The following is a 122,421-nucleotide window of genomic DNA, read 5'->3' on the forward strand; positions in this document are numbered from 1 at the left end:
AATAAATCCACGCTATTTACCTATAAAGAATAAAGCCTGGGCGATCCTATCTAATATAGGCGGTACGGCCAATTAATACGCTCCTGAAGGGAGCGTATATGGTTGTATTATCAAATTGGTTCAGTATATACTTATGGCCAAAACCACCATCAATATCCCGTTTGTGTATGTAAAACCAGGAGCTTCATATAATTGGTAATTCGTATAATTGGTAAATGCAATTGAGAACCACATCAGTGCAGGGAACATTAGCTAGATCCGATGATTAAATACAAATCGAATTTTAGCTTTTTCCAAGATAAGGATGGCACCCGAATGTTTACGAAAATGATGTAATCAGCTTATCAATACCGGACAGTTCGATCCAAAGGCAGTTCGAACCATGACAATCCACAGTTCTTTAACCCAGCTAAACATTTCGTCCCATACATATTTCAGACACGCTCAATAAGGAGAATGAAGTAAGGAAAATAAAAACCGCGTATCATAACCAATTCAAGAACAGGGCTGACAAAAATAATAAAGGACTTAGATGGTCTATGTTTTTTAGTTGTTGTTGTACGTGGTTTCAATATCTATACATTTGAATTTGCCAATAAAATTAGGATTAGGATTAATACAATTAATGAACATTGACTTAAATGTAGCACTAAAATGCCGTAAACAAAACGTCAGATATATTTTCTTTTTGACATGATTTGGTTATGAATGCCTGCTTATTAGTAATCTTTAGGGCTTAATTAAAAAGAAACAAAGTTTCTTATTTTTATTATTTATTTTCATGTTTAATATTCCTGATTGACTTTTTAATATCATTTATTTATGAAGGGAGCTTGACGCGTTTAAAAACGCATCGTATTAAAAGTTTCGACCAAATTTATTCGTATTATAAATTGTATTTTGATAATTAAACTCCGCTGTATGAAGACTTTCTCAACTTACAAGCTAAATAGTTAAATGTAGTTTTAGTGGTGATTTAAACTATATCTTATCTAATGTTATTTCTTATTTTGTAGAAATCTTGTAACAGCAGTAGTTGTTATCATCAACCAGCTTGGTTTTATTCTTTTCTTGCACGTTTCGCCACCTTAGCTGACGCCTAGGGTAGTATATTATTATTTATCTTTTCTGTAAAATGTGAATTTGACGATAAAAAAAAACAACTTGGGTATGTTCGAATATACTATTCAACAAGCTTGATAAGCTCTAAATTTAAATTGTACAAAAATTTGACCAGATTTGAAATGGCCCAACTTTCTTACTCTTTTCCTTCATAGTTCCTTTCATAAGCCACAAAATAAAAACCATACTTCCTGCGTCGGTATTGCACTTCGGGGACTTTTTTTTCTTTTTGTGTATGTATTTTTGTTTTTGTTTTTGTTTTTGTTTTTGTTTTTGTTTTTGTTTTGTTTTTGTTTTGTTTTGTTTTTTTTTTTTTTGTACAGTGTATGAAAAAACTAATTGTCCAGAATCATAAAGACTCATAAGTCACTCATTCTTTTACAGTTGAATTTATATCCCCCAAAACAAACCAGGCGTTACTTATATCGAATTGCAGTTTGTAGTACAATAAAAAAAATCCATTCATTTGTACTAAAATGATGATCCAGAATGCAAGAAAATGATTTTCCCTTGTCCCACATTCTTAAACGGCTTCAGCTAACCACTCAAACTCAGCCTTAGCATTCCTTATTTGATATGGCATTTTGTAGTACAAACACATTCTTTAAATGTATTCACTGCCACCAAAAGTTAAGTATGGGGATACAATAAAAGAAGTGTCAAGTTCAATCATATCTATAGATGGTCTTTACATTGAACTCATGAATATAATATGCCAATCTAATTACGAATGACATTCAAATTATTTTTTTTTAAATCACACCAAAATCCACGTGGCATTTTAGTAGTGCGCCAGTTTTTGTGATATTTTTTTTCATTGATATACTAATGCTGATGATCTATAATTAATCCCATATATACCTATGTGTCCCGGTAAAAGCTCTTAATTAATATATATTCTACAACCATCTTAAAAAAATACAACACAGGACATAGTTAGAATCAAACCTCTTTTTTGGGCCACGTTTTTAAATATATATACAAAAACTGAATGTGGGAAAATGTCATTTACCAACTTGCAGAATAAAGAAATACGCGCATATGTTTTATAGTGTTTTGAGTTAATGTCTTCAAGGAATGCATATGTATTGTAAAATGTAATTAATAAAAGTCTAAAATGTAATTTTTGAATTTTCTTATTATAGGAATTTGGCAGAGTCGCTCACACTTTTTTGTTTTTTAAGTCCCTTATTGGCGGAAGTGAAAGATTTATAGGTTTGTACTGTATCTGTGTATCTAGCAGATTAGTTTTTAACACAAGTTCTATATGATGTTTGGTTGAACCACACATTTTTTTTTCAAAACGGAATAATTAAGTGCAACCTTATCTATGACGACAAAAACTATCTGATATACTTCATGCCTGTGCGTGACTTTTTTTTTTAAATTTTGTAATTGGTTTGGAAAAAAAAACAATGTTGAGTCATCCTAAGCAACGGAGAAAAAAGTTGTAATATCAGTATACTTTAAATGCTCTCTCTATATATACTTTTTTTCTAATATATACTCACAAGCCAATAAACACAAGGCGGTTGTGTACCCTTTGCTTTAAAACCTTCATTGAAGTTGAACTCAGAAGAATATTGTTGTTTCGAAACTGTCTAAGCACATTTTAAAAACTTATTTATATTGATTTATATGGCAAATTTATCGTTTTAAGTGTATTTATCTTATCATATTAAAACAAAATAAAGAGAATTGCGGAGCGCAGCATGTTGGACTCTGTTCACCTGAGTCAAATGTGCCAGTGAACAAAATATAAGTATTTGACACACTTAAGTACAGGAGTAGTCAATGACGTCACTGTAGAACACTTTAATGGCCTTTTTCTATTGTAAATGTGCACTCAAGCGGAAGATCTGTGAGGATAAATTTTCAACATAGTGAACACCTGGCTGTACAATGTGATGACTAATGGTCTAGTATCGATCGTCATACATGACCTAGTTTGACTTTTTGATGACAGCTTGTCTAAAACCACGTGACCGAGAAATGGTGGAGGACCAAATTTGACCGGGGATACAGGGGAACCTGAAGTGACCGGGGGGAGGGGGGCTGAAGTGCACCTTTAAGGAAACGGAAGTGGGTGAACCAATAAGGGGAACATGTGGTCCTTCACTAAGAAAGGAGACCCTTAAAGGTTGGGAGGAAAACGACTTCCATTGGTATCCTCATTAAGTGTCCTAATTGGTGTCATTATATAGTATGGTGTTAACTGGTAAGTATTAAAAGAGGGAGGATATTATGACTCGTCTTTATTTGTATATTTGGTTTTTTTATTGATATACTTTTATTAACGTTAATCATAGTTAAATAATTTTGTAAATTATTTGTAATTTCATTGTCAATGTGTAATAATGTCAAATGGATTGGACACCTTGAATAGATTTTAAATTTGATTTGATTTTCTTTGTGTTCAATGGATTGTGTAATTTGAATAGATATTTCACTGATTAGACAGATGTTTAAATCTTTCCATTTTACAGGCGATTTCAGTAGCCCGTGTATTGATTTTCAACCACTTTTTACGCGCTTAATGAATACATTACAGTATTAAGGACGTGTTGTGCAATGTTGACCACTAGGAAATAAATTATTTTCATTGTTTCAATTGTTTTTGTTTTTGTTTATCTATGTTTAATATGTCCAGTATTCAGTTTGAAATAATGACTAACCACTGACTCTCCTTTAAACTTCCATTGCATTTCCACTATTTCATCAGTCACAAAGTTGATCCCAGTTACGCCGATCTGATTGCTGGTTAACATGTCGAAGTACGCATCCGATTCTCTTACGTATTTTATTTGACACATGTTCGATCGCTGTCCGAATTTTCCCCAGAAGCTGTTCAATATGAGTTTTGCCAAGTTTCTCATTTTTTTCTTTATATTCTTGTACTCGAGCCAAATTCCCTCTTTTTCGTGGTAATCCTTGACGTATCTTTCTTTGTCTTACATACTTATAGCCCTTCTCTTCTATGAAAAGCTGTTTCTCAATTGAACGTTGATGTAAGTCATTCATTGTCATATCGTTGACGGGATTCAATATGTTTGTAGCGTAACATCCATGCCAGAAGCATCCATGAAATTCGTAAGCCGTTCCATCTGCATATCCGTCCACTTTATATGGCCCAACATCTTGTTGTCCTCCATTCTGTGCACGTTGAATATGTATGCCTTTTGATTCAGCCACGTATTTGAGCCACTGCAAGGCTTTAATCGAATGTTTATACTCGGTGCGATATTCGTGGGCTGGTATGAGTCCAATGGTCTCTAGTTTCAGAAATTTAGATCTGAATACTAGGTTGCAGGCCGAAGCAATAGTGATACATTCTTTGAACAAATCTATAGGTGTGCCGCCAATGGCTTCAGTGGTGTCCATGAATAGCTGACGGAATTTCAAACAGGCCTTTCGCAAGATATCTACATCTGTTTTACAGTACTTCAAAAAAGCTCGTCTTGAATGTCGAAGGCATCCTCTCTGTGTTGGTCGTACCAAGTCTTAAAGGTTTCTCTTTCGGTTGGTTTCATGGCATCTGGATTGTAATATCGTATGTCTGGTAAGTGTTGTAGCTTGATATCTTTATGTTCCTTCCTATTGTACAGGTGAAGAAAGTATCCCTTATGAAGTTCTGTGAATCCAAACATATTAGGAAACTTAGACAGAGCAGTTGGTAGAAAGTTCAGTGAATCGATCATTCTTATCTTCCATCTAGGCATTTTATTGACACGTTCTTTCCGCCATTTGGAATAATCGTCGGTTTGTCTCCATTTTTGTACAAGCATTGTAGTATTGGGACGTACTCATAGCCTTTAAAGATATGAAACAACACGGTAGCTCCTTCGTTGAAACCGGAAAATAACCATGAACAAGATGCTTCTGTTGTATCTTCTTACTTAAATACGAGTTCGTTCGCTCCCCAGTTGTCACATGAACTCTCTTGATTGAGGTCTTTCTCTAAACAACTAAAACAAACTTTATGAACGACACCAAGATTTGGTCGATGTTCATAAGCTCCACAGGTCGTTTTCTTGCAATGTATACAATTACCATTTGGTCCAGGTCAGAATCCGTCTCTGGACTGCACCTGATAATCTTGTGTACACTCAAGTCGACAAAATGTAGGACTGTAACTTGCTAGGTCCAGCGTTATCCACGGGTACCATATACCATTGGTGGCTATCCTCCACATAGTTTTTACAGGTTACAGGTTTTACAATGCTTTTCTCCACATTGATGGTCATTTTTTGTGCAACAGGGTGTTGATGGTTTGACTACAGGTTTTACATGTGTAATACCTATTACAAGTAGAATATCCTCTTGCCGTCTGTTTCATGTGAAGATCGTAGCATTCCTTTCCTTTGAAATACCGGTAGTATTCAGTACAGTTGACCCATTTCTCTTTTTTGTCGAGTTGGTGCATCTTCTTACAGCAATGACATGCATTATTTCAAGCGTGTGTCTCGAGGTGATCGTATCCTTTGTGACAAACAGTACAATAGTAACATTTCGTTAAGAGTCCTGTCATGGTTGTGATGACGTCATAGTGTTCGTCATGATGCTGAGAAAGGTACAACTTCTTTTCCGCTTCCAGTCTGGCATAAACGAAAGTGTTGTTTCGAAAATACGCTGATCTGGTACTCATTCAAGTATTTCTGGAATTGTTTGAGTTCTTCGATTCCACACTTCTGTAGAGGAACCATAGCACGGGCATGTAGTTCCAAGGCCAGCTCTTTCTGTATCCGTCTTCCTTGTCGAATTGAATTCCACTGGGGATGATTGTCTAGTTAGGCTTGGGTGGTCACGATTGCTCGAGCGCAACAAAGATCGTCTTTGTTTCGAATCTGTACAATGGACTGCTTATCTTTCAAAACTTTCTCGGTGTCGATGAAATCAACCCTTTTTCTTCCTTTTCCGGTTGGCAAAGCCACGTGTATTATCTCAAGCGTCAATGTCTCATCCAGTATAAATTCTTCATAGGATTGAAGGACACGTTCAATCTCGCGCAGCAGACGTTCTCCGGTAAGTTGGTCTACTTGAACAAACGGTAGAGTTATTGAAAAATCCAATAATGGATTTTTCATAGTCACCTGGATCAGGTCTGTATGGTTGACAAAACATGTAATGGTTTGTAAAATCGAGTCGAACAGCTTTCCTACAAGTTCAAGTATTGATTCTATATTCCCTTCTACTTCTTTAATTTGCACTTTGTTATCCGTAGCCTTTCGTGTTGAATTTGGCAATGCGTCTCAGTCCTTTTACGTTGATATCATGCATGTCCTCGATTTTGTCTGGTCGTTTTGACTTCAGTACTTCCTAATTCACCAATATGATGATGATTATACTCATGACGTCTTAGGTTATCTATCCTATTGAAGACCATACGACAAACAGTACAATGAAATTCAGCTTCAGTTTCTTCAAATTCAGAATAGGACAAATGTGGTCACTGCCGCATATACCACAGCTCAGGCTCGACTGAAACTGTACAGCTTCTTGGAACAGCTTGGACCCCGTGCTTTGTACTGTGATACCGACTCCATAATATTCAAAAGTAAAGAAGGAGATGGAAACCGAGACTAGGACATTATTTAGGAGACAAGATCAAAGAATTTGTGACGGGCGGCACTATAAACTATGCCTTCAAATTAACCAAACCACTAGATGGCGGAATGACGACCTGCAGTAAAGTGTGAGGAATTACGTTAAATTATTAAAAACGCACTTCAAATCAACTATGAGCTATTAAAAGAAATGGTAGTGAATGGATCTAAAGGCACCACGGTAGAAGATTACAGAATGATGAGAAGGAAGAAACAATTGTTGACAGTACGACAGCGGAAAAATTACCGTATCATCTTCGATAAACGCTGTATAACGAAATAATCGTACTAAAGCTATACGTATGGATATTGAATTGTACAGACATTGTGGGATCTCCGACCCATAATGTTCTCAAATACAATAATATAAAAATTAAAAAAAAAAAAAACGTTGTTATTGAAAAGGAGGAAACTGGACTTCGAAAATTCCGGGTGAATGACAGCAAACGAAAACAAACTAAACCTTTCAAATACATCTAACCACACGACAGTGAAAATCAATAAGACATAGAAGTACACAAGCAAACGACACCTGTCCCCTTACAAAGTCGTGCATCAAGTCAACTAAATAATTATTTTAACTATGAATATATTACATGACATAACATCAGTCGATCGAGTATACATTGACACATATCAGCTATACCATTCAAAAAGACCATTACTATTATAGGTTCGAAAAGCTCAATCAAATAATTTTAGACAGATGATTATCCCTTTATAGACCCACACCACTATGAAACAGTCCATCTAACAATACCATTCAAAAGCTCTTAACGTTCCGATTGTAAACATCATTTGTAAACCTTTCAATTGTCAGGATAATCATCAGTGGTTAGTCATAATTTCAAACTGAATACTGGACATATTAAACATAATTAAAGAAAAAAAAATTATTGAAACAATGAAAATAATTTATTTCTTAGTGGTCAACATTGCACAACACGTCCTTAATACAGTAATGTATTCATAAAGCACCATAAAAAGAGGTTGAAAATCAGTACACGGGCTACTGAAATCACCTGCAAAATGGGAAGTTTTAAACATCTGTCTAATCCGTGAGACATCTATTCAAATTACACAACCCATTGAACACAATGAAAATCAAATCAAATTTAAAATCTATTTAAAGAGTAATCAAGGGAACCAAGGTTATTACGGTAATCAAAAGAATGTAATCGAGGGACAAAGACCAGACATGGAAAACAGACATTCACAACAAAGAACATAAAGTAACTAAAATCATACATACAAAGTAACAAAAGTAAATGAGCAACTCGGACTCCACTAATACTGGGAGCATGGACCATGTGCACCGGTAGGGTAAGTGTCCAATCCATTTGACATTATTACACAATGCCCCCAATGAAATTATAAATAATTTACAAAAAAAAAATTAAAAAAAAACTATTAACGTTAATAAAAGTGTATCAATAAAACAAACCAAATATACCAAGAATCACAAGTCATAATATCCCTCCCTCTTTTTATACTTACCAGTTTACACCATACTATATAATGACACTAATTAGGACATTTATAATGAGGGTACCAATGGAAGTCGTTTTTCTCACAACCTTTAAGGGTCCCCTTTCTAGGTCAAAGGCTACATGTTCCCTTTATTGGTCCTCCATCCACTTCCGGTTCCTCCAAGGTCCACTTCAGCAACCTCCCCCCGGTCACTTCAGGTTCCCCTCTATTCCGCGGTCAATTTTGGTTCCCTACCATCTCCCGGTCAAGTATTCTTAGACAAGCTGTCATCAAAATGTCAAAGTATGACAATGTCATGTATGACGACCGATACTAGACCATTAGTCATTACATTGCCCAACCAGGTATCCACTATGTTGAAAACTGATCCTCACAGATCTTCCGCCCGAGTGCACATTTACAATAGAAAAAGGTCATTAAAGTGGTCAAGAGTGACGTCATTGACTACTCATAGGAACTTGCAGTTCATTATGCACACAACTTTTTCTGGACGCAATAAAGCACAAAATTTGAACAATTAAAACAAGAGGTTCCGAGGGGCCTGAATCGCTCACCTGGTTAAAGTTTGTCTTTCAAGAGCAATAAATTTAACAAGGAGTAATCCAACAATTTTGACTCAACAAGACTTTATTTGGACTTTCTCAAGGATCATTTCATCGATTGAAGTTGTTTTCTATTTATTATAATTTTAAAGATATTTGAAGAAAACTGTGAAAACGTCATTTTTCATGGGCAATAACTCTTACAAGGAGTCGCCTGACAACCTTGATCCCGGAAGACTTTGGAAAGCCTTGTAATAAGGGTCATTTAAGCAATTGAAATAGTTATGCTAAACCTAACGGTTTTGGAGATATTTTCGAAAAACACAGTGTGACACCTATGTCATATTTTTAGTAATGATGGCCATGTTCTTCAACGGATCAAAAATCCTCACGTCAGTTCTGTGTAGGAAACCCCAACGAACATTCATACTAAGTTTGATTCCAATGGGTCAAGTTGTGTCAGAGAAGATTTTTGAAAAAAATATATTTAAAATAGCAAAAACATTGAAAATGAGCATTAACTCCAACATGGCATGACAGATTAAAATGAAAATTTAACCACATATAGATCTCATTGAGCTGAAAACGTTTACCCCATTTCAGAATTTGGCTAAAGCTATCGGTTTTGGAGATTGGTTTTTGGCCCCTTATTCCTAATTGGTTCTAGTCGAAACCTCCAAACTCAATCCCAACCTTCATTTTGACGACGACGACGACACGGACGACGACAGCACCATAGCATTATACAACCGCATTTTTTTGTGGTTGTATAAACAGCATCAGATATATCAATCTGATAGTAAAACGTGGGTACGGAATTCAGTAAGAAATCAAATTAAAAAATCAGATCAGTCAAGGATAAAAAAGTAATATTTTTATAACTCGATTTGTATATCTGAAATCCGATTGTAAATACTGGAATGAATTTTCATAGGAATCTTATTATCAAAATTAAAATTGGACCATTTTATTTTTTATGTTTTTTAGCGGGGCCTAACTTTATTCCACTTTAACTAAAATAAAAAAAACGGTTAATGATAGGTCTACCCTGTAAAAACATTTAAACTTAATTTCAAAAGGAACATATTATCACTCGAATAATAAAATTCAGTTACACATGAACCTTTTTATCTATAAATTCTGATAACAGATATTTTCCCTTTTCAACCCCTACCTTAAGTGTTGGGCAAAGACCTCCAAAAACTACAGGGCCCTCTGCTTTGTGCCTAATATGCCTAGGAACAAATTGTTAATATTTCAAAAACATAAAATAAGTGTTATCGTAAAAAATCAAAAACGACAACAACAATGTAATACCATTATACGAGGAAAAAAACCAGGCGCATAAAAAATGCATATATGTGAAACTTGTGTGCGTACGAATCATGATAACTATCAATAGATTTATTTGCTACTTCATGAAAAACTTACAGCACCAACAGTAGACAAATAAAAGAAAAATAAATGCCTTCGCATTGCATTGATCGTATTAATATATATGCAACATTAATAGTTAAATTTGAAGGATTTCATTTTTTCTCAGTATCAAAAGTCCTATAACTCTTAAACAAAAATACCACAAAACTAGACAAATAAATAAAATATTTGGACCTATGTTACTGTAATATATTTGTGAATATATACATGCATTGCTGAAAAGTTAAACAAGTAAAAGTTCATGTCAAATATGAATATATTTTTTTGCACATCTTCGATATGTTGAGTTATTGTACAACTTAAGTATCAAACAACAAACGTTGACCAGTATTTTATTTTATGTCAGTCAAAAGAAAGGCATACAAAATATATTTTAAGACTAATTATACAATTTATTTATGACAAAAAGTAAAAGCATATAAAAAGCAGATATTAAGTTAAACAAAACAATTAATTGTACAATGAATTTATTACAACGAAAGTATTATATAATAGATTTGAACGAAAACATGTTTCTTTAGTTTTCTATAATTATGGGAAGTCCCATGGACAAATTTTAAAAAAACATTCTGTATAAAAAAAGAAAATAAAACAATTGAAAAGGGAGAAAAATCAAAAGTAATAACTTATTTTCAAAAACGTTTAATAAAAAATGATGCAGTCATTGCAAAACATATTTTACATTCAAATTTCACAACAGGTAGATCTTTTTATGCTGAACACTCTAGCCAATGCCCAAGTTTGGCTATACCTGACAGTTTTGAAGTACATGCGAAAAACTTGTCTGACCCCTATGTTCTACACTTAATTACCGATGCTATGTTTTCTAACAGTTAAAAAATCATCACACCAGTCTTATACAAAACACCATATGAAAGCTACATACCAAGTATGGTTCTTATTTGTCTGGCAGTGTCAGAGGAAGGATTTTTGAAAGAAATAACATTTAAAACAGCGAGAGAAAAAAAAACATTGGAAAAGGGCAATAACTCCAACATGACTTAACAGATTTACACGAAAAGATGGCCACCAATAGATCTCATCATGCTGAATATTTTAACCTACATCAAAATTTGGTTATACGTATCAATTTTGAAGATACTAGTGAAACTTCTTTCTGACCTATGCTCTATTTTAGTATCGGCTTCCATGTAATTCAACAGCGTGTAAGAGGACGAAGAGTTATGAAAAATTATTAACGGCGACAGACAATGACTGAAGCCAAGTGATGACAATAGCTCACAATTTCCTGACCTATAGTTATAACTTTATTTTTAGAATGAATATTCACAGGATCGATCTATTTATTAGTCATTCTCAAGTCTGAATCACACCTGCGCTTGTTCAGATGCATTATATGACATACTACAAAATTTTATTGATATAGCGCTGAAATGGTAAAGATCAAATTTCGTTGATAAGTTTAACCCGAATGATTCAGTCGTTATATTCCACTCACTATCAATCGCTACATTAACCTCGTGAGTCGGAGAGAATCGATGACGGTGAGGGCTTGAATAATTCGAGTTAGATAAACTTTCGAGGAAAAACTCGTTGCTCAGTTACAATTTTACGGTTAAAAAAACGCAGAAACGGAAAGCTGATGACAAGGCATCAGACCGGGAGACGGAATCAATTGACACTGTGTCTTCTTCCCTGTAAACATAGAAATATACATAAGAATATCAGATAACGAAATTGAATATATATATTAACAGTAAATAGATACAAAATTAAAACAAAAAGAAATAAGACAATATATAATCATCTGTCAATGACACATATGTACTTTATGGTACATGTAAACATATGTTGTAGTAAAAAATATTTGGTTTATACATTAAATACCATACTTCTTACTAAAATTATTTGAATGCTATTTAATCCTGAGATGCATTAAATAGAGATGTAGTTATACTTTTCTTACTTAAAAAAAAACGTTTTCAAACCATCAAGCTAAATTTTACCATATAGATTGCCGAAATGAAAACAAGTATGATAATCTATAAACATATAATTTTAGGCAAAAAAAGGAGAAATACTTAAATAAATGCTTACTGTTGTATATTTCTCTCCCTACTCAAATTTACCGCACCTAAATATATACAATCTTTCAAATTCAAACTGAAAAATTCACATATAAAGAAACACTTTTAATGTAATACAAGTATTCGTGAATTGTTTACAATAAAGGACAAGTAAAAATAAATCAAATGTAATAGAGGTTGGCAGCTAACAGGATTTTGATAGCAACATTGTGTATGTACATTTGTGGGAGAGAGCTTCTGACAATTGCTTGAGTCGAACATGATTTAGAAAAAAACTACAGGTATGAGTATAGTAACTAGTTCATTCATATGTTACCATTGGATACGGTTGATATTTTTTAAACAGTTTCTTCAATAAAGCAGATAATTAGTTAATAACCAAGAAATGATATTAATTGTTCTTTACTTGTCCGATTTCTTGAACAAAAAATTATATGGAAAATTTGTTTGATGGAATTGAAAGTTGTATTGTTTCATTCATTTATTTATAGGATCGAATGAAGTATACATGAAGTAATAGGATTAAGGCTAAAAGCAGTTATAGAAAAATATTGAGCATGTAACTTATTTAAAATAATCCATAGTGCGTGGCTAATATAATCTGCAATTTGAAAAAAAAAACAAAATAACTTGCAATTTGTTTCATTACATTCAATGTTATCTTGTTAAGTAATTTATCACTTCATCATCACTTTTTCCCTTGACTGATCACAGTGAGTTCATATGCTCCTTCTTGAGGTGGAAGGGGTGCTTTCTTTGTATGGTCCACATCACAGTAGATAGTACGGTCATCTAGACCATGGATGGCAGATTTCCCAGTTTTGGTCTTGGGTAGGTTGCTAAATGTTAGGTCAGCGTACTGTAATCCATCAGCATTTTTCTAAAATAGACACATTTCATTTAGCACATGTAATACACACTGGTAGAAAATAACAACAATTTACTGATCAACTTAAATATAACAAGTTAGAATCCCTCAACACTAATTACATATGTCGAAGAAGGTGTTCAGTTTTACCACGGTATTTGTTACTCCTATAGTGGTATTAATTAAACATAGATACTTGAAATATTAAAAAGATATCCTGGGAACCCTCAATATTAGACTATTATCCGAATAAAAAAATTATCAAAGCCTATTATATTTATACAACTATTCCCCATATTCAGTTAAAATTCCGACTCAAAAGAAGAAAATATCATTGTTAATCTAAACAAAAATTAAACACCTAGTACAAAAACGCAGTACTTAGTAGAGTTTCTTCATACTTTTCAGAGGAATCGAGGGAACCAAGGTTATAGCGGTAATCAAAATAATGTAATCTAGGGACGAAGACCAGTTATGGAAAACAGACATACACAACAAAGAACATAAAGTAATTAAAATCATACATACAAAGTAACAATAGCAAATGAACAACTCAGACTCCACTAGAAAGTAGGAGCATGGACCAGGTGCACAGTACGGTAAGCGTCCTCTGCTTTTCTAAAAATACCCGGACCAGACGAAAGAGGAAAGGAAAACTATGACACTATGATACTATTACTCTACTAGTATAGAGTGATGGAAAAGGAAAACGCATGACCTACTTCTAACTATACGACAGTCGCCACATGACAATTCATTTCATGTTAACTTTCCCTTCATCAGTGGAAATATTCCTTCAGCATCTGCGGATATATTTTTTATTTTCAAAAATCATAAATCATACCTCCATATACCTAAACTATGCAGACTTTTTATAACATGCTAGACTTCTTACAACTGGGCTTCTAGAACATGTTATATTGCAACAAGATCAAAGTCATCACTACAAAAGTTCTACTGTCGTTATTATCAAATCAAAGGCCGTTAAGAGGTATTCATCTGCACCAGAGAACCCCTCTATTCAATTTGTCATAGTTTTTTTTCTTTCCTCTTAAATGGACGTGACATTTAATGAAAAACTCAGTGGATGTTTCTAGAAGAGGACCTTAACATACCGGTACATCTGTTCAATGCTTCCAGTTTCCAAAAAATGTCATCTTCATTTTCCTCTACCCTGTATATGTTAACATATACCTCTATACCTATAAAACGACAATGCGGTCATGTTTTCAAGGAACAAAAAAATCCAAACGAAATTTTTTAAGGAACATTCACGCAAACTTCCATAAAAATCTATCACAATGTTCTAGAGATGCTAGAAAAAAAGTTTTTGACATTGACGGTCGCCAAATGACGGCAAAAGCCCAATTGGCATTTTTAGCCAGATGAGCTATAAACCGTAAGAGATATCCAATATCTTAAATCGAAAAATGCAGATAGGGATTTTCATGGGGCTTTTAATTTAAAAACAAACTTCAAAATCAAACCAAAATTTTAAGTGTTGATTGGGTATGGCCCCCTTTGGTACCCCTGTAAGATTCACATAAGAAACCCAACAAAACGAATTTCAAAATCTAAGAAAACCTTTACTGAATGAAGAGATGTTAATCAGTTAAATAATTACGACCAAGGCAGTCAAACCCTAGACAGTTTGAAAAAGAAAGGACATACGTATGGACAAGTACAACATTTATACAGCCTTGAAATTTGATTGCAATTATACAATTTGACCAGAGCACAACTTCTGAAATCAATCCCAACCTTCCTTTTTAAGAATGATATTTTGTGGTACAATTTCAATGAAATCTATTCATTGTTCATCAAATTATCATAAGAGATCGGTAAAAAACCCCTTCATGGTCCCTTATAATTAATCAGCTCAAATCGCAACCAAAAAGTCAAGCTAGTCTACCTTTTTGAGGTATAACACCACATATTAAAATCTTAAACAGATATAATAACAAACAGTCAAGTTATTGTCCAAACATAATAAAAACTCTTGTTTCTGGTTCCATTTTAGAACATCATTCCTCAACGGTTCAAACATTACATGTAACTATAAATAATATCTCCGCACGGCTAAAGTGGTATTGAATATGATAGAACAATATTGTGGACATCTATATGCTATTACTGGAGGTAATTGGCTAAATTCTTGAACAAACCCCAAAATCAATAACAATCTTCTATTTATTGTTTGGAACCTCGTAATAAAGTTTTATCAAGATCAACTGACTAATATACAAAAGATCACACACAAACCAAGACAATGACGATGACACATACACCAACAGCACCCCATCATAATATGCATTTGGTCGAATAAAATATTACATTTTCTCTACGTGGCCCCCTTTGACCCCTTATAAGTAGAAATCAAAGAGAAACTAGGAATACTGTGGGCAAGCTCACAAAGGAAATACCCTTGCTTTAAATGGACTAAAATAAAAATAAAAACCCTTGTTGGATATTCTCCAATAGTAAATACATTCCTTCATGCATATTTTCATATGATACCCAACTTTTCAATAAAATTCAATCAGGGGATTAAGGTAGTAGACCTGAGGTAAGGGAGGTAATCCAAATTGAAAGGATTTTAGTAACTAGAGCGTTTAAATAACTCCTAATATGCAAGCTTCTAGAACAAAAATGCCAGCCCCAGTAACTCTGCCTTTTTGAAGTATTGATTAAATATTTCAAATGGATACATTGAGGAATATATTTTATAAGATGGGAAAACATTTGAAATGATACCTTTAACGACAAACCAAGATTCCTTTAGATATAATATTAAAATTGAAATATAAAGTGATCTCTGTCATGAGACAGTACTGCTAACCAATAACATTGCCAGTTTTATAACTCCTTAGCCTTTTAGAGTTTAAAAAATATACATTTTGTTTAATTCTTTATAAGACTTTAAGCTTTCTGTTTTCATTTGTTGCTTTGTTCAGCATATGACTCTATCCAGCATTGAACTACGTTTAGCATATAAGTTTATCCCTTCGTGCAGAATTATAAATATTTGTGTGACATTAATTTGCAACTGTAGTTGACTCAAGCTGTGCCTGGCAATGCCTTTTCATCAATAATTTCATTATCATAATTTGATACGTGGTAACCTTATTGAATATTAACATGATTTTTGCCATTATGATTAATTATCAAAATAAAAAATTTATAGTTAAATGCCTTATCCTACTATCATTAAAACATTAGAAAAAACTACACGGTGAACTTTTATCAAAATTTGTTTATTGATTCGGATAAGAATAGTCCATATAATATCAGTTTTGTACGAAAATTTTTAATGTATTACAAAATAGAGGTTGTTGTATAGTCAATACCTGAAAATGACCCCCTTTTTTTTGTTATTTTGTTAAATTAGAAACCTAGTATATCTTGTACAAAATGGAAAGAATAAAATTTGATATTAAATCTGGTATTAATCCTTTTAAAGTGAATTTGACTTAATATTCAGTTATTTATTTAAATATATTATCAAATGATCCTAAAAAACCAGATATGGTTCAGTTTGGCCAATGATTCAGATTTAAAAAAATACCAATATTTTAGTCTTTATTGTTCAAATTCTGCATGGTAAATTTTCTTATAAAATGACAAATAATGCGGCATAATCAGTGTATTATCATGTACAAATTTGAAGGAAATTGAATGGGAAATGTTTGGGGGTACCCCAGGTCTACTACCTTAAGATAGCTGCCGTAGTGGTAGTGAGCTAAGATAGCTCTTCAGTTTTTTGGCATTTGATGATTTTTCTGATGGATTATTTTGTTAAAAGTTATATGTGGATGATGTTTTTTTCTGATGTACTTTCTGAATTTGTTTTTGTTGTAAGGATTTTTATAGATTTTGAAAGATACTGTACATTAACTAATAATTTTGTGCAGATTTTGGACATATTAGTATTCAGCCGCCTGTAGTCATATAAGCGATACAAACATGCCTGGAGACAATAGAAATAGAGACAAGGATAGTAATAAGACTGCTCAAACAATGTTAGTTCCTAAGAAACCAAATCAAGGAAATCCTCAAGGAAATCCACCAGCCAAGTGTGACAAACGAACACATTCAGATATAGCAGAGGACAGCATTGAAAATGTTGACATGATGAGTATTCACTCAGATTTAAAGGACATAAAAAGATCCCTCCAAGCAGGACACAGTTACACCTGGATCAATTGGTAAATCAAAGGTATCTAAAAGACCTGGTCACAAACATTGTTGGAAATTTATTAAATACCCTCAAGCAATCAATGACAGAAGAATTTAATGTTAAATTGAGTGAAAGAACAGAAAGACTTCAAGATAAAGTCATTTCTTTAAATTTATAAAATGATTCACAGATGGAAAGAGGGAAAAAGACAAACAAATAGATGAGCTGAAAGATATAGTAAAGAACTATAACAACAGATCCATAGATGCATTAAAGCTAGGGAATTACAATGAACAATATTCTAGAAAGCACAATAGTAGGAAGGTTAATTACCTTGAAAAAAGATATGAAAATCTTCGTGAAGAGTTTGTTGAAACTGTGAAAGAAGATCTAAAGGTGAATATAGAACCATCTGATGTGATTGCCATTCATCGTATTCCCGGAAAAGAGGGTGAGATAAGACCAGTAATTGTAAAAGTCAGAAATACAGAAGTGAAAATTGACATAATGAGAAATAAGAAAGGGCTTAGGAACAACATAAAATTCATGATGACATCACACAAAGAAATATTGGGCTGCTTACAAGATTAGGACAAAAAGAAGCTTTAGAAAATGCATGGTTTTATAACTGTAATGTTTATGAAAAATTGAAGGACAGTAAACAGAGGATAAAATTTGATCGATTTGATAATATAGATAAGAATTATTTTTTTTTAAAATTGTCAAAATCATATTTTTGTTTCACTGTAACTATGAGCATTATTTAGAAGTAAAGGAACTTATGATCCATGTTTTATTCAAAGACTTGTTTTGACTAATTCAAAGTTAAAAGGGGAATATTTTTTTTTTAAGTTTTATTCTTGGTCAATTATATTAACATTAAAATTTACTGAGTAATTATTTATTATTTTTTATTTATCTATTTATTTTATTTTTTTTTTATTTTGATTAAAATGTTTATTAACCATTTATTTATTGTTAATTGTTATATTGTTTATGTTTTTTTTTCTTTTTGTTTGTTTGTTTTTTTATCCCTTCAGTTTCCGATTTATATTACATTATGTGATTAAAAACCATACCTGATCATCTCTTATATAATTTATGTATGTTTTTTTCATACTGGATTGCTGCTAGGATTGGGGTGCCAGTGCATGTCCGAGACCTTCGTTGCTGTGGCATCTCTTTCCTATCAGTTCAGTGTGAAATGGAGATATCAGTTCATATATATAAACGTTAATTTTGGTGTGGTGAATGAAAAGAAAGTAGGAGGGTCTCTTTTTCTTCCTTTATACACTACAGTAATGTTGCTTGTATCAAGGAAGGATCTTTAATTCATTACAGTGTTTTCCCCGAACTCTGCGCATCCGGTATGTCTGCGCTGACGTCATATCCGTAAATAGAAAATTGATAATCATCTGTTTTCATCCGTAAAACAAAATATCTATCAAGAATACAAGACATATTTGGTAAGTTTCGTTCTTTCAATACCACTTGTAAGTAAAATTATTAAAAAAATCTGTAAAATTATGTAGAAGTCGATAAATTGACTGGATTAGAGGGGATTCCCTGATGTGTAATGACCCATGAAATGATGACCTAGTAAACAATGCACTACATGTGATTTAGAATCGCTTACCTGTTATACATTTTCATATATGAGCTCAAAACCCTGTTCCTTTCTTAATAATCTCCGAAAGATATGATTTGCCGTAAGCAAATTTAAACATATATAAGATAAACGAAAGTTTTATCTGCCATCATCACACAAGAGCGTCTGCTTTACTTTGACATTGACCTTAGATAGTGCTATATTCTGATTGGTTAGAACATCATTCTAAAGTAGTAAATAAAGAAAAAATTTCAATGTGTTAGTAATACTGATGTTGATGAAAAAAAAGACTTCTAGAAAAAAAATATTTCCTTTAATATCTTTTAATTTTAGACAATGCAAAAGAAAAAAAGAGCAAATTATAATTTAGAAATGTTAAAAAAGGCTTTTGATGATGTCAGAATTAGGGGAGAAAGTATAAGAGGTGCAGCTAGAAGACATGGTGTCCCAGAGAGCACACTCAGATTACGATTAAACAATATTACAGGGGTTGATAACTTAAGAATGGGTAGTCCGACCATTTTTACAACTGCAGAGGAGATTAAGATAGCAAGGCATTGTGTGTCAATGGCAGAAAAAGGTTACGGGTATGCACGATGGAAAATAATGGAAATGACAGCTAATATGTGCACTTTAAAAGGAAGAAACAAAGCTCCGACTAAACACTGGTTTTATGGTTTTTTGTCCCGAAATTCTAATGTCAAAATGGTCCAGCCTAAAAAAAAAGAGAAAAGGTCAGAAATGATGTCAAGGCTGAGTATATTACAAAGTATTTTGAGGAGTTGAAATGTATTCTCGATGAATACAGTCTTACAAACCAACCCTCACAAATCTGAAATGTTGATGAGACTGGAATCTTTCTTGACCATTCCCCGCCCAAAGTACTTTCTCGTCGTGGCCGTGATGCATTTTCTGTTACTTCAGGAAGGTCACCAACAACAACATTAGTGGCTGCAGTAAGCGCACTTGGTGAGACCATACCTCCTTACATTATACATAAAGGTCAGCGTCTGACACATGAGTTGGTAAGCAAAGGAATGGCTGGTACCAAATACAATACATATCCTAATGGATGGGTTAACACTGAGATTTTCTTGGATTTTTCAATAACCATTTTCTTGTCCATGTCACTCAACGGCCTTTAATTCTATTGTATGATGGGCACTCTACCCACATCACCATTGATATAATTGAATCTGCCAGGAAATCAAATGTTCATCTATTTGTTCTCCCTCCACATAGTTCTCACAGGTTGCAACCCCTGGACGTGTCTGTCTTTAGTCCATTCAAAAAAAGTTTGAATACTGAATTACACAAACGTATGCATGAGAAACCTAATTCAGTAATTACACGTGATCAGCTACCTTCATTCATTAACACTGCATACAACAGTTCTATGACCGTTACAAACATCATGTCAGGTTTCCGTAAGACAGGGATTTTCCCACTGAACCCAGAGGCTGTTCAGCCAAAAAGGTAAGTGCCACAAATTAATCCAGTGTCATCAACAAACAAGCCTAGCAGGAAAGAACGTACAGATATGAGGTCCATCAAAGTACTGTTTGCACAGAAAGTAGAAACATTTGAAAAGTCAAATCTGAGAAACCGAAGAAGAAAAGAACAACTTTTGTACCTCCCTATGGCGCAGCAATTACTGAAAAAACATTCAGAGACTTACTGATCCAGAAGGAGACAGAAAAGGAAAAAACTAAATCAAATAAAACACAGAAGAGGGAAAAGAAAAATGATGAGTTGAGTCAAACTGAGATAAAAGAACCAGCTCAAAAGAAAAGAAAACCATTTGAAACACCATATGCTAGCATTGAGAAAGAAATTCCATCAACATCAAATGCAGTGTCAAAAGCAAACAAATCAGTTCAAAATAAAACAAATGGAAAATTTAGGAAGGGGTCTTCAAAAGAAAACAAATCTAAAGGAAAAGGGCTTGCAAAGTCAACAAAAACAAAAATTTCTGAAAAGAACTCAAATGTTTTAGAGGATGGTGATGAACTTGAAGTTGAGGATACAGAAACTTGCATTGTGTGTGGAAAACGTCAGCCAGATGAACTGAGACTGGATATAAGCCTTAAAATTGTTAACTGGGCACAGTGTGATTGCTGTCTCAAGTGGGTCCATTTGAAGTATTGTACCGAGGAGGAACACATATCTAAAACTGATAACTTCTACTGTCCCTCGTGTTAACTCACAGAGCATCTTAAAAATAGCTTGATTTTGTGACTGTACCATAGACATTTACAATAGATATATATTAATTGGTTATTAAAACTTATAACTGCCTAATCAGTTCATTTAATAAAAGAAACTTGTAGATTTAGCTCCACTTAAAAATCACATTATCACTAACGTATCACAACAACTACAATTCGAACCCATTGTTTTGCAACGTTTATTGGTTAAAATCAACTAAAACAGTTTGCTTTGTTCAATGAATGTTCTGAACAATTTGTAAAACTTAATTTGAAATTTCATAATCATTCCTTTATCCATACCCAGGTGTTTATTCTATGCATGCGCAGAATGACCGGACTTTCATTGTTTACAAGAAAGCAGCATGTTTGTCATACAGAAAACAAATAAATCAAATTTGCTAATGCCACTGGTAATAAAGAATGATTTCCTGAAAAAAAAACATTGTATGTAGATTTAGTATTCGAAATTTTAAAGGACAGTTAACCATGAGCTTATGTTTATAAAAGACTTAGGTGCGCAGACATACCGGACTGCTCCGTACTACTTTGTTTTTCCTTGCTGAAAATATAAAGCGGGAGTAAGTAGCATTGACTTTATTCTTTTATCATTTCTCAGAACATTGAAGTATTTTTGAGAATTTCGTGAATTTATTGCCAATTAAACTGTGACATAAATCTGATGCGTATTATGCATTGTATCAAGCATCATCTTTGTATATGTGATATGTATGTCTAGATCTGCGTGTGTGTTAGTCCTTATACTGTGTTAAATTATTTTTGTTTGACTAGTGTACTTTTTTATTCATTAGAAGATGTTATTACATAATGAGTATTGAAAATAATTTAACAGTTCTGTCTATGAATGTTCGTGTTCTTTCTAGAAATAGGAAAAAGAGATTAGATGTTTTAATTGGGTTAAAGAAAATGGAGCATCTATAGTCTGTTTTCAAGAAACACACAGTAGTGAAGATGTTTAAAAAAAATTGGGAAGATGAGTGGGGTAGCAAATGCCTTTTTAGTCACTGTAATAGTAGATGTCGCTGGAGTTCGTGTTATGTTCAAACAAGGTTTCGATTTTAATATTAATGATTCAAAAACTAACCCTAATTGGCGGTACATAGTACTGGATTTATCTTTATGTGAGCAAAGGTTAACTTTTGTTTTTGTATATGGATATAATACAGATGAATCATGGTTGTTTGATGATTTATTACAAAAAATTCTAGTTTTACTAATACCAGTATTTTATTATGTAGTGACTGGAACGTAGTTGAAGATTTTCATATATAATACTTTGAATAAAAAGATTGAAGAAGTTGTTGAAACATTTGAACTCCTTGATCCATGGCAAACTTGTCAACCTAACGATAAAAAGTTTACTTGGCGTCAATATACTCCTATCAAACAGAGTAGACTTGACTATTTTTTAGTAAGTGAAGACTTATTTTCACTGATGAAAAACGCAAAAATACTACCTCGCTTCATTACTGATCATTCAGTGATTATTTTCACATCTGCAGCTAGTCTTGGAAAGAGGGGAAGGATAATTCCAAGCTGTTGAGAGATGTTGAATATACACAAAAAGTGAAGACCTGTATTAAAGACACTATATCTGAATTTATCTTTCATGTGATATAGAAAACCTTTTTCATTTACTTGTGACGATCAAATTTTTCTTGAACTACTGAAGATGAAAATCAGATCAATGTCAATTACACATTGTATAGCAAAATCTAGAGAAGAAAAGGCAATTGTTTCTGACCTTGAGACTGATATACAAAATTTAGAAAATATTATAAATACTTCTCCTAATGAGGTAGTACAAACATCCTTGAACTGGAAAAAAAACAGAATTAGAATCTAAGAAGGAACAAAAGGTTGAAGGTTTACTTCTTAGATCCCATGTAAACCGGCATGAAAATGGGGAAAAGTGTACCCAATATCTTTGTAAGCTAGAAAAAAGAAATTTTGTAAAGAAGACAATGGGTGTAGTGATCAGTGACCGAGGTATGCATATATCTGATCCATCTGAAATATTATAGGAAGAACATAATTTTTATAATTTTTTTTTAACCTCTATTCATGTAGGGAAGTAGATAATTCAGATAAATCATTTTTATACAAAAAAACTCACACAGGAACAACAGGACCTGTCGGAAGTTAATCTGAATATGAGGAATTTTATATGTCACTGAAAGGTATGGAAAATGGTAAGAGTCCTGAATCAGATAGATTTACTGTTCTCAAATTTTCAGTATCAAAGTGTCATTACAAGTATACCAAAAGAGGGTAAAGATAGAAGGTATATTGGTAATTTGAGACCAAGTAGCCTATTAAATACTGATATTGAAATAGCATCAGCTGCTATTGCAAATAGACTGAAAACTGTGTTGCAGCTAATAATCAGTGACACAAAAAAGGTTTATGAAGGGTCGATTTATAGGAGAGAATACTAGGATGTTATATGACTTGATGCACTTCCTTGAAAATATTGATAAGTCAGGATTGCTTCTTATAGTAGATATAGCAAAAGCTTTTGATTCCATGAACTGGAACTTTTTAAAGAAATCTCTTAAAATTTTAATTTTGGGTCTTCGATCTGTAGATAGTTCGAGACTCGAGGCTAAGAGCGGTGTTATCAACAATGGACACTTATCCAATTTCTTCAATTTTGAAAGGGGTTGTAGACAATGAGACCCACTGTCTCCTTACCTATTTACAATAGGTGTTGAATTTTTATCATTAAAACTAAAATCTAATTACATTATCCATGGAATCTCTATAGATAATAAAGAAATGCTTTTAAGTCAGTATGCTGATGATATTTTTTTACATCGGATGGTAGTGAACAATCTTTAGATGAAACTTTCAAATGTTTTAACAGGTTTTCATCTATATCTTGTTTAAGGATGAAATCTTCTTAGACTAGAGCAGTAAGGATTGGTCTGAAAAAATATTCTGATAAAGTGATTTGTCAAACTTTTAAACTTCTATGGTCACATGAAAATTTCAAACTTCTTGGAATAGATTTTTCCCTTGACATGAGTAGTATAGTTGAAATTAATATTGCTAAAAAGATAAAAGAAGTCTCAGCAATACTTAAAAGCTGGCAACACAGAAAGTAAACGTTGCTTGGCAAGATTACTGTTATAAAGACTCTGGCACTACCAAAACTTATTCATCTGTTAACTGCACTACCAAACTTAGCTCTGACGCAGTTAAATGAACTAAATGTCTTGTTGCATAATTTTATATGGAATGGGAAGACAGACATAATAAAAAAGAACACCCTTCTTGGAGATATCTCACAGGGAGGGCTAAACATGATTCATTTACCTTCTTATAATTATTATCTTATGTTATCTTGAGTTAAGCGTCATTTGTCAAATCCTGAAGGAAATTGGCAATCTTTATTACTATTAGAGCTGAAAAAATTTGGTAGTGACAGAGTCTTTAATTTCCAGAAAGATAATCTGATTGAAGTGTTAAATCGTGTTAAAAATCCTTTTTGGAAAAACATTTCGTACAGTTTGTCTTTGGCACAGCCTATAGTTAAATCTTCTATAAAAGAAATTATGTCATTAGACATCTTAAACTTTGTACCAGTGAATGACTTTTTAAATTACGTTAATTGGAAAAACAGTTTTTGGAAGATATTGTAGACTGTAATAGTAAGACATTTCTCACATTTCACATTTCAATTAAACAGAAGACAATTACAAATAACTTTCTATTGTGCTATAACCGTTTATCAGATATTCCTTAATTTATCAAGGACTATGTTAAGGAACATTGTCAAGAGATAAATTTAAATGTTTTTGTACCATTTGATCCACTCATTGAAAAGATGTCAGTAAATGTAAAGCTGAAATTTATATAAAAGGATCTTGTGAATCATGTATTTGTCAAACCTCTAGAGAAATTGTTGAAAAGGGAAAATATTTTTAAAACTGAACTCAATGATTTGTCAATATATTTTGTAATTATGAAAAAAATGTTGTAAAGATACTTATCTAAAAAAAAAACTTTCAGTATAAGTTATTTCTTCGGATATTGCTAACAAATTCTTTTCGATACAAGATCAAACTTAAAGCCACACATTTATGTTCTTTCTGTGGCATGGAATAAAAAACTAGAGAACATCTTTTTTTATGATTGCCACATCACATATAACATTTGGCTGTTTTTCAATAAAAAAAAATAAGAAATTATTATGCTGATTTTACCTTCAGCAAAAAACAGATTCTATTAGGATTTACTGAGAAAAATATGTTTATTAATCTCATTTTTATAATAGCCAAAATTTGTTTACATCAATGAAAATTAAAAGGCACTTTTCCAACATTGATCAGATTGAAATAAAGGATTAAACAGTACCGATCATATGAACTATTCATTGAAAGTAAACAGAATACTACCAGAACTTATGATAAGTTTTGGGCCCTGAATTTGGGTTCTGAATTATGTTGTATTCTTTTTGTTTTCATTTCTATTTATTCATAAATTCAATAAATATTTGTCAAGTACATTTTTTGGAAGTACATGCATCAAAAGGGCATGAAAGTGTGTGTGCGGGCGTGTGTGTGTGCGTCTTATTTTCTTCTCGATCATTAGTATTATTATTTTATTATTATTTGCATTATATCATTAATTTAACTCTAATACATAATGTATTGAGTAGTCTTAGATTATAAGTGTATGTGATATGTCACCTCTCAAAACCCGTCAGGTGGTGGTAGGAGGATTATATGCAAAAATCTATTTTTAGTAACGACGGAGATTCAAATTTACCCCTCAAACTTTGTTTGCTTAATCTATTCACATAATTAGACCTCAAAAAATTGATATACATGTATATAGATATTTATTTTGGGGGGGGATTTGGATATATGTTGTTACAATTTTACTAAAACTAAAACGAATTAAGATAGGTAAATCCTTAAAATAACACAATTTTAAAAGCAATATACTGTCATAAAAAACCATAAAAATAAGACTGACGAATTACCATATCCATTCTATTTCCCCCTTTTGACACTTTATTTTCAAAGGAGGCAAACCTCCAAATATTAACAGCCTTTCCCAATTTCACCAGGAATAATTTGTTAAAATTTCAAAAATCATCAGATAATTTTTATTCAAGTTATCGTAAATGAACGGAACAGAAGACAATTACAGATATCATTATATATTTTGGTGGTCGTATAAAAAGTTTGTCTGATGATCACATACATCATCTAATTTGTTTTAGGCTTCAGAGGTCCCACTCATTGCCTTTTTTAAATAAAAAGTTGTGCTCCTCTCATCGCTCATTTGTTCCTCTACTGTTACGAATCACAGTTCATTACTAAGCTCTTAAAAGATCCTTCAAAACAGGATATGTTGCGTGAATTAAATAATGCTTTTAGATATCTTGATGATATTTTTGGACTTAAATAATCCTTAATTCGACACTTTTGTTTAAGATATCTACCCAAAAAGAACTTAAGGAAACCAAGTCTAGTATAAACAGTACTCGTACACCTTTTCTTGATTTAGAACACAAGAAAATGGCAGCCTTCTTACAAAAATTTCTGACAAAAGAGACGATACTGATTTTCCTTTTGTTAATTTTCTATTCCTAGATGGTGATACTTCCGAAGCACCCTCTTCCTACGGTAATTACATTTCACAACTGGCCCGATTTGCTCGTGTTTGTAATAAAGTGTTTTTAATGAATTTCAATTTAAAAAATTTAAAATTTAGATTTTAATGAAGGCAATACATCCTAACCGGAAAAACTTTTGCATCAGGGGGATCAATTTCACAAACTTCTATTCTTTTTCACCGTTCAAAGTTTGATACAACAATATAATAGCATTCACAAGTTCTCAATTAAAAATGGTGATGTTCATCCAATTTGTATGGAAATATAGTCTATAAAGAACATTCTTTTAAACAAAATCCTATGGATTTATCAACTGCCCGTAATAGATTTATTCATAAAGGACACGATTTCAAAAGCAATATTCCTTTTTTAATCTCATTTTGAGAAATACATATATTCAGCATGGAAAGAGGTGGTCATCCTATAGTGATCACTCTGTCTGTTCGTCTGTTACAAACTTGTCTCCGTGTGGTAACTTTTTTTGTCTTTTGATATTTTACATTTAGGTAAGATCAAACTAAAGATGATTTATCTGTATACTCAAGGTCAAATTCCAGGTTTTTCTTGTGGTCAAAAACTCGTGTTCGGGCTGTATCTTTTTTCATATATATATATATATGGGTTTACTGCCATGGCAGGGTCAAAAGAAATGATTTCTAGTTACTTTTGTTGTCGGGGCCTTCAAGAGCTTACTTAAAGGTGTGTTTACACTTATTAAAGATTTTTTGGTGATCTCTGTATTTTCTATTTTCATAAATGTTATATGATGGGTGTATTTGTGGCTTTTCAACCCATCTGTTCCCTTTTCTATTATCATAGTGATTATTTCATCAATTGATAGTTTTTTTTTCCTATAATACATGTAGTTAACAAGATATTGGCTGAACATAACAAAAAACTTAATATTTCACCTTTCAAGGAAAGTTGCCCAACATCAAATGATTTTTTCCTTATCTAAAGGAGTTTTAATGATATTGGCTTAAAACAGCAAAAACGACAATTTTCGCCTTTCAAGGGCAATTACTTTAAGAAGTCCTCGCTTTAAAACATCGACCCAATAGATATTTATGAAGAGCTCTAAAAGCTTAAGAAGGAAAGTGACATTCATTTTCCAACATCTCTCATAGTATTGAGATATATGTAGAAATTGGTCCCATAAGAAATACCCTAAGGATGCTAGTGACCTAGTGTTATAATTTTAAGGTTTCAGAAATTTTTTACAAGAAAGTTAACTAACGAAGGCAGACGACAACGGACGGCAAGTGATGGCAATTTTTCACATGGCCTTACGCCAGGTGAGCTAACATAGTCGTAAAACGAATGTATTGTTTCTATACAAACAAATTAGAACGTCTGAAATATTCATTACTTTATAAGAAAAATACTGTATTATATAAATGTGAATATCATCCCTTGTAGGGTATAGTGTTGCACTTGCAAGCTTGGGCAATATAATATCTGCATGGAACAATATTCAGCAATGTAAATATTTACCGATGAGATAAAAATAGGCCTGGTGGGGGTGTTTTTCTCTATATAAAGGAAAAGTGGACTGTGTCAAATGTAACATAACACAATAATTTGGAGGTATAATCGCTTGATATCAAACAACTTAATTCACCAACTATTCCGCTTGTAGTTGTCTACAGACCACCTGACTCAACTATTCGATGGTATGATAAATTTGAAAGTGTTGCCGAAGAACTAGCAGCCAAAATAGAAAAATACTACCATAATGGGGGACTTCAACAATCATCAACTGAAAGACAGTAAAATGAAAAGCATAATGAACCCATATAACTACAAGCAACAAAAGAACAACGTTCCAATGTATCCTGCGAAAACTTAAATTTCACTGAAATTTTCTAAGTCCAAAGCCATAACCTCCAAAAAAAAATCCATCAACCGTAAAGTCGAACTTAACCTGCAACTTCTCGTAGTAAAACTACATACAAAAGATAAAGTCAATCGGTAAAAGCATTACAAAAAAAATGCGGAAAACTGTAAATTCAATTAAATTTTCTAAGTCCAAGGGCCGTAACCTTCCGTAAAAATCATTCAACCGGGACAAAATTTAAGCTTAATCTGTAACTTTTCATAGTAAGACCGCTTTTTGTAATGCTTTTACCAATTGATTTTATATTTTGTATGTAGTCTAACTTTGAGAGGTTACAGATTAAGTTAGACTTTGATTACGGTTGAGAACTGAGTAAATGATGACATCCTATCAGCTATGCATCAACGGGACTTCTTACATGCTAAAGAATTAAAATTGTACTCAGATATTGATTAGGCATTGTATAAGAGAGCATGTAACATTATTGTATCCAAAGTGAGGGAAACAAAAAGGACATTTGTGGAAGTGAATGGTTAAATAATTTCACAAAGTGATGAAATTGCAAATGTTTTTAATGAGTTCTTTTGTATCATTGGTCATAATCTTAGGAAAAACTTTGATAATTCCCCGCCTGATGTAAAGCAACTTATGGACCCAAACTCATTTGTTATTCGAAATATGAGCAATGTGTTGGGTGAAGGGTATTTCATCAGAGCCAAGAAGTATTACTTTAGGTGTTCCTCAAGAATCTATCCTTTGTTTCTTGTTTTTTTTTATAATATTTGTCAATGACTACGCATGACTGTTTAGTTAATTCACATGCAACTATTTATGCTGATGATACATCACAAGATGTTGCTAGTGAATGTGCAAATGTAATTGAGAGAAAATAAAAAGAAAATATTGTAACTCTTTTCAATGGATAAAGTCTAACAAACTTAAAATGAACCTTAAGAAGACTCGGTGCATGCTTTTTGGCACAAAGCAGAAACTATCTAAATGTAGAAGGATACGTATTAACATAGATGATATTGTAATAGAAACTGTTGAAAATTCTGTTAATATTGATTGTAATTTATCTTGGTCTTACCATACTGATATTTTAACTGATACAATTTCAAAGAAAAAGTGTCTTTGAAGTTTTATGTCTACTGAAGCTATACTTAAGGTATACAACTCTATGATTGTCCCACATTTTAATTATTGTTGTACTGTATTGTCCAATTCAAAACGTGTAAGCAATGTAAATAAATTATTTGAATTACAAAAAGGGCCAAACATATTATTTTATATGTGCATAATGTTACGAAACCATCACATATATTATTTGACAAATTGAAATGAATACCAATGCCTGATTATTTTATACACAGAAAAGCAATACTAGTGTTTAAGTCTTTGAATCAATTAACACCTTAGTACTTATATGCTTTTAAATTGTTCATCAAATAAGATCTTGAAATACTACACAGGCAAATGTGCCACACATGAGAATCATAAGGTTTACATCATATGATTATCATATAAATCGAGCACCATATGATAATCATATGTTTCGGTTTACATATCATAATCGCATGATTATCATATGATAATCATATGTTTTTTACAAACATATGATTGTCATATGTTTTTAAGCCAAAATTACCATATGAGAATCACATTATAATCATATGACTATCATATGATAATCATATGACTATAATATGTTCAATATCATGATTGTCATATGATTACCATATGATTGTCATATGATTACCATATGATTATCATATGAATCGAGCACCATATGATTATCATATGAATCGAGCACCATATGAATATCATATGTGGCACATTTGGCTGTGAAGAGAGAGTGAACTTGATATATTACTTGTGCCAAGAGCCCAAACAGAATATTTTAAACGATCATTCATTGTATCAAGTAGTTTATTATGGAACAATATGCAAACAAATATTAGAAATTCAAAAAGAGTTTCAAAAAAGAATATCTAGAAAATTATTCTTTAAATGTTACTGCAAATATGTAATACATTATTATGTGTAGTAATTGTTTTTTTATGTCATTTACTGTGTTACATTTAATTGTTTTTTGATTCTTTATGTTGTATACTATGTACATAGATGTATATACAGGACCATACTGTAACCTAGTCCAAGGACTAAATAAAAGCTATTTTGTTTAAATAAAGGAGATTATTATTATTTCATAATTATTACTATGTAAAAGCAATAACTCTATTATACCAAGGGAAGTTATAAGAGTAAGAAGTAAGAAGTATTATGATTTGAAGATTACATTGGTACAAAAATGGAGGGATTTACTTCGTATATTCTATATTAAAGGACCTGCCAGGTTTCTAAATAGGCAATCTATAAAGTTTTCATCTATATATTGTAGTCCAAAACAAAGTTATTCTTGACAAAGATTCAAATGATTTGTTAATACTTACATATCCACCAGGGGATTCAGTTTTTGCATATTCTGATTGATTGGCATACACATCTGCAGAGTTGTTGTTCACAGCTAAAACAAAACAAAACATGTATATATAAGTTGTAAGATATAGCCCAACAAGTAACGGAAACAGCAACCAATAAAGCGACATTCTACGTTTGAAATGAGTCAGTCCAAAGGCAGCTAACACTTTCTTGATGAATTTTCCTTTATCACTCTACAAAAGAAAATCAGTGGCCCATAAAACAGTAAGTTGATATCAGACAGCAACCATACAGCCTCCTCAAATTGTACGACATCCCGATGCAAATGGAACTACTAAGACCTGCTTTTCAATATATGGCATAGCAATATGTTTCATTTATGATATATACAGAATATTACATGTCAAAATCAGTATTACATGCGGTATCAACCCTAAGCCACAGGTGAAATATGTCTAGGATATGTCTAGGGGTATGATATAGGGTATGCAATGTAGGTCTAGAGGTGTGATCTAGGGTATGCAAAATAGGGTAAATGACATACGCTGAAACAAACCCTTATAATGCATATACAAAAAGGTATATTTTTATCTAAATAATGGTCTGAAAAGCGATATACTTTAATAAAACTTGTAGTAAATAACCACAAAGATGCTGAGAAAAGTGCGTAGAAAATATCGTCATTGAACAGGTTGAAAATATCCATTATGCTGGTACAGATTTTGTCTTTCAAGGGCAATAAATTCAACAAGGAGTTATCCAACAAGTTTGACTCAAGAAAACTTTGGTAGGACTTATCATGAGGATTATTTCAGCAATTGAAAGTTTCTTTCTATCTATTATTGTTTCCAAAACATTCGCTGAAAACTGTAAAAAAAGCCATTTTCATCTTTCAAGGGCATTACTCCTCCAAGGAGACGCCTAATAGCTTTGATCTCTGAAGACTTTTGAAGGTCTTATAATAAGGATCATTTCAGCAATTGAAAGACTTCGACTAAATATATCAGATTTGGAGATACATGCAAAGTAAAAACTAAAGTCTGACCCCGATGTGCTATTTTTGGTAACAGCGACCATGTTTTTCGACGGATCAAAAATCTCCACATCAGTCAGTTTGGTTCCAATTGGTCAAGTTGTGTCAGAGGGGAAGGTTTTGGAAAGAAATAACATTAAAATACCAAAAAACGTCAAAAAGGGTAATAACTCAAAACATGGCTTAACAGATTAAAATGAAAATTTGACAACAGGTAGATCTCATCATGTTGAACATGTTTACTATTATGTCAGAATTTGGCTAAACCAAACAGTTTTGGAGGTATATGTGAAAAATTACTGTCTGACCCATATGTTCTATTTTTAGTAAAAGTGGCCATGTTTTTGACGGATCAAAAATCTTCATATCAGTTCTATGTGGGATACCCCAAGAAACATTCATACCAAGTTTATTTTCAATTGGTCAAGTGATGTCAAGTGAGAAGAGTTTTGAAAAATTGTTGAAGACGACGGACGCCAAGTGATGGCAATAGCTCACAAAGCATTCGGCCAGGTGAGGTAAAAAGGCATTGGCATTTGGCAGTTTTGCTGTACTAAACAGTTTTGGATAATATGCGAAAAAGTCTTACCATTATGTCGGCTACGTTTTTTGACGGATAAAAAATCCCAGAATAATTTCTATACAGTATATGCAGGAACTGTCATACCAAGTTTGGTTCTATTAGTGTCAGAGGAGAAAAGTTATTGCATTTCTAGAGAAAGAATGTATTAAAATTTCAAGCTGCTGTGATAATAAAAAACTGTTAGGGACACATTGAAAACGGATAACGTAGACTGAGATAAACCTGAGAATGCCAACTCATCAACAAAAATATGAATTTGAGGTACCCTCATGCCTCCCATTTAAAATTCTTCTTTGTCGTATAGAACAATTAAGCATTTTTGTATCTAGTTATACCTCAGTGAGGCAGAATTCATTTTTTTTTTCATTTTTTTTATTCTTCAAACATACATTCTTGAAAACTCTATAATCAATAAAGGCATTAAAATGCAACCAAAAGTCCCAGTTGGACTTCGTGCAGGCCGTTTTGCCAGTTACTCTGTTGTTTTTATTCCAAAACCTTATTCTTCGTTGTTTAAATTGTTTTGTTTTGTTTTATTTTGTTTTTTTCTGTTTGTTTAATTTGGTCAATTCAGAAATAATTTAATAAGCACTTAATCGGGTGAAAAAGATTTGAAATTGGTCTCACGTCTTTCTGTTATGAAAGGAACATTTGCACATTTGCCTATTTCCTCAGCAGCCTTTATAGGCAACAACACTATATGATACATACACAAATTTATCTGTGTCACCATTGTTAAATATATTATTGAAAGCATATTTACAGTTTCTACGAAAGTTGAAACAAATTCCTCACTGTTTTTTACCTCTGCTTTTTTGAGATACCGGTGCATACTGAACTATTGTACAGCATGTCAGTCCTGTTCAATGTACCTTTAAGAAACAGAGCATGTTCATTAGCAGCCTATACTCATTTTGTTGGTAAGATTCATGATTCCCAAGCAACCCAGTTAACCAAGCACTGCCAACACCAGCGCCATTATGCGATTTTGAATGCTGCTTTAACGTTTCTTCTATAGTTGTACCCGCAGGACACCAACACTTACCAGAGATAAACGATCTTGCAACCACAATGCTAATTGCACCTTGAGTCAAAAGCTCAATTAAACCAGGATGTGATGTCTCACTATGGGTAAAAAAACGGAAAATTATGTAAGGTAACGAGCATAATTTCGACACCCCAAAACTGAAAAAAAACAAAGTCAGACATAAGGAAAAGGAATTGGCTTTTTACTGTCCTTGCCCTTTTTCTTCTTTCAAGAGCCTCTAATAAGGTTTAATGACAATGCATAGCTCTACTATAGTTACTTTTCTCTACAAATCACCCCATTTAAGGAACCAGATCCTATCATACCAGCTTCTATAAGAATTTCAGGAAGCCCCTTCTATCTTCTTTCAAATCATTTTCGAATAGGCACAAACAATATGAAATATTTCAATTATAATGATGTGGTTTCCGAAACTTTCGGTTCTAAATAGGAAAATCTTTAATGCAGACACGTTGTTACAACATTATTGTCCAACCATCTTTGCTACTTCCTCTGAAAATCTGAGACTCTCTTGTACTGCTTTATAATCGGTGACTAAGTTGTTAATTACAAGGTAATAATTAATAGTTGTCAATCTTTCTGGGACACCCCCGAGAGTAGTTTGAAAATTCATTAATCTGGGGACTTCCTGGGACACAAAGGAAAAAAATGTAAGTATCAATCATACCATGTCTTCTTTCATAGAAAATTCATATTGTAAATCAAAACCAGGAACTTCCCTATCAGAAACAGAGTATGGTGGACATTTTCAATCAGCAAGGGAATTTTGAATTTTAACAAGGACACTATTATGGGCAAAACCCATATCATTAAGCAAGTTGTAAAAGGCCATCAAAATATATGATGTGAAACTATTCATGAATGACGAAAATCGACTTAATCTATACAAAAAACGTAAAACAAATAACGATGAACATAAAAACAATGACATCTACAGAACTAAAGGTTCAATGTTTGGTACAGGCATATATAGCACGTGGCGGGATAAAACATGCAGTGAGCGCTCAACCTAACTTCTAACATGGGACAGTGGTGGGAAAATATAAAAATAGAACAACTACAAAAAAAAATTGTCGAATTCGGATTTTACTAATGAGATCAATACAGAATATAAACACCTTAAAAATCAGACAATGACAACCAGATGTAAATACCTCGACAGAGTACTCGATGTTCATGTAAGCTAGTTCTAAATCAAAAAACAACTGATAAGAACACCTAGTTAACTCAAACAAAAGTATCATTGAAAATAGGTCATAAAATATCTAAGAAAAAATAAGATATTCCTGAAAATTTGGTACCTCACTTCTCCAGTAGTGTCAATTGCAAGTTTTCAGCTCTTTAATTTTGGTTACTAAACTTCGTCTTGCTTAGCTCTGAAATATATGTATCATGAAGGTAGCCGAACTTTACGATTTCTTTCTTGAAGAAAATTTCATTTTCAATTATTTCCTCAAGATTAATAAAAGAAGTTTATTCAACGGCCCATAATTCAATTTGATGCTGTCGTCTTCTCTCCTCATATGGACTCCTCCATCGTTCAGGATTACTAATGTTTTTACTTTGAAATATATTATGGTACGGTGCTTCACAGTCAAACATGTCTAAGCCCGTTATTTGCGTCAACAAAGTTTCGTCCAACTACTGTTCAGCTGCCTTGAAAACATTAGTTTCACCAATAGAATCGAACCTGGATAGCCTATCCTTGAACTAAGAACCATTTCATCTGACAGACTTCTGCTTTTGTTTCACAGAAAATACACTCCGGGGAAAACGATACACAATCTTGCTCCTTGAAACGCTTCCTTTGCTTGTTCACGGAGCCACTCAAAGATGTTAAGGCGTCTGTTTTCTAAGCCCCCAGTCCATCAGTTTTTGTTACAAAATCAGTGGTAATCACAGTCACTAGAATATGATTCAGGAAAGCACTAGCAAGCAGCATAAAATCTATGGCCAGAGTCAGCTGAGTCGACAAGACGTTCATTCGCTCCATCATTTAATTTCATAAAAGCCCAATATGAACAAGAAACGATATAGAACTGAGAAAAATGAATAATACAAACAGGATTCCTTTCCATTTGTTCTTTATTTTGTTTTGAGTCATCAAGTTTTCTCCATCTTGGTCTATTAAACTTAATCTCAAGAGCAAACTATAAACAAAAGGGAGTATTATTAAACAAATGACAACACGCAAAAATGATTTAAATTTAAATGAGCATATATATATATATATCGCAAATTTGACAGTTCTAAGTAATCACAATATTTTAGTCACTAGTACCTTCATGCCTTGTAGCAATCTTCAAGTGAACAATATGACTACATTGTTAACGGTAACGTTTATGTGACGTTACAATAGTTATATAAAAGGGAATGAATTACTGTCCATTCAACGATGGTTTAAACTTTTCGATAAAACGTTTTTCATTTAATTTTCGAAGACCCTCATCGGAGGATTTCATTTTATAAAAGGGAAATATTCAAAAAAAAAAAAAAACGCCGTGCAAGTGTCTATGTGCGCACTAAGAGGTATATATTGGTAGGCGGGTTCTCTAATTTGTTATCTATGCACACGCATCCTGTCAAATAGATGGTCACCTGTTTGGCCAATGTAAATTTTGCTGCAATTTCCACATTGTATGCAGTAGATCAGGTTTTCTGTTTCGCAAGTCATGTTAGCGTTGGTGAAAATTGACATGTCTTACAACGTTTATCATTACATTTTGACACTGCAAATTGTTCTTTGTCACCATCAGGATCGAATCTAGCTTTTGTTAATAGTCTTCTTAATTTTTTCGGCTGTCTTTTACATTGAATTAAAGAATTTTCATTGATATGTCTTTTCAATGAGGCACTTCTCGCTATTATCGGCAGATTCGATTTAGCTATATGGAAAATATTTGTATTGCGCGGGTTGTGATTTATGACCAATGGAATTACAGAATGATCAGATTCTTCCCGGCTATTAGTTGTACGAAGAATTTGTACTGGTATTTCTTTCGCTTGTTGAATACCGTGAGTTACTAATGATTCGGGATATTTCTGATTTCTTAAAAATATTGTTAACTCTTCTAACCGCTGATCCATGTTTCGGAATCTGTAACTACTACACAGATCTTGCGTGCTAAACAATACGGGATATTTCTTTTGGTATGTGTTGGATGACAGGATCTAACATCAAGGTATTGGTGGATGTCCGTACTTTTATAGAAAATGTCAGTAGTAATTGTTCCATTATTGTTGATCACTAAAATATCCAAAAACGACAAATTTGTACGGCTGATTTCACTGGTAAATTTAATCGAACTATGGAGGTGATATTAGAAAGCAATTCATTTTGCTTTGATAAAAAAAATTATAAACAAATATCGTGGAACATTTCTATGTATGATTTTAGTTACTTTATGTTCTTTGTTGTGTATGTCTGTTTTCCATGTCTGGTCTTTGTCCCTGAATTATATTCTTTTGATTACCGCTATAACCTTGGTTCTCTTGATTACTCTTTCATAATATCCGTGAATTTATTCAACATGTCTTCTGAATAGTTCCAAATAATAAAACAATCATCAAGAAAGCGTTTCCATGAATTTTCAATATAATTTGCGAACCTTTGACTGAATTCGTCTTCAACTTTCTGGTATAGTTTTTGCTCAAGGTATCCCATCACAAGTGTTGCATACGTGGGTGCAAACTTGGTTCCCATAGCAGTTCCACGAATTTGTATATAATTTTTTCCATCAAAGAAAAATGAATAGTTTTCTAATATTAATTTTCCTGCATCCAATATAAAATCAACAGAAAAACGATCTGGGATAACATTTCTATGTTTTTCAACCCAGTATTGGACGGCTGTAATTCTGAGATCGTGTGGAATGTTTGTGTATAAGCTGGTCACATCAAAACTAACAAGTATTGACTTTGGATCAATATTACTTGGTAGATGATTTAGAAAATCGATATCGTCTCGGATATAGCTAGGAACAAAATGACAAAGTTGTTTAAGGATTATATCGATAATTTTACTGAGACGATGCGTAGGACACATGGGTTCAGCTATTATCGGTCGTAGATTTAAGTCGGACGGCGATCTTACCTGGACTTATTGATTATTCTGTTCCTTAACGGCCTTTCGATTTATGCACTTTCGGTAAACCATAGAAATTACTTGTGCTGTACTCGAAGTTTGTTAGGCAGTCTATTTCCTTGTTAGTTAGGCATTCGTTGTGGGTAACCACTAAATTGTTAATATGACCCATTATTCGTTTGTCTATATCATTAGGAATTTCCGAGTAGAAGGACCTGTCATTTAAAAGTTTATATGCAAGATTTCCGTAATATTCAATATCCATGACTATTATTGCACACCCTTTATCGGCATCTTTAATAACTATAGATTCATCTGCTTGTAGTCGTTTCAAAGCAACTAATTCTAATCGAGACAAATTTTGTTTTATACCTTCATTTTCTTGCAACGGGAATCGAGATATTGTATTGATATATTGCTCCAGGTGAATGTTGCGGCTTTTCTTTGGAGTAAAATTCGACTTGTTTCATATCAGCGAATCATCATTTTCCGTATCTGTATCAGCAAAGTATTCAGTTAATCTCAATTTTCGACAAAATTTAGAAATATCGTTTTGCAATGTTGGTGTACATTTTAGACCTCTAAAAAGTAATTTAATTTCATCATTGTCGAGGTGCCTTTTTGACAGATTAATAATTTTAGGATCTATTCGGGAATCTCTTTCGGTATTGTTTCTTGCGTGTATTTTTCCCAGTCTGGTGTTTGTTGGCCCGACACTAAAAATGAATTCTTCTCTGGTTTCTTGGTGTAGAGTTTTGATATTGAGATCGAGTTTGTTGTGTTTTGTTATTTCATGGGTTATTATTATGGTTAAATCTAGGACTTACCTGTTTCGTTTGCTTACCTCTTCTTAAAATTTCGGAATACAGTGGTTTGTCCTTTTGACGATTTTGAGATCTAGAACGAGAACCTTGTCTATAGTTAGTATTTACTCAACGTCTTCCTTGTGAAGTTGGCCGTGGTGATCTCAATGTTTGTTGTTGATTTTTCTGATTATAGTTTGGAAATCGTCCTGCGCGATGACAGTTTCCGTTTCCTCTATTATTTTGTCTAGAGGTGTTCCTGGATCCTCGGTTTTGCCTATTAGTATTGGTACCTTTTTTTTTACCTTTCGTTTCATTTTTTGTTTGTCATTCGGAGATTCTTGACCATATGATTTCACATAGTTTTCAAGAAATAAGGCTTTATCTTTCCATAATTTCTCGGACTTTTCCTCTTCTCTAGAAATATCCTTTGTTTATATTTCTTTCATTTTATCGGCAATAGCGCCAGTAGAAACTTTAGATATTTCATTCATCATTTCACAATCGGTTTCCTCGTATTTTGTTTTATAGCGAGTATGTTTATTTTGGATGATTGAGATATCGGTTCGGAATTTTGTCAAAGCAAGATTCCATCGGAGTTTAGTTTCTTCTAATGGTTCGCCTTTAATTTCTTTAATCAAATATTTTTGTGGTAGAATCGGCGATTCTAAACCGATCCAATTATTATAAGTTTCAACATATCGTTGGCATTTCATGGCATTCCAGAAGTATTGCTTTCTTATGTTTAGCAATTTTCTCCAAGATTTCCATATTTGTTTGCGTTTTCTATTTGCCTCCTTTTCCACGTTGGCTTCATTAAGTTGTAACATCCAGTTCGGCTGGGCATATATATATAAAGGTCTGAAAAATTCCCAACAATGTTAGAACTGTCAAATTTGCGATGCAAATTTTTGGTCGTTCCCTCCGCGGGACTCGAACTCGTACCGCTGTGACATCTATGTTTATAAATAAAACATTTACCAAATGATACCAACTGAATAGGTATTTTTGGGTACTGAATATCCAGGAAGATATACGAAAAGTGGTTATTACTGAATTTAGTGTGAAATTTTGTAGGGTAGATTTACAATTTTAATTTGCTTACATTGTTATACACTTGAAATAATTTATTACAACTTGTCATAAAAATTATTTGATCAATTGAAAGTTTTTTTTTTATACATATATTATACTTTTAAAGATAATGGCCGAACACTGCAAAAATTGTTAGTTTTGCATTTCGAGGGAAATAACTCTTAACAAAGACGCGTCTGACAATTTTGACCCCTTTTAGACTTCTGTACGACTTATCATAAAGACTATTATTATAAGGTTTGTTTCTATTTATATATTTATTATAGTTTTCAAGATATTGGCTGTCATTTTTCGTCTTTCAAAGGCAATAACTCTTTAAAGAAGGAAGGTCGCATTCATTTTCAAATATTTCTTCTAGTTTTTTGAGATATACGTAAAAGTTGGTGACGACCATTGTGGTGTAAAAATAACAACGACAGCCATGTTTCAGGCTTGATCTACATAACTGAAACATTTTGAAAGTATATACCTTAAGAAATTTGATGACCAAGTGTGGTAATATTAATCCACTAATCGGTTTCAGAGAAAAAGATTTCTGCAAAAATTGCTGCTGACCACTATGATCTATTTTTAGTAATGGTGGTTATGTTTTCGTCAGATCAAAAATCTCTACATCAGGTTTAGGCAAAATACCCTAAGGAACATTCATACCAAGTTAAGTTCTAATTGGTTCAATAGTGTCAGAAAAGAAGAGTTTTGAAAAATTGTTAACAACGACTATGAACAACAAAGCCAATGCCTAAATCACTTATTCACAGATCACAGCTTGTTCCACTATGAATAAAATTCTCAGAATGGTCCTGGAAAAGTCACTTTCCATAATATGATACGGATCCATTATGGACGCACAACAGTTTATCAACGGGTTTTCATGTAAACTCTTTGAGATGTTTAGGTTTCCTGCATGCACGATACCCAAACGCACACTAAACGCTGACAAAACGAACGATAAATGAACGCTCCTATCGTTTAAATGCACGACAAACGAACGCTCCCAGCATGCGTTTAAACGTACGATAAACGAACGCTCGTATCGTGCGTTTAAACCCACGATAGTCGAACGGTGAAAATAATAATATTCAGAAATAATGAAGGAAGAAAAAATAGAAAATAAAATCATCAAAATTATATGAATTAATAAAAGCAAAAAATATAAAAATAACAGTTGATTCATGGAAATAATCCAAGTACAAAAATAAACGAACACTGCCATGGTGCGTTTCAACAAACGCTCCCATCGTGCGTTTAAATGAACGCTTCTATCGAGCGTTTAAAGGAAAGCTCACACCGTGCGTTTAAACGAACGCTTCTATCGTGCGCTTAAATGAACGCAAAACAATGCATAAGCGCACGATAAACGATGCACGAACATTAAAATCGGAAACCTGATCGTTTCAAGGAGTGTATCACGCATGAATTGTTTAAGAAATTGTCTAAATTGCAACTTAATTGATACAGATTGTTGCGGTACGACATGGTTTAGTACAGATTTAAATTGGTCTGATACGGATATAACTCTGTTTAATACGGAAAGATGTGTATCACAATTATGTACTGCGGATACACAGTGGTGTAGTATGGTTTAATTAGGGTCTAGTACAGGTAAGTACGGTCTGATCGGGAAAAGTACGAAATCGCTACAGAGCAGTACGGACGAGCCAGAATATACGCATTGGCACAAGTTTTGACACCGTTTTGCCACAGACTAAAACGAATCAGTACGTTCTAAGACGGTTTGGTATGGATATACTGTGGTTGTTTGATCCATAGTAAAAGTTTAGCATGCATTAAAGTTGTCAAGAATATACAAGTACCGGTACTACAGCAATCTACCACAAATGACTTCGGTTTCTTTACGTAGAGGTTCAGACTAATACAGATCGCAATGTACATGTATGATGCTGGATTGGATATGTAGCTAACCTGGCACGGCGATCCTTGAATGTGTGACTTAAGCATAATTTTTTTTTTGTAAATAACCTCGTTTATTTTCTAATTATGCTTTAACATAAGTTAAAATTTGGCTTAACCTGAAGGTTTTGGAGATATATGTGATGAACCGCTTTCTGATCCCTATGTTCTATTTTGGAAATAGCAGTCAACTTTTTTCACAAATCAAAAATAAAACTGGTTATTTTGCACCGTACATCCGAATGAAGAACAATTTCTGTCGAGTAATTTCTGAGGAGAAGATTTTTTTTTAAGTTATAACATCAAATAGCAAAAAAAGGTTCATAGAGGGTCGAATTCCAACACATGTTTACAGATGATTAAGAAAATTTGACCAAAGATAGTTAATATTTTGCTGAACTCTAACCTCTGTCATAATTAGGCTAAGCGTATCAATTTTGGAGATACATGTGGAGACGTTAAAACTGCTGTCTGAGCCCTTTGTTTTTTTTTTAGTAATTGCGGATCCAGTCATTAATAGTCAAGTTCTAATCTGGACATCAGGAATATGAATGCTTTTGGCCCCAAATTTCTTAAATATTAGTCTTAAAACCCAAAATCAACACCAGTCTGACCATTCTTGACATTCCTTTCCTTTAATACGAGTTATATAGTTAAATTCTATGAAACGCTTGCTTTTAGCCCCATTTTGCCCACTAATTATAGGACGGCAGGGGATATAACCCTATAAATCACTACCAACCTTCACTTGAGGATTAGGAACCATTATACAAAATTTTATTAAGATCAAATAATTGATATTCAAGTTATGGTATAAAAACGCAGCGTTGTTAATGTCGGCGGGGGGGAGGGGGTAAGTGATAGCAAAAAGTTGAATGGCTTATGGCCAGGTCAGTTATTTCTTTCAATTTAGTATATACTTTAGATAGATTAAAACGTGCAGATCATCAGCTACGGATGATTTTAGTCTTTTCAGTATGTTATATTCTTAATGAAGCTAAGATTCTTTTAACGGAGATCTCAATTTTTTTATTGACAATATGCTTGGATTGTAAGGCAGCATGTTCTGGATGCTTTATCTTTGGGTGAATAGTTGAACTCTGTAAATCATACATAGTGTCCCCAAGATGTTTGCCTTGTGTTACATTACAATATTCAGATATTTACTTAACATAATAATAGTTCGCAAAACTGAGGATATCATCACTCTTGGCAACACTATTTCGGAATACAAAAAAGGTAAGCTTTGAGCGAAAGGACACAAATCCGATTGGGGAACGATTCTTTGGAGGTTGTATCTCTAATCTGCATGGAAAAATATCCGAAAGTTAAAAATTACTATTAACAAGACCATATGCTGAAAAAGCCTTATTTTTTATCATTAACATCTTCAAATATAGAAATTTATATTTACTGGAAAAACTGTGAGCAAAGATCACTTGGTGAAACCCCTCACTTCCCTCCCTGAAACCATATAGGATACCCCAAAAGTGATTTAAGCATTCAGATTGAAAAACAAATGACAGTGTTCACATTTTTCGTCAGGAGACCCCAAAAGTTATTCAGACGGAAAGACAAAATAGGAGGTGCACAATAACATCCTGTAATAAATAATATAAGAAAGTTTCATCAAATTCCATTAAGTGGTTTCAGAAGAGTTGTGGATTTGAACGGGGGATTAACGAACGGACGGACAGACACCATGATCACTATACACCTCCAGCTTTTTAAGCAGGGGTATAAAAATGGCTTGCTTTAACATTTCAAAATATTTTTATATATAATTATAGAAGATAGCTGCAACAGATTTTGAATTAGCATTTCGGATTCTATATAGGAGAACCAAAACACATACAAAGCGTCATCTCGCCACACCTCCAAGATCTTCAAGCACGCAGATGTTCAGAAATAAATAAGGTTCACAACTAAATTACTGAGCAAAGAACTTACGTCGGACTCAACAATTTATATGGCTGTTATGGTAGAATGCTCATGAACTGACTCTCAACGGCTAGGGATATTTTATCAAAGAACTTGAGATAAAGGATACTACATGTGAAGTCAGCCTCATATCTTGACCTACACTTAGAGTTTAATGGTAAGGAACAACTACTGACCAACAATACGACTTTTCATTCTGTACTATCAATTTTCCTTTCATCTGCGGCAACGCCCCTTCAGCACCAGATTTCATATCACAACTCATGTTATGCCAGAGCTTGCTGTAACTACACTACTTTTTTGCACCGCACTAAATCAACAAACTTAATATATGGATTAGAATGCAACTTGTGTGGTTTAATATATGTCGGAGAAACGCAAGAATGATTAAATAAAAGCATGTGCGGTCATCGTTCGGGAATAAACACCACCAAATTCCCGACAGTTTATCAACACTTTAATAAAACAAGATCATTCAATCCTTTCCATAAAAGTTCGTATTTTAGAAAAAAAATTACCATCCTACGAACAGTCCCGTTCCAAGTGAAAACTATCGTAGGGAGAGGAGTACTGGATACGCAGACTAGGTACTGCGATACCTTACGGATGCAATGACAACATCAAAAGTATAGGAAACCTTTCAAGCCAATATAACAATAGCATAAATGTGAAGAATTTATTTGACAAAAATCCAAGACGGGAAATGAGTCATGGCCATCGCCACTATACGTCACCTAAGTTACATGATGTCTCCATAGATGGTCTCCTTCCTTTCATACAAAAACCTCTTGGACTTCATCACATTAGAACCAAACTTTATTCTATACCTCTCACTCTACTACACTCCCTTTACAAAACAAGTCTTGACACTTCTGTTTCTGACCCAACCTCATCATTATACAGACTTGTTGCCATCAATTTGGATATTGGTTTCAACAGACTCTTTAAACCAGTTTGTGTGAAAAGTCAAGATGAAGAAAAACGATCATTTCTCCCACTGTCAACAAAGAGTAATCAAGGGAACCAAGGTTATAGCGGCAATCAAAAGAATGTAATCCAGGGACAAAGACCAGACAAGGAAAACTGACATTCAAAACAAAGAACATAAAGTAACTAAGATCACACATACCAAGTAACAAAAGTAAATGAGCAACTCGGACGCCACTAAAAAACTGGGAGCATGGACCAGGTGCATCGGTAGGGTAAGCGTCCTCTGCTTTTCTAGAAACACACGCCGAGTTGCTCATAAAAACTTGAGATAAAGGATACTACAGACACTGTGAAGTCAGCCTCGTATCTTGACCTACACTTAGAAATCGATGGTAAAGGAAAACTATTGACCAAACTTTACGACAAACGTGATGACTTTTCATTCAGAATTGTCAACTTTTCTGTCATCTGTGGCAACATCACTTCGGCTCCTGCGTATAGAGTGTTCATATCAAAACTCATACGTTATGCCAGAGCTTGCCGAAACTACGCAGAAATCGATGGTAAAGGAAAACTATTGACCAAACTTTACGACAAACGTGATGACTTTTCATTCAGAATTGTCAACTTTTCTGTCATCTGTGGCAACATCACTTCGGCTCCTGCGTATGGAGTGTTCATATCAAAACTCATACGTTATGCCAGAGCTTGCCGAAACTACGCAGACTTTTTGTATCGCGCTAGAACGCCAACAAATAGGCTTCTGGAACTGGGTTATGTTGCTACAAGATTGAAGTCATCACTACAGAAGTTTTATGGTCGTCATCATGAACTCGTGGATCGTTATGATGTATCCATCAGCATCATGAAAACTGATTTATTCAACGGGTCATAGTTTTCCTTTCCTCGTTTGTCTACCCCGGACTTGACTTTTTATGAGCAACTCGGCGTGTGTTTCTAGAAAAGCAGAGGACGCTTACCCTACCGGTGCACCTGGGCCATGCTCCCAGTTTTTTAGTGGAGTCTGAGTTGCTCATTTACTTTTGTTACTTTGTATGTATGATTTTAGTTACTTTGTTTTTTGTTGTGTATATCTGTTTTCCATGTCTGGTCATCGTTGTGAACTCGTGAATTGTTGGGGTGTATCTTCTACACCATGAGCTCATGTTTGTTAAATGTGTCATAAAATTCATTTCCTTAGTCGTCTACCCCAAACTTGACTTTTTATGAGCAACTCGTCAGGTGTTTCTAGCAAAGCAGAGGATGCTTACCCTACTGGTGCACCTGGTCAATGCTCCCAGTCATTAGTGGAGTCGGAGTTGCTCATTTCCTTTTGTTGCTTTGTACATGTTGATTTGGTTATTTTATTTTCTTTGTTATGTTTGTCTGTTTTTCATCTCAGGTTTTTGTCCCTAGATAACATTTTGTCCACTAAAATCTTAGTTCCCTTCTTTACTCTTCCACATACATACAGTAACGATTCAGATACAGACAATGACATGTGTCTTCTATTCTATCTTGGAAGGACACGCAAATCTATTTAAATTCATATTTAAATTAAGTTTCAATTTCGTTTGTTTTACATAAATGATTTTATTATACATGTTGAAATTCTGGAGCTGGATTATCTTGGAAAAGATTTGTTTCTGATACATCAAAACAGCAGCAGATTTTTAAATCGGGCCCAGCTAAGCCTAAACTATAATCAGTTCTCCTTTTTTTCTGTGGGCTCAGACATATACTGACAAAATAGATATATCACCAGAGTAGCTACCAAAATGGTCCTGACTTGCTACAGACATTTCAAATGAAATGGTGGGTTAAATCTAGTGGGTTTAAAAGAACAACAAACCTCCATATTCCATACCCGTGGTGATTAAATAGCATTTGCATGCAATAGTGTCATAAAATAAGTCGTCATATCAGAACAAAAATATAATTTACAAAAAGCAATCACTCCTCATTGTTTTAAAAGAAACTGAGTATTTTTCAACCAAGGATTAATATCTGCAAAAGATTTTGGAAAGTGACCATTTGAGACACATTTTCCCACATCCCTGATTCAGGAGCTCATTGAGTGTTTGAGGCAAAAGAGTATTTATTAAACAAATCTTAAATTGTATTAAACGTACGAAGCAAGATTGGCATAAGGCGTGTCTAAAATATTGTCCTAGATATAAAATGGTGACATTAATTTTTATCATCCTTTAATGGAAAGTCACTCGTTTCAGATAGGTACCCCATAACCTCTTTGGCTAATATCTAATGTTTGCAGTACATGAGGCCAGGGGCATATTCACGTACGATTGGTTCTATTCCAATTGGAATAATTTTTCCGCTTTGCTGTTCCATGGTAATTTAATGAAAACCTTTACTGAAGAATTGACTGTTAAACATTGGGCCCGATAAACAAGTGGTTTGCAGTATAAACAAATATTCATCAAAAATATTTTAATTTCTCATTCAAGAAAATTACTTTGGTTATCCGATTATCATGGTTTTTATTTAACAGTCCTTCATGTAGGAGGGAAAAATAATTTTATTGAAAATATGATATATTGTACGCACAAAGTTTCCATGTCTGCTTCATTTTTACAAAATTTCCCCTAAGACTTTTATTTATAAATAACCTTTTCCATCATTAACTCTAACTTGTTTGCCCCCTTGATACAATCTTTTGATATAAGCAGACATTTAAGCACACAAGTAGTCCTTTTTTTTGGATAAGATGGACTTCTTTTGGTTAAAAAAACAACCCTGTCCAATCAGATGTCCCCCTACCTGACCCTACCAGGTTTGGGCTAATTTGTGGAGTACTACAGCCTGCTATTTTTTTTTATTCTTCTGCAAGTTCTTAATAATTCTGTACTTTGTATGACTTAAGTGCCAATGTTATTAAACTGTGGTCTTTAGTCTAAATGTGTATGTTATCTTTTCTTACATATTTTATTTGGCATATTGAACAGGTTTGGTGTATCCATCCTGGAGGGTGAAAACAAGAACTCCTCAAGTTTTGGCAGGGAGGCAAAGAAGAAGTCGTGGATTTTTTTCTCTACTATGGGTGGATCTTATTGAGGTGAGTTCACTGATGATTCATCTAGGATTAAAGCGAGTTTAAAAAGCAATGTTAATTTCAGTTCTGCATCATTGAACATTTACTTACCCACATCAGCTCATGTATATAAAACTGAGATAGATTGCTCAAATATGTCTAAATGTATATTTCAGTTACAAAACTGTCATATTGACAGCAAGCTGGTGTTCCCCTATTTAAAATTAGAACTGTGAAAGATCAACTGCAGGATTTTTTCGAGTGCTCTTTTGAAGACACATGTACAACATCACATTCCAAAGTACACAGAAAAGAAGTCTGAACCAAACAAATAATAAACTAATCATCATATCTTATTTTATCCATTTGGGAATTATGTAAGTTGCTTTATGGCCTTGTTCTTTATCTTTGATTATGTTAGGGTTAAAGCCTATGATAAGCCCTATCAAAGTAAAGGTTTGTTATAATTCATTGAAAAAATCCCTCTTTTCTAAAAGGTAAATGACTGCCCCTCAGAAACCAATGAAGAGCTTTATGGGGCCACATGATAGGACCACAGCATGTTGAACTCTGTTCACTAAGGGCAGATGTTGACACAATATTACTATTTGACACACTTAAACATAGTGACTTGTCATCTATTATAAGCACAGCAAGACGTTTGGACATAATATAGCACATGTAAGTTAAAAGATGTTTTAGTTATGATTTTAGAGTGTTCAACAAATACCTTTGCCTTAATCAAAAGACCAAAACACGTCTATTCTTGCGTCACTGTCATAAATTTGTAAGCACATAAGTGTCTTCAATATGTATGTTAACACTAAGCATTAAAAACAAAACTACTGTGTGGATTATAAATTTCCACATGCAATTTCCTAATAATAGAATCTACTGTTAAAAAAAGGCTGGGTTCAGCATTCTAAAAATGTAGGAAAAAATCATAAAATGTCTCTTTAATATATGGTGTAAATCTTCAAAATGTATATAATCACCATGAAATGTTTGAATAATGAGAAGACTTTGGTAGGACTTGAAAGTTTCTTTCTATCTTTCTTTCTACCTATTACAGTTTTCAAGATTTTGGCTAAAAACAGTAAAAAAAACATCACTGTTCCCCTTTCAAGGGCAATAACTCTTACATGGAGTCGTCTGACAACTTTTATCCCGGAAGGCTTTTGTAGTCCTAATAATAAGGCTTATTTCAGATATTAATAGAATTTGGCTAAACAAGTAGTGTCAATGGAGAAGATTTTGGAAAGAAATAATATTAAAAATAGCAAAAAACGTTGAAAAAGGGCAATAACTCCAACATGGCTTAATGGATCAAAATGTTAATTTGACTGCAGATAGATCTCATCATGCTGAACACTTTTACGCACATCATAATTTAGGTAAACCTAACGATTTTGGAGATATATGCAAAAATATACTGTCTGACCCCTATGTTCTAGTTTAAGTAACGGCAGCCAAGTTTTTTGACGGATCAAAATTCCCCAGATGAGTTTTATGCTAGATACAGTACCTGAACCGATCCTTGTTTCAGAGGAAAAAATTTTTGAAAAACTGTTAACAAACGACGACAATAATGACGACAGACGCCAAGTGATGACGTTGCTTTATGGGGCTTGGTCCAATTTTGTCCCCTTGTAACTCCAAAGCCGAAAAAGAGAAGTCTAATGGAAAAAATAAAATGGAACATATTGAAATCAGAATAATCAAAATTGGATTAACATTAAAGTTCCCTCTGAATTCTTATGATAATACATATTACCCCTTTTTAGTACCTTATTTACAAAAGGGGTGGACAAAAAACCCTTCAATAAAATACTAGATACACCTCCTGAATTGTTAGGGCAATATGGACACAAAATTCAAGCTTCATATATAATTTTGATCGTAATTAAATTATGACACAGGATAATATTTTACCCTGAATACCTTAAATACTTGCAATAAGACCGTTTATAGACTTTCTTTGAGGACATGGCAATTTGTGGTACAATTTCAGAGACATCCATTCACTTTTAATCAAGTTATTGTACTAAAATTATGAAAATTCTTACATTTTTCCACATTTAAATCCCAACCGTTATAATCAATTACACATTTTCTTTTGTAGTACCACACCTTGTGGTATAATTAAAAAGAGATCAATTAACTTACAGCGAAAGTATGGTACAGACAAAATACAAATACTCATTTTAGGGCACTTTTTGACCCCTAAGCAGTTCAAGTGAGAACCTAAAGTTAATCCAAGCCTTCTCTTTGTGGTATGGCACCTTTAGTTATAATTAAAGATCTACACACTTCTACCCAAGTAACTGTCTAGAAACCAAATGTGATTGTCTGAGTTAGCTGACAACAACAGCATGCACCTACTATGAACTAAAATAAGTGCAGGTCATAGCAGTATATAACAGTCCTTACCCTCCCACTATTATGAACTGTCTATTACTTAAACAGTCGAAGACAGGAAAAGATAGTCCTTACCTGTATTGTATATTCCTGTGATAGACTGTTATTGATCATTATAGGCGTTGACAATATTTCCTCGACTATAATGAACTGTACCGAATTGTAGCTGTTCATGATAGTCGGCGACAATATTTCCTACGCCTATTATGCACTGTCTCTCACTTTAAGAGGTCGTGATAGGTAATTGCAATTTTAGGGTAGTCTATTATGAACTGTCCTGATTTTTAACAGATCATAATAGGTAATGACAATTTGTGTTGATCTATTATAAAATGTATTGCCCCGTTACAGGTCATGAAAGGCGATGACAATATTCTTTTGATCTGTTGTGCACTGTCGTAGCTTGTTACAAATCGGGACAGATTTTAACAATTTTATTAGACCTGTAATAGTCTGTAACAATTTGTATAAAAAATTCTTCGAAATTAATAGGTGTAACAAAATCCGGAACATATAATTATATTATATCATGGTCGTTTCAGTCTACTATACAAATCATTGACTACTAGTATATAAGTACAAATTTGGCCATTAGTTCTCTTTATCTGTTTGTTGTTTTTTTCTAAGAAAAATGCGAAGGGTATAAATTTAAAGGTGAAAATAATATGTGAGAAACATCCTTGTCTTATATTTTAATGTAAAAAAAATGTGTTATTTAGAACGGAAGGCAGTACCTGTATTAATCATTACTGTGGAGCACACCCTGGGGTTGCACTTGCGTTTATCAGGATTACCCGGAATGCATGTAATAAACAAACGTGTCAACGACTTGAATTAACGCCAAGTCAATTAATTAATCTGATACTATGATATTATATTGATCAACGTACCTTTCTCTACAAAAAATAAAAGAAAACAATAAAAATGCCAAGATATATTGTTTTCTTATTTAATCTAATTCCTTAGAATATGTTTAGCTACATGTACAATGAAGTATAAAACGCTGGGTAGCTTGAGAAAATAGCATCTACCAAAAATCTCGTTAAAATGAAGTTGTTGACCATTGTTTTCCTCAGCAAAGTTAAAACTAGAAACCAAACGTGTCCAATCTAAATACATAAAATATTAAAATCGTGTCAACCATTGATAATAGACGTAACTATGGTGAAATATTGGGATAAACGGAAGGACGGATAAGCGGAAAATGATTCAAATATGTCTTGTCGGGTGGCGTTTGAAAATGTATATCAGGCACGTGCAAATAATCCATGCCATTTTCCCAGTCTTTGATGTCCATAGGGAGTAAAACAGTATTGACAGTACAGTATTGTGGTATTTGGTTTTGTTTGTTTTTCTTCTTTTTTTTTTTTTTTTTTTGTTTTGTTTTGTTTTGTTTTTGTTTGTTTGTTTTTTTTTTTTTTGTTTATTAAAAAAAGGAATAAATGGTCTGAGTGTAAAGTTGTGTTTCATTATTCAAAGCAGAATAAACTTGCAAATTGTTAATACTACTATTAAATAGAAAGAGTCACTATTTCCTTATCATTTGATTTTGTTACTATGTTGTAGGGCGCTCTCTTGGATAGGATAGAGAGTGAGCAAAACATTTCTTGAAACTAACCTGAATCGGTGTGTCGAAACACTGCTCAGGAGTCCTGAGTGCATTCGGGAAAACAATCGACTAGATACTTGTATGTGACGTTCATCCTTATACTACTGAGTTCATATACGAAAAATCAAAATACAAAACTAAATTATTACGCTATTTACACGATTTGTACTATACCTTTCAACTGGCCTGGCCCTTGTCAGAGAAATCATAATACTACTATTGCTCAAAAATGGTATGATCATTTAAAAAAAATAATAGTTTTCATCACCCCCATCCAGAGTAACGGAAGAAACGGAGGGACGGACACACCCAGCACTTCATATTTATAAAAAAAACAATCTGCAAACGTTTTACAAATGACTGATTATGGTTTAACGTCCTTTGACAGAAAGGAAGAACATGACTTGCCAATCAATCAGACCCTGCTGTGAACAAGTGTTACGTCTAAAACAAAGTAAATCGACACTGTTTGCACCGAAAATAATGTGCTTGGAATAGTTTTTGTTAGATATGTTATAAGTATTACGCGATGCTTATTCAAAACTTAGCGTAATAACACACATAAAAAATAAAGAGATTAACTGAAGCTTATACGCTTCCGCGGTTATTTATTTGATATCTGACGTCTCACTTTTAATCTAGTAAAAGGTAGACAAGTGGTTGCAAAATTTTAAGAGTTACATGCATCACAATGTACACGCTAAAAACCATACTCGTTTCAGTTGTGTGTGTTTAAACTTGTAAAAAGCAAAATAAGGTCATCCTAGTCATCTGGGGTTTGAGCGGGTTGTTTCTATGGTGTACAACCTATTCTTTGTTGAAATAGTAATTTCGTTGAAATACTGAGATAGATTTTATTCAAATTGAATGAACTTGTGGATATTAGTGTCAGAGAAAAGCAAGTACCACGGGAGCATGAGAGGTGAAAGATGTCTTTCCTTACATAGTATTATTATTTACCTGTATTTAATTAGAAGGGACTCGGTATATGTACCTGTATAATAAATTGTTAATGTGCCGCTGATGCTTATTTACTACATGTCAACACAGACTTAATATTACTATGTTTCAATAGTAAATAGTAACAACAGAGATTTCCACTAAATGGACGAACAAATGGGCGTGCTAAGAGGGATTGCTTCTGTTTTGTTATGTTGAATGACCTCAATTTTAGTAGAAATAATGCTCAAACTAAGTTTTAACTTGCTTCAATGTCATTTTATAAACTATTAACTATTCCAGGAATTAGTGAAAGAACAGTTACAAACATGCCTCTTACAATATGTATATATAAATGCATTTAAGATGATTAGAGCCTTAAAAAAATTTGAGAACAATTCTTGTTAAATCATTACTAGAATTGAAAACGAACTCTCATTATTTTATATTCAGGTTCAAACTATAATAATAATAATAATAATAATAATAACACTGTTTTATAAAAAAAAAGGCAAAATGTTTTATAATGCTCAACCTACTACTGGTCTAGGATATGAATCATTGAAATTATGACAAAAATTTCTATGTTTCTCGTAACACAATGTACCTGTAATATTTGTGACCATCAAATCCACGATTGATGGCTCCAGATCTTCAAATACAATACCGTTATCTCCAAATTGCAAATCTGACAAATTTATGACAATAGTCAATTACTGTTCAACATACCCTTACATTATAATATATATTTTAAGACATTCACATTAAGAATTATTGCTATTCAGATGCACGGAGTGGGAAATCCTATTGTGATGCAAAGATTGCTCACATGAGAACAAGAATGAAGACGTATGTTGCAGCAGGACATAATATTTTAACTGCAGGTGATATGAAAACAGCAATTGATTATGAAAAAGGTATGTTAAAAATGATATTTATAACTATTATACTTTTGGTACTTTTTTATATAAAACATTATATACTTGTCAAATGGCCTAGGATGCTATTTACCATTGCTCTAAAATCCTACTTGTCTGGTACCATTAAAGTATTTTTTATTATCAGAAAAGACTAATGGATAAAATGGGGTATGGTGAACGCAATCAACCGAATTAAGAGCGATAACTCTTGCAAAGTATCAATTTTATGTATTTATGTTATTTTTGTCTCAAAATTGCAGCAACCAAATAAAAAATTAAGACTCGTCATGTGATCGGTAACTGTTTTTGAACAAGAAATAAAACTTAATTCGGTGGTTTTTTTTAGATGCATGGACCACCTCCTGTCTGATTTTCAGAACGACTGCTACTTAGACTTTAAATTTAACTTTTTACAAAACTATTTTTTTCTTAAATATTTGGTACTTTTTCAGGTGTAGTTGGTTGTCAGGTGTGTGTTGGCCAAATTGATACATCAAAGCAAGTTTTGTTTGGCCACATGAATGAAGGTTAACACCACTTTAAATGAATTTGATTTCCACATTGAAGGAATGACTGTACGCCAAAATTATGGAATGACAGGGATGACATCAAATCTAGTTTCTCTCACTAGTACCACACAACTTAAAACAGGGTTTGTCCTCCTGAATGACTTTTCTATTCCACAAGTCCACGAATGGAAAGGTTCTTCAAAAAAGAACAGAGTTGGGTACAGAACATGCTGAGAACACATCAAAGAATAAACTTTTATGCACTGAAGATGGGTGTACTGCTGTCTTCAACACAGCTAGAAGAACATATAATTATTGGCATCCATGAAATGAAAACACAGCGTCAGCATGAATCAACTGATGATCCGATTAAAAGAAATTGGCCAAAGTATTGCAATCAATAGGAAATGCTCAACATCAAGAAGGCGTATCTTCAGTTTCTAAAGGATGGGCTCTAAAGTCGGTAAAGACAAGAAAACGATTCCCAGAGCATGTTAAAGCATTTTTAAGATCTAAATTTGAAAGTGGAGAAAACAATGGCATGAAAATAACACTGCAACAAATGATTCTGGAAATCATCTTTTTTTCTGGGAGGGACTATCTGTCTGTTTGTCAGTTTATCCATTTTCAATTGATAAATTTTTGCATTGTGATAACTTTGAACACTATTGTTTTGTTTCAAATTTAAAGAAATCATTTTGATATTTAAACGTTGTTTCAAGTTAAATAATAACCTGCAAGTTCAACTTTCTCCCACTGAGCAGTTTAGGAGTGGCACTTTCAAGGTTTACTTTTATTGACATTAACTATATATTCATTCATGCACATCTGGATATGTCGCAAATCCTTCCTGTAATTTTTCATCTAAATCCTTTGAACAGTTTATGAAAAGTTGCACTTACAGGGTTTTTACAGGTAAAAAAAACTTACATTGGATTATTTCCTTTTAGAGTCCCCTGACAGTTACAATATTCCTTCATGTATGTCTACATGTGATGCCCAAATTTCGTATAAAGTTTTTTCAAAATCCCTTGAGCAGTTTAGGAGTTGAGCATACATGAAATATGTACAAATGGCAGGCAGACAGACAGGGTGATTCCTATTTACCCCCAAACTTTGTAAAAATTATATATCATTGGGGGTGTCAATCATATATATTGTAAATTTAATAATGGATATATTTATGAAAAGTAATCATACCTTTAGATTTCTGCTTCTTGTTTTCTTGCAACTTTTTTCCTATAGTAATAGTAAATAGAAGAAGTTGTTAGACAACCAGATTTTTAAGGAAATCCACAACCATTAGAGAAAAAGACATCTGAGAGGGTGTATTCATGAGGAATCCAAAGGAAAAATCGCAGCCTGTGATATTGACTGGTCCTAGTAAATGATTTCTAAGAACTAAGTGTTTTATGATTTGTCAAAATCTCTTCAAAGCTTTTACCTCAAGGATGTAGTAGTTGTAGAACAATGGATAAAACATGAATGTTTAAAGGACAGAACAAAATGTTTCTACATTCCTCACTGATACCTTTACCAATGCAAAAAATAGGAACAAATTTCCAAGATTTATAATAAGAACTATTACCGTAAATACATCATTAACTAGATGTGTCAGCTTAACATAGATGCCCCTGTCTGCAGTACAAGTAGTACCCCACAAAAACATCAACAAAGCAAAACAGAACTCGACCTTTGTAACTCATCAATATCAACCTTCATGCCAAACATCAGATCAATATTTAAAAACATTTAGAAAAAAAGTCTCCAAACAAAAATGAACAAGAAGTTCAAGGGTCACATTTCCATCAGAAATCAATAAACTAGAACAATACTTATGCTTAATCTATAACTCATCAATATGCACCAGTATCCAAAATACGCTTCGACATCTCAAGGCGTTAGGAAAAAAAAAACTTTGCCAAGTGCAAAATGATACAACCGTAGCCATTTCAACTCAACTATTTTCACTTGAGACAAGTGTGAACACAATATTAGTTTATGACACACTAAACATAGGGATTACAGTTCATTATGGACACAAAAACTCATTTTAGCATAATATTGCAAAATATTTTAAAATTCAATTCAAGTGCAAAGGTCTGCTTCAGGGTGCATTCATGGATCAATTAGTGCCTCATTATCTAAAAATAGTTAATGATACAGTTAATTTGGGGCGTGGTCTACTTTAGCCCATTATAACTCAAAAACTAAAAGAAATATCTGAAACCTTACTGAAAACTGCAGGCAGAGATTTTCATGATGAATCTATTTTTAAAAATCTCTAAAACTGCACAAAAAAATAAAAAAAGATGATCTTTGGGGGTTGGCCTCCTTTGGCTGCTTGTTATTTGAAAACTGTAAAAGATTTCAAAATATTAAAAAATGCTGGCAATGATTTTGAGGACATGAGGAATTTAATCTAAAAAATTCAAAATCAGACCAGAAATAAACAAGCTATGGTCAAGAAATCAGAAAAGAAATATTTGTTTCTGGCCCCTTATTCTTACTCTACTCAAGTCATAACCTAAAAAAGCAATCCAAGTCTTCTTTTTGAGGTATGGCACCTTCCAATCAAATTTCAAAGGATTCATTTAATAATACTAAGTAATTGTAGGAAAATCCATGTTTCTGCCCTTTTGTTTTTTGGCCACTTATTTTTTAAAAGTTCATGTCTTTACCCTAAAATCAATCAAAGTCTAACCATTATGGTTAAAATGTTCCTACACTTTTACTTGAGTTACATAGTTAAATCCTATGAAATGCTTGTTTTTGGCCCTTTTGGTCCCTGATTCTAAAACAGCTGGAACCATTACCCACAAAACATTACAAACCATTCTTTTGTGGTTCCAAACCTTGTTTTTTACAATTTTTAAAGATCAACCGATACTCAAGTTATTGGACGAAAACTAGGTGAGTACAGACTACACTTACGATGAAATGGACGATGACGCACACAGAAACATTTTTTGTGATCATATAAAACGTTCATGGGCTAAACTAATTCAAATATAAAAAAAATAATAATTTGAACTGGAATTTGATCTGTAACTCATCAATATACAACTATTTACAAAACATCACATAAGGCATTTAGAAAATAAAGAGCTTCATACAGCACAGCATAATATGACCGCCTGAACAATTAGGGTAATTGTGGATACAATATTAGTTTTTGAAACTCTTAAGCATAGCAACTTATAGTTCATTATGGGCACAACATCTAGTTTGAAGAATGTATAGCACAAACTTTGAAAATTAATTTAAATTATCAAAATAACCCCAAAACTAAAACAGTTGATTTTTTGGGGGATGTGTCTCATTTGACCCCTTTTTTCGTTGAAAACCATTAGAGATACCTGAAATCTGATTGACGACAGCAAGCAGGGAATTCCACAAGGATTACAATAAAAATAAATCGTCAAAATCGGACCCAAATAAAATAGTCGTGGTCTTTTATGACTTGTAAATGATAAAAGATTTCTGAAATCTGATTAAAAATGCATGCAGGTATTTTTAAATAAGGAATCTAAAAAAAAAATTCAAAATCCGACAAAAAATTAAAAAGTTAATTTTTATTGGCCATGGTTCAATTCTGTACCCCTTTAACTCCAAAACAGTAAAAGATAAGCCTCCCTATAAAAGAATTAAAAACAGAATTTCAGAAGGAACATATTGATATCTGAATCATAAAAATTGGATCAACAATAAGATTTTTCCTATCAATTCTAATGATAACACCATTTTCCCACTTTTAGACTTTTACTTCAAAAAGGAGTGGGGCAAAAACCTCCAAAACATTTAGAGCCTTCTGTCATGTTCCTAGGAATAATGTGTTAAAATGTCAAAAAAAAACATAGTTTTACTCAAGTTTTTGTAAACAAACTTAAGTTAGACGCCAACGACAAAAATGTGTTTTACAGTAGTATTAAAGTTCAATAAATTGGTCATAGTATATATTTCGAACTTAAAGGGCACCATTCTTTCAAAAGTCAAGAAACCAAAACAAACCTTGAATGTGATTTGTAACACATCAATATACACCTGTATACAAAAACATCTACAATATCTCAGGGCGTTTAGATCCGGAAAACCGGTTATCAGGAAAGGACAGAATGACCGACACTTCGACTTTGTAGATGGGACATAAAAAAACTACAAGAAATATCTCCTTAGAAAATTAATGGTTCACAGCCCAAACACTCAAACAACTACTCAACAGATATTGTCAAGCAAACAACATGAAATTTCAATGCCCTGTTCATCTCTGCTGCTTACAACAGCTTTCCAGTCAACAATTTATAATTTCATAGAAACATTCAAACCAATTGTGACCAAGCAAAAAGTCTCAGATATATTTACCAATCAAAGTGCTGTATGCACTGAAGGTTTTCTAATATATTGAAAATAGTAGCACACACAGTCAATAACAAAGATTACGTGACGTGAAATAAAACTGTAGTCACGAATCTGCATTCCCATATAATTAAGAACTGGTTTTCTTCCCTTAAGAGTTGAATTCAGAGATATGCATTGCTTATTACCTATAGAACAGTTCACATGGGATATTATTTTCCAATGACGCTGTCTCATGTGGCAAATTTGTACATAAGCACCATTTTTTAATGTAAAAATTCAATTATTTCGTATTTTTCATATAAAATATAGTAATTTTAACCAAAAACCTCCTTTGAATCTTACATTTTATGTGGGATGTTCTAATTTTTTCATTGATTTTGTGGGACTTCTCTCCTCATATGTCGAGGGTTAACTGATATGGATATGATTTGTAAATGAATAGTTAACAGTATCTAACTTGACATACATTCACAAAAAATGAATTTGCCATTACACTGAAATACTCTGGTTAAGAAAAATTGATTCTCAAGCCATACACAAGATTAAAAAAAAATAGATATATTTTATCAATTTGAATTTTCCTGCCAATTTAACTAGGTCAAATTCAATGCCCTTCACCTCTGATAAGTGTGTTAAATAGTAGAACATGCTGAACACATTCAATGCTTCTTGACCCATTTTGCAAAAACTAAATGTCCTTATAGCAAATATATTACTAAACATCTTTCAAGGCCAAAACAGAGTCCCTCAAATCTTCATTTGATTTTAAGACAAGATGTTAATTTTATTTGCAGGACAAATCTTCATTTGATTTTGAGACAAGATTTTAATTTTATTTGCAGGACAAATCTTCATTTGATTTTAAGATAAGATGTTAATTTTATTTGCAGGAATGATAGAATATTAGTAAGCTGAATAAGTGCATGAAACATATTAACTGATTTTGAAAGAGATATTTACTGATAAAAAAGGAATTATATATTCTGTGAATTTGTTCAGAAATAGTAGGGAACTTCCTGACATAAATCAGTGACGTAATGCACTTTGAGTCTGAAGAATCACAAACACCAAAAATCATGTTAACAAGTTGAAACTATAGATGGTCAATATCTTGCAGTAAATCAGTAAATTTACCAAATGAGCTACATGTATCAGATTAATATAATATTACCTTTTGGTTTCTTGTCTTTATTGTTTTTCTGTGTTTTGGGTTTGTTAACTTCAGCATACACATCATTAGGTTTTTGTACTTCTGCATATTCACTTGACACTTGGATCTTACTGCCTGTATCAACTGACTTGTATAGTATGTTATCCTTTAATCCACCTATAAAAATCCACAGAAATATTTTTTTTTATGTAAAGGTCATCTTTATACCAGCTTCTTTTCAATAACTAGCAAAACTTATGTTGATAAAAATCAATATCAGACTAATTATATCTCATGAACATACTACCATGCTAATAATCAACTCCTAAATCATTTGTATGTAAATTAATGTGCTTCTGTCCATAGACACAGTGTTGGCAAACAGAACCCATATGTACATGTATAGCTCTTAAATGGAGTCAACTTCCCACTATCACCATATACCATCCCCATTCTCCCTATCCGCCCAGAAAAATCCCCATTCCCCCCAATAAAATCCAAACTGCATATTTCATTTCAATTGTCTTCATTACCAGATTAAATTTTACACTTTTTATATTCTTCAACATTTTAGCTTTTTTTTTTAAATTAAATTTAGTACTTTTTGCCAACACATGAAGATGAGTCTGTCACTCGAAAATGGTCACTTTTCTCCATTTCTGGTCATTATTTGCTACCTGTGGGGTTCCATGAATCAGGAACCAAAGCACATTCACCCTACAGCCTGTAGATCCTGAAGGCTACTGAAGCCAAATAAAGTGTGTTACAGTCACAAGTGGGGGTCAGGAGCCCCCTGAAGGGTCATTCAAGTGAAAAATTTAGTGTTTGTCTAATACCCCCACAAACACACACACACACACCAACAAACCTGAAAAGGAGAGACAATGTACAAGTCACCAAGAGAAAGCAATATACTAAATATCTTAGCATTCCCTATAATAGAAACTGAGAAATCTGCTATGAAAATATCCATTATGCAGCACCTTAAAAATTACAAAGTCGATTAGTAAACAGAAAGTAGATGAGCGACAAACCTGAAAAGAGGAGACATGGTGCAAGTCACCGCAAGAAAACAATACACCAAATATCTAAACATTTTCTCCAGTAGAAGCTGATAAATCTGTCATGAAAATTTCCACCTACAGCACCTAACAAATACTAAGTCGGTAAACAGAAAATAGATGAGTGAAGAATCTGAAAAGGGGAGAAAGGGTACAAGTCATCACAAGAAGCAATATACCTAACACCTAAGCATTCCATCCAAAAGTTAAGAAATCTGTTACAGAAAGTGTAACAGACAGATGGATGGACGGATGAGGTGATTGCAATATAGCCCACACTCACTGAAATAAGTGAAAAAAATGAAGGAACAAAAAAAACATTTCATTGGATGCATGGTTTGAGGGTGAATAAAAAAAGTTGAAATGATTCACATTCTAGGTTTTTGCACAACAATTAGTTTTAGCAAGGTCAGCATTGAAAAATTAGTCCTAAGAGCAGAGTTTTGGAAAGAATTATGAACAGTTTTCATGAATAAAAAGAGGGTGAATTTGTTTTCTGATGATTGATGTTTTGAATGCTGTGTTAAACTCTGAAAGAAAGCCTAGCTGACTGACCAAGAAGTTGAGTTTATTAAAAGTACAGAAGGAATGAACGATTTTTGTGTTTAGAAGAGAGTAAAGAATATAATAGCTGTATTTCATAATGAAACTCAACTTTGATCAGCAGGGGTATTAATAAAGCAAAGACTGCTTTCATTGACAATTTAAATGCAGTTCTCTACGATATCTGCTTTCACCCAATTTCAGACTATAAGTCTTGTAAACCATCTAAATATCAGTAACCTAATCACAATTCTGAAGCATGAAACTTTTTTTTTTCAAGTTTAAAGTGTTATTTCAAGTGTTCCACAATCATTCCATACTACAACTATATTGAACAAAAAGCTCTTAAGAGCATGAAATACTTGCTTGGAGAATTAAAATCATTTAGGCAAATCATTTGAAGCAAACATTTCATCAATTCAAGAGATCCTCATAGTTAATGTTAATATCATTCCTTCTACCTGCTGAGCCATCTGAACCACACAAAAAAATGATCATTGGTAAAAGGAAATTGAGGTCAACAACCCAAAATAGTTTCCAATATTGGCACTTGAAGTTTCAGAGGATCTGATCTTTAAAAATGAAAACTGAAAAATAAAAAAGTAAAACGCTAACCAGTATCAAAGGAAAAGGGATTTTGGCAATAGTGTAATATATGGCATTCTAGATAAATCTTATAAACTTACTGTCTTAAATAAGTTGTGGTAAAATAAACTGGCAAATGAAATTAATACATTAAATCATACGTACCTTCTTCATCCATCTCTGAGTCAGATCTGTAATAAAGTTTTTTAAAGTAATTATTATTGAACATTGGTTTTTATACGTGTTATACTACTATATCCTGTTAATATATTTTTTCATCAATTTCATGTTTGTTATAACCAACTGGCATTTCATTAAAGGTTTGCCATATATTTACTATATGAGAGAGTAACCTGTAACAATTTTTTTTTCAATGTAAGATCTACGGATTGAAATATAATAGACAATAGAAAATATTCCAATCTGGGAAATCCAGAACTGTTTCCGAATTATACGGCACTTATATTAGTACTGGACAAAAAACTGATACCAAAATAAACATACTAGATTACATATAAAGCGAGTACGCTTTCAAGGTTGATACAGCTTATTGTCTTTTGTACTATGTATACTGTATCGATCTCAAGAGTCAAACAGATTTATTGTTGTATTTTCTCACAACTGTCCCAGGTTAGGGGGAGGGTTAAACGTTCATAAACATGTTAAATCCTGCCACATATTTTATGTGCCTGTCCTGAGTCAGGAACCTGTAGTCCAGGGGTAGTTGTTGTTTTTTTTTAAAGCTTGTCTTTAAAACTTGATTTCCAACTTAAAATCAATCAACAATAATTTCCCAAGTGAATTACTCCCTTGCTCTTTATTGAGTGGCCTGCCATTTTACCCCAAATAATCTGTACCGAAGTGGGGAAAAGCATAAATGCATAAGTATTTTCCAAATTTTGAATATTACCTATACTCAAATTTTGAATGGGAGATCAAACAAAAATACAAAAAGTGTATTTTATACATTTACAAATGAAACTGGAAGTATCATTAAGTTTAATTAAAATAAGAAAATTCAAATATGAGATGTAATGACACTAGTCTAATAACCCAATATCTGTAAGCATTGTGAAGACCTGAAAAAAAATGCATTTTCCCCACCTGCCCACCACTGTCCGATCAATATTTACCATTCTATAAGCAGATTTTCATGAGTACGCAACATAAAAATTAAATTTAGAATTAAATTTGGATGTTATAAGAAAGAAATGAATGACATTATAGACATTCGTTTACTTTTACTGGAGTTATATGGTTAAATAATATAAAATGCTTTTTTGTTGCCCCTTACTCCAAAATGATTGGGAGAATAACTCCAAAAATCAATAACAACCTTCCTTGTGTCGTTTGGAACCTTGTTATAAATTTTATAAATATCAACCATTATTTAATTTATTGCACTCAAATTATACAGATGACAATGACATAGATGACAACTGTGATATAACATCATACAACTCCATTTTTTTTAAATAAGAGATGCACAATAGCTGTCTACAAAGCAACTTCATCATCTATATCAAGAGTGAACTTATTTATCAATGGAAAACACACATGCAATTGGAGAGACAGGATAGGTTACTGAGAAGTGTATTGATCATTTGTAACAATCATTGCCATTGAATAAATAGATTTATCTGCTGGATAAATGTTATCTGGATTTATTTACAACAATCCATACAAATTATTCTGTAAATGAAATGCTGCACACTACGCCGTATTAAGAATAACCTCACTCAACCATTTCAGTCAAAGTTTGAAAAGGGGAGACACGGTACAATTGGTCATGCAGAAGCAAAATACTAAATAATATATGCATTCCCTTCAATAGAAACTGAGAAATCTGTTACGGAAATTTCCATTTTGTAGCACCTAAAAAATTACTAGGTCAATCAGTAAACAGGGTGTAGATGAGCGACAAACCTGACAAGAGAGACACGGTACAAGTCATCATAAAAAAAATATAACAAATATCTAAGCATTCCCTTCAGTAGAAACTGAGCTGATATGAAAATATTGTAACTTACAGATGGACCGACAAGGTGATTGCAATATAGATTTAATGAGTGGGGTACAATAAATATTTATTAAGCAGATAAAAAAATGACAAGCATGCAATCTTACCACTGCAGTGCATATACTAGGTACATGAGAATATATAATATGATTTACCTTAGAATTTCCTTGGTACTTTTTCCAACTAAAATGCAAATGAAACAAATAAAACTACACAAAAGTAAATATATGAAATGCAAAACAAAAACATGATTTTGTGAGAAAATATAATTAAGTACATACAATTATTAATACAAAAACAGTAACACAAAAAGCATACACAAGGCATGGATTCTTCAAACTAGGAATATAATAAATTTAAGATTTTTTTAACTTTTCAATTAACTCTGATATTAAAGACTTTTCATATGCCAGAGTGCTTTATGGACTTACAGATTAAACCAGATGATTCATAGACTTTACAAATACATTAATAAAATTAAAGGTATTTAATTTCATTGATACATACATTTGTATGAAGGTTACAAATTAGAACATAAAAATTGCCTAGTGTAAGATATTTGCTATTACTAATATCATTTATAAATTATTGTTGGCTTTGTAGGTCTAGCATACATTGTCCCAAAGTGAACAATAAAGGGACTTAGATATGCTTAATGTTTGGTATATCAGCTGACGGGTTTATCATATCCTCATAGCACAGCTCTATATTGTTTTTTTTTACTCTCTTCTTGAATATATTTTAACATCAATTAATTTTGTTATTCTTTATGTGTTTGTATCCAGTGGTGGGGGGAATCTTAAAATGGAAGATATTCGAAACATGTACATAACATCATCAAGAACTCAACTAGCCATATACAGCAAACGATATCACTACTACAGAATTTTTTTTGTTTTTTATAACTGTTTGACTGGTATGAACTATGAAGTTCCTGCCACACAAATGAGGCAATGTACCAGACTGACATGCCTCAAAACTGGACACTTACTTGCTACCATGGTGTACATGTAGCTCCTTTGAAATACTGTGTTAAAGGAGCATCAAAAACTAGGTTTTATATCACCTACAACATTGCTAATATGTTTTCTCCACTGTGAGCTTTCAATTAAAGAACCTTAATGAGCCCTCTCATATACCCCACGCGTCCCAATGTTAGATACTCAAGTAAATTTGTTTGTAAGAGAAATACATGTGGAAGGACCCCGATAAAAAAGGGATAAGAGTGTTTTCTCAGGCTTTAAATCTTTATCTTCTAACTAAATTCTGTTACCCAGAATAGTAGTTTCAAACTCAAGACTGTGATTTCTTTGAATTTTAGTTAATTCAAAGTTAATATCATCGTAGTGGTACAAAATGTACACTTGACATGTAACTTATCATAGTAAACTTATATACCAAAAATCAAGTCATATTCTGCAAGCGTTTAGAAAACAAAAAGTCTAAAAACGGTTATTTCTGTGAATTTAGCTAAGTTCAAGGCCTGTAACTTCAGTAAAAATCATCAGAGGGAAACCAACTTCAAACTTGTTCTGTAAATTATCATGGTGAATTTATATACTAAAAATTATGTCAACATCTGCAAATGTTTAAAACAAAAATAAATAAAAAGTCCAGAAGACTGATATTTCTGTGAATTTTCTTAAGTTCAAGGCCCATAATTTTGGTAAAAATCATCAGAGCAAAACAAAATACATACTTGACCTATAACTTATCATGATGAACTTATATACCAAAAATCATATCAATATCTGCAAGCGTTTAGAAAAAAGTCCTAAAAACTATTATTTCTGTGAATTTTGCTAAGTTTAAGGCACATAATTTCGGTAAAAATCATTAGACCAAAACTAAATTTAAACTTGACCTGTAACTTCTCATGGTGAACTTGTATACCAAAAATCATGTCAATATCCAAAAGCATATAAAAAAAAGTCCGGAAAATGTTTTCTTTCTGTGTATTTTGCAAGTTCAAGGCCAGTTATTTAAGTAAAGATCATTGGAGTGGAATTTAAGTTAAATTTTACCTGTAACTTGTCATGATGAACTTATACACCAAAAATCATATCAATATCCCCAAGCATTTAGAAAAAAAGTGCAGAAAACTTTTTTTCTGTGAATTTCTCTACGTTCAAGGCGTATAATTTTTGTAAAAATCATCAGAGCGGAACGAAAGTTTTCTGTGAATTTGCTAAGTTCAAGGCCCTTAATTTCGGTAAAATTCATCGAAGAAAGTTAAACTTGACCTGTAACCTATCATGGTGAACTTATATACCAAAAATCAAGTCATAATCTGTAAGCGTTTACCAAAAAAAAAGTACAAAAAACGGTCATTTCTGTGAATATAGCTAAGTTCAAGGCCTGTAATTTCAGTAAAAATCATCAGAGGAGAACAAACTTCAAAATTGTTCTGTAAATTATCATGGTGAATTTATATACTAAAAATTATGTCAACATCTGCAAATGTTTAGAAAAAAAAGTCCAAAGGACTGATATTTCTGTGAACTTTAGTGAACAGTCATCCCAAGTTTTGTTACAATCCATCTAGCGGTTTCAGAGGAGAAGATTTTCAAGGTTCAAAAAGTAAAATTCAGAAAAAAATCCATCTCAGGATCTATAACTCAAACACCCACTGAAATTGGTACACTGATAGATCTCACTTACTGAAGATTTTTAGCTAAGTCAGAATCTGGCTAATGGTTTTGGACATACCATGTACTTGCGAAAATACAGTGTTTGACTTCTATATTGTTCTTTTAATAACAGCAACCAAGATATTTACACAGACAAAAAGACAGCAGAGGTCATTTTGTGCAGGATACTGTAAGGAACAATCATGCTTAATTTGGTTCCAATCAGTCCAGAAGATTCACAGAAAAGATTTTTGAATATTGTAACATCAAAACTTGCAAAAAAATACAAAAGAGGAAATTACCTCTTAAGTCCATCAATGGAAGGTCACGAAAATATATGCACGGATAGATCTCGTCATGCTGATCACTTTTACCTATCACAGAATTCAGCTAAACATATTGTTTTGGAAATATTTGCAAAACAACTACAGTTTGACTCTTATGTTCTGTTCTGATAACAACAGACATGTTTTTTAAACAGATAAAAAACCAAAAACTCAATTTATGAAAAATGCCATAAGAAACAAACATAACAAGTTTAGTTTCAATCAGTCCACTAGGTTTAGAGGAGTAGATTTAAGAAAAAATGTCAACGGAAGACGACAACGACAAACGCCAAGTGATGGCAATAGCTCACATGGCATTTTGAGACAAGTGAGCTATAAAATCACCCTGATTTGTATGAAAAATTACCAAAAATAGAGTACTTGAAATCAAAATTTTATAGAAATCAAAAGGGAGCATCTGACCATGGATTCATATAATTTACTAAAGTTTCATGAAATTTGCTGAAAGCTTTTTTTTCAGTTAGAGAAAAACAAACCCTTTTTTAAATTCAAAATGTTCCATAACTCAAAAATTAGTTGTTCAAAATAAATAAAAAAATTAAAACGAGCTTTCTTCATGTACATTCGTTTAGAATTAACGAGAATGCAAAACAAAAAACACAAAAAAAAACACAAAAAAGGGAAATACCATTAGGTTTTTATGGGGCTAAGATCAAATTTGAAATAAAAAAGCAGAATTGAAATTTTTCAAGTTTGGTCACTATTTGCTTAGTAAAAGCTAAGATGTAGGCTAAAATGTGATTCCCCTTAGGCTATCAAAGGCAACTGCTTGCTGAGCCACCTGATCCACACAAAAAAAGTGGATCGTTTGTAGAGGTCAATGAGGTTATTAACCAAATTTCTAGACATTTACACATGTGGTTTAAGAGAACTTCATCTTTAAAACTTGGCCAAATAGAGGCTTGAACGGCATCTGGTGGCCACCTTTTCTAATCGAGGGGAACAAATTATAATTTCTGTTCAGTTTAGTCATCTTTGGCTCCATAAAAGCAAAGCTATATGCCAAAATGTGTTTCCTTATAGGCTTTCAATGGCAACTTTAAGGGACCGCAGCCATCCCCTGAGCCCCGAGTAATGACAAAAAGTATACAGGTTGTAGAGGACATTGAGGTCATTAACCCAATCAAGTTTCAAAATATTGGCATCTGTGGTTTCAGAGAAGTAGATCCTTGAACACTGGCCAATCAGAAGCATGAGTGGCTTCTGGTAGCCATCTTGTTTAATCAAGCGGAACCTAAGCAGATCTTTTGAAAAGGTTCTTGCGCAAATCATTTCTGATAAGTTGGGTTAAAATTGATCAAGAGGTTTTCGTGTAGCAAAATGTAAAAAGTTTACAGACAATGGACAAAAGATGAAGGACGCAAAGTGATGGCATAAGCTAACTGGAATCTTTGGTCTGGTGAACTGAAAAGGCAGGATCTATAATTATATTATAGCCCTAATATTGTTTATTTATGAACAAAAATTTTTTTTCTCAAAAAATTGATCCTAGCCCCACTCCCCATAAAAATCAAATGGTTGCTCCCTAAAAGAAGGAAGAATTCTAAATGACTAATTGACTAATATATGCATACAAATCATATTACTGCTATGCATAAGTGCCTCCATTGAGTGACTCAAAATTTTCCTATTTTAGAAATATCAAATTTTGTACTAACCTTTCTTTCTTCTGACAACTACTACAGCCACTATTGCCAGAATAACAAATATTACAGTTAAGCTTCCAACTGCTGCTCCTATAACAGCACCTTGTCCTGAACTATGTGAACCTTCTGAAATATTAAACAATTATATATATAATAAATAAAATCCTTAAAATGGAATGTTAAAATAAAATATTGGACCAAAGTCTATAAAGTTTACTTGAAATAAAAAAATAATATTCTAGTTTTTCCAAGATGAGAATCTATTAAAAAACTAGATTTGTAATTACCTTTAGTAGATATTATCTCAATCTGTGTAGGTTTACTCTTGTTGAATTTATTCTCAGCATACATCCTAAGTTCATAAGAAGTGCTGTCCTTAAGTCCTGGTAATTCATATGATTGTAATTCATCTTGCAAAATGATTAACTCTTTAGAAACGATTGCAGATTTCCACATTCCAGAATCTTTTCTTCTGTATTCTACAACAAAACTCTGTTCATGTCCTCCATCAAAGGCGGGTTGCCATTGTAATAAAACCGTAGAATCTGTTGACCCAAGTATTGTAAAATTCGTAGGAGTTTCCGGTGGACCTTTAAAGAAATAATGTTAAAACATTGATTCATGTTAATGCTTACTGTGCATCATTCGAATTAAGTCTTGGTATATCAAAAAAGAACTATTACTATATACATGCATTATTTTAGTGATGTATGTAAAGTCATTTCGAAGACACTTTTATGTCTTAAAGGTTCTATTTTTCAATGAACATTGAAAAACTAGCTTTGAAGTTTAAGGTTTCTCTTATTTGTAGCTAAGGTTTCAGGCTAACCTCAATTTGTTTTTTTTATTTTAACAATAATAAAAAAATATACATCTGATCAATTCTAACAAATATTAACTTACTTGCAGATATTAACACTACAAGATGTTCCACAGTGTCACCAACACGGTTTGAAAGTCTCAATGTATAGTTGTCAAAGTCCTGTATCAGTAGATTGCTAATTGTCAGTATAATTTTAAAACCATCAACCTGTATTGTGGTACCATAAAACGTATCAGTTATAACATCAGAGACATCTGACATTCTGTATTTATTGGACTGTTTTATTTGGATACCATCTCTCATCCATGTAAGCGTATTGTATTTAGGAACACTGTAAACACTGACATCAATGTCTACATTTCTACCATACTGTCCTAACTTAGTTTGGCTGGAACCATTCAGAAAACGTGGTGGAGCTGAAAATATTGATAATTAATATTTAGAACTACTACTACTTGCACAGATGATCTACACACCATCCAACCGTTGCTATTTACCACAGAAACAAAAGTAAAACATATCCCTACTGATCAAGATACCATTAACATTTTTTCTTAAGTCACAAACATTATGCCTTGGCACTTCTAACATCAATATTTTTCTCCAATGGACTTATTGTGCTTTTTTGATGGTAGATCAAAAAGACTATTTTTCATAAAATTTTTTAAGTAAATTTATAAAATAGTAAAATCATTGAGCGGTTTTGACTGAGTTGCATTAACAGAAATATCTAATAGATACATATGTGGATCAATATCCTTAATGTACCTATCAGGGTATACAAAAATCAGTTTGAAAATACAAAACTTTAAACGTTAAGTCGCAGTAGAAGGGACCTGCATGATCTGCATTTTTCTAGAAAACGATACGTTCATTTTCCACATCAACCAAATGAAACCAAATTAAGAACTATAACTATTGCAAAGTGCCAATTTCATGTACAATCTATAGTTATTGTATACCAAAAGCGCAACAATCAAATAGAAATGCATGAATAACCTTCTGTCCGTTTTTTAGAAAGACTGCTACTTAAATTTTCAGATACTATTAACAATTCATCTGTTAATCAAACTTTTTCTATTAACAAAGTATCCAATATCACTGTTTGTAAGAATTCCAATGTGTGATTAATAACACTCGTTTCTTTTCACTACACAAGCTATTTTGGATTAATTAAATACACAATATGTCAACAACGAGTATATATAAGCCATGTTAATCGTTGTACATGAGTAATCAAGGGAACTAAGATTCTAGCGAACATCAAAAGAATGTTATCCAGGGAAAAAGACAACAGACATGCAAACAGACAAGAACTACAAAGAACATAAAATAACCAAAATAATACAAATGTACATACAAAGTAACAAAAGTAAATAAGCAACATGGACTCCAGTAAAAACTAGGAGCATAGACCATGTGCACCGGAAGGGTAAGGGTCCTCTGCTTTTCTGTCCATCTGATAGAATCTTGCGAAAGGAGCAACCATTAAAGTGTATACGACTACAGTACCTTGACTGATAACATATCCAGATCCTTGCTGATCCAGAATTCCGTCTTTATCACTGATACCATTACTAGCTGTACATACATACTCTCCTGTGTCCTGGTATCTGCCCTTCTCAGACTGTTGAGGAAGAACCAGAGTACTATTACCATCTAATTGTCGGATCAGTTCTCCATACTTAGACTTATGCTGCCATTTGGAGAAAGAGCTAGCAGGATTACCATCTGCATCACAGTTTATCTCCCGAAATGAGAGTGTTAGAGTAAAAGTTTTATTCTGAACAGATATATCAGGTGCGTCTGAAATATAACAATTTATAGACTGAACTTGTTTCTGCCGTTGATTGATATGATACTGAATATACTGTAATTGTTAATTTTTAGAAAGAAAAAAAAATATTGCTGTATTTGAATCTTAACCTATGAAGTCCTCATTTGCTCTGTAAATAACCCAAAAAAATGTTTAAAAAAACAACTATTTTTGTATTTACAAGGTGAGTATGCTACACATCATATACATTTAAATGAGAGTATATCAACCTTCATCTAGGTGTGTAATACAATTCTTATGGTTCTTATTATAACATAAGGGCTATACAATTGAGCTCAAAACAAGCACGTATATTCAAGTCATTGTCCAGAACAAAATTGTGATACCTGACAATAATATATTTTTTGTATTTTCTGTTTAAAATAATACACGATAGGGTGCCAAAGTTACTATAGTATTCACTTACGATATATCATATCAAATAATTATAACAAGAAGAAGTTACAAATAGCAAATACGACCTCATCACAGATTTACATTACATTTCCTCATAATATATGTCCCGATAAATAGTGTTTCCATGCAAAACATTAAAATATTTCAGTAAAACACTGTAAAAGGAGTCATAAAAAAAGAAATGTGTTGTAGTGTAACATCAAGAATATCATATTTCATTACGATAGTAGTTTGGTAACTGTGTAATATATAGCAAAAAGAATCATTATTTTTTTTTTTTTTTTTTTTTTTTTTTTTTTTTTTTTTTTTTTTTTTGTTTTGTTTTGTTTTGGTTTTTTTTTTTCAAAAAATTCCGCCTTTTGGTAGAGTTTGAAGATGAGTTGTTCTGGGTACTTTTTGTTTTGTTGGTACTTTATTTGTAAGTAATAAAAAATCAATGTATATATATATGGGTCTCTTCCGAGTGTTCCAGTGAAAGATTTCTTGGTTCCTCAAATTCAAACATGATGCTGTATACAAAGAAAAAATTCTTTATCTTATATCAAGCAGATTTAATTTTAGTAAATGTGTAGAAAAGTGTGAAATGCTAGGTACCAAATGTTAGATTACCCATATTTGATTAATAATAATTAGATTAATATGATGAATTTCTGTTTGACAATTGACAGATTTTAACTCAAATGAAAGTGGGCAATGAATAAATAAATTAATGAATTATAATGAACTGTCATGGACCCAACTCAACACAGTCTTAAGTGGAGAGTGAAGGGTACCTCATGCTTACATTTGCCGTTTTGAACTCATGTGGGTTTACAGTTTTTAAGTAGCACTCAAGTAAGAATCATGCAAAATGTGATTCATGGTTGGAAAGCCTACATATTTTTATTTTTTATATTTTGCTTAAAATGTTATATTTAACAGAAATTAACATGTGGCTTTTCAAATAACCCATACTCTTATGAGATAATTTTATTTTAAATGCACTGTAAAATCAAAATTAAGGGAGACAATTCTCTAAATGACACCAGAATACAATAGAAACTATTGGATTATCAATGTGAATTATCTAAGAGCAGACAGATTGGAATCCAGCATCTGCTAGCCTCTTGTGCTGAAAACATGAGAGGAGGTTGCCATTGATTAATGAAAATATTGCATTAATAAAAAAAGAAATTTTATAGGTATTTCTTGGTCGGGGTATGTAATCCCTGCACACTAAACTCATTTATTTTGTTACTTATATATCCTCCCCAAAACCAAATATTTGGAGGTCCTCCACAATATGTTTAAGGGACATTTAAGAAATATTTTGGAATGATAAAACTATTTTCCCTGCCTGTATATATATATATATATATATATATATATATATAATTTAAATCTAAATATTTGAATAAAATTGGTTCAAATGTTTCTCCCCGTGTGGGTCTGGGTGTCAAAAGAATAGGCCTGCAACACCACTAAGCTTGTCGTAAAAGGTTAAATTGCCAAACCCTACCCATCTCTCCCTATTTCCAGTGGCAATCAAAATTCGTCGACCCCATTATCCTTGTGTCCCATCCCATTTTTCATTTATTATAATTTTATGTTCATTTTATCATCTATTTCATGTTCATGGCCTTGATATAGCTGAAATATTGCTGCTCAGGCATAAAACCCTAACTATCAATCAATCAATCAAAACTTTTCTAATAAGTAATAAGTTAAAGTGACAAGGCAAAAAGCCTCAATAACTGATGAAGACTTAGTAAATTGGGACATGCTTCAAATTTTATTTCTTGTATTTTGAGTCTCATCTCGTGTCTATCAACTGGAATTCAAACTCAAATTTGATCCCTGTAACATAGATGCAATTTTTCAAATTTCTCATCAGCTATGTACAGATTTTTGACGTGATGGACAAAAAGTTGTCCATTTATTCTCATTATCATGAAGGGGTTGTGAAAATAATGTAGTAATTATTTGACTTTTACAATTGACAGAAGTCTACCTACATTCAAACATACCAAAATTGTTAATTTTTTAAATGAAGCTTAAAAGAACACTTAAATTAATTTTTACACCAACTACACTTAGTTAATCACCAGTTTCTAATACACCCATATGTTGCAAGTGAGTAAAATCATGTGAGTGTAAAGTTCAGTGGGATGTCACTCTAGTAAAAATGATTAAAGATATCTTGTTTCACCTGTGAGAAAGAAACTTCATATTGGTGAATCAAGATGTGCTGACAATTATAAAACATCTGTAGTAATGATATCAACAAAGGTGTTTTAGGGGCCAACAGCAGCCTGTCAAGTGGAGTGAAGGTTTTTTCCTTGTTCACTGAAGACCAATGACTGGCCTAGAGCTGAAGTATTCCACCACAGTGTTTTTTTTGTTTTTGTTTTTTTTTTTTTTTGTTTTTTTTTTTTTTTATTTCTTTGACATTTTTACCATATCCATTCTACTCAAAGAGTAATCAAGAGAACCCAGATTCTAGCGGAAAACAGCAATAGGATATCAAGGGACAAAGACCAGACATGGAAAACAGACACACACAACATAAAGTAACTAAAATAATACATACAAAGCAACAAAAGTAAATGAACAAAATTTCAAAGCTTACATGATGCAAATTAAAACTAAAATCATACATTTGCATATCCCATATTATTTAGAACTGTTCTTCTTAATATGTATAAACTGAATGTCGATCAATACTAGTGATTTCTGAAGTAAAAACAGTAATCGATAGTTAAACAGTATCCAACTTCACACACATATACACATTTTGTTCCATTTCACCAATTTCCCAAATGTTTAAACCTGTCCAAAAGATAATTTGCAATCCATTTCAAAACTACTTATATAGAGTATTATCCTCAACAGTAATTATACTGAAATGAAACCATTTTCAGCTTAGGAAAAAATCCTTGATCAATATAAGATTTCAAAACTAGAAACTTTTTATCAATTTGAATTTTCCCGCCAATTTTACTTGGTTTAAAATCACCACTCTTCACTTCCTGTTAGTTCATCATAAAATATTAATAAAATGATGGAGATTTGAATGATGAATGTGTTAAGTAAAACATGCTAAGCACATTTAATGCTTCTTGACACTTAACTGCAAGAGTTTCACTTATTGCTAAAATTTTTAAAGGCCAAAAATGAGCCCCTTAAAACCTTTAGTTCATTTGAAGACTAAATATTAAATTTATTTGCAGAAGTAATAGAATTAAATTGATCTGAATAATTGTCTGAAACATATTTACTTGTTATAAAAAACATATTGAATAATATAAAAGGAATTACATTTGGACTATATTTTTGTGTAGTGTTCAGAAACAGTCGAGAAGTTCCAGGCATAAACAGGCAACATAAGGTATTTTTATCCTAAATGATCAAATACCCCAAAACTGAGTTTAACATGAATTCAGAAAGAGGTAGGAGTGGTGCACAATTTGTTTCCATAGGTATTCAAATGATCTGCTGGAACACTCACCTAAAAATATTGTCAACCATACATTTCAACATTTTTAGCTATTACATTATACTTAGCGTTGATTTGTCACAATCAGTATGGTTTTTTACATAATAAGCTTTTTCTCTACTTGGTACTAGATGAAAATAAAACAGGTATGGTAAAACAAAACATCTGCACCGTATATCACCTTACTACAAAATAGTAAACACTTTCAGAGATTACCAAAAGTTCACACCTTGAAGCAAGCTCTGGAAGGTACCAACAACAAAGTAATAATATTGATTTGCACCAGGGTGCACAAGCCCAGTTGCATCCCCATTTAAGAGAAAGAAATAATTAAGATATTTTAAATCAATAGGATTCTCACTTACCTGGTATGTAACAATATCACTAAGTCCCATTTGAATCAGATGCAAACATTTTGAGTTATTGTCCAGAAACATAATTTTTACAGAAAATAATGAAGTTTTTTGACAATTGTGACCTTGACTGCAAAAGAAATTCACCCTAAAATCAACAGTCTCTTCACCTATCTGGTATATTCCCTTTCAATCAGATGTTAACTTTTTAAGTTATCATCTGGAATCCTACATTTATGCAAAATGTAAATTTTTGGTTGACTTTGACCTTGACCAAAACTTTTCCCAAATCAAAAGGTATCACGCTTATCTGGCATGTAACAATATCCGAACATTTGGTTTGAATCAGGAGTAAATAATTAGAGATATGATCCGGCAAAAATGTACTGGTCATAAAAGAATTATTGAATGACATAAAAGAAATAACATTCATACTATATACAAATATATAGTTCTTGGTAGAGATTCCTCATACTTTGTAAGAAATAATTCCCAATCATCTTCCAAATATACAGAAGAAGATGTTTACAAAATGCTGGAATTTTTAATCGACAACATATTTGTCCAGTGTGGTGGACGTGTTTTTCAACAAACAGTCGGCATTCCAATGGGAACAAATTGTGCTCCTTTACTTGCTGACCTATTCCTTCACTCTCTATGAGGCTGACTTTATAGCTGATCTGATCAGAAAGAAAGAATATCATTCGGCTAGATCCTTCAATCTCAGTTTCCGCTATATAGATGAGGTATTATCTTTAAACAATCCTAATTTCGGGGATTTGATACATCGCATCTACCCAAAAGAACTTGAGATAAAGGATATGACAAACACTGTAAAGTCAGCCCCATATCTTGACCTACACTTAGAAATCTATGATAAAGGAAAACTACTGACCAAACTTTACGACAAACATGATGACTTTTCATTCAGAATTGTCAACTTTCCTTTCATCTGTGGCAACATCCCTTCGCCTCCTGCGTATGGAGTGTTCATATCACAACTCATATGTTATGCCAGAGCTTGCCGAAACTAAGCAGACTTTTTGTATCGCGCTAGAACTCTAACAAATAGGCTTCTGGAACAGGGTTATGTTGCTACAAGATTGCAGTCGTCACTAAAGACATTTTATGGTCGTCATCATGAACTCGTGGATCATTATGGTGTATCCATCAGCACCATGCAATCTGATTAATTCAACAGGTCATAGTTTTCCTTTTCCCGTTTGTCTACCTCGGACTTGACTTTTTATGAGCAACTCAGCGGATATTTCTAGAAAAGCAGAGGACGCTTACCCTACCGGTGCACCTGGTCCATGCTCCCAGTTTTTAGTGGAGTCCGAGTTGCTCATTTACTTTTGTTACTTTGTATGTATGATTTTAGTTACTCTATGTTTTTTGTTGTGTATGTCTGTTTTCCATGTCTGGTCTTTGTCCCTGGATTACATTCTTTTGATTACCGCTATAACCTTGGTTCCCTTGATTACTCTTTAGCCCATTTTCTTGCTTATTCCTCAACCGTGTCCATCCCATCCTAAACATTTTAATCATAAAAAGGGCATACAAGACATAATTTGCATACAAACAACAAAATAGCCCCTGGAAAGGTCTCAATTTGAAGATACTACAATAATATTTTTGTCAGAAGATCAGTCTTAATTAAGGGGGTCTACCACAGAATACAGAAGAGTATGCACCTATACTTTCATGTGTTTAGAACACGTAACAGTTTATGCAGTTCTGTATTACAGCTTAATTATCTACAACAATGCCAGTTTGAATTTCTGATAGAAATTAAATCAAAATGTGTCAATCATGATCATAGCACAAATTTACAGATCCGTACAATTCCATAGTGTTGGACGTTGAGATAGTGGCAATAAAATGTAATTTCTTTTACATACAAATACAATGTTGTTAAGAGCACTGTCTGTTGGCATGACAATGGATTTTTTTATGATTATCCTTTTAACTTGCTAAGTGTCAAATATATAGTGGGATTTAGAACTCAAAAATGTCACTCGATCACTTCTTCTTTTAGCCTATTTTCTTCCATACTCCTGAACTTCATTCATCAAAATCCAATGTTTAACATCTGATTGATATACTTTCAATCCACCAAGTGCATACCAGACTCATTAAATATCCAACAAAATGGCTACTAAAAATATTCTTCATTTGAGAAAAGATACAATCACAGGAAATTTTGAAAGGGAAAGTATTTTTCAGGAGATAGGTCTAATATGTGAACAAAATCGCAGAATACGAGAGGATGAATACCTAAACTTTTATATAATTAGTACATATAACAGACTATGTAGTAGCATGATCAAAAAGCTATTACAATGCTTGGCCTTTAGGTACCCAGTTTGAATTTCTTATAGATATTTAATCAAATCATGTCAAACAATAATTCTGTATGATAAAACCACAAAACTACACAAATGACCTTATCTGGACAATACAATAGTGTTAACTTACACCTGACTTCAACAGTTGTTGAGTTTTGTACATAGTTGTTTCCTGATGCTGTATTTTTAAATCCACACTTGATAAGTTGTCGGTTGAAGTCTTTATGTACTTTAAAGTTCAAAGTCGATGATGCTGTAAACGTCCCATCTGACTGTTGAGATGATGATACTGATGTAGAGTTGGATGTAATATCTACATTTCTGTCACCAATTAACCAGATCCATTCTGTAGGAGAAGGACGACTACCAGTTGAGGTACAGGTCATAATCAATGACTGGGTGTTATCTGTAACTACTGGATTCATACTGAAGGATGGAATAAGGGGTTTCACTGTAATATGAAAGAACATCAACGATAGTTATGACATATTTTTTACTGTTTTATATCATCTGAACTAAAGCATTAAAGGTGCAAAAAATGACACTGGTTATTCCTAAATCTAATTCTAAATTACATTTTTTTTTCAAAATAGTAAAAGCATATCTCATTTCAATTTTTACTTAATTTTATCATACGCATTTTTACATTTACAAAATATTTAGAAGGCCACATTTTTTTTCTAATTTGTCGGTTCAGAGATTTTTGACTTAATGAAATTGGGTTGGTAGTTCGTCGGAAAAATATTAAAAAAATAAAATTGGAACCAGAATTAAATATACATACTTTTTTATGTTCTAAATAGAAGATTTGACATAGTTTAGAAGTGGGATTCTTATTTACTGGAAATATCTTCACATCATTCATAAGCACCAGTTCTCATTCAACATTTTCAGTATCTAATAAATCTATTGTCAGTATTTGGCTAAACCTTACGGTTTCGAAGATATATGCAAAAAAACTAGTATCAGACCCCTATGTTCTACTTTTAGTAACAGCGGCCATGTTTTTCAACGAATCAAAAATCTCCACATCATTGATATGCAGGATACCCTAAAAATTATTCATACAAAGTTTGATTTCAATTGGTCAAGTAGTGTCAGAGGACAAGAGGTTTGAAAAATTGTTAAGTGATGGCCATGTGAGCTAAAAAACAAACATTTTTTTAAAATTTATTATTATCAATATTTTTTAACCTCTAACTTGTTTGTAACAATCATAACTTGAAACTTCAAATACTTCAAAACCTTACGTTCAAAAAAAAAGAAAAAAAAATGATTTCATAGTTGTTTTGCCTAAATCATTGTATTTAAACACGTCCAATTTGTTTACAGTTTTGCTTCAATAAAAATATCAATAAACATTTCATTTTATCTTATTTTATCTTTTTTTTATTTTAACTTTATTACCTGTAATTAATTAAAAGCTTAGCCAAAACTGGAGACAGGCCTTCTATACTGATCTCTAAAACTTCTATCAGCATCATTGACTATATTGATTCTATCTTCTTAGAAAATACAATTGTTTTTTTTAATATAACATGTATGTTCCTACATCATTTTATATGCTCAATGCAATGGAAATAACATTTCATTTCATTTAAGGAATGTAACTTATATCTAAATATATTATCATTTATAAAGACCTTTGGTTCCATTTAAACATAACATAAGCTGCTTCACAGTTTATTCTGCATTAATTGAACCAAAGTTCTTCATACAAGATTATTTAATGTTGTTTTGAACGAGGATCTAATGGAGAAAGATTTATAAATTTTATATGTTCTTGTTATTAAATCAAAGTTTTTTTTTTCTATTTTAGTCAAGTTACCTAATGTATTAAAGTTTATTTCATCCTCATCTTAATCCCCAAAAATCTTAATTTAGAAATACAGGAAATTCAGAAAAAAAATCTTCATATTGCATAAATCAATTAAAAGACAACTAATCACTGATATCGTCATATTGACAGAACATATATTTTGTAGATATCAAGCATATTGACTGAAAATTCACTACTAATTATGTCCTTTTAAAGCCCCAGTGTGTATTTATCAGAGGTCTGTGTAGTGTGAATAAAAAATAATATACACTAATATTCATCAACATATGCTAAAAAAACTATAAAAGACTTCACAACAGAAACAGTAATATGTTACATCATAATGGGGTTGTCTCTTTGACATATTCACCATTTTCATTCTTGATATATAAATTTATGAAATAGTGCAAAACCTGCTGTTAGGTCATCAAAAACCCATACAGCCACCATACTTAAATTCAACCTTGCACAATGGTTATGATCAGAATTAAAATGTGTATTAATTTCTCATTAATAGGTTTGTCAAAAACATCTGAAATTACTAACCAGTTATATAATTAACTGTTAGAATTTTTTATCAATCAACAGGCATTTCTATTTGGTTTGATATATAAGAGTAATCAAGGGAACCAAGGTTATAGCGGTAATCAAAAGAATGCAATCCAGGGACAAAGATCAGTCATGGAAAACAGACATATACAACAAAGAACATAAAGTAACTAAAATCATACATACAAAGTAACAAAAGTAAATGAGCAACTCGGACTCCACTAAAAACTGGGAGCATGGACCAGGTGCACCGGTAGTGTAAGCGTCCTCTGCTTTTCTAGAAACATCCGCCGAGTTGCTCATAAAAAGTCAAGTCCGGAGTGGACAAACGAGGAAAGGAAAACTATTACCCGTTGAATAAATCAGTTTTCATGGTGCTGATGGATACACCATAATGATCAACGAGTTCATGATGACGACCATAAAACTTCTGTAGTGATGACTTCAATCTTGTAGCAACATAACCCTGTTCCAGAAGCCTATTTGTTAGAGTTCAAGCTTGATACAAAAAGTCTGCGTAGTTTCGGCAAGCTCTGGCATAAAGTATGAGTTGTGATATGAACACTCCATACGCAGGAGGCGAAGGGATGTTGCCGTAGATGAAAGGAAAGTTGACAATTCTGAATGAAAAGTCATCATGTTTGTCGTAAAGTTTGGTCAGTATTTTGCCTTTACCATCGATTTCTAAGTGTAGGTCAAGATATGAAGCTGACTTCACAGTGTCTGTAGTATCCTTTATCTCAAGTTCTTTTGGGTAGATGCGATGTATCAAATCCCCGAAATTAGGATTGTTTAAAGATAATACCTCATCTATATAGCGGAAACTGAGATTGAAGGATCTAGCCAAATGATATTCTTTCTTTCTGATCAGATCAGCTATAAAGTCAGCCTCATAAGAGTGAAGGAATAGGTCAGCAAGTAAAGGAGCACAATTTGTTCCCAAATTGGAATGCCAACCGTTTGTTGACAAATACGTCCACCACACTGGACAAATATGTTGTCGATTAAAAATTCCAGCATTTTGTAAACATCTTTCTCTGTATATTTGGAAGATGATTGGGAATTATTTCTTACAAAGTATGAGGAATCTCTACCAAGAACTATATATTTGTATCTGGGTGTACCATCTGTTTTGGAAAACAACGATGTATAATGTTTTTAAATCGGGATTTTAACTGAGTATGGGGGATAGAAGTATACAGTGTTGAAAAATCATAAGTTTTAATGCTATTATTTTCAGATAATAGTCTTGAACTGATTGTCTCCAAAAGATCTTTCGAATTTTTCAGGATCCACATTGAATTGATACCACTACAGGAGTAACAAGTGTTGTGGTAGGACTGCAGACCCTCTTTGACAGTTGTGAGTATAGATGTTAAAAGTTTTGAAAGAGGTTTGGTGGTACATTTTGCAGATCCAGCTATGAAACGTTGTTTGTATGAATTCTTGTGGAGTTTAGGAATCCAGTACACAGACGGTAAATCACAGTCATCGTCCCTGGTAGACAGACCAAAAGAGGATAGCACAGATATACGGTTTTCCACAATCTCTTCTTTGGAGAGAGTGGTAGCAATATAGGTCTTATCACTGCTATTATTTTCTACGTCTACCTCTGATAATTAACATTGGACGTAAAACGTTTTGCAGAGAAAAACAATGTTGTTTTGGGCTTTGTCTGCTGGTACGACAACATATTTTTCCTGTATAGTAGACAATGTTTTTGCTACAACGGGGTCATGGAAAACTGATGTAGCTTTGGCACTTATTGACCTACTTAAAACTTTCATTTGTTTCAAAATTAAAGACCTCACAGCCTTTAACCACTCTGACAGAGAATCAAATATACATATTAGTTGACTAAACTTTATATATATATATATATATATATATATATATATAAAATTAGAGAAAAAAGACAAAATTCCACTCTAAAACATAATACATGTATTTCACTATATCCTACCAGGTTCTTAACTCTGTGATATTCATGAATGCATTAAAGAGAAGACAAGCAACGCGACTTACTAACAATGTGCATACACGGGAAGTACTCGTCACGTCAGGATTAGTTCAATGGAGATATTATCAACAAAAAGGTTCATATACACATGTTAAATATGAGAAAAAGTACAATTAATAAAATAACCCACTGTCAATGGTTCAGCCATTCAGGCGAGATTTAAATTTACTTAAAAATATTGTTTCGTTGTTCATCTAGTTCAGTAGTGCAGTCAGGAAATTTAGGAAATGGAAACAGTTTGAAGTTCGGTTGATTGTTTTAACACATGTATCTAAATGGGAACCAGGAAGAATTTTGATTTCGTAACAACAAGCCCAGCACACAAAAATATGCATTCTGATGGGACAGACATTCCTGGAATATTCAAACACTGATGACCTTTGTCGTCGTTGGTTAAAATAACATCTAAAGATCGCCGAACCTTCTGTTTAGCAAGATTTTCGAGTATTCCCTGAATTGAATTACTTTTAAATGAAGGTTTTAGTGATTTTTTTCAATTGCAACTTTCTTCTGTTCCATGGTAAAGAAGCTAATTGTTCTATATCTTGGATCTAGAAAGGAGACAATTGCTGGTTGTGGTGAAGCAGTATCAGTGCTGTGGGAATGAAAGCAAGAAATCAGCTCTTCCAAAATGATACTTTTAACTTTATCTCTAAAAAATATTTCAAACTATATGATCCTCATAATTTTTTCCATCAATTATTATAAAAAAATGTTTTCCATCTTCTCAAAAAAATCAATTGATTTACACGAATCAAGGAGGCATGTGAACCAAGAAAGTAAATTTTAAAGAAATAGTCTTACCTTTAATATTCTTTCCCATCCCATTTAGGAGCTAAATATTTTTTTTTTATTTCAGAATTTGCACAACTTATTATTTTGTTTATAGGATTTTCAATAAAATTTAATAAGTTTCCCAGTAAGGCACCCCTTTTATTTTGTATCTCCTACAGTCCTCGAGTCAAAATTAACAATTTCAATGTAATTTTTATATTGGCCATTGCCACCACGAATTTCCTAAATCATTTTTTTTAAATTATAAAAGAAAAAAATTAGGCACAGGTGAATGAATTTGAATCTAACATTTGCTAAATTTCAAGGATATTGAAAACAAGGAAAAAGAATCAGAAATGAACCTCCTCTCAAAAATAACACTTTCAGTCATATGTTTGGATGAGAAGGTCACTTTCAAACCTCTTTCTTGGCCACAGGGGTCTTTCATCAATTCTAAATTTAGGTCACAACTGACAAACGGATCATATAATGATGACAATGATGACTCAGCAAAAATTTATCAAACAATATTATGATCAAGCTACCATATAGCTGTAAATTTTTGCAGCAACATAATTTTTGCGAAATTTTAGTTACTAAGGGTACCACAAAAGTATAATATAATTTTAAAATCATGTTTACGAATTCCTCAGGAACAAGGTCAACTGGCATAGACTACATAAAATTAGAGTGAGTGAAAGAACTGACATTTTTGACACAATACCACAAAAATTACCAGTTATAACATATTTATTATTTTGCCTATTAATACGTGATTTTTGGAGACAGATAGAATCATACAGTTACAATAACACCATCATAAAACCTTATTACTCTAGCTACATGTATACTTACAGTCTAATCTTATCACTGCTGTATCTGTCTGTGGAGTGTAAGCGACACCATCATACCCCGCCTGGCATGTTACAGTAACACCATTATAGGATCTGTTGATTTTAGATATTTTGTTCTCTATTGTGTGTTTGTTAGTGACTGTATATGCATCATTGCCTATCGTCAATTTCATATTTGGTGCTGGGTCTCCACCATTTGCTGTACATTTGATGGTAAGAGCATGGTCTTCAGTTCCAGGAATAGTGTTGTCTTTTTTATTGGATATGTTGACACTTGTTGGGCCTTCTGAAATGAAATATTTCAGTAAAAGTAAACAAAAGGCTTTATTTACAATTATTTTTTGTAATAGCCCTCACCTTTTAATTAAATACATGTACATGTAATTTGCAATATTTCACAGGCAATTAATGGATATACCTTTATTTTTTTTTTATAAAACTTAAAGTCCAATAACTCTAAATCATAAATTCTGAAAGATTTTTGCAATAAAAATTTTTCATGTCAGAACATTATTTGAAATTATTATAACTCAGTATATAAACATCACTACAAAATTTTCTACAGTAAAATTGCTATTTTTTTTTCCTTTTTCAGTGTTTGACTATTAAGCAGTCCATTGTTTTCAGACTATTGATGTCAACCGCTTTCGCGGATTTTTAGTTCCATCACCAGATTGGACAAGAATTTTACATTTATTCGGAACGCTCATCCTCTCTTAATGAAAACCCCGAAATGATCACGTCTGCTCATTTTGTCTGCTGAATCAAAAATGGCGAGGTTTGCCTCCTGAACTGACCAGGATTTGGACACAATTATTGACCAAACGGACTCTAAATACACAAAATCTGTTATACGCGTGTTGAAAAGGATTTAAAGTGACTATCTAAACTGATTGAAAAGAAAACACGGGAGATGTCTAGTATTTTGAGTTCAACTGTATTTTCTGCAACTTCAGAAGCTATTGTTGATAAGCAACACACTACTGCCAGCAACAGTGTAAGCAATGTAGCACAGGTCCAGTCTCTAATATGTTACCTGATCTACATGTACCTGACCTTTTATCTGATGATTATGAGCTAGTAAACGCTTTGAATGATATAACTAATTTCGAGGCAAATAATAATCAGTTACCAATTCAAAATAACTTTCAAAATTTTACAAACACACTGACATGTAATTTTGGTGGATTTACATCTGGCATAACAATTAACAATTCGACAGTTAATTTTTATGTTCAAAAGTAACTGGTTATAACTTTAAAAACACATAATTGTTACATTTGATTGTTATTCAATAATATTGTTAACTCTTTATTGTTTTGTTTTACTCAATAGTGAATACTGGCGCCCTCTTCAACAGGTCTTGCACTTTAACATAGGTGAAATAAATGTTTTCGAGACAATATTCAAATGTGTGCACTGTTGCTGTTCTTTATCTTACAGACGCCATGTAATTGATGTTGAAGACTCCTTTTGCAAATTCAAACTCCTATGAATTCCTAGTGAAAAGGTCAAGGAGACAACATTCAGATTAAAATATTGCCAAAAGATGCATCGTTTTCTGGGTTCTGAACATTTTGAGGTGATGAGGGGAAAATATCAGTGGCATTCAAATTGAAAATATTGTAAAAAGCATTTTTCTGGGTTATCATTTTGTGATGATCATTCAACTATGAACAATGGATGGATATGGAGTAAATGTATTACAAGTCTAATGTTTTCGGTATAATAAAATACTTATAGACTAGGTATTCGGGAAATAGCAAGTTTATTGTTCCCCTTGACTGTGACTGTTGCCCGAGGTGTAGCCAAAGTTCCATAAAACAGAAAATTGATAAAATAGAGATACAAAAATTGTTACAATATGCTTAAGTGTCATGGTATGTTTCTCTCAAATAAATTCCTCATTTTGGTTATTACTAAGAAATATTCCATCAAAAAATCTATGGGAAGGTTGGAAGGCAGTTTTTTAGTGACCCATACATATTTTCATAAAGATACATCTCATGAATTCCCCTCAAACGGCACGAAATGTACAAAAAACACACACACCTTTTTTTTAGAAAAAAACTCAATTAAAAATTCAATAACTCAAACATAAGATAATGAATCATCATGAAAAACTGTACAGGTCTTCAGATTAATATAACTAACAATTATGTAAAGGTTTATGAAATAATCATAACTTTTTTTAGATACTACCCAACTTGTGAAAGAAACATCCCTATTTTAGTTACGAAGTGCCGTAACTAAAAAAAAAATCAATCAAATTTTCACCAAACAATATACAGACTGACTGACTTTAACCCAAGTCAGAATTCAGCTAAACCTAAAAGTTTAGGAGATATATGTGAAAAACTATATCTGACAAATATGTTCTATTTTTAGTAACGGCGGCCATGTATTTCGATGAATCAAAAATCCCCACATCCGTTCTATGCAAGATACCCTAAGGAACATTCATACCAAGTTTGGTTTCAATTGGTTAAGTAGTGTCAGAAGAGAAGATTTTTGAAAGAAATAACATTAAATATAGCAAAAATCATTGAAAAAGGGCAATATCTCCAACATGGCTAAACAGATTACAACCAAAATTTAACTAGACTCCTATGTTCTACTCTGATCAGCTGATTGATCACCAGTAAATACCTGAGGAATACCTGAAATTCTGGCAATACATGTCGTCTCATGAAAGAAAAGAAGAATTTGCCTGTAGAATGTACATTTAAACTTGTGGATGTCACATAGCATAACATGGACTTGATTACAAAACTATGAGACAGTGATTGTATTGGCAGTGTATAGTATTACGACTATGCAGTATATTGGAAGACTGAAGCAGGAAAGTGTATGAAAATTGACATTTTTATGACATTTAGAAAAAAGTAAGAGAGTTCAAAGGTTGGTTTTGTAAATATTAAAATGTCTTGTACTTAAATTTACCAAAATTCAATATCTCCTCAGTTTTGTCTTTAATTATCCTTTTTTGAGTTTCAAAATGTTGTTTAAATCAAAATGAAAGAAATGTCTTAAACTTTTGATCTTTTTATTTCTTACCAGTATAGCAACAAGTTTAATTATCCATATAAGTTTTTGATATAAGGGTTAATTGAGGGACACTGGTTGAAAATATTTTCAATGATAACTGATATTAAACATTTATCCTGCAATGAAATTATTTGTTAAACGAATAAAGGTATCCGGTTATTTTTTTTTTTATTTTATTTTTTTTTTTTTTTTGTTGATGTTCCGTATATTAGCAGGTTATCGACTTTCTGGTTCCTGCCACTCACGTGTTCGACGAAACTACTTTTTTCAGAAAAAAAACATGGCTGTATTTGATATGTCACATCTTAAGAATGTATGCGTGAGTGAAGCATGTCCGTTTTGTACCAATATGATACAATTTTGTACATTTGTTGACTTGCATTCTTTAATGTTGGTTGATGTCATAACATAATGAATCAAGATATACAAATATGTTCCATGAATGTAAGAAAATATTTGACGTCTTAATTGGGCTAAACCAATCAAGAGGCTCCCAGGAGCCTGAATCACTCACCTGGTTACATTCTGTCTTACAAGGGCAATAAATTGAGCAAGCAGTTGTCCGATAATTTTGACTCAGGAAGACTTTGGCAGGACTTATCATAAAGGTCATTTTAGCAATAAAAAGTTTCTTTCTATTTATAAGTTTTCAAGATATTGACTAAAAAAAAAAAACAAAATAAAACGTCCTTTTTCAGCTTTAAAGGGCAATGACTCTTAAAAAGAGTCACCTAACAACTTTGATTCCTGCAGACTGTTGAAGGCCTTATAATAAGGCTCATTTCAGCAATTGAAAGAGTTTTGCTAAACCTTTTGGTTTTGGAAATATGTGTGATAAAGTACTGTCTGACACCATCTTCATTTTTTAGTAAAGGCAGTCATGTTTTTCAACGGATCTGAAATATCCTCTTAAGTGGTATGCAGATTACACAGAGGAACATTCAAACCAAGTTTGGTTTTAATTGGTCAAGTTGTGTCAGAGGAGAATATTTTTTAAAGAAGTAACATTAAAAATAGCAAAAGAAAGTTGAAAAAGGGCAATAACTCCAACATGGCTCATCATCCTACACTTTTATTCTTGTCAGAAATAGGCTAAACCTAACAGTTTTGGAGATATATGCGATAAAGTACTGCCCGACTACTATGTTCTATTTTTAGTAACGGCGGCCATGTTTTTCGACGGATCAAAAATCCCAACATCGATTCTATGCAGGATACCCCAAGGAACATTCATACCATGTTTGGTTCAAATTGGTCAAGTAGTGACAGAGAGGAGAAGAGTCAGAAAAATTGTTACGACAATGACGATGGACGCCAAGTGTTGGCAATAGCTCAAATTATGATAGTGAAAAGGATGATTATGCATGTATTACTTATTTTGAATATGATGTCAAATTGAGTGAAGGACAAAAACTTTCAAGTCAAGGTAACCTTACCTATAAGGAATGTGCTGAAGTGTCAATTAAAGAATCTTAGTGAGTGTGCTCACATACTCCACGCGCCCCAATGTTGTATATACTCAAGTAAATTTGTTCGTAAGAGAAATATATGTAGAGGGACCCTGATAAAAAAAGAAATTAGAGTGTTTTTTTCAGGCTTTAGACCTTTATCTTCTAAAAAACTTTTGTTACTCAGAAACTCTAGACTGATTTTTTGAGTTTTAGCCTATCCAACGTAATTATCATCGCAGCGGAAGAAAACATACACTTGACCTGTAATTTGTCATGGTAAAATTGTCTACCAAAAATCATGTCATAATCTGCAAGCGTTTAGACAAAAAGTCTGAAAAACTGTTATTGCTGTCAATTTTACTAAGTTCAAGGCCCATAATTTTGGTAAAAATCATCAGAGCGGAATTAAAGTCAAACTTGACCTGTAACTTATCATGGTGAACTTATATACCAAAGAGTAATCAAGGGAATCAAGGTTATAGCGGTAACCAAAAGAATACAATCCAGGGACAAAGACCAGACATGGAAAACAGACATACACAAAAAAGAACATAAAGTAACTAAAATCAAACATACAAAGTAACAAAAGCAAATGAGCAACTCGGACTCCACTAAAAACTGGGAGCATGGACCAGGTGCACCGGTAGGGTAAGCGTCCTCTGCTTTTCTAGAAACACCCACTGAGTTGCTCATAAAAAGTCAAGTCTGGGATAGAAAAACGAGGAAAGCAAAACCATGACCTGTTGAACAAATCAGTTTTCATGGTGCAGATGGATACACCATAACGATCAACGAGTTCATGATGATGACCATAAAACTTCTGTAGTGATGACTTCAATCTTGTAGCAACATAACCCTGTTCCAGAAGCCTATTTGTTAGAGTTCAAGCTTGATACAAAAAGTCTGCATAGTTTCAGCAAGCTCTGGCATAACGTATGAGTTGTGACATGAACACTCCATACGCAGGAGGCGAAGGAATCTTGCCACAGATGAAAGGAAAGTTGACAATTTTGAATGAAAAGTCATCACGTTTGTCGTTAAGTTTGGTCAATAGTTTTCCAGAAATCATGTCAATATCTGCAAGCGTTTAAAAAAAAGTCCGGAAAACTGAAGATAGATTGATGGACAGGTCAAAAACATTATACCCTTCGCAACTTTTGTGTGGGGTATAATAAATATGGAAATGGGAAAAGTCCAGGGTCAGATGGCTTTACAGTGGATTTTCATAATTTTTTTCTGTAAAAATATTGGACCATTCTTATTTCGGTCCATATATTAAATATGGATATGAATAGGTCATTTTTCTGAATTGCAATGTCAGAGCATTATAACTTGTATCCCTAATTAGGGTAAAGATAGGAGATATATAAACAAGATGCTCCCGAGAGTAAGAATTGCTGACCTGGTTGAATTATACCTTTCAAAGGCAATAACATTAAGAAGTTGTCAAACAATTTTGACCCAGCAAACTTTTGTAGGACTTATCATAAGGATCATTTCAACAACTGTAAGTTTCTTTTAATAGATCATAGTTTTCAAAATATTGACTGAGAACTGCAAAAAAGACATCATGTTTCCCCCTCAAGGGCAATAACTCTTACAAGGAGCCGTCTGACAACTTTGATCCCTGAAGACTTTTGTAGTCCTAACAAGGATCATTTCAGCTATTGAAAGAATTTGGCTAAACTAGCAGTTTTGGAGATATATGCGTAAAACTACTGTCTGACCCCTATGTTCTATTTTTAGTAACAGCAGCCATGTTTTTTGACGGATCAGAAAACCCCAAATCAGTTCTATGAAGGATACATCAATAAACATCAATACCAAGTTTGTTTCCAACCAATCAAATAATGTCAGAGAAGAAGATTTTTGAAAGAAATAACATGAAAAATAGCACAAAACCGTAAAAAAAGGGGCCATAACTGCAACATGACCTAACGGATTAAAACGAATATTTGACCACAGATAGATCTCATCATGCTAAACACTTTTTCCCAGCTAGAATTTAGCTAAACCTATCCGTTTAGGAGATACATGCAAAAAAAACCTCTAACCCGTATGTTCTATTTTTAGTAACAGTGGCCATGTTTTTCAACGAATCAAAAATCACTACATCAGTTCTATGCAGAATACCCCAAAAACATTCATACCAAGTTTGGTTCTAATCGGTCCAGTAGTAGTACAGGAGGAGAAAAATTTTGTATAATTGTTAACGACGACGACAATGGACGACAACAGACGCCAAGTGAGGGCAATAGCTCACGTGGGCTTTGGCCAGATGGCTAAAAAACTGGATGCCTATTAGTTTACTAAATATTGATATTAAGATTAGATGAATACTTAAAAAACCAGAGTGCTGTGTGTTGGAAATAAGTAGTTTTCTGATCAGATTCTATGTTAATATACCCAATAATGCCCGCACAGTTAGTCAATATGCAGATGACACATTTCTAATGTTAGATGGTAAAGAATCTTCATTTAAAGAAGCTTTAAATGTTTTGATGAATTTCATAAGGTTGCAGGATTTTAGATGAATACTTCGAAAAGTTTTGAGGGGCTGGCAAGAAATAGTTAAGATTACTTTGAACAATTAGGTGGTTTTAGAGCATTCTTGCTATGTGAAGACGAAGTGTAAGGAATGGCTAAGAATGTTAAGAATCTGTTCTGGATAGATGTACTTTAATTATGCTCTTCGTGATTGTAGATCTGTCTTGAAAATTAATCTGAAAGGCTGTCTTTAGATATATTACATTTTGTACCATTAGAAGATTTTACTTACTTCAATAGTTGGGAAAATGCTGGTATTCAGTATCTTTATTGCATCTTTGATTTTGATAGAAAAACCTTGTTTACATTCGAACAAATCAGAGTAAGATCACAAAACTTAATGAGATACTTTTCTCTTATTGCAAATATTCCTGTAAATGTCAAGTTGTTTATTAAGGATAAATGTACTAATTTAATTGTGGAAAATGTTATTGCAGTAGATGATTGTTTGCAAAACTAGTCAAATTATTTTATTATGAACAAAAAATGTTGTGTTCACACTTACTTGTTTAATTTTCAATATCGCATTTTACATAGAGTTACTGTCACAGTACATTTTGTAAAACCGAGATTGCATCTGTTGGCCATTTATTTTTTGAATGTTCATTTACTAAACATTTATTTAAAACATTCTTTGATTGTCTAAAGAATGTTGATTTGCAAGAGTTTTTCCTTGGAGTTCAACAAAGAAGTAGTTTATTGAATTTACTTTTGGTAATTGCCAAAAAATTTATTTTTAAATGTGAATTGGAGGAAAAGTACCCACAAAACAGGATTAAAATTGAAGCTTTCAAATATTTATAGTTTACAGCTCTTTGTTGCGAAAAAGCACAATAGAGAAAATAATAAATTACAATTATGGGCCCCTATAAAAAATATTTTTTCCAAATTTATTGTATATGTTATCTTACATTCGCCTTCGTTAAGAAGGGTATACTATAACATATTAATTGAGCTGTGTCGCAAGACAAACCATATCAGTCTCGTTTAAACAGGTCAAATCATATACCATGACATTGACCTTAGGCCTGTATATAAGCCCTGTTCCACGTGTTATCTTCACTTTTTTTATTGAGACGCAAGTCAAGCTATTGTTGGTGAACGCCGTTCACATTTGATAATTGTTTTTTCTCTTTAAAATTTTACATTTACTGTATTGTGTATTGAAATTTAGCATGTTAACTTAACAATAATTCACGTTTTCTAGACGTAGTCTAGGACTTTTATATTATTTTATTATATTAATTTGAAGTCTAGAAGTTAAGAATTTTCTATAAATATAATTGTAGTTTTAATACATCCATCTATTGCTACACGTAGTGTAGCTTTTGCAATGACTTTGTTGTGAGGTCTATAAATAGAATACATAATTTGTTCTAGTTTTTGAACTGTTAAAGGCCGATAGAATAACCTTTTCAATCGTTCGTTAGGAATGATTCATAAGAAGCTGTTGGCATAAAACATGTATATATATATCTTACTTAATACAGTTGTTGAAAGTAAAAGAATCAAGAATTTGCAATTGCCATTTTGAATTCCTCGATTTTGAAATAATTATATGTTCGCAACCCAGTATATAGGACAGTTTTCCTTCTCTGCAATCTATTTCTCAATTTTTTGGTTTCTTGTCCCATTTTTTAACCCCCTGTACTAGTACCTTGTTATTGACCCATGGCCAGTAATGACACCATTTGGTTATGAATCCTTTAGAGTTAATTATTCAGTACCTTGACTGAGGTATTTTCACTTCTTAAGACCTTTTTTATAAGGTGTCATTTACAGTGACAACTGCAACTTTATTTTAATACTTTAATGGTTGAGTTCAGATCAATAATGATAATAATTATATGATAATAAAGATGTTTGGGTATACTCAAACTCGAATTTTTAACATGTGATATGTTAGTGAGTTATAGATTTTGCCAATTCTTTTTCAATTATGTTCTATACTGCTGGAACAATTAATATCTGATAGCTCTCTTGAACAGGATATTTTACAGATGTATATCCCATCATTTTACATTATTTCAGTCATGTTTTTTGTGACATTGTTCCATTAGATGAGTCCAAACATAATATGATAATTAACAAATTCACTTTCTGATGTTTTAGTGGCTGGAGGATATATTATTTATTTGATATTAGAATCCGACATTCTAATTTGAGAAACAAAGTATAAACCATAACTTCCATCAGTTTTTGCATTCACTAAATCAACTGGTACTGTTGGAGTGACGTTTCAACTATTTGATTTCTTATTTAATCCAGAAAGTTGAATCCAACAAGTTTGATGGATTCTATTTTAAATTTCCAACCATCAAGTACTTTATGATGAAATGAAATTACTGTTGAAATTTATTTCCTGCTCCATCAAGAGAGGTCTACAGTTAGATCTCTTGCAATCAGATCTAGATTATTTGTAATTATACTGATTTTCATTATCTTAACCTAGAATTTGGTCACTGAGTAGTTATTTGCATGAATTATACATATCTACATATGCAATTGTAGGATCAATACTGAAAAAATTGAAACTTCAATTTACTGTTAAATAGATTGTGCCTTTTTTGCAGTAATATTTTGTATTATACATATATCACTTAAGTAATGATTATTCTATGTATATTTCAGTTGTTCTGATTAAACTAGATATGGGTAGATATTAATACCATATAAATCTTTCAAAGAATTTTTATATCTCATTTTATAAATGCCAACATTTGAGTGTGTAAGGGATCGTTTCAGAGCACTTCGTATTTTGACATTACAAAAATCTTATTTTAGAATAAGTTGGAAGTGTTGATTTTAGTAGAAATATATCTATCTCATTTTAGCCTTTGTAGTGTGTTTATTTTAATATGCTATGTGTGTAGAAGAAGCTTCAATGAATATAAGTCTGTAAAGTATTTGTATAGAACAATCATATGAATGAAACTGCTGTAGGTGTTTAACTAAAGTCTCAAGTTTTGAAACTGTTCAATTTGAAGATTTCTTGTAGAAATTAGCCATCATTTCTATATTTACAAGCATCATTAAGGGGCCTTTTGGCACTAAATTTTGTTTGTGGATGTCCCTTGACCTAATTAACTGTGTAATGTGTAGTATGTGATAAGTTATGGTTTATCTCTTCAGGGTTAAAAATACATGTGCATTTCTTAAAACATCTTTTCATAGAGACGCTTTACTAAATTCCCAAATACAGAAAACCATATCCAATCAATCAATGAACTTTTACAAACCAATTTAAGGTTTATCTGTTGTACAATATATTTTGAAATATTGTTATCGGGTAAGTCAATGTTTTTTATATTATCAGTTTGAAACTGTTCCAGGCTATGTTATGTACCTGTAAACACTTGAATTTACCTCAGTGTGTGCTTAAAGCAAATAAACTTGTATGCTTGAGTTTAGTAAGATTGGTTCAGGCTAGTATATTTTAACTTATTTGGAAAAGAAAATTGTTGGAATTTATAATTCTGACTAGTACGAGCAATGGTTTTTATGGCTCAGACTTAAGCTTCTAGAAATATTCTAAGGACTTTGGTTTATCCTACAATGTTTATATTGTTTTCTTCATTCATTTAGATTTGATTTCTGCATTTGTACAATTCATGCTTATATTTTACAATATCCATAAATACACAGAATTCGTGCTGTCAACATGCAAATGAGAAACAATTCGCACATACTTATCCTTTAAGTTCTTCATTAGCATTTTTGTTAGTAAGTTTTGGATGATTCTGTATATTACCTTTTGATTAATATTTCACTTAAGTTCACTTATTTCTGTTTTTGAATAAGTTTAAAGATCTCGCTTGGATGAGTCTTTTGAAAATTCTGTTAATCTCCACTACAATAAGGAAAATTGCTTAAATAATTTGATATTTTACATATGGACATCTGGTTTAAAGTTAAATCCTCATTGAGGAAGATATCTGTCATCTGACGAGACTGTCTAAATGACATGTTTGTCAAAGAGTTATGTAAACTTTCTTCTTTCTTACTATGAAATGGATGGTTCATAGTTTTCTGGTCAGCTTGATAAGCAAGACTGGTCTTTACTACAATGATTTCTATTATTTTAGGTTTTGAATTGTGTTTTTAGACTTAATATCAGTCCTTACACAAGCAGGTCAGGTAGAAGAAATTGCTCCTACTTCTTTAAATTATTTTTTAGTGTACTGCTTATTAGTACATCTTTATATGTATTACAGTTGTTTACGGACCCTTATTTTGATTTTTGGTAGTATTGCCTCCTACACATTTGCAACAAGTCATACTTAAGATATTTTCTGGCATTTATTGGTACTTTTGATTTAGCATTTATAAGAATCTTACAACCAGAATACTGTTATAGGATCTTATGTCTCATATTTATGACATTGTGAGATGTTTACTATGCAGTATGTTCACTTCATTTTATTTGCTTGATGTCTGTGAATTTAAGGTCATTTTAGTGTCAATCTGCTGCACCTAACTCTTGCTGCTTTTTTGTGCAGCATTTTTTATGCTAGTTTCTATTTAGTAAATCGTTATCACTTCCTTATGATTATGATGTATAAATTAAACTAAGGTTTCTTTTCTAGCCTTCAATTATCAAAGTGGTATGCTAGTTTTCCCGTTTCTGCAAAGATGTTAACACATTTGATTGCAAGGTAAAATAAAACCAAGGCTTACCTATGACTGTATCCACATGAATATTTGCTTCTTGGTTTGATGCTTCAGTTACGTTTTGTTTTATAATATATGTATTTCATACTGTATGTATCATATACTTCTTTAACCCACTATGTAGTGGAGAATAAGGTTTGAAGACAGTTGAAATATTTTTGTCTTCAGAAGTCACCCTAATAAAATGATTGTGGATAGAAACTGTGATATAGTGATTTGAGGTATAGTTACATTTATAAAGTCTTTATGGTTTGATTGATTATTAATATGACCTGACATTTTGTATTTGATGGTATATGTTTATAAACATGTGTAATTGTTACTTAACACCATTAATGCTGATCATACTCTTTCATCAATTTCTATTTCCTTAGAACACAATTTTGTGAAATGTGTTTGGTTACTATCATATAAACTAAGTTATACAATCAAGTTTTTTATTTCCTAGTAATAAATGTTGAGACGGTGAACTAATTGCTTTAGGTCATGATATGAAGAATATTTTAGTTGATATTGGTGTAAAAACTGTAAACTGTGTTTGATTTTAAGTTTATTTAGACTTGTATTTTTCAGACATAAGTTTAGACTTGTAATTTTCATCTTCGGCTCTATTATGGTGCTTCTTTAAGTCTGTTGAGTATACCTGTGTCATATTGACAAACAAGTAATATAACAGGTTGATTAGTTAAAATATGTTATTGTTTGAGCTCAGCAACAATTTTCTGCTGGTTCACCTGTTTAAATTACCGAGAAAATAATTTAAGAATTATGATTTTATTATTATATTTTGATTTTGATTTTTTTTTTTTTTTTTTTTTGAACTTTTATTTGGTGTTATTTATATGATATTCTTGCTATGGTCTTTGCACTTTACTGGCGGCAAACTCATTTTATTTAATACTTAATTTTTCAACTCTTTGAACATGCTATATTATACCCTTCTTTAACGAAGGCGAATGTAAGGTAATGTTCCCTCATCGAAGCATATCGTAGAGGTGTGAAGGATGGGTGGCATTATCATAATGAGCCTGAGGCTCAAGAAGGGTATAATATACCCTCCTCGTGTGTTTGTCATATTTGTTGTGTTTGTCTGGTGTCTTGCAATGCGATTGCTACTAATATCAATACACTGTATATTTAAATATCTGTTAAGTTCTTTCGTCTTTTCACATTAATTCCCACCCTGTCTTTGCACTGTTGAAACAAACTCTCTTTAAAAGTGAAGATAACACGTGGAACAGGGCTTATATTGGCCAAAGGTCAATGTCATGGTATATGATTTTGACCTCCTAAAAACGAGACTGATATGGTTTGTCTTGCGACACAGCTCAATTAATATGCTATATTATACCATTCTTGAGCCTTAGGCTTATTATGATAATACCTCTCATCCTTCACATCTCTACGATATGCTTGGATGAGGAAACATTATCATACAGGTAGTAAGTCAACATGCATTAGACTATTTTGTATCTTTGTATTTTTGTATAATAAAACAATTTACTGAGTTAATTTTTAATTAGTGAGAAAGTACTGAATGTTGCAGGGTGGCAGTAGGTTGAGTGAGGGTGAAAGGAGAGAGAAAAAAATAATTATTCAAAAATTTGAAATGAATTACAAAATCTTGTCATATGAGGTAAAAATCTTTAGATTATAATATATTTTTGAATACTTTTTCCAATAGTATACATTGAGTTTTTATACCAGCAATTAAAGACTTGGCCCTTGTATAATCAAATATATCATACCTATCACAATAAGCTGATGTGTTTTTTCTTTATCAGAGTGTTCATACACTTCACATTTATACTGTCCTTCATCAGTCTTCTTTACATCAGATATCATCAAGTTGTGTTCCCCATTTGAATGGTCTCCAGTTATATTCAGTCTCTGTCTCAGTTCTGTTGGTACAGTGTTATATATCTTAGTATTCTCTGATAAAGGCAATATAGGACTTGGGGTTAAACTACTCCAGATTATTATTCCATTACTTTGTACTCTGTAAGTACAGTATAGCTGTACTTGAGAACTGGTCACTGTTGTTATGGACTGTGCAGCATTAAAAATGAAGTAGTCTGAAATAAAACATTGCAAGATTCTATATGCAACAACTGAATGAAACAATTGATTGGTCTAATTTTGATTAGATTGGTATGGACAAAGTATTAGTTCTGGACTGTGTAGCAGTAAACAAATAGGCAATCTGAAACAACGAATTGTGTTTTAGACAGAACAGTTCAACGAAGTATAATACTAACTTTCATATACAAAAACTGCTTACAACCATATTTCTTCAAGAACTCGTTGGATAAAGGCAAGACATAGTATATTTGTTAAAAAATGTTTGTTTGTTCGAAATAAGGTTTGCTATTGCCCAGTGCAACTGTATAGTAATACTTAAAAACTTGTAGTATTAATTGGCAAAACAAGACGACTTCGAAATTAATGCAAATATAATGCAACATAACTTACGCTGGTGTTAGAGAGATTGACGTTCATAAAACCGACAATTTTTTAAAGCGCATTGAGTTTTATCAATGATTATTATTGAGGACAGACATTTTAATACTTGCATGCCTAGCTAGGCCAAATGAAATTTTAGTTTGTGCCGATGAAGATTACGTGTCACTTTACATCGTTTGGTGGTACACTCAGTGTCAGTGAGGGGCTTGCCTATTGAGCACATAAAACCACAATGTTGTGAAAAACAATGTCGATTAAGCCATTTTATTGTTTCAAGGGGCAGAAATAGGAAAAATCTGAGTTATATTAGTGAATGATATTTTAATTCTTTCACGTCTTCATATAATGACCTTTTATATCCTCTAATAATCAAAGGATTACGTGGCGGTGTTGTACAAACTACTAACTCTGAAGGTAGATGTATGATTTCATGTGATCTGTTTATGATAAATTCTGCAGTTTATTGTATAACGACTTTTCGTTACTGGAGAAATGAAAAACACAGATCTAGACTTAAATTACAAGTATCTATAAATTGAAAAATAAATTTGAATTGTAAATTTAGTTAAATCAATTAATTATCATTTTGTACGAAGAAAGTGTAGTTAAAAAAATCTATTTCAGACAATACAAAGGTAAATCATCTGCGGACGTATAACGAATGAGAAAAAGAGCAATGAAAAGACTCCGAACAAAGATTCTGGCGGAAATCCAAAGAATGCAATCCGAGGTTGAAAACTAAGTATTGAAAACGTCTGTGATGCGAACGTACGTTTTTTTTCGGATAAAAAGGTTACATTCGTAAAACCCCGGTTTTTAACCTTAACCATGCGGGAACCGTATAAATACGGTCTTTGCCTGTTTTTCGATTTTTAGGTTCTGGCAATGTTATTTTTACCTTTGGAAACAACAATTTGATTTCATATCCAAGCATATTGAATGTGCATTAAAATGAGGGTATCGTATACAGAGTTATCAAAAATAGGGACTTGGCACCTGAATAAGAGATCACTAGTCAAGAAGCCTACAAAACGTTGTGATTTTTTAGCGATTGGGCTCACTTTTCGGCCTCTAACAACAGCAGAATTGATCCACAGTGATTCACTTTACCTCATTCCTATAGAATAATTATGTCTCTCACCACAGCCACGATTTCAACCCCATATACCAACTACTTCCGGTTTTAGGCAAATCTGAAGCCAAACATTGCAAAAAATCTTCATTTTTTCTCATGAGTAACAGCTTTGGGGACCCAGGCTGACCTTCCATTTATGTTATGATCAAGTTTTTCCTTAAACGACCATCAGAGGGAACAAGCTTTTGAAAAATTGCACTTTTGACACTGTATTAATGTAAGCACCACATCCGGTGAAAAATGACAAAAAAACGCCAAAAATTACCATTTAAGGCAACGGACCCATTTTCCCGCGCATTCCCACCTACCTTCTTACCACCTCCCCACCTAATCCCGTGATCACCTAGATCACCTATCTTTGATTTATATAAAGCAATCAGCATCAGCACCATAATTTACTTAATTTGCATATAATTTGCATCAGTTTGCAGAACATCGAAATCTAAACATTTTTTTTCCAAACAATCAGCATGGTAAGATAAACCTATAGAGTGTACAAAATATTCACATTCATATATAACCGCCAGTAATGTTTTATCAATAATCAATATAACGGACAAAATTCTTACCCGTCACTACATTTTCTTTGTGGACACAAGTGAAAATTTCCTGGGCTGAACGGCTATGCATGCAGTGACGTATTATGTATATGAGACTACTTTACATGTTGTCAGGAGCATATTTCAATTTTGCATGTACTGTTTAAATATTGGCAAAAATACCGAGGCGTCAATGGTAGAACAATTGAAAGTTTGCAGCCTATAGGTGAAAAAAAGAAATTAAGACGATTAGTACGTGGGCTGAGATAACCCCCCGTGCACCCCTTCCCCACTCATCAACCAAAATATGATTTTCAGGTACCCTTATACCTCCGATTTCAGAATATTTTTGCCGCCAAAAAAATCACTGAAGCATTTTTGTATTTTTCGGCTACTTTTCATACCTCGTTGAGGCAAAAAAATATGTGAGTATTTTGGTTCTATAAACTTCTTCTTCAAAACTTACATATGTATGTATCACAATGTAACCCAATGTCTCAGCTTCACAATGGTACCCATATCGTTGCAGTAACATTTAGAGTTTTGGGCTAAAATGAATAAAATATACCCCAAACCCGCCAAAAAATTGCTTAAATTGAAATATTTTTCAATGTCAAAACCCCTAGAGTATTCATACACAGTAAAAAAACTTATTTGTTTATTTGGTATTTTCTGTTTAATATTTTCACAATTTATACTTTTGGTGTTCTTTTGATAAATTTTGCCGATTTTCGTAGTCAGAATGTATCCAAAAATGCAAAAGTGGGATTTTCGAATTTTCCGTAAAAGTCAGATAAATTCTACTCTAATAGTTATTGCTCGACTGAAACGTCTCAAATGTGGTATCATTCGATAGATAATTTTATTGTCTACATGAATTTACCACGAAAAAAAACTAATTTTCAGGAAAGATTTATTAATATTATGTCTAAATATCATAATGAAATTCCGAAAATTCCCCATTTTATGAAGAACTCATTATTCAAACTGAAAAATACTCGCCTGAAATGAGAACATATGTTAAATACATCGATATATAAAATATAAGTACTCAACATGTCTTTTGTGCATCGATTATATGCTGAAAATTAACATTTTGGTTCATGTTGATGTATTCTTCTCCCGGGTAGGTTTTGGGATTAGTCATGAAATGGTACAAGCCCTCTCCCTTTTCCATGCGTATGAAAGAAACATATCTCGGATTTTATCACACACAATTGACCGACAAACGTTCTCGACCAATCAAAAACGGCTACAAGCATGAAAAATCTCATGATTAGAATTATACATGCATGAACAGTCAATATCAACTATGGGTCAAAATTTGATTCATAACACAATCTGTGTCATTGTACTTTTAAGTGTCGTGCATTCACTAGTGATGTATTGTTTTTTATTGTATTGTACATGTACATGTATTGTATGTTGATATTTAATCGAAATAAATCTATCTATCTATCTATCTATCTATAACCCTTGAAAAAACCTTGTTGTAATTGTCCTTCTTTCTTGTATTTCCTTACTAATAATATTGCTGTTGAATTGTTTACATCTCGTATTTTTCAATACCAACTATCCCTTCGTCCATGCAGCCTTCACTTTTTGTACTTACTACTGGCAGTTCTTTTCCTGATAACTTGTCCCCAGACAAAATTAATATGGAATATAATTAAATTTTACTGTGTTCCTAATACGGGAATGAATTTGACAACCATACCAGTATTTTTGAAGTTTTGAAGCTAGCATGAAACTAGCAACGATTTTGTATTATCATAGTTTGCATGAGTTCTTTGCATTGGTTTAATTGGTAAGTAGAACTCATTACAGTCCCATATGTACCAAGTTGATTTAATGGCAGTGAATTTCGAAAAAAAACGTATTCTTACCTGTTTCTGTTTAGAAATTTATTTAACATTATACTAGTATTTATTACTTTTTATGTGTGTAATATAAAGAGATTAGGCGTCAAAATGCAATAAGTACTTATTATTTTCAAATTGTACTGACACTTACGAACACAGTTGACTCCCCTGTCAAAATCGAAATTTTAAAAAAGCTGACAGAATTGCATTTAACACCACTTCGCAAGTCATAATATTCACTATAGCTCAGAAATATATCGGTCCTTCATTGTATGAAATATCTAAGTCTTTTAAAATCTAGAAATAGAGATATCCTCCATAATAACATCTATATGAGCTGTCCAGTACCACCACACATTGTGTTCTAAGTTTGGACCATAGATTAATCCTACGAAGAGGAAAGACCCGGCAAGCGACATATGTAATAAGAATAGAAATAGAATATCTGTCGGTTTAGGGCGCTTGACCTAGTGCAGACGATTTTGCCATAGATGTCAAAGATGTACGACTTCGCATCCTGCTTTTCAAATTAGCACAAGGAGGATTATTGATCCTACTGGATTAAAGTTTGAAAATATCAAAGATAAAGAAAAAATTGAAAATAACAAAGTTATTATATATGCTTAAGACAATTTCCTTGTAAATTCAAATATTTTTTTTTCCATTACTTTCTTTTCGTTTTCATGATTTTGTAAGATAAGCCGTAAAATAAAAGATTTTTGTGCATTTCATTATCTAAAGGTTTTAAACGAATTATATCTTATGGTACGTGACTGTGACAGGTGTAAATGGATGAATTTTTGGTTTAATTCTTTGGGCATAGATCAAAAGTATTGCTCACATATTCATCTTCAATCACAACCGAAATATGAATTGACATGAATGAACTCAAAATTGTGTTCTACGAAAAATTATTTGATTATGAATGTCACCTACCACAGAAATAAATGTATGACAGAAGAAACTTTGTTCTTTCTGAAACAAAGTACAAAGTGTTTGGAGACAGAAAGGGGAAATGAAATAGCTGAAGGAGCAACATTTAAAAACTGCAGCTGGTGTAGCAGAAAAGCTGCTAATGATTTTTACACAGTGTTGACCTTACAGCATGTCAGCATGGTCCGTAACCCAAGACTGCCAGGCTGTGTAACGGAAATTTCTAACCTTAAAAAGACCATGCCAAAAGTCCAAAGACACTTGCTCGACTTGACGACTCTATTCGCTACACTGCTGCATCGGATCAAATAGATACAGGTAAGATAACGTAAGCGTATAGAAGTTTCTGAAAAAATTCCCAACGATGTTAGAACTGTCAAATTTGCGAAGCAAATTTTTGGTCGTTCCCTCCGCGGGACTCGAACTCGTACCACTGTGACATCTATGGCAACACCGCCTGCACAAAGTCCAGCGCCCTAAACCACTCGGTGAGCTAGGCTATCTAAAAAATATAGCTTTCGCTGGCCGGGTCATTCCACCTTGTAGGATTAATCTAGGGCTGTGACTTAGTACACATTCAGACCTTATATAACTTCTAAGATTTGTTTTCCTTTTGAAAATGCTCCATTATCATTAACCTTATGAATAGGTTTTGATGTTAACAAAGTTTTGATAGAATATTAGTTCAAAGGAAACATCATTGTCCAGGACGGGGACGGATCAAGAATACGGTTGCGTATCCTGAGGGGGTGCAGGGGGTTTGCACCAGTCTTCAAGGGAATCGTTATTGTGTAGTGTGTACTGATTACATGTATCTCACAAAATTCACTGAAGCTATTGCTAGGAAGAATACTGATCTCATTTCAGCTGCTGAATGATTTGAGGACGATGTAATATGTCTTAATTCTGCGACTTAAGTGTTAATATCTGATATATAAAAACAATCAGGTCAAACCTTCTAAGGAAGATTGATTAGCCGGAACATGTATATTCCTTTTAAGTTTTAAGTACCCAGGAGATACCATTTGTTTTTATTTTTATCAAGTATTTACATTATGTTAGACTTCAAATCGATGTTGCATTATCTGAATCAGCAATTATTTTTTTTAAACTTTTGATAATTTTAAAATTGAAGAACAAAAATACTTCAGGAAATTTTTCTTTCCTTTTATATCAAGAATGATATTTGTCCTTAAAATATACTTTATATGACAAAGCTGTTCTAAAAACCTTACAGTTACAGCTTTCACTTGTAAGGTACCCTTGAATGTTAGTACCTGTAAATACAGGGTATACTTCAGGTAAAATAATTTTTTTTTATTTTTACAACACAAAAGTACATTTAAACGAAAACAGGGACGGAATTCACTACTTCCCCGTAATAGTTCTGCAGCAAGCCTTTTTTTCAGTAAATGGAACTTGAACAGACACTTTCACAACAAAAAAAGAACACTCCAAGTGTGGTTTCATTAGAGAATGTCAAAGGCTCAGGGAATCAGCATAAATTGACATGCAAAGAACCAGGGCATGATATTACTGTAAAAAAACAAATAAAAAGTGTACCTGTTTCTGCTCATTTGTTCATGAATTTAGGTCTTAAAGTTTTGTGCAAAATTTTGCATTTTTGACAGCCACTTGGTGCAGGGAAGAGAACCCAATTCGGTGAGAACCTGAATCTTTCTGGATAGCTTAAATCATACATTCACAAGTATTGTATCTATTTATGTACGAATGCTGTACAACCCATAATCAATATTTCCACCAAGTGTCATCTTTTATTTTTAAATTTTACAAAATTAGACGGGTCAGTTTTGTGTACGAATCAGTGCACCTCAATCCCATTTGTATAGTGCAACCTTAAATGTTTTTATTCTTTTTGATTTTCTCACTCAGGGATACGTTCTTTTAAAGCGTAAATATAATGCTAAAATTGTTCCTTTACCAGGAAAAGACGTTGACGTTTTCCCGTTTTTATGTGCTTTATTGTAACGTCAAATATTCCAGGGCGTCATCTTGTATGGGAGTTTTCAGTATGGAAGCCATGAATTTTGTTTATTGACGATTGGAGAGACCAAAGTTGATTAGAACTCTGTTATTGTTTACTCTGAGATTAAATACAAGATTTTAATGTATACTAAACGCCACAAAACATTTATTTAGTTCTAAATGTTTGTATATTTATTCATATTGCCATTTGTTGAAGAATTATGATAGTTTGAAGCCCCTGTAATGTGTGAAAGTTATTTATTTTCGATTTACTTATTAATTCATTTGCCGACATTATATAATATGGTCACTAATTTGTATTTTACATATAATTGCTATTGATAATATGAAGAACAACATATGGGGAGTTTTTTTTTCTATTGTGGACATTTCATTTGAGTGTTGAAAAACGCTTAACTCCGTTTCCATAGATCAATATCATATCTATTTGGATAATAATCTGCAAATACCAGTTCGTCAGTGTCCCTCCTTGTTATTTAAAAAAATATACTCGTTTAACGCCTTTCTTTTACAATTGTATAAGATTGTGAGGCATTTTGGGTGATATTTAAACTCATTTGCAACGACATCACCAGAACTCGATTTTGGCAAGAACTTTGGATATTCCAAGGCGACAGCAGCACAACGATAAAGTCTGTAATTTAGTTGCATCATCATTGCCTTTCTTAGTTCTGTTATGTCGGATTCCTTTTCACACAAAAAGCATTCTGCTACATCCACTTTCTCGACTAAGCTCCTTTTTCTGATGAATTAAAATGTGTCACCTACAGTTTCAGTTCTGACAGAAATTCGCTTCGTGGCCCTTTCTTATCTTGTGTCATTGAGCAATATCCTTCAAAAGTGATTTTACATTGCAGAGTTGTTTACTAAAATTGTTTTGACACCCTGGACAACTTCTATTTGCCTTATATCTAAGGGTACTCGGGAATATTTTAGCCAGGAAAGTATATCCTGATTTGATTTTATCTGATGGCAGCAAGCCTCATCTTTGTCTGCCTGCCATTTGAAACATTTGGTTCAATCAGTCTCCCTTTTCTCCTTAAAATATTGACAATCGCATCCTTTTTGTAATAAATAAACTTAAATCTTAAAACATGAACAAGCTGGAATGAAATATAAATGTATATTACTGTTTGAAACCACCTTTCTTAAACTTTTCAAATCATATTAAACGTAATGAATAGTAGCAACAATCTGTGACTTTGAAAAAGTCGAGGGATTCGACCTTTAATTCGTGGGTACTCTTCATTGTATTTATAAGATTCGACTAAGTACGACTATGTTGTTCCTACACCTAGCACAATCGTTAATTGATCATTGCTTAGCCCCCACCGGTCCACCTGCACACCATCCGAAGGACATACTCCCCGTCGTTCTTGGATATAATCTGCGTTTGCACAGTCCGTTAATTCAGACACGACACCTTAATCTGAATTTTGGTGCATCAAGGTGTATTTTGGAGACTTTTTTCAAAGCTTGTCTTAATCCCCATACCGAGTATGACGGCTACATCAATGTGTTCGAGTAGTGTATGCAACTCACCCATAAATGAAATAATAATAAAAACAAACATGAAAAGAATGTACGTTTAATACACATAAGACAACTAAAAATGATAGAACAAAGTGAAGTCAGGTTCAGAAAAAAAAACAGGCTAAAACCGTCATTTTTATAAACGCCTACCAACAAACATCCATTGGTGTAAAGAGAAGAGGTTAAAACGTTACCCAGTAACGTGTAATATTTGTTCTAAAATGATTTTAAGATATAAATTGAAGTTACATTAAAAAGAAATATAGGGGAAATTTTGAAAACCTGAAAATTTTCGTCTTACATATATACAAAATATGTTAAGGGTTTAAAACAAATGTGAACTCAAGTGTGCAAAGTATGGCAAGTAGATACAACTTTTTATTGAGCCATCTTTAAACCAAATTCTGACCTTTTTCGGCGAAATTGGTGCTGGCGCAAACAAAAAAACAACGTCAAGCGGTTATATTTAATTATTGTTATTACATCTGCACGGTTACAATACCGGAAATCATTTAAATAATGACATAATCCAACTTTTACTTGACTTAAAAACTATTCTAGTGGCAATAACAGATGTAGGCGGCCATCTTTAAAAATGCAAAATCGAGGTGGATCACGGTTTCATTTCAACAAGCATTTAATAAGGTATAACTGTGCACAATATGGTGCTTGTATCATAATGTGAAATAATTTGGGAAACTCGGAGGCTATCCGCTCTACTAAAATAGTAGATTAACCGATTTATAATATGATTACATACATGTTAACTTTAAATACATCATTTGGTCTATCGTCTAAAAAAATATATCCCTGCCTGAAAGTTTACAAATGCTCGACCACTATGGTAGCTGAACAAAAGCTGAAAGTGGTCATAGAATAATTGCGTTGTCTACAAATACTGAAATATTTAGCAATTCATTTGATTTTCATTAGCTAGGAAGATTATAATTAACAATCCTATAAGGGAAATATGGAGGGGACACAGGGGCCAATCAATAGACCTGCCTGCATCCAGTAGATAAAGCAAATAATAAACAAGGGAGTGTTTTGATCAAAATAGGTATTGAAAGAAGGGGTATCAGACTATGATTTGATCATTTATGTCCAAATTTTACACAAACTTAACATCATATTCGAACAAAAACGGTGGGTTTGGGTTTCAATACCTATTACCCCTGTATACATGTATCGTTTCGAGTGTTGCAAGGCGACAGGGGTCGTAAAATGAAATATCGTTATCCAGAAGATGAATTATATGTTTGACTTCCTAATAGTCCAATGAGAATAAAGGGGCTACAGAAAATTTTCACTAACTCCTTAAAAGATGGACTATAACAGAAATACACGGAGCATCATACTTAAACATACTACATATCCTTGAAAAAGATTTGTCTTTAAAATTTATATTTCTAATAATGTTTCTCACTGTTATATCCCGCCGCTCGTAGAGGCGAGGATTATTTGATACACTCCATCAAATTTCGTACCCATCCGCCTATCCGTTCCCTGACGGTTTCAGGATGATAAATTGAAAGCTCATCAAAGAAAGTTTTTAAAATATTGCTCAGTTGTTAAAGGCTATCAAATACTGATTAAATTCAATTTCTAGTATTTTCTTCGCACAATTTGATATTTCAGGTGCACGATTTGATACATATCTAAGTGTTTACAATTAAAAAAACTGGTAGGAGAAGACAGGAGAACAAACATACATATGTAGTTTGTCACCAGTACTATCCAAATCACTTCTAACAACTCTCTTAATTTGTTTGAAGTACATTTTAGACTTTTGGCAAACTATGTGAGGCAGGATGCTTTCTAAACAACACTAGAAATAACTTTACATTACATAATCCAAATGACTAGCAACAGCAGAACGGTTTCTTCTTACAAAAATTTCTATTAATAGAACAAGTTCATTCAGATATCAAATGTCAATATCTAACATACGCCAAAATTTAAGCTATTAATGTTGATGATTCAGGAGCTGAAATCTACGACTCACGAAAATGGTAAGGTTTGCGTGTACCTTAGTGTTTGGTGTAATTAAGTAGCATGGTGCATAGTGTATGAATTATCGAGTATAATTCAAAACTTTTGCAATATATTTTGCTGTTAATGTTGGAATTGTTTCTTATAAAAATTAATTTCATATATATTTTCACATGCAGAATTTGAAAAGAATTCATTTAAAAAAATAAAAAATATCGTTTGATGTTCGATATTTAAAGTTTTAACATATTTTTATAGTCAACAAAAAATATATTGCCGATATAATTTTTTTTTGAAAAGTAAAAAAAAATGTTGATGAAAAAAACGACTAAGTTTCACCAAGATCAAGTGCGTTTGATATTCGATACTCTAAGTATTTAATCTCTATTCTGAACACTACTTGACAAAATATGTATCACATGCTACATCAACCTGAGATTCCTACATCACCCATATGCAAACGGCCCGCAGAGTTATATGGGTCGACGTTTGATACCATGCGTGAAACAGATTTTGGCATGTCATGTTTATTATGATTCAACTATATTTTAAATGTGTTTCGAGTAGGTGTGCGATATAGGTATACGATATTGATTTAGTGGTGTGATACAGGTCTAAACAATCATTTATCATGCATATACAAAAAAAACTTAAATTCTAATTTAAATAACTGATATCACTGAATATCAAACAGTAAAATTTTACCATTTGATATTGATTTCTGATTATCTAAAGGATGCAAATTCCTAAGGTATATCAAATGAATATTAAACTTTTTTCTTTGCTGTTCGATATTCCTTTGACATTCGTTTCTCGGGTTTTATAATGAATATAGAACAAATTTGAATATTAAATTGAATATCAAACTTTATTAAATATAGAAGGGATTTAACTTTCAAATTAAATATAAAAAATGATTTGGATGGGGTAGATTTTTACTTATTTTAGCATGGGTACTGCATTTATATTCGATTATTTAACACCGAGCGACAGCGAGGTATTAAATGAGAATATAAATGCCAAAAACATGTTACAGTGAGTATAAATCTACCCTTGAAAGAAATTACTTCTTTTCTAAAATACAAATACAGTAATTTTTGTGACAAAATTTCCCTAGGCGTACCCAAAATAATTCCGTTTAACCTCCCCCGTATAGAAGTTAAATTTGTATGTTTATGTCATCGTATGTGTTAAATGTGTACATTTATATAATTGATTTCAATTAGATAACCTCTCAGCGTAAACGTTTATAAATGGGTGTATTGTCTCGAAGCGACAGTGAAAGAAAAGCGACAGTGCGCAAGTGCTAAATGTGGGGTTGTACCGACATATACCGTTTAACGATATGAAGACATCATATCAGAGAGAACGGAATATCATATCAAATTCGATATAAAACTGGATTTTATTCTGTTTGATATTCATTTGACATTTTTTCGGGGTTATATATTGAATATAGAATGGATTTGAATATCAATAAGGAATTTGTTTGTGTTTGATAGACGTTTGCCATTCGTTTCCAGGTTATATATTAAGTATAAAACCTATTTAAATATTAGATTGATTATAAAACTGGAAAATTGTTCAATTCGATATTCGTTTCACATTCGATTCTGGGTTGCATATTTAATTTTGACAGGATTTGAATATCAAACTGGACTTTTCTGTCTATTCGACATTCTTTTCACGGTTGTTTAATGACTATAGAATGCATATTATGTGCATTATAAGTGATTCTTAAGACCTGTATCACACCAATAAGCTGTATAACACTATTACACTATTCCTTTAAGAATGGATGTTTCACTGCTTACCAGGGCCAGTACTGATCTAATGTACGAAGAAAATATACTTATTTTTGATAGTGTCTTCATATTTATTAAAAGGTCAAACAGATTTCTGACCTAATATTATGGAAGTAAAATCAGTGTAGGACAAGAAAAGCACATCCATCCGTCCACTTTATGTTTCTCTTCAGTTTTGTTCATATATTTCTGAAACTTAATATTCATAATGATTTAATGCATGCCCGCAATGTTCTTATTTATGTATTGTATATTATTGTTGGGAGAAGACTTCATAAGTTGGTACAACTTGTGTCCTATCCCTTTTGGAAAGTTAACAAATAAAATTGTTGTAAACGAATAGAATGCATTTGAATATCAAACTTAATATACAACTAGTATTTAATTGTTTTATGTTTGTCGCCGGAATATATATTATCAAGGGAACAAAGATTGTAGCGGAAAACAAATGCAATCCAGAGATATGGAAAAAAGACAAACACAACAAGAAACACAAAATAACCAAAATAATAAATACAAAGTAACAAAAGTAAATGAGCAACTCGGACTCCGCTAAAACTGGGAGCATGGACCAGGAGTACCGGTGAGTAAGCGTCCTCTGCCTTTCTAGAAATACCCGGTGAATTGCTCATAAAAAGTCAAGTCCGTGGTAGACGAAAGAGGAAAGGAAAACTATGACATGTTGAACAAATAAGTGTTCATGGTGCAGATGGATACACCATAACGATCAAAAGAGGAATTTATTATGTTCGATATTCGTTCCCGAGTACTTTACTGAACTTATTGAATATCAAACAGGCTTTTTTATTTGGGTGTTGGGGAGGGGTTATATTCGTTTTAAATTTGTTTTCGGCTTATATATTTTATATAGAACGGATTTGATTATCAAATTGAATATCAAACTGGTATTTGATAAGTTAAGTATCTTTGTCATTTGTATCCGGAATATATATAAAATATGGAACGAATTTTTATATCAAACTAGATGTTTTTCATTCGATATTCGTTTGGCATTACTTTTTCGGGTAATACATTGAATATATAACGGATCTGAGTATGAAACTAAAAGTTTAAACTGGTATTTTTTCTGTTCGATATTCTGTTTAATTTCATTTCAGGTTAGTATATTTTATATGGGACGGATTTGATTATAAAATTGAATATCAAATTAGTATTTTTGTAAGTTCGATATTCGCTTGGCATTATATTGAATATAGAATGGATTTAAATATCAAACTGTATGTCAAACAAATTTCGTATATTATAAGATGTTATTCGAAATTTGTTTGACATTTGTTTTCGGGATATACATTAGATATGGACAACATACACTCAATCAACAAATGCAGATATTGATATACAACAATGTAAAAAAAAAACAATATTTTGGATAGTTTTTGTAAAGTATTAAAATAAATGTCTACTCCTTTTCTTAGATTTGCAGATAAATAGATATATATATATATATATATTTTGTTTTAACTTAACAACGGTAGTCATAATATTAGTACAAATTTTATAACAAATAAGTATAACATTATATCTGCTTTCCCTTTATATAATGTTTATATTTCCGAGGACAAATATTGCAAATTATGATTTTCATAAAATCGGTGACATTTTCTGTGTTGTTTTGACTGCAGAGAGCTGGACTATTTTGTCAAATTGGCACGAACATTCGCAATCGCAGGGAGAAAAGCTCAAATTTGACATTTTTTTTCCTCTCGATCTGACCGTTTAAATGAAGATGTCGAGAGCTTCTAATGACGGATTTACGGAGCTGCAATGTACACTTTTTGTGTAGTAAGTATAGATTACAGTGGCGGATCCAGGGGAGGGTGCATAGGGTTGACATCCCTCCTTTTTATTGGAAAATTGCACGTGTGATTAATTTGATCCCTGGAATTTAACTTCCGTACATAAAATGCAACCACTGTGTAAATACATGTTAATTACAACATGTAGGTGTACATGAATAAAAAAAATGGTAAACATACAGGTACATACATGTAGCACACAATGAAGTATTTATAACAGAAATAAACGGAATTGTTAAATTATAATCATTTCAAAACAGAGATATAAACAATGTCTCTGTTTCAACGGTAAGGAGGAAAGGAGGTAATGTGGCATATTCATCACATTCAGTAGGTAATCTTGAACTATCAAAAAGAAGGGGTATCCAGTGAAATAAAGTAATGTCCTTAGGACGCGAGTGGATACATGAGTTATGACATTACACATACACTTGTACATGTTCCTAAAATACAAACTTCCACACCGACCATAGACTTTTATCCCATACCCTTTATCATGCCCACAGACCTATATCGCATACCCTATATCACACCCCTAGACCTGTATCACATACTGTATATGACACCCATAGACACACATGTATCTCATACTGTATATGACACCCATAGACATACATGTATCTCATACTGTATATCACACCCCTAGACTTATATCGCACACCCTAAACCTACCAGTATATTGCATAACGTATATCACACCCCTAAACACATTTCAAGTACCCTATATATCACACCCACAGACATATATTGCATGCCTTATATCACACGTCTAGAACTATATCACATACTGTATATCACACCCATAGACCTATATGGCATACCCTATATCACACCCATAGACATATATTGCATATCATATATCACACCTTGCAAAAACACAATTGAAGTACATTTTGTATAGATAAAATATAAGAAAAATGGACATGACATGAAAATCTGTTTGCAGTATCAACTCTCGACGTATATCACCCCGCGGGCCAGTGGCCCTTGAGTTGATATAGGAGTCTCCTGTTGATACTGCATGTGATACAGATTTTGGCATGTACTATTCAGCATGGAATTTAAAGAAATAGTAACACAATGTACATGTGTATTAAATCCATATAAGTCACAACTGATTATCAATATGGTTCTTTTTCAATACATTGTCAAGATATACCGGATATATTTATTTAGAATGCAGATCATCAAGTAAGAAACAGGATTTTCATGACACAAGAAAGACACAGTTATGCTATAAATTCTGTGTCCATTAAAGTGCATTGAAAATTTGTTGGAATTATCTAGACTACCAAAAGTAGACCTTTTCGAAGAGCTGATTTTTCTGGACATTCTTACATGTACAATGTACTAGGTAAGTGTTAAAGGCATCCATTATTTATTCATATACTTTGCATATACACAGTTATTTAAAATTTTCAAAACTTGTGATAGGAATACTGTTTTTATTTTGCTAGTGTTGAACAGTGTAGTCATATTTCCTAGATAAAATTTGCATTTTACATTTGTATGTCTGTGAACAAGAAATTTACACTGAACACTACAAAAACACATGTGCATATTCTCTAACTATGGTTACTGGCATATGCAGTACAGTATCAATTAAAGATTTCGTACATGAAATTATGATATTTGTAATATAGTAATAAATGTATCTAATTTGTTTTCTACTCTACAATGTGACATTAATTGCTCATAGATAAATCAACATTCAGTGATTTTGAAATGGGGGTCCGAACATCATTATAAATCAGCAGGTAGCTAAAATCATACATTGAGGAAGTCCTAAAGCAATATCCTTATCAATTTTTTCCATTTTCTTTATTTAAAAAGTTTTTGTCTGGTAAATAAAATGACTTAAATTTATTGTTTTCAACTCATCATCACTCAACATCATTACATGTTTGTTACTTGTAATAAATAGTTAGTGAAACAAAGATGTGCTCATGAAATACATGTATATTTTTTGTAAAGTTTGTTATGTTATTTCAGATAAATTTGAAATATTTGAGAGAAAGAAATGCTTTTTTTAATTAATACAGTTGATAGAGGTATTAAAAGAAAAAAATCTAAGAATACTGGAAATATAGTAGATATATACTAAATAAACGTTTATAAATGTATGACAAAAACTATGAATAATAACAGGAATATTGTTTGCAAATTTTCAGTCGACCAGTATTGATCACTGGGGGAATATTGAACAGGTGTTTTAAAACCCAGTAGGAATCTGGGACTGTTATAACCATCCAACCTTTATTTTTGCCTGATTTGCACGAAATTATATGTACATATAACAATAATTCCCAACAAGTGGAGGTTTCTCCGTATCATAGAGTTAAAATATATGTATATTTTAATGAATTAACATTGTAACATTTTGCATATATTAGACACTGTTCTCAAGTGCTGGTACATGTATGTCAACATCTCTTAATAAAAAAAACTATAAAAACATGAAGCCTTATTTCTTAGCACTTATATATTTGCGGAACATAACAGTTACTTGTATTATAATCTTATAAATATTTGTAAAACAATCATGCAGAAAAAAGCAATGCACATACATCATTGAAGGCTGAGAGGTATAAAACACTCAGCAATAGTGATTCATAATAGAAAAAGGTTTAATAGTAACTTTTTTGTTTGTTTTGGAGAGAGATAAGATGGATTTATACTCAAAATGCATCATATTCCCTGCATTCACCAGGTCTCTGGTATGTTGGCACTACATGTTTTCAACATTTTGAACGAACATCATTAGAAGAAATTCTTTTTATATAATAAAAGTCTCTAATACAGAATTTCTTTCTCCTCGGTAGATATTGAAAACCAGCTCTGATACGTAACAGCATATCTCTTAAAATAATACTGGTTCAATACTTCTTGCGTACAGATTACAAATAATAGGTACCGCCTGACAGAAGGGAATGAGTTAGCATTAGTGAAGCAGATAGAAGCAAATAGTTTCTCGTTCCAAACAGGATTTTTTTATGTCTGTAAACGAGACTCTTACAATGTTATGTAGAGCAGATCGTACAAGTGATGGAATTGCGATTATTGGACAATAGGGAATCGATGAAAGTGAACAATATCATATAATCAGAGGACAAAGAAAATGGACTATTCTGCTTGCTAAGAATATAAAATCATGCAGTACGAAAAATTTATGAATCCAGAACTAAGATTTATTCGATCCATTCAATGGAAAAAAATAAAAATGAAAATATCGGGAAAATATCTTGTCCAAACTATATGTTCCTGATAACATTAATTACGGATATTAGAATGAAACAGAATTAATTAGTAATAGAAAATGACTAGTCTAGACAAGAAGCTTTCGTAACTAAACGAAAGTCAAAGTCTCCACCTTGCAGTTTTCAAAGTAAAACTAACAACACTGTGATGCATGTATATCAAATTATATTGATAAGAAAAGACATCGTTTCTAATTTTTTTGGCATTTTATATGCATTAACTTTGATTACTGAAACTGAGTTAATTTTGAAAGGCTTTACTAAGCATTTAAAACATTTTCCATCTATTATATTCTTAACTTTAAATAATAAAGAAACCACCAAAGTGTACGCATCATTGACTTTAATTAACGATCAATGGGCATCAAAGAGCCATGGTCACGGTCGGTCACTCATATGATTGCCGGCACGTGCCGGAGAAATTGCACAAAAGAATAAACAGTGAATGATTCACTGACTATTGTTATATTGAATTCAGTACAATAGATGAATTTTTAAATAAATTTTCCAATGGTAGTACTTTTACTTCGGAAAGATGTCATTTAATTGGCCTTAGTGCTACTTTGGGGTGTTTAGACGTACCCGGAAATATCACAATATACCATAAAGTCTTAAAATATACATGTATATCAGGGACAGATACAGAATATCAAGTTGGGGGGGGGTCCCTAAATAGAATTAAAGAAAATTCAGTGGGTAACGTTTGTGAAAAATCAAGTTTTATACAAATAAAAATATTTTTTATTAGGGGAGAGGACGCACGCCCGACTTTGGATCCGCGCCTGTATATTTTTGTCTATATACAGATATATATATATATATATACAAATATTTTTTGTCTATAAAAAATGAAATATGAAATAATGTCCATGAGCAATAGACGATTATCTTGGGATATTAAACAGTGCAATACACACAAAAATGGTTTAATCATTTTTGCATAGCTAATTGCGTTGGGTTAAAATTATTACTATCATGCATTCTAATTAAAGTAGGTCTATCTAGAGCTACATTTGTAAATATTTGAACAAAATTGAATAATCACAATTAGTATTCTAAATATACACTTTATAGAACCAGTTCTGAACACTTAAACCAAAATATACTTATTTGATAAATATAAAGGGCGGCAGAGTTCCTCGGAGAACCCCAAACAGAAACTCAAATTAAAAAAAAAGTCATTAAAAAATCATTTTAAATTAAAGTTGGCTCAACACAGGATTATAACTTATTAATCTTAATTATATTGTAACCTTTGTATTGCAGATCTGGTGATATTATTAAAAGGACCTGTAATGCTTTATTATTGGTAGAGTGGCCGGCTTCTTTTATCTTTGCACGGTTCGGCAGTCACATGTTAAAATCAAAATCGACGTGACCCCATAAATTCAGAACGCAAAATAAAATGACATTATAAAATTGAATTCGGACATTTCGGAAACAATACATGTACATCTACAGTTACTATTTAATACGTCTATTTAACGTTTGAAATAAATCGAAACCATGATCTTGTATTTAATATAAATCACTTATATCTTAAATGACTGTTTGCGGAATACTTTAAAGATTATTTAGCATTACAATTAAATTATATATAAACAAAAACAAAAATAGACAGAATTAAAAATTCATAAATAAAATAAAATAAAATAAAATGAAATAAAGTAAAATAAAAACAAAAACATACAAGCACAAGCACGTACCTGGCATATGTAACTTTGCATGCATGTACATTATGTACTATTTAATTGGAGGTCAAAGGGAGATAACAAAGCTATTATTATCTTATACTGAATCACACTGAACAGGCTCTTATTTCGTACTGAACTCAATCACTCAACATTACTGAACAGCTACTGAACATACTGAATTTACTTTGAAGCGGACTACTGAACACACTGAACGGTATACTTAATACAGTGAACACAGCCCGGGCAAAACGCACTGAATTTGCACTGAATTATGATATTTTATGTTCAGTAAATTCAGTGTATGTTCAGTGCATTTTGGCCGTATCAGGAATGTATCTCCTACTAGTAATCTCTATACCATTCACTTTTCAACTTAATTGCTCAAATCTATGAGCTACAAAGTTGTTTTTAATTTAATGATCTTTAAACTGCATAGTAGGCTTTACAAGAGTTTTTATCCTTGTTTGAACTGAAAAATTCCTAGAGAAAGGTAATCATTTATTGTAAATACGTGCACAATTTTGACGAGTTAAACCCAAAGCCTAATTTTGACAACAATGATAAGGACAAATTTTAGTTTAAATTTATTACAAAAAAATCTACATCAAAGTGAGCACAAACAAGGAAAAGTTTTTTGCTCATTTCTCCCTTCAGATTAGGCCTTTGTTCAACTTCCTCCAGTCTGTAGGATTCATTTCTACTACATGCATCTCCAAACCGAAATTTCAGGGTGCGGATCCATTTTTACTTTGAAAATTCATCGAATATTGATGGTCAGTAATTCTCAGTGGAATTCATATTTTGTAAAAAATGGTGATTCAAGTGTAAGGAAATTTGAGGACATCAACGTACGTGTACAGTCAGGAATACCAAAAGCAATAATACAAAAGATCATAAGAAGATCCAAAAATATATACTGATAAACGGACTGTATAAATATCCACTGCGTTAAAACAAATGGATATTCTTTAAAAGGACTAAGTTTTGATCGGTTTATTTAGCTTACAATTTGGTTACAAATTTTGATTACTTTAAGGTCTTTCTTGACGCGGTGCATCAGCACTTTGATTTAAGTAATTATTCATTTGAAAGAGTAATCAAATTTGCAAGGAAACCATGCAAGATTCGTGTGGAAAACAAAACAATACATTCCAAAGATAAAAACTAATCTGAAAATTATATTGGAGATGATATGTGGGGATGCATTTCAGCCAATGTACAAGCTTTATCCTAATTTTAACCCTGATTCTTCCATTTAAATATGACTTATAGACCACAATTAAATGCGTAGTCCTTTCAATTTTCTTCCTGCATATTGTATTATGGATAAGGGTAACTAAATATCAACTTCCTTTTTAAGTCAAGCCAGGCTAAATCAATAGTTGTAAAAAACAATTCCACATCAAACTTTGATCAAACATGCAATTGTCACACCATACAGAGGGTGCATCATTTGATATGATTTACTTAAATATTATTATTGTCATGCCAATAAAACAGTAGTTGCATTAAATTGATAACATGTCTGATGTTAACAAAGAAAAAAGTACTATATATATTACTTACAGAGTTGTGATATAACAAATAATTCCTGATGTAATAGAGTTGCCATTCTTTAAGTAAAGAAAACGTAGATACACTTCCTGATTTAAAACGTTCTAAATTTAGTAACTTAATGTTCACTGGAAAGCAAACGTTTTTAAGATCTTAATCGTTACGATTTTATCTTTGATCAAAGATTTTTATCATTTTTTACCATTTTATCTCAAATTAATTTATATATGTATATCTGTTAGTCTATAGCGTCAAATACTGCATGGTACCTTGAAAAACGGGGAAAACACAAACAGTTGGACTTGCAAAGAGTTTACAACAATCAATTGGGAAAATGAAGTTCATTTAGGCCAAGGCTCGTATATTCATATATATATATACATGTACATTGTTCATTGAATTTATGTAACTTCTTGCCTAGACCTAAAGGGTATATAAGCATTTAAGATTATGTTTTACCTTGAAGTGTTTTAATTTTTACGATAACTAGCACATGTAACATTTGAAGATTTGTTGACGTAAGTAAATAAACAAATATATATTTGATTGATAAACTGGTTAGTGAACTTCCAAAACTTTCCTTCATGGGCGTATAGTACTTTGGGCCGATGATCGGCCTATGGCACAGAATTTGTTAAAGTAAGTATCATTTCAAAGTGACAACTAAAATGTTGTAAGCAAACGCTTCAAACGGCTCCAATTAAGCAAGCGCATGCAAGTTTCGTATTTTTATTTTCGTTATATCATTAAAGTTTTAATGGAGCTTATTTGAGATCAGCACTTTGATGATTTATATTACTAAAAGGGTAACATGCATTGGAAAGGCAAGAGCATATTAGACGTCTTAACAAGGCTTAATCATTGGCCCTAAGCAGTAGTCCTTACAGTGCCAGAGGTCCCCATCAAAAACTATTTGCTTCCTTGGCGTCACAGTAGCAAGGCCTTTGTGACGACGAAACGTGACATTAGAGAGCCAGTGGAGGGTCCATATAGGAAAGTTTTGGTAGTTTACCAATCAATTATATCTTTTTTTTTAATATATTTGGCTGGATGTACTACAACATCGTTCAGAAAGGAAAATCAAGATAATCAGGGTTCAAAAAGAAATCCACGGATAACGGTAAGACACGGAAAAAAAGACACATTCAACTACTAAAATGAGTGGCAGACCGAGCCATGCCAGGGACAAGATCTGGAAATATCCCTAAGCTGTGCTGAGCTACCTTTGCAGAATCTACCCAATTCTTTATTCTGATATTAATACGTGTACTTTTTTTCAGAAATAGATTACGGAAACCCTTTTATCATTGTTTTACCACAGATTGGCCATTTATGTCGCATTGTTTTACACTGAGCAACAGCGAGGTGTTTAATGACGACATCAATTTGATTCTAATAGGACTAGTTTCTTCATATTTTTGAAACGATACAGTCTATAACGTTGCTCATGTGTTTATCACTTTGTCACTTATTTGCCACGGTTGTGGTAAAAGAGCTTTGTAGCATGTCATATTAGAATTGTCAATGTGAAGTACACAATTCCTACTACTTCTGTTTCTGATTAATTGTCCATGGCACCAGCAGCACTTTTAGTAATTATCTCCTTTACCTGGTATTGACTTTTTTATAACAGAATTATCAGGAGAACCAAGATTTTAGAGGAAATCAAAGAATGTATTCCCAGGACAAAAACCAGATATGGAAAACAAAGAACATAAAGTAACTAAAATAATACATACAAAGTAACGAAAATAAATTAGCAATTCGGACTCCACTTAAAACTGGGAACATAAACCACGTACACCGGTAGGGTAAGGTCCTCTAATTTTCTATAACAAACCGAAAAGTCAAGACCGGGAAGGGTGAAAGAGGAAAGGAAAACTAAGATATGTTGAACAATCAGTTTTCAACGATTAGTATTTTTCAGTTGGTGCAAGGTGGTGCACCCCAATGGGCATGCGCATGACGTCACATCCGGTGGTCAAGGACCGGAAGTGACCATTGGGTTTGACCCGAAGTGACCAGTAGGATGGGGACCGGAAGTGGACCTTGAGTATGATCGGATGTGCACTTTGGGTGACCGGAAGTGGACTTAGATGGGGGACCAATAAAGGGAACTTGGGAACATTTTGATCTAGAGGGGGTCTTATAGGTTGTGAGGGGGGAACCACCTCAATAGGTATCCTCATTAAGTGTCTTAATTAGTGTCATTATATTGTATACTATAAACAGGTAAGTATAAAAAAAGGGTGCATTATGACAAGAGTTATCTTTCTTTGTGTATATTGCTTTTTTTTTACATTTTCATTATCGTTCATTGTTTTTTTTAATTATTTTTGTAAATTAATTGTAATTTAATTATTTTTGTGTAATAATTGCATGGGCACTTTGAAGAGATGTTAGATTTTGATTTGATTTTCTCTGTGTTCAATGGATTGTGTAATTTGAATAGATGTCTCACGGATTAGACAGATGTTTTAAAATTTCCACTTTACTTGTGATTTCAGTAGCCTATGTACTGATTTTCAACCGTTTTTATTCTGCTTTATGAATACATTACAGGTGTAAGGACGTGTGGTGCAATGTGTACCACTAAGAAATAAATTTTTATCGTTGTTTTTTGTTTAATTATGTTTGATATTTTTGTATTCAGTTTGAAATTTTGATTAACCACTAATGATTATCCCGACAATTGTGAGATTTACATTTTGAACGTTAATAGCTTTTGAATGGTGTATTGCCCTTCATTTCAGATTTTGATAGTCGACCATTTTATCACCTATTAAAGACCCACTCAAGCTTTTCATCGATTTTGTCCATGTTATGGGACTATGTCAAGTAAACCGATTTCTTTTTCATGCTTTCAATGTTTACATGTCGTGTGTACTTGATTTGACACGTTATGGGGTTGTTTTGGGTAAACCATTGATTGTTTTTTTTTCCTCTCCATATTTTCATCCGTACTTTGTTTCTTACGCCCTTTTGTTTAAATTTGAGACTTGTGTGCTCGTTTAATGTTTGTCTTTTGTTATTATAAGGATATCGAACTTTTTACTGCTATAATATTTCCGATATTCGCACGTCGCTTACACCTAATCTTGTTTTGAACGTGTTATGAGGCTCTATCGGGTACACTGGTTTCTTTTTCATACTTCCAATGTTTACATATCGCATGTACTAGATTTATAGGGGTAACCCATTCAACTACGGAATTTTATTTTTCTCTCAATATTTTCATTCGTAGGTTGTTTCCTTCGCCCTTTTTTTAAGTATTGTATGATGGGGTTTTTTTTTATAAGGAACTTTTAAATGCTATAGTATGTTTTCAAGTTATCATTGGCGTCAAGGCCGTCTTGTTTTTTCGCTCTACTTAATTTTCACTTCCTTTTGTGTACATTACTTCTGGTCTTTGAACTAGGTTTTCATTGTACATCCATTATAGCTCCTCCTTTTTTATGAACTATTCTCTCACTATATAAGGTTCTGGCACCCTAGATCAATATGATTCATCTTGTTAAACTTTTGTAACTTTCGTGATTTCTTAAGGTCGTTGTTTCTTATGCAAAGATGCGCGATATTCTGCTCTGGTTTCCACTAGTAATTGATGTTCTGATGTTGTACGTTTTACGTTCTTAATACAGCTATACGATTTTTGTTCCGCACTCCTCTCTATACAGTTCCATCTATGGGCGTCACATCTGTTTTCTAGGTCTACCACGTGGTCTTTTTGGTACTTCCCTTTCTTTTGTCAGTTCATTCTTTGGTTTGCATTGTGCACGTTCTGTCGTCCATTGCATGAGTATGGCATCACGTCTGGTGACCTCTTCTAAATGAATCCCTCGTCAGGGAACTATCTTGTAAATCTTTATTGCTCCGGATGCGTCACTCTCTTTTTCGGGTCATTTACGAAGTGACCACACATCCTTTTTCATCTCTATTTATACATTTGTTTTTGATCCAAGAACACATTCCGAATATCCCATGGGAAAATGTTGCTATTCAATCTCAAGTTGTCAGGAGTGCCCTGTTTCATGTCGATCAATAAATATCCATGGGGTTTGGCAGTGGCATATTCGTACGATTTCATAAAGTAGTTTGTCATTTTGGGAAACATTTTTTGGGCCATGGTCATGGCCTGTGATACGTCTCTAGGATTTTTAAAAAAGTACAAGGTAATGGGCATTCAGACTGATGGTCCTGTGATAGTTGTTTTTGTTGAACAGATTTTTAATCAGCAACATGACACTTATATTTTTATGGTGACAATATTTCGTGAAGAGATGCGAGATAGATTCGTTGACCGAATTCATCATATGGTCTAGAATAAAAAACGTGTTTCTTTCTGGGATCCAAGGTGTCAAGATCGGGGAGTCCTTGTACAAAGTCGACATTCTCCATGGTTACATAAATGGTCTGGTACACATCATAGCACCCCTTTATTCGATTGGATCTAGGTATCATCACGTGTTTCACGTTTTGTATGAATCGACGTACAAACATCGTTTTTCCATTTCCGGTGGGTCCTGCTATGACACTGGTAAAGGGATTGGCCCACGGCATAAAATGGTCGTTCAAGTATCCTTCGGGTACGTCGAAAGCAAGGTGGTCTCTGTCGG

At 32.6% G+C, this 122,421-nt stretch overlaps 1 protein-coding gene and 1 pseudogene across 5 annotated transcripts; one reads left to right on the forward strand and one right to left on the reverse strand.

Annotated features, from left to right (window-relative positions):
- Positions 1 to 10,511: 10,511 nt before the first annotated feature.
- Positions 10,512 to 117,935, reverse strand: LOC148616446 (neural cell adhesion molecule 1-like). Of its 5 annotated transcripts, XM_088583492.1 has the most exons (15): positions 117,818 to 117,935; positions 96,963 to 97,289; positions 83,499 to 83,783; positions 77,612 to 77,932; positions 70,585 to 70,878; positions 69,153 to 69,488; positions 68,537 to 68,839; positions 68,262 to 68,375; positions 63,782 to 63,809; positions 61,772 to 61,797; positions 59,439 to 59,594; positions 55,109 to 55,147; positions 31,045 to 31,118; positions 12,893 to 13,123; positions 10,512 to 11,851 (listed from the first exon to the last, which is right to left on the reverse strand). In XM_088583492.1, the coding sequence occupies exons 1-14, from the start codon at positions 117,861 to 117,863 to the stop codon at positions 12,932 to 12,934; spliced, it is 2,541 nt and encodes an 846-aa protein (XP_088439618.1). In that variant the 5' UTR covers positions 117,864 to 117,935; the 3' UTR covers positions 10,512 to 11,851; positions 12,893 to 12,931. The 5 variants fall into 5 exon arrangements, with proteins under 5 accessions (XP_088439618.1, XP_088439617.1, XP_088439620.1 ...); XM_088583491.1 differs by having other exon boundaries at positions 10,512 to 13,123; XM_088583494.1 differs by lacking the exon at positions 77,612 to 77,932 and having other exon boundaries at positions 10,512 to 13,123.
- On the forward strand, positions 17,075 to 18,055 carry LOC148616447 (uncharacterized; annotated as a pseudogene).
- Positions 117,936 to 122,421: the final 4,486 nt, after the last annotated feature.

The sequence above is a fragment of the Perna viridis genome, chromosome 5, assembly GCF_037379345.1.
Source record: "Perna viridis isolate PV_CMFRI_1.1 ecotype Kerala chromosome 5, ASM3737934v1, whole genome shotgun sequence".
Classification (NCBI taxonomy): Eukaryota; Metazoa; Mollusca; class Bivalvia; order Mytilida; family Mytilidae; genus Perna; species Perna viridis.

What these genes read in the sequence shown, in the direction of transcription:
- LOC148616446 (XM_088583492.1), bottom strand. Translation starts at nt 117,863, where the DNA reads ATGGCAACTCTATTACATCAGGAATTATTTGTTATATCACAACTCT. An exon ending in ATTTGTTATATCACAACTCT is followed by an intron (nt 97,290 to 117,817) that starts GTAAGTAATATA and finishes GTTTTATTTCAG; the next exon opens with ACTACTTCATTTTTAATGCT. An exon ending in CTCAGAGATGGATGAAGAAG is followed by an intron (nt 59,595 to 61,771) that starts GTACGTATGATT and finishes GGATTTTTATAG; the next exon opens with GTGGATTAAAGGATAACATA.